This window comes from Humulus lupulus, chromosome 8, assembly GCF_963169125.1.
Source record: "Humulus lupulus chromosome 8, drHumLupu1.1, whole genome shotgun sequence".
Lineage (NCBI taxonomy): Eukaryota > Viridiplantae > Streptophyta > Magnoliopsida > Rosales > Cannabaceae > Humulus > Humulus lupulus.
Window position 1 is genome coordinate 64,995,013 of NC_084800.1, and position 144,179 is coordinate 65,139,191.

Below are 144,179 nucleotides of genomic sequence, written 5' to 3' on the forward strand. Positions count from 1 at the left end.
AAGGGCATTGATATGTGTCACCTGTTGGACATTGTGTTTGATGATGAGGTTCCACAGCAGAGTAACAAGTAAGTGGTTTTTATTTGTTATTGTTATTTTTTGGTTGCATGATTTTGTTTATATGCATTTATGTATTACTGATTTTGAGTTTTTTTTTTGTAGCGATTGTGGGATTTTTATCATAAAGTATGCTGAATTTCTTATGCATGGACTTATTGAAAATATCCATAATCCTCTGAATGTTAGTTTCCAGATAAACAAAATTGCAGTTGAGCTATATGTCCATGCTAAAAGAAAGAAAGATGAAGGCTATCTATCTGATGAGGAGTTCAGAGGAAGAATGAGCAAGAAGATGTTGAATATTAATGCAATGGAAGTATGAGAGGATCAAAGTAGTTAACATTTTGGCTTTTATCTTGTAAAGACGATACATACTTATGGCAAGATAACTTTTGTGTTTTTGTTTTGCAAACTTTTAAGCAAGAATCATGTTTGAATATTTTGAATACTGTGGCATATCAATGAATTTTGCTATTAGCCCTTTTTTATGAGGAATGTTGTACAGAGGTGTCTCAAGTTTGTAACTTGAGTTCACAACTTTATTTTTATATTTCATGTGTTAGGTAACATCTGTTAAAAGTTTGTAACCTAAGTTCATGCAAAATTGCGTAGCATTACTTAATGTCTATTAATAGTCACGATAATTTCAGTTTCAAATATGTATCAAATCATTACAAACTTTTGAAGTTAATCCTTTTAAATGGACTGGAAACTTACAAATTAAAATCAAATATTTATGTTTCAAAACTGTAACATAAGTTAATAAAAGAACTTATTTCCCATTTATTTGATATTGGAAGTGTCTGTGAGAAACTAGTAACATATCTGTAACAAATATGTAACAAAATGTTACATTAATATTCATTTCAGATATATCTGTAACAAATATGTAACAAAAATTTACAGATAACACCCTGAACATTAATTCTGATATATTGATGCAAATTTTTTCCTAAGTTATTATAATATTCCATATATTCAATAAAATTTCATAAATCTTTATCACAAGTAATAGTGATAAGTAATGTTCCAATCACTGTACTGAAACATACAAAGTTTCAAAATTCAAATAAAAAGTATTTTCAATCTATAAGCTTGAAGTGTTTTTTTGTTTTTTTTGTTCTCAATAGAGGCTGGTTTGTGCAGGTTTTTCGGTTGTGCCCAAGCTCTCCACACCTTCCACATTTAAGCTGAAAAGACCCTTCTCTTGCTGAAACAAACCTTTTTTTCCTTGGCCTTCCACTTTTTCTGTTTCCTTTTGGAGGTAGTACTTCTATTTCCTCAACATTAGGTGGAACTCTCCATGTTTTTGGATCTCCCAATGGATGTATTGATGCATTATAGATGTTCAACATGGCTTGTTTTGTGAAATAATATGAGCAATATTTTTTATACTGAAGGTTCATCTTTCTAATGACTGTCATGGCATGTTCACAAGGTAATTCATCCAAATCAAACTTGTTACAAGTGCAAGATTTCTTTGCAATGTCAACAATGTTTGTTGTTAAACCATTGTGTACACTGTAAATGAGTGTGCTAGCTGGTTCTACCTGCAATGAAATAATAATAATGAACAAGGAAGTATATTAATACAGAGGTATTTATAAATAAATGAAATAGTTGTACTTACAGTCATTCTTAATGACTTGACAAAGTTCTTTCTTAAGTATTCCTCTTGTTTCTTTGGCAATTCTGTAAACGTTGCTTCTGCTTCTTTTTTGTTGTTGTAGCTCCATTTTTGAATCAGGTTTCTAAGGCACTCGAGTAATGTTGATACTGGAAGCTCTCTCATTTCTTTTAGTGCTACATTAATGGATTCAGCTATGTTTGAAGTCATAGCTGCATATCTACGACTTTTGGAGTGGATTCTTGCCCACTTTTCATATTTAACCTCATTGGCCAGAAAAGGACGGATTCCTTCATGTAAACTGTCTAAGTCCTTCATGTATTTTTCAAAATCTTCCATGTTATAAGCTTTTGCAGCAGCATGAAATGCAATACTGGTTGCTTCTGCATCTGTTCTAAACTTGGTCTTTATGTTGCAGAAAAGATGGTAGGAGCACACTCCATGAGTTACATTTGGAAAGACATTTTTTATAGCATTCTCTATGCTTTCATGTCTATCTGAAACTATACACAACTCTTCTCTTTCTCCATAACATTCTTTTATTTTTCTGAAGAACCACTCCCATGAATCATTGTTTTCCGAATCTGTTATAGCAAAAGCCAATGGGAAGATGTGTCTATTTGCATCTTGTGTTGAAGCTGTGAGAAGTGTACCTCCAAATGCAGCTTTTAGGAATGTTCCATCAACAACAATTACTGGAATGCAATGTTTCCAACCTAGAATTGATTGTCCCATAGCCATAAAAAGATATTTAAATCTGTTTAGACTATCAATTTCCAAATATGTTACAGTACCTGGATTTTTGTGCTTCAAAATGTGCAGATATCGTGGAATGTCTCGGTAGGAATCTTGACTTGAACCATGTACATAATTAACTGCTTTTCCTTAGATCGCCATGCTTTTTGGTAACTCATGGAAACTCCATATCTGTCCAACATGTCTTTAGCTATATCTTTAGGTCTATAATTTGTTTTTGGATCTGTGAACTTGCTCTTCACAACATTCCCAACCATACTACTTGAAGCTTGTCGGTGATCTCTAAGAATAATGTCCAAGGAACATGTGTGGGCACGATTGAACTTCCTAAGTTGGAACATATCTGTCTTTCCATATCTTGCAGCACGAAATGACCACGTACATTCTGAATCAAGGCACTTCAACTAATATTCTTTTTTGCAAGATTTGTGGACCTTGAACTGAAAATTGTTTTTTTATGGCATAGAGACCAATTGTTGTTGTAAGAACCTCTTTATTTTTGTATACCTGTTTTTCTCTTATTCCATCAGAAATTGCATGAGTTATAACAGTAGTTTCTGTTCCGATATGTTCAGGAATTGACTCATGTCGTTCCTTCTCCAAAATCAAATCTGTAATTTGATCTGCCAATTGAATAAAATTTGGTAGTTCTTGAGGTTCATCTATAGAGAATGTCGATGTGTCTGAAATATCATTCTCTATATTATTACTACTTGAAGCAACAGTAGAACTCATCTTTTGAAGTGCTCCACAGGTAATTGTTTGGTTGTTCTCTGTTACAGAAACTATCAAAGGGTGTTTTGTGAGTGTTCTGTCATTTCTTTTGCACTCCAAGTAGAATTGTATAGAACTATCACTATTGATCTTCAATGGAGGCAATGTTTCTGCAATCTGGTACTCAATTGTTGCATTTTCTGTTGACAGAATGGTAGACAACTCTGTAGACAAGATATTCATTAGTGTTGTAAATGAGCAATCTAATGGTATTAACACTCCCAGCATTTTGAAATCCTCATACACATTATTTTCATTCCAATGACCATCATAATATACCAAAGATGTTATTGGATTCATGTCTGCAGATGAATAAAAAGAAAAAATTAGATTGATATGTAAAATTCTTTATATTTTCATTATAAAACAAAATAGGAGCATCACAGATTTATCAAAGACAAATGCCTTATGGGTTATAAACTACCAAATCCAGCACAAGCTATTCATTAACACATCCCCCAATAAAATGAGAATTTAGCATATAAACTCCTCCGTTTATTGGTTTTTAAATTGAAATTCCGTTTTTAATAATTACCAAATTAATTAAACCAAGTAAATTAATTAAAGTGTGGAATGGTAATTAACTGTGTACACAGATTACAGTTCTGTCGGGACAGATACCAAACTTGTCACGACAGAAACTGAACACAATAAAAAGACAGTGCAAAACAATAAAGAACACAGCGAATTTTTACAAGGTTCAGAAATCCTTTCGGATAACCTAATCCTTGGGGCCACGCCCAGAGAATAAAACCAATTAATAAAGAATCACAAGTACAAAAACATTGACTTAAACAAAACAAGACTCCCTCTTGAGATTTTCCGCAACTTGTTGTACTTCTCTTCACTAATCTGATTTTGATTGAAACGCTCAACCACTTGAACTCCCTTCAATGGTCAGCGAGTGCTTGCATCCTCCCGACGCAAGGCTTGTAAAAGATCTTCTCCCGAAGACTACAAACGCTGTGTTCAAATTCCAATGTGTATTCACTCATGAACATGGTATAAACTCACCACTAAAAACTAAACACACATAATTCTACAAGATCACATGAATACTTATGATCTTGAATACAAAGAGGAACTCTCACAAATATTACAATAAAGCTCACAAATAATGCACCAAAGAGTTCGTCTTTCTCACTACCTTTAGAGCCCTATTTATAGAGTCTTTTTCGTGCTCTCAAAGGCAGAGAAAGAATTCTTCTAATAAAGGCAAGAATCACAGTAGTTAATCTTGATTGATGAAGAGTTGCCTTATTTAGAAGATGCTGATCCGACATATGCGATATCGGTGGGGACAGCTCAGACCTGTGTCAGATCAAAACAAGCTCAAAAAAGAAACAATAATTAATGATATTAAAAACCAGTTTCCTGATTGCAATCCTTGAGCTGCACGAAAATATGTCAGCAAATAATCCACAAAATAACTTTGGGTAAGTACCGAATATTTGCAATAACCTTTGTTTCCTGAAAAGAGACAATATATGCTCAATAAGGAAGCATATTATTGACCAAAAATCATACAAAAGGAAAGAGAGATTCCGAAAAAAGGAATAAAGGAAACCAAATATTTTTCAATCAAATCCGAAAAATATAAGAAAGGAAAAACAAAATATTTCCGAAAATTATAATAAAAGGAAAACAAATATTTCCGAAAATTATAATAAAAGGAAACAATTCAATCAACCATTTTCTCTCTTTTTATAAAAAAGATATTTCTATAAAAATGCCAATTATAGGATTTACAATCTCCCCCTTTGGCAATTTTATAGACAAGGAATATCTATTTTTTAAAAGATCCCTGCAAAACACAAGTAAGTGCTTAAAACCATAAGAGTCACAAAATAAACAAAAATGACTCCCCCTGCGTAAGATAACCAAAGCACAGTTAACGAAAGAAACCAATAATAACCAGCAGGTGAACATAATCAAAGTACCAAAAATAGAGTCACTCTCTCCCCCTCATTGTCTGAAAAAAAATGCCAAAGAAACATAGAAACCAAAAGGAAATGAAACCAAAAGAAAGACACATGAAGAATTCTTTTACAACTAACAATAGTAAAATAGATCAAGGGAACCAAAATTATCATGGGGCAGGCGAGCTGGATGCATGGAGAGTGGCCAATGAAGCAAGAATTTGGCGCTGAGTTTCCTCCATGAGTGAGAACCGGACAGACAGACTTGTGATTCCTATCTGGACAGCACCAAGATCAGTCGGGACAGCAGGAGTGTCAGTCACAACATTGCCAGAAGCAGGACTAGCTAGATTAATGCCTTTGACTTTTCGAGCTGTAGACGGAGCATGATCATCCTTGACAGTATAGGTGGGACCAACCAAAGGAGAAGTCAAGGTCTCATGGGACTTCTTCAAAGGACGTTGAGAGTCCAAAAGTTTGTAAATGACCTGAGGAAACATCAAGTGTTGCCCCTTACGTTTGGCACCACTAAGAGACATGATTTGGTCAAAAATAACAGCTCCAAGATCTATGGCGACTCCAATACCAATTTTGAACAACAGGAAGGCCATATCTTGAGTGATGGTGGAGGAATGTGTGGTAGGCAACCAATTAAACATAGCAAACTTGAAAAGAGCACCATAGAAATGAGTGAGATCGGTGACACGAAGAGAGGTGCTTGGTTCCCACACCATAGCCTGACCAACCAGTTCAGACAAAACTTGATCCTTGGCAAACTCAACAGAATCATCAATCTCCACATGGACGAGATTGAGAACCTTAGCAATTTTGGACGGGCTAAAATTATACCAATGACCCCTAACATAAACTTTATGGAACATGAAAGAAGATTGGTCTAATAGTTCATCATTCAAATTTGCATAAAATTCTTTAACAACCCGAGGCACAAACCCATCAAACCCAGACAAGGATCGCAACCAACCTCTTTCCTCTAAAGTAAGCAAAACCCCAAAAACACGATGAGGAGCAAAAAGAAAATTTCGCTCACTAATAAAATGGCGATGGTCATAGAATTGCATGTTCTTCTCATTATCATTAAAACAGAATGTAATAGAGTGGGCTTTGAAAGAACCTGAGGTACGAGCAGGAGCACCTTTTTGCTTAGCAAGTTTGGACGACAATTCAGGAAATGCCAATGGAGTTGTGCCTTTTGGGTCCGATGCAACTGGAGAGGCTTCAGATGGGTCTTCTTCAGAGTCAGTCTCCTAAGCCAAATTATCAAGAGGAACTTCAGGATTGGGCTCGGTCAAGGAAGGGTCCAACTCAGGCTGAGAGTCTTCCATCTCGGGAGAGACATCCTCCGATGAGGTGCATGGGGGAGGATTGATTTTGGCCTTTAATTTAAAACGAGATAAAGGAGATGAATCAGAGATGGAGCTGGTACCTTTAGATTTAGTCACTTTGGCCTGTTTCCCATTCTTCGACCCAACACCTTTGGACTTACGTTTGCCCTTTGCCTTGGGTGTCAACACATCAGGAGATAGTGAGGATTCAGAGTCATGATCAGATGGAGCAGACACATCTTCAGAAGAAATTGATTTGGACTGACTAGTTGCTAAGGCCGGTTTGACTTTTAATTGATCTTCGGGAGAGGCGAGTGAAACCGCCGAGGCAGGAATTTGCTCGGCATCCAAATTCGGGAACGTAACTCCCTTGCTAGAAGCACCAAGAACAGATGAACTGATAGGACCCAAAAGAGCAAGAACCTTCTTTCTTGCTGTGGTTTTAGAACGACGGCCTGGAGTAGGAGAGACAGCAGGAATTGATGCTGGGACCGAAGGAGTGGCAGTGGGAACAGATTCAGGAAGTGTCTCCTGCTGAGACTTCACGGACTTGGAAGATGAACCACGGCCTCGAGTCTTCATGGCTGCTAAGAGAAAAATAAGTGAAACACACAAAGAAAGAAACCCTAAACACTTTGGTTATATGAGAGAGATTTAACAAGAAAACACTGATCATAAAACAACCAAGGGACTCCGAATATATAAAGTATTCGGAACACAAATGAGGCAAGTTCAAGATTGGGTAACCAAAAATGGGTAACCGGATTTTTAGTGATAAATGCCAAAAAATCTCCCTTTTTAAAACAAATTTTGTCACACCTCAAAATTGGAAACTTTTGAATATTTTTAGAATATATTGAGATGAAACAAATAAATTGCAAAAAATAATTTTTCAACCCCTTTTTTTTTTTTTTTTTTTAAATACACGGTAGATAACAGATTTTCTTTTTCAAAATTTTTATTATTTTTTATTACAAAATTGCCGAAAATAAAGTGTAAAATGCCTTACCATATGTGTCCATGTAAATCCCAAGTCCTGTTCAGAAGAAATAAGATAACCATATTTTTCACAAATTAGAGAAATGAGTTATACTTCAAATACTAAGAGACCATAATTCGAAAAACATACCACACACAAAACATATTTGAGTCAATTCATTATATGTATGAGTCTTACAACCATCTTACACAGTCTAGAACAGGCATATGTGTGTGCAAGTGTAAGCAATTTGGCGTTTCTTTTTGGCCTTTTAAAGCTAGGGTCATTGCCCATATTTGGCGATTTTTAGCCTTTTTCCAATTGTAACCATAATGGAGGCTATAACTCTTATACTGATGGTAGCCCTTTACGCTGGTAGAGTATCCTCCAATATAATTGCTAATTACCTGGTACCAACTTACTCAGTGTCGGCTTTCACACATCAGTATAGGTAGCTCTTTTCCAAAATGGAGCCTGAAAAAGAAAATGGATTAGGAATGCTCATACAAAGATAATGATTTGATCAAATATAAATTGGATGATCTATAATTTTTCAAATATGGTTTTTCATTCCAACAAAGTATAGGACTTATAACGATCATTCTCTAAAATAAAAAAAAATATGCTCATCAAATTTCTTCCAATCAGGACAAGAGATTTACAAAAACACATATGCAAGGCAAGACAATCAATTTATTGGCAATTTCAAATAAAACAAACCCCCAAGGATTTCCTGAGGGAATCAAATCTAACCATGTCTAAGGCTTTAGTAAAGATATCTGCAATTTGTTTGTTAGTCTCAACATATTCTAAAATCAATGTTTTGTTTTCAACAAGTTCCCTAATAAAATGATGACGAATGTCAATATGTTTGGTGCGAGAGTGCTAAACAGGATTTTTGGAGATATTAATAGCACTTGTATTATCACAAAAAATGGTTAAAGTTTTAACATCAAACCCATAGTCTGCCAACATTTGTTTCATCCACAAAAGTTGAGTACAACAGCTTCCAGCAGCAATGTACTCAGCTTCGGCTGTTGACAAGGAGATGGAGTTTTGTTTTTTACTATGCCAGGTGTAGAGTCCAAGAACTTTACTTAGCTAATTGTTAGTAGTATTATAGTATATTTAGTGTTATCCTTGTTACTTTGGATTTTTGGTTCAGATCGGGAGTTATTTGGACACTCATAGTAGTACTTATAGATTTTCTAAGTTTAACCTATAGTTTAAGAATATTAAGTATAACCTAAGGTTTGATTAATGTGACTGATATTAAGGATTATATTATTATATAATAAGGTTTAGACATCAACCAATAGGATTTTAAGCACATGTTTTGAATGGTAATTAAGGATTAAGTATTTTTGAGGATTAAATTAAATAAGGGTAAAGTTTGAATGTTATAGGGTCAGTCAGCAGCTTTGAGTACGTTGAGGGCTTAGTCAAGGCTGTTTACTCCATTCAAACTTAGCTAAAAATGTGTAAATTCGTGTTTAAATATTCAGCGTATGCCGATATATCACAGCTATAGGGGGCGATATATCGCAGCACGTAGATACGGAAAACACGAATCGATGAGCGGTCGCCTCGGGAACAAAGGTCCAGGCGATATATCGCCTATAGGGGGCGATATATCGCCTCCACCAGCATGTTTTCAAATACTTTTGAATTCTTTTCCTTTCAGCCATTCAAACTCCTTCAACAGTCCAGCATCTTTTGAACGAGTCTTCAGCCTCTGCTGAACGATTATTCAAATGATTTTCACCTAAAAAGCCATTATTTTTATTCAAGTAAAATCAAGATATTTTCATTCCCAAACTCTATAAATAGGACTTAGTACCCAGCCATTATTCACCATTTGCTCTAAGTTCAGAAGCTGCTAGTGTTAAGTGAGTGTGAGAGTGTAAACACTTGGTTTGGGGAAAAACTATAAGCTTAAACATCATAAGCTTATCAAACACTTTGGGAAGTGAGTTCTATAGTATTTCGGTGGAGGTTAGATTGATCTTGCAATCTTTGAGGTAAACCCAAAACTCTAGTTCCTTTCTGTATTTTATGTTATTTCCTTTCTCAAAACCTTCTACTCAGTCCCCTAACCTTATTCTTATTTTGGTTAGGGAATCCAAGCTCTTAAGCATATAAGTCGGTAGGTATATTTTTTTTATGGTTTAGTCTTTCCATCTCTTTCATTTCATCTCCTTTCTTAGACTCACTCTTTCTTATGGTTTTAAGAGTGTTCCAAAAGTCCCAACTCAGTCCAAAATCCCGGTAACTTTGGTAAGGAAAATAGGCTAGAATCAACATGTTATGTGCTTATGTTATCTATATGTGTTATGTTATTAAAAGTGTTATGATATGTATATGTGTATGTTTGTAGGCTTGGGCATATGACCCATATGACTAACAAGACCCCAAATGGGTTATGGGCATATGACCTACTTAGCTAGTAGGACCCCACTAATCCCATGGGCATATGCTTGTTTAGTCTATGGGACCCCAAGTAATAATGGCCATTATAATAAGTGTATGTTATATGTATTATGTTAAGTCTTTATGTTTTCTTATGAAATTATGTATATGATTTTGTGTTAGATTTTCCTTGCTGGGCATTAGGCTCATTCCTTTCTGTTTTATGTGCAGGAAAATAAGCTTTAGAGGCGGTAAGATTCGTGACGCTTGGAGGATGTGTATCGATGATGAATGGAGTCAAGGGGCCGAGCGTTAATCGATTCGAGGATGTAGTTTCGGTTTTATGTCTTTTTATATGTATTTTCCGCACTAATTATGTAATGTTTTATTATTTTAAATTATGTTTTTGTTTTAAAGACAATGGGATCCCATATCTGTTTTGGTATTTACTTTGTAAATAACTCTTATTTTGCAAGTTATTCAATAAATTATGGTATTTTCGTAAAAATGTAAGTTTTATGTATAGTTTCGTTAATGGTCCAAATAGTCTAGATTAGTGGGTCATTACACCAGGAGACCAAATTGTTTCCTAAGTAAAAACAACCACCACTTGTGCTTTTTCGATCATCAGTGTTTCCTGCCCAATCTGCATCACTATAACACACAAGGTTAGAATTTGTTTCTTTGGAGTACCAAATGCCTAAGTCAAGAGTATTATTGATGTAACGAATAATTCTTTTCACAGCAGTCACATGAGACTCCATGGGGTTCCCTTGGAAACGAGCACACACTCCAACACTGTAACTTATGTCTGGGCACACTCCAACACTGTAACTTATGTCTGGGCGACTTGCAGTTAAGTAAAGGAGACTCCCAATCATACTCCTGTAAAGGGTTGGATCAACTTTCTTCCCATTTTCATCTTTAGACAATTTGACCATGGTACCCATAGGTGTTTTAGCAGGTTTAGATGCATCAAGTCCAAATCTTTTCACAAGACTTCTTGCATACTTGCTTTGTGAAATAAAAATTCCTTCATCAGACTGCTTTACTTGAAGACCTAGGAAGAAATTGAGTTCTCCTACCATGCTCATCTCAAACTCTTCCTGCATTTGTTTCACAAATTCCTGCACTAGAGAATCATTAGTAGAACCGAACACTATATCATCAACATAAATTTGTGCTATCATAATATTTTCACCAACATTTTTTATGAACAATGTTTTGTCTACTCCCCCTCTCTTGTATCCCTTTGAGACCAAAAATTGAGTTAGTCTCTCATACCAAGCCCGTGGGGCTTGTTTTAGCCCATACAAAGCTTTTTGCAATTTAAAAACATGATTAGGATTGTAAGGATCCTCAAACCCTTTGGGCTGTTCCACATAAGCTTCCTCATTCAAAAAACCATTTAGAAATGCGGATTTTACATCCATTTGGAACAATTTAAAACCAAGAACACAAGAAATAGCTAGTAATAATCTTATGGATTCAAGTCTTGCAACAGGGGCAAATGTCTCATCAAAATCAATTCCTTCAACTTGAGTATACGCCTGTGCAACTAATCTAGCTTTATTTCTTATTATGGTCCCAAATTCATCAGTTTTGTTTTTAAATATCCACTTTGTACCTATAACATTGGTATGACTCGGTCTAGGGACAAGAATCCATACCTCATTCCTTGTGAATTGATCTAACTCTTCTTGCATAGCATTGATCCATGATTCATCATTTAAGGCCTCCTTCACATTTTTAGGTTCCAAAGTGGAAGTAAAACAAACAAATTGAACCAAATTTACATACCTCTTTCGAGTGACCATACTCTCCTCAAGATTTCCCAGAATAAGGTCAGAAGGGTGATTCTTTTTTACTCTGGTTGATGGTTCTTTTTGAACGGAGTCAGAGGAAGTAACTGGATTTTCCTTCTCTGTTTGCCCAGTTGTTGTTTCGACAGACTTGTCATTTGATACGTCAGCAGTGGCTGTTGTCCCCTCTGAAAGCTGTGTTGTCGAATCCGCCACACCTATGAGCCTGTCAATTTCCTCCTCATGGGAGTACTCAGAAAAATCTTTAAAATCATCTACAACCACATTAGCTGATTCCATAATAGTTTGGGTTCTCATATTATAGACACGATAAGCCCTACTATTAGTGGAATAACCAAGAAAAACTCCCATATCACTCTTAGCATCAAATTTGCCTAGATTCTCACGATCTCTAAGAATATAGCAAAGACACCCAAAAACATGAAAGTAGTTAACATTGAGTTTTCTACCTTTCCAGATTTCATAAGGACTTTTGTTTGTACCTGGGCGCAGAAAAACACAATTAATTGTGTAACAAGCTGTATTAATAGCTTCTGCCCACAATTTCTTTGTGAGTTTTTTGCTGTTAAGCATAACTCTGGCCATTTCCTGCAAGGTATGATTTTTCCGTTCCACTACCCCATTTTGTTCAGGGGTTTTGGGAGCAGAAAATTCATGCAAAATTCCAAATGTTTTACAATAATCATCATAAACAGAATTTTCGAACTCCTTACCATGATCACTCCTTATTCGAACAATCTTTCCAATGTTACAATTTTTTTCAACTCTCAATCTTGTACATAGAGTTTGAAAAGCTTCAAAAGTATCTGATTTCTCTCTTAAAAAATCTACCCAAGTAAATCTAGAAAAATCATCCACACAAACAAAAATGTATCTCTTGCCATTAATACTTTCAACTTGAATAGGACCCATGAGATCCATATGCAATAATTCTAACACATTTGAAGTATTAACATCAGACAATGCTTTATGGGAAATTTTCAACTGTTTCCCAATTGGCATGATTCACACTTACCAAGCGATTCTTTACCCAACTTGGGTATACCACGGATGAGACCTGCATTAGCAATCTTTTTCAGGTTTTTTAAATTTATATGACCAAGTTTTTCATGCCACAAGTCAGTAGTATTAACGCTTGATGAAGATGCATGACATGTGAATTTTTGTGTGAGAGTGTAGCAATTATCCAAAGAACGAAAGCCTTTGAGAATAATATCACCATTTTGATTTAAAACATTACACTCATCATGTGAAAAATTAACATAAAAACCTTGGTCACAAATTTGACTTATGCTAATTAAGTTGGCTTTCAGCCCATCAACAAGAAGCACATTTTTCAGTTTCGGTAACCCTTCAATGTTTAAAGTACCTTTACCAAGAATATTTCCTGTCATTCCATCCCCAAAAGTTACTACTCCACACTTCAAGGATTTGAAGTTGGTAAGTATGTTGGCATTACCTGTCATATGTCTCGAACAACCGCTATCAAAGTACCATGAACTAGATGCATGCATTTTGTGACAGGTAAGTAGCCAAGCAAACAGAGTTAACTTTCTTGACCCAAACTGTTTTTGTTTTTGAATTTCTTTTGGTCAAGAATTGATTCATACCACCAAAGTGTTTATCATAATTCTTTTTGAACAAGTTTAACAGGGAAAAACACTTAGGTCTTATGTGACCTTTCATCCCACAAAAATGACAAACTGGAACAAAATGTTCAATGTTTCTTTTTGGAGAAATTTTCTTCAGTTGAAGATCTGTTGCAACAGATGGCAACTCTGTCCTCTCAGCATTGTGACTTGTTCCTGCAACACGGTTAGTTGGCCCAACAGACGGATAATTCATAGATTTTACAAAAACCGTTTTTCTTGAGGACTCAGATCCATTAGATCCTAATCCACTGTAGTCACCAACCTTTTTTCCTATAGAAAGAATATCATCCAAAATTCCAGATCTAGGATTAAGCATTTTGACACCTTTTTGCAAAAACTCAATTTCTTTATTCAAAGAAACAATTTCATCATTTTTGGAGGCAATAATCATCTCAAGATTTTCAATTTTTTTAACAAAATTTTTATTATTGCCAGCCATTAGACGATTCTCATAACATACTTTCAGCCATTGATCATACATTATTTTATAAGACTCTTGTAATGACTCCTCATCTAAATCAGAATCATTGGAATCACTATCTGAATTCTCATTGTTCTGAACAGAATTATTAAGGCATAATGTATCCTTGTAATTGAAAATAATACCTTTGTGAACAGAGGTTAAGGCAACACTATTTTCCTCCTCATCACTCTGTTCAGAGTCTTGATCACTCCATGTGGCTGTCATGACTTTCTTTTTCTTTAAGGTATTTGCACACTCAGATTGAATATGTCCAAATCCTTCACATTCCCTGCACTGAATACCCTTTTTATTAGTCTCAAAGGGTTTAGAAAAATTACTTTTTGGGTTTTTGGATATGGCCTTTTTGTTTCCCAATTTCTTTATGTATTTTTGGAAATTTTTTGTCAACAGAGCCATCTCATCATCCTCATCATCCGAACTTTCCTTCTTTTCTTTAGAGGATTTCAAGGCAATAGATTTTTCCTTGATTTCCTCTGTCTTACCTTTTTGTCTAATTTTTTGGTTTAGCTCAAAAGTTCGAAGTGAACCCATCAGTTCCTCTACTTTCATTTTGTCCAGATCTTTTGCTTCTTCAATTGCAGTTAGCTTTGTCTGAAACCTGTCAGGGAGAACTCTAACAATTTTTCGAACCAAAACATTTTCTTCAAGTTTTTCACCAAGAGCAAAAAATTCGTTAGCAATATCTGACAATTTCTCATAAAATTCAGTGAGGGTTTCATTTTCATTCATTTTCAAATTTTCAAATTTTGTTGTGAGCATTACAAGCCTAGAACGCTTGACATCAGCAGTTCCTTCAAATTGAGTTTGAAGAATTTGTCAAGCATCTTTGGCCGAAACACATGAAGAAATCAATTTAATGTAACCTTCACCAACACCATTAAAAATGGCATGTAATGCTTTATTGTTGTAACTGGACAGTTTATCTTCAGCATCAGTCCATTCAAGTTCAGATTTTACCTTAGTTATATCATCGCTTTCTGCTAGAGGAGTCCAACCACTTAAAACAGCTCTCCATGCCTTTTCATCTTGAGATTTGATAAAGGCTCTCATTCGAACTTTCCAATATGGATAGTTTGAATCGTTGAGTAAAGGGGGGCGAGTTATGGAACCTCCTTCTGTGAAAAAAGACATTGCAAGAACAAGAACAACAAACGGAATAAACCAAGATCACACTCAGAAATGAGTGACCCGCTCTGATACCAATTGAAATTCCGTTTTTAATAATTACCAAATTAATTAAACCAAGTAAATTAATTAAAGTGCGGAATGGTAATTAACTGTGTACACAGATTACAGTTCTGTCGGGACAGATACCAAACTTGTCACGACAGAAACTGAACACAATAAAAAGACAGTGCAAAACAATAAAGAACACATCGAATTTTTACAAGGTTCAGAAATCCTTTCGGATAACCTAATCCTTGGGGCCACGCCCAGAGAATAAAACCAATTAATAAAGAATCACAAGTACAAAAACATTGACTTAAACAAAACAAGACTCCCTCTTGAGATTTGCCGCAACTTGTTGTACTTCTCTTCACTAATCTGATTTTGATTGAAACGCTCAACCACTTGAACTCCCTTCAATGGTCAGCGAGTGCTTGCATCCTCCCGACGCAAGGCTTGTAAAAGATCTTCTCCCGAAGACTACAAACGCTGTGTTCAAATTACAATGTGTATTCACTCATGAACATGGTATAAACTCACCACTAAAAACTAAACACACATAATTCTACAAGATCACATGAATACTTATGATCTTGAATACAAAGAGGAACTCTCACAAATATTACAATAAAGCTCACAAATAATGCACCAAAGAGTTCGTCTTTCTCACTGCCTTTAGAGCCCTATTTATAGAGTCTTTTTCGTGCTCTCAAAGGCAGAGAAAGAATTCTTCTAATAAAGGCAAGAATCACAGTAGTTAATCTTGATTGATGAAGAGTTGCCTTATTTAGAAGATGCTGATCCGACATATGCGATATCGGTGGGGACAGCTCAGACCTGTGTCGGATCAAAACAAGCTCAAAAAAGAAACAATAATTAATGATATTAAAAATCAGTTTCCTGATTGCAATCCTTGAGCTGCACGAAAATATGTCAGCAAATAATCCACAAAATAACTTTGGGTAAGTACCGAATATTTGCAATAACCTTTGTTTCCTGAAAAGAGACAATATATGCTCAATAAGGAAGCATATTATTGACCAAAAATCATACAAAAGGAAAGAGAGATTCCGAAAAAAGGAATAAAGGAAACCAAATATTTTTCAATCAAATCCGAAAAATATAAGAAAGGAAAAACAAAATATTTCCGAAAATTATAATAAAAGGAAAACAAATATTTCCGAAAATTATAATAAAAGGAAACAATTCAATCAACCATTTTCTCTCTTTTTATAAAAAAGATATTTCTATAAAAATGTCAATTATAGGATTTACATAAATGACCAAATTCTGCACAAGCAAGAGCAAATAACTTAAAGATGATACAATCTAAGAAACATCTTTATAATATTGTAACAGTTTTTTTTTATAAAAGGTTTTCAGGGTTTTCAAATGTTTCTATGGTAAAATTTGTATATGATTCTATGGAGATATGTGTTAAATTATATGTTTTTGCTAGATTTGTCTTAGTGATTTCCGAAAGCTATAAATTATGTTCCAAGAACAAAATAGAAGAACAAGGAAACTTACCACAAAACAGATGTCGTGTAGTTGTTTTTGTAGACCCATCGATTCAGAAATTTTGCAGTAGATTGCAGAAGAAAATTTCTTATTTCTCCCAGTCTTCTCGGTTTTGTAAGCTGAAATCCTTGGAGATCTCCGAAAATATATTGAGTTCAGCATGTTACATAAACATTGGCTGAGTTGTAAAGGTTGGGTTGGGTCTTCCGTGACTTGTGGGCTTAACTTTCACCGTAATATTGGAAGAAATATAAATTACCATATTTTTGGAATTTTTTTGGTGAAGTTTCGTATATATAAAAATTTCCCTTAATTTTTCTTGCACCTGTATATTATTTTTGCCGAAAAAAAACTACTAATGACTTTCATCACAAATTTTCTTAAATAATATTAAAAATACTAATGATATTTGTAAGACTTTTTTACATCTTTCAAATGAACGAATTCAAGTAATTGTAAAAATTGACTTCATTATATTTCTTTTTACTCTTTAACACTCTAATAACTATACTTATATTTTTTTTTTGCATAATAAATATTTGGGAAATTGAACCCCACTCACTTCCCCAAAAAAAATTTACATTGAAATTATAATATTTTAACAAAAAAATTCATAATAAAATTTGACAAAAGAATTAGGATTAGGATAATAAAGTCACTTGATGAATATTTGTGTTTTTTTCTTTCTTGACAAAATATTTGTGTTTTTTTATCCGAAACCAAAGAAGAAGAGAATTTGACCGACTCCATAGGGGTAGGCGTGCGACCAGGCACCCACACCAGTCACCACCACACTCCGTATTTAGTGAAGTACCTCAAAATCAGATTTATTTCCTTTGAACAAGATATAACTGACCAAGACAACCTCAAACGAAGCTCCTCACCCTCTTCCCCCCTATTCCATTTCTCATTCTGAAACCGTTAATCCATCATAGAGAGCATAACAAAAGATGGGTAGAAACGCAAACGAAAAAGCGAAGCAGCGAAGAGAACAGAGGCGCCAAGAGATATCCCTTCTTAGAACCATTCCCTATTCTGATCACCAGAGGTTTTCCTCTCTTTCTTCAAGGGTCTCTTTTGATTTTAAAGTGTGCCTTTTTTATGTTCAATGTTCTTATTTATGTTCAAAACCCATTCTAGAATATGCAAAATACATTTCTGTTTGCATGTCCATTTGTGTGATTCTTAATACCAACTTGGGTTTTTGTGAAAATAATCAAAAGGGTATTTTTTTTTTTAAAAATTGTTTTTGGAATTATTGATGATGTTTTTGTATCATTCATTATAGGTGGTGGTCTGCAGAAACCATAGCTGTGGTAACTGGGGGTAATAGGGGAATTGGGTTTGAACTTTCGAGACAGCTTGCTGCACATGGATTGACAGTGATACTGACATCTAGAGATAGTAACGTTGGCGCTGAAGCAGCTAAGGTCTTACAAGAAGGTGGTCTGAATGTGGCTTTCCATCAACTTGATGTTTTAGACCCTTTATCTATCAAAAAATTTGCTGACTGGCTCCACCAAAACTATGGTGGTCTGGATATTCTGGTAGGCTGCACTCTATATATCATTCATTTCACCCCACATACACCAATTTAATGATTTCCTTTTAATACGTTCTTTACTTGTTAAAGAACACAAATGATATGCGTGTTTGTGTGAGATAGTCAGGAGTTGATGCCCCATTGAGAACATGAACATATCATGTATATGCTACAAATTCTTAAGAGATTGTGTAAATCATGCATTATAACTTGACAATGATAAAAAGAATTTGGTGCATATCACCAGCACACTAAGAGAAATGTGACACCCTAATCAATGCGAGTAACATGGTATAAATTTTGCAGTAAGTTACAGTTCTATCAGTGTACTATGCTAAGCACGTAAGTGTTCTTGTCTTGTTTCTTAGGCGGCCATGTCTCGCTTCCTTCACTTGGTATCTCAGTTCATATTGTGCCACCTCCACACACAACACCGTGAAGGTATACCTGGGATGGGTGGGCAGTGTAATGTCTTGGGAAAGAATTAGTTGAAGGTACTTTTGAGACGTGTGAGCAGTGTAATATCTGGATAGAGAATAGTATTCTAATTCTAGTTCTAGAAATGGATTAGCATTTTGGTTCTTTTTTCTTCTGCATAAATAGAAGTTATCTTTTGTCTAATCTCGTTTATATGTTGGGTAGTAATAAACAATCATATGTTCTAATCTGCTGCATACAGGATGCCTAATACCCAAACAACATCAGTTGCCATATGTAATTTCTTATCTTTCTGGCCTAATGGCTACTGTCTTTGTTTTTTCTTCTGAGGGAAATCAACATTCCATTTACCTTCTCTTGTTGCTGATGTATGAAGTTGCTTGTCCCTGAAAAGTTTTAAGTTGCTAACATTTAGATGAGAGAATACTAGTGATAGAAGGCTCACTTGATGCCATGTAGATTGCTTTCATTTTATTATATTCGTTTTTCACATCTAAATAATCCAGTATTATCTTCTATTACTACTAAAAATGGCTTGCTCTCGCCTTGCCTTTTCAATTAATTAAGAAAAGGACTATTGATACTGTTTGACTTCGGTCAAAGTCAATAAAAGATAGACATGGATTCGAAGAATTATGTAATTGCGTCCATCGCAACTCATGTGGTGGCTGGTGATCTTACAAGTAATATGCTGTATTATTTCTTTTTTCAGGTAAATAATGCTGGTATTAATTTCAATATTGGGGCTGACAATTCTCTTGAACACGCACGCGAGGTTGTAGCAACCAATTATTTTGGCACCAAAAGTATGATTGAAGCTATGATTCCCCTGATGAAAGCATCTACTGTGGGTGCACGTATTGTCAATGTGAGCTCAAGATTAGGTAGACTAAATGGCAGACGAAATGTAAGTAGAAACTCTATGTTTCTTCCTTATGCAGGCCACTTTTTGTAGATATATTTATATGCAAGGTCTTTTGTATGTATTGTTCTTATCTATTTCCTTCTCCTCCCCTACCAATATTTTTTATTTTCTTGTGTGGCTATGGTGTTTTAGGTTATGGTTAGCGGGGGATTTCCTTGTGTAGGAGACGTTTCTTTATAGGCAATACAGTCATTGTCATTCTTCTTTCCTAATTTACATGTGTTATTTTATCACCTAACTAGTTACCTTGTGGGTTTGTTGTTGTATTGCTATTCTCTACCTTTTCTGTTTTGAGGGAAATCACCCTAATATATATGCTAATGCATGTATATATATATATGTGTGTATCTTTCCTTCTTGCTGATGTAAGGGGCCTTCTTTTCTCTGAATACACAGTATTAAACTTTTAGATGAGAAAATGTAAGTAAACGACTCAAATGCATATTGTGTTTTGCATGCTATGCCTCGTAAAGAAACAACACAAAAAAAGTACGTTGTGCTTCACCGAAGGATTGCAAATTAGAAGTTCAAGTGCTGTACTACTTTCCTTCCCTTTTTTTTATTGCTGGGAAAAACTATTTTGTTGATTTCTTGCTCTTGTTCCTTTTTAAAAAAAAAATATCATATTGTTAATTAAAAAAATTCATGGGATTTAAATGGGGAGCATTCTTGGAGTTAGACTTGTTATATCTCTATTTCATATTTTTATTCTTACCCTGCTATGCCAAAAATTCTTGAGAAGTTGTTTTCCTAAGGTTAATGTTGTGAACACTTTGGTGCTAGTCATTTTAAACTAATCAAGGGTTTAATTGACAGAGAATTGGAGATTTGACTTTGAGACAACAACTAAAAGATGTGAATTCACTGTCAGATGAATTGATTGACAATGCTGTATCTACTTTTGTACAACAAGTAGAAGAAGGCACCTGGGAATCTGGCGGATGGCCACAAATGTTTACTGACTACTCGGTATCAAAACTTGCAGTTAATGCATACACCAGGCTAATGGTGAAGATACTATCTGATAGGCCAGACGGCCAGAAAATTTACATCAACTGCTACTGCCCGGGTTGGGTAAAAACTGCTATGACTGGTTATGCTGGGAACATTCCAACTGAGGAAGGCGCTGATACTGGAGTATGGCTTGCCTTACTTCCAGACCAAGCAATAACAGGAAAGTTTTTTGCAGAAAGACGCGAAATAAGCTTTTAACTTGTAGTCAAGCTGAAGACTAACCAGTTCTATTGATTCTGATAATTAGAAGGGTTCGAAGAACAACCTCGAAAAACCTGAAACTTACACTGTTGAAGGCACGTTTCGGGCTGCAGTCAGCTTTGCTTGAATCGCATAGTGGATTTAGCTGATGATTGAGAGTTGGCAACTAGTACTGTTTAAATGGAGAAGGAAATGATTGATAAGGCGGTTTTTTCTGATCTCTAGAACAGAGCCAGGAACTATAATGTCGCGCGGATCAATTTCTTTGCTCCTACATGTCAATGCAAATTATCTATATATTGTTTTGGTGTCTTGAAGAGTTTAGTAATAAAATGTTGGATAACTTCACTTTGAAGTTGCTGAGGAAAACAATGGTGGCTCACATATTATTGGCTTAAATATTAGTGGGCGTTTATTTATGATTCATATATTAAAGAATTACAAAATTCAGTTGTAATGTACCAAAGTTACTGTAATTTGGACAAGGGAATTAAACCTCACCCCTCAGTTATGATATTTTTGGCACATTACCTTATAATATTTCTCCCTTTGCTTCTTTAGAATCTGCAAATTGTTCATTAATTGGTGTATAGCTACTAGTTTCACTTATCAAACACTGGAAAAGATAATTGATCACTTCTGTATTCCCATTTAATTTTTTAGATGATAAAGTCCAATACAAAACAGGGTGAAATTGTCATGGAAAAATCTGTTTTGAACAAAATTTTAACATATTTGAAATACTGTATTCTCATTGAAACATAATTGCCTGTAAATTTTGTCCTAGCATTTTAAAAAAATAGGAGGGGTGGGTTAAGAAATAAACTTTATTATTTACATTATATTAGAATATTTATATCAATATTCATAAATATACATTTATAAATAATTAATTACAAGTTTGCCCCTGAATTTATCATGAATGGACAAAGCAATCCTTAAAATTTTAATTTTTACACCTATTAGCAAATTCTCAACAAATTGAAGTAAACCAACAATATTTTTAATATTAAAAAAAATACTTTGCCCAACACGATTTTTTTTGACAAATAAATATATATGTTTTTCATTTCTCAAAAAATATTAATATTTCTAAATATACAAAATTATCCATCAGAATTTAACAAAGGACAAGATTTTTAATACTAATTTCTCAGACCTTTCCTAGAAAGAAAGAAAACTTACCAGTCACTTGAGACTAATTTAAGTAGTTAGCTGTATTGGTGTGTTATGAAAAAGCACGGCTCTCCTTTGTATAAAAAAAAAAAAAAAAACTCATGCCTATAAAAATACGAGGCTACTGGAAATCCACTTTGACAAATATCGTTAAATAATAAATGAATTTATATTTTCATCTTTAACCCCAACTTCCTTAATACCCCAAAATAAGCGTTACTTATCATTGCAAAGCTCAAGATATACCGCAATATATTTGGCCAAAGCATAGCCAGAGAGCCATGTTATATATATAGAGAAATACTTTAAGACGGAAACTTGTATATTGTTGGAACTGATAATTAAAAACAACCATATACAAGAGACTAAACTTGGGTTGGGGGTATCAAAAACATGACTGGCAAACTCTCACATTTACCTAACTTGTGTTTCTTTCTATCAACAGTTGTGTAATCACTCTAGAATTACCTCAGTGTCCTTCAGTTCAGGCATCACTTACTTTGCTGATGACAACGGAGGCATATTTGGCAATTTCCTTTTCTGGGGACTGCCTGAGCCTCCCAATCACTGGGAACAACTCTGATGAACGAAGGAACTGTCTGCACGGTGGGTGTGCACACATTTTTGCCAATGAAAACATGGCAATCTTTAGAGGTGACTCGTTTAGAGCATCTTTCTTACTTGGGGCTAATGCTACCGCTGAACAGTCAGCTACCAACTTCAGTAAAGCCTGGCCATGTATAACCAAAAAATAAGTCAATTTCAATGGTGAAAAGAAAAACCACATAGAATGATTTTGATGTGTTAAAGTGTTCAAATGTTACAGAAATACAGAAAAATCACAGGAGCCTCTCAAGAATTCTCCTTATTAAAAGCAAACTACTCAAGTCTTGAAGCTAATTTTTCGAATATTGCTAAAGGAGGGCATGGTGCCCAACACCAACAGTAATTTAATATTGAGTCTTATGTATTTCAATTTAAAATAGGACTCTATATTAAATTACAGCAATCACGGTAATGTTGGAATGCTCTAATTTTTCTCACCAAATAACCATAAAAACACCCAATAGCATATAACTCTTCTTCCCTGCACTCAAATTTTGTTTCAATGTATATTTATAGGATGGGAGAACAGTAGATCCGATGAAGTTATCTAGCTGATATAACCAAAAAAAAAAAACTAACTCTGACCTGGATTATAAAATACACACGAAGTAACTTACTAATCCACAACTTAAACATGGCATATGGTTGCATGATGTGTTATTATGTGAGAAAGCAAAAAAAAAGCATGCCCACAAACCTGCAAGGCTCCATTAGACACAATGTCTTCACAAAGCTCGTTGGAGTTGCGAACGAGATTACTTAATGCACCCGCAGCATTCGATTTAGTCTTATCGTCTTCTTCTGAAAGCAACAGATTGCCAAGCTGAGGTATGGATCTCCTCAGCTCTTGATACAACGTGTCATTGTGGTAAGCAGCATTTCCAATCTGCATAGAGAAACAAATTAAAAATCAGCCACATATTAGAAGGGATGCCTTTGCTTTCCCATGCATTTCTTCAGAATACTTCAATCAACTGTGAGAGCTTCTTACTCACAATGTATGGAAATAGCTAGAAATGTTTTTATCTGGCATAGCAACAAACTTACAGCAAAACAAGCAAATTTTCGTGTGCGTTTGTCAGGATCAGAGCATCGATCAATTAGAAGGCCGATGATTTGATGCATTGCCTGGAACACCAATTTCATGTGAAAACACACAATTTGAAGTTAGCCTAGCATCTCAGGTATCATGTTAAAAGTGAAGAGACTAATGCATGCATGTGTGTGCCGTAAAAGTGTGGTTTTATCTTTCATTACTTACAAGGGAACTGTAAAAGTAGGAGCTATGCCGGCACATGTTGCCTAGAGCACTACATGTTTTTGCACGGATGTTGGGATCTTCGTGAATAAGAAATCCCTTCAGATGCTCCAAAATAGAAGCCCTGTTGATGTATTCATAAAGTTCCTGAAAACGGAAAGAGTCATTAACTTATTTAACAATTTTATGGCAGTTCCAGAGTCCAGACTACCATAAATTTGTTTATCAAAGTATATATAAATGGATACTCGTTGCACAAATACTAATGCAACAAAAAAAAACCTTATCCATGCGAGCTAAATCTGAAACAATCATAAGAGCATCCAGTATGACTTCTTTAGGGCTTGAAGAATCAAACAACCTTCTCCACCTATTAGGTTCCAACAAGCCTTTATTTACAAGTTGAGTTGCCAGAGGTCGATAGTTCATCATTTTAGCAAGAAAAGCAACAGGCCTTCCTAAATCTTTTAAATCCATTAGTTCCAAACATCGTAGAATGACAACAGGAACTCCCACCTGGAAACTTCAGAAGAAGTGAAATGAGTAACGTATATGGGTCTCTTTTTTTTTTAATGCCATCATGCTTCATGGCCAAAAAACAAAATGTAGACATCTAGTGAACTGTAAGGCATAGTTTGCAACATTTTTCTAGTTTTCCTCCGTAACGTTTAACCGTAAAAAATGTAATGAAAACAACGAAACAGCAAAGAACTATTGAATGGTGACAAGGTTGTACATGAGTATTAAACATCCAGTTCTAGAGAATAAAGAGGGCGAAAGATCTAACCTCCAAAAGAATTTTAATATACTTTCCAAAATCTTCCTCAATTACTTTCACCATGTCCTTGTCTTCCATACACACCCTCCCACCTGGTGAACCCATATTGAGAATAAAACCACTATTTACAGAAGCAGTAGCAGAAGGCAGTCCTGGAGCATTCTGTAAAGCAACAAGAGGAAATGCTACTAGATCAATTACTGAATTTATTATATCTCTTACGCCATCCCTGCCTCCACCAGGCCCAACCCAGCATCTTACAAGCTTGAGATGTACATCACCTATCAAATCAGATATCAGTTTCATATGATCACTCCTCATAATCTGTCGAAAAGTGGTGCTTCCCCCAGAAAGGCAGTGACCCATTGATGAAACTGTCCACACTACTCCTGTAGGCGATAGTCCAGCTTTATCTTTGGTACTGTCAATTCCTTCAGGTGAAGCTTTCGAAGGTTTTTTAGCTAACAACTCGAGTAGAAGCAGAGGGATGCCACTTGCACACAGCTGTTGAACAGCGAGTGGTCCTCCCCACCTCAGCCTGGATTCTAACAAACCAACACATCCATCCTTAAGGCCATGCCAATACGAAAGAGCACCATTTGCAGCCTCGGTACTAATTTCATTTTCATTGCCTAATGAAATTTTAAGGCATTCGTAAAGTGTGGCAGTTCGAGGAATCAAAGGCACTGCTATCTCAGAGACAGAGGATTCAACAGAAGATCCAACTTCAAGGGATAGAATGGAAGCAAAAGCCAACATAGCTGAGGCAATATGGGGTTGAAAGGAAGTTTTTGTTCTGTCATCAGAAGAGAAATAATGGGCAAGAATCATAAGTCGAGAAACCTGCTTCTTTTGGGAAGTTGTAAGCATAAATAACGCAGAGTTTCTTCCAGTTGCCTTTAAACATTGCGCAATTGTTGCAACAATGAGACAAGAATGCTGAACCAATGCACTGGGATTGGCTAATTTGCACTTCAAATTACTTGCTTCACCTGTTTCTGTATCTTTATTGGAAGAGGAAGCACAAAAAGAAAGTACAGAGAAAACCTCTGAAATAATGGTGCCATCCCCTCCACCACTGACAACAGTAGTTACTGGTAGGGAACTTGGAAGACCACACAAAACACCCGGCACCATTCCACTGTGTAGACAGCACCTCAACAAAAGCTGAAACATAAATAACAATTACATTATCCCTTGTATTTAATTACTAAAACTAAAAGAAGAGAATAACTATTAGAAACAGCAAGTAAATTCAAAAGCTTTTCATCTTTCCTGAGAATCAATGTCCGCTAAAGAAATTGTAAAATGTTGATAATTAGAATGGGAGAAAAATACCTGAATGCCAGCACATAATGAAGCCTCATTACGTTGATGAAGACAATAGTATATAGCAACCTGGACAGCCTTTGATCTTAAGAATGCCTTTGTCACTGCATCAGCAAATTTTGCTGATTCTGAATTAAGCAATGAACGTCTTTCCTGATCACTGATGTCAAGTCGGGCCAAAGAATGACTTTGCATTGCACTTAGGGGAAATTGATTTGCACTTCCTTTCACGTGTAGAATTTCGGATGCATCTATCAGTGACCAAATAGCTCGACAGGCTTCACAAGCAGCACGCAGCATTTCAGAAGAACCCGAGATAAGACTTGAGCCCGTGGTAGCTAAACAGAGACACAAATGATCCACTAAACCAGACGTTTTAGCATGTTCCAAGATCTGTTTAAGTGTTTCGATAGGAACAGTCATGTCATCACGATCGGAACTCAAAAAATATGCCTTTAAACTTTGGGAAACTGAAGATAATATGACAGTAATGCAGGCAGTGGACTCATACAAAACTTTCCCAAGCACATCTTCACTGCAGCCAGCGACCTACATATTTAACAAAATGAGATACTTAGAAGCAACTTGCATTAAATCAGCTACCAATGTCTTGATTAAAACCTGTGAAAATATGTCAGCTAAAGCAACCCAGTGCCTGAAGTATGAGCCAGTAATGCCACTTCCTCCCCCACTGTCCACCAAAATTTTCACGATACACAAACTCTACAAAGAAATCAGGTTTGCATCAGTCAGTCATCAATGAGAAAAATCAATTAGAGCTTTTTTTTTTAGCTCTTCAATTTCAGAAACTATTTGAGAGATTCCAATTAAATTTCACAAGACATATACAAAACATCTTGTAAGAAATTTCAAATTAATAGTAAGAAATGCATAGGAACAAATGTATGGATTAAACTTGACAAATACATATGAATTGGAAGGGGAAAAAAAAGACACATATGAAATGGAAGGAAAGAGCATATGAAAATATAGCAGTAGGATGTCAATAACCCTGAAACTCAAGGTACGGCTAAAGACAGAAGATTGTGATTCTTATTAACAACCAATCATCTCCATTTTCCACTTTCTCCAAACAATCCAACAACATGCATCACAGTCATTAACAGACAGATAAAATTGGGCATTGAATTATCACTCTACAACGTTATAAATGAAGCAAAGCACCTTCGCTTTCAAGTCATTAACGTCAGATGACTTCAAGCCAACAATAATGGCAGTGAAAACAAGAAGATCGCGTATTATTTCATCAAGTAGTCCACTGGCATGAATTGTACCAGCAGCAACTAAGTTTGAAAGAATTCTTAGTGACTGATTTGAACTAAGAATATCATGATCTCTGCAAAAATTTGGCACAACACCAAAGTGTTAAATAAATAGAAAATAAAAAATGTAGACCCATCAATATGTGCATGGTGTGATATTGTAACATAATTAATGATATAAGGAATGCAACTAGATTTACTTGCAAGGAGTTGAAGATCCTTTGGGCCATCTTTTTAGTGGTAACAAGACATGTCGTAGAGCCTCAGTATCTTGACAAATGATTTGTGCTCCTTTGACTGTACGTGAAGCACTTTCCAATCTATCAAATGTTTGGTTACCTAAAACAAAATTACGTATTTAGTTCACTTCATTCTATTATTGTCATGAGAAAATGAAGCTAGTAATGGTGAATTTAATTCCCAGGCAATGAAGTTCATTGAGACATGATCAACATATTCACAACACATGCATTCAAAATTTGGTCAGGACTCATACAATAAATACAACAAATTTATTCTGGAATACCATAATAAGGCAAAGCATAGAAGAAGCCATGTAGCCACATCTACCTGGCTCTTTAGCATCATTTGGATCTGCAAATCCTGGGAAGTCCTGTGGTGAAGAATTGCCTGCAGTAGTGCCAGGAACATTTAACTGTGTATCATTCTGACAGGCCGGCCCATTACTGCTCTCTAAACGAGAGGGGGAATTCATTTTACCTGCGACTAGATAATCAGTAACTATTAAAAATAATGAAAAGTAGAAATATTAAATAATATTACAACGAGAACTGGAACTAGCTAACCTGATGGCAGATAAGTTCTGCCTCCTTCTCCTTTCCATGCTGCATCATACTCTCTAGCATTTACAGAACGTAAATTCTGGAAAGGGAGAGAAAAAGTTTAAACACTAATGTGGATTGGAATTATAGAACAAAAATACCACACAAGGTCCAGGTGCCAGTATCTAAATAAGAACTAGATATAATAAAACATTATTTACCCTGGACTCCAGTTCATCGGAAGTTTCCTTAACAAAAGGGTGTTCAAGAAGAGATGGCCATGTCAATCTATTTTGAGGTACCTGTACCCTCATACATAAGAAAAATATAAGAATTGGAAGTCACTCATATAAAAATTAAAAACTTAGAAAAAGGCAGATCCTGCAAATAATATGACAACCTTATTGAGCAATCCCTTCAAAAAACTTCTGAAATTTGGACTCATGTTATCAGGATATTTGACTGGATCCTGGCACATTTATAAAATTAGATTGTGCGCTTATAGTTCAAACTATAGCAAAATTCATATTCTGCTTAACTGAACTTACCTTAACAATGTGGCGTATGAGTGCATATACAGAATTTGTGTAAAATGGAGGCTGACCAACAAATAATTCATACCTGTTATATTCATGCAACTTAGTTTCAGGTATCAACAAAGATAAAAGTGTAAAACACGATAGAAAAAATATCATAGGGAAGGGAACTTTGCAAAAAAAAATGTAACAAGTTCAGTGTTTCTATTCTTTTTCCAGAAAAATACATGATAGTATGATACTTATTTTCCTGACAAATATGTTAGTTTGGTGCAAACAATTAAAGAAAAAATTGTAAATAAAAGCAATAATAAGGGCTAGCTCAGGTGCCACGAAGGGCCAAAGGCAATAATTAAAACGAATGTGAAACAATACACAATTTCTAACAAAAGTTCCTTTTAAAAAACATTTGGTTTGGGATCATGATGACCAATATAACACCACATCAACACCATTATTCAGCTTGTGATTCTAAAAAACATTAACAAAAGTATATGGCACATAATCCCCTGCATCTGTTTTCTTAAGTCGTTGAAGAAAAGATTGGTTTTCACTCCTTTTGCACTTTGGGTATTAGAAGCAAACTTACATTCAAATATCTAGTTGCACTGTTTTGTGATTTTCATGTGCTTTAAAGAAGAAGAAATAAGCACCACACGAAATACAAAATGTAGTACTCATATTAAAACTAAACTCAACAACACACTTTAGAATAAGTGTTGAGAATTAGAAGATATTAGCTCCACTCCACGCACGGGTTCACTGTACCATTGGCACAGCAGAGTATTATCACAGCAGGGGATGTTGCACAAACAATAGAATCTTTTCTGTTATTACTTTTTGTTAGTCATGTTGTACGAATTCGTTATGGTTGTACAACACCATTATCAGTGCATTGTATTTTGCATCATTCTCTTTTTTCTGTTATACAAATTAGTGTGCCCCAATGTATAATTAAGCCATCTGTATTCATCAGATTGGTTACCAATTGTACAAGCAGAGTATATAATGAAATCAATCCCTCTAGCTCCAATTGAGCTGAGAATTTTCATCAACAATCAAACAGTCCATTTCTTCTCTTGGTATCAGAGCCAGGTTACGGCCAACGCCAAACATGTCAACCCATTCTTCTCAAGCTCCACCAGCCACCGCAGCCCATGCAAATGATGCCCCTGACCAGTCTCAACAAACTCCTAACAATGGAGGAACCACCACGAATAACATCAGTGCTACAGCACCGACAGCCTTCTCTTCCAACTTCACCCAGCCATTTAATACCCTCAACCAGCCTTTTCCACTCAAACTTGACCGCAACAATTACACCCTATGGAAGACAATGGTATCTACCATTATTCGTGGGCATCGTCTGGATGGTTTCATCAATGGAACCCGTGCATGTCCCTCCGAATTCATACCCGCAGGAGCTGCTACAGGTGATGGCCAAATCGGTTTTGGTCTAAGAATAAACCCCCAATATGAACACTGGATAGTCAATGACCAGTTGTTAATGGGATGGCTATACAGTTCAATGACAAAGACAATAGCCACGGAAGTGATGGGCTTTGGAACATCAGCCTCTTTGTGGAAAGCCCTAGAGCAACTCTATGGAGCACACTCAAAATCCAAAATGGATGAGACCCGCACCTTGATCCAGACAACCAGGAAGGGATCTACTCCAATGACCGAGTACCTGCGGCAAAAGAAAGCTTGGGCCGACTCTTTAGCTCTTGCAAGAGACCCTTACCCAGAATCCCAACTAATAGCCAATGTTCTTTCGGGTCTTGATGCTGATTACCTACCAATCATTTTGCAAATCGAAGCTAGAACGACTACAACATGGCAAGAGCTTCAAGACTTGATGCTCAGTTTTGACAGCAAGCTTGAAAGGCTTCATAATCTAAGCCTTAATACCAAATCGAGTCCATCACTCACAGCCAACTTTGCGAACAAGCCAGTGAATACAGGAAGGGGCCGAGGAAATACCTTCACTCAAAACAACTCCAGCAGTCGATTCAACAACCCAGGAAACAGTCGAGGAGGAATCACTAGAGGAAGAGGTCGGTCTAGGCCCAACAACTCCAAACCAACTTGCCAAGTTTGTGGCAAATATGGGCACTCTGCAGCCGTGTGCTACAACAGATATGATGATTCCTTCATGGGTTCAGATCCAAATGCGTCTCAGTTTCAACAAAAATCAAATCCATCTGCCTTTGTAGCTGCTCCTAAAGTTATTGACAGTGAGGTCTGGTTCGCAGACAGCGGGGCTAGCAATCATGTTACATCTGACAGCAACAATATGCTTCAAAAAACTGACTATGTTGGTAAGGATAAACTTGTTATTGGTGATGGTAAATAGCTCTCCATTTCACACATTGGTAAAGGTAATCTACCAGTAACTAATGCCATGAGGAAGCTGTCACTTAATGATATACTATTAGTGCCTAATATCACTAAAAATCTGATCAGTGTTTCCAAGCTAACAGCTGATAATAATGTCTACTTGGAATTTCATCCAAATTGTTGTTTTGTGAAGGACAAAGACACAAAGAGGGTGCTGGTTCGAGGGATGCTTAGAGAAGGACTCTATCAACTTGGAGCAACAAAGGCCAACCCGATTACCCAAAATCAAAAGTCAAGTTTCTTTACTGGTTTTTCAGCTTTGACAAACAATGTGAATCGGCCTAAATCTGATTCCTCTTTTCTTTCCAAAAGTGATGTATGGCATAGGAGACTAGGTCACCCATCAACCAAAGTTCTTAAGCTTGTTTCAAAAGATGTACACCTTTCAATTAATGAAAAAGAACATTTCTGTGATGCCTGTCAGTTTGGTAAATCTCATGCCCTGCCTTTTAATTTATCAACCAGTAGAGCTACCAAAGTGCTTGATTTAATCCACACTAACCTATGGGGACCTGCTCCAATACTATCCAATACCAATTATAAGTTTTACATTCACTTCATGGATGATTTTAGTCGATTTACATGGCTTTATCCCCTTAAAAACAAATCGGATGCACTTGATGCATTCATTGAATTCAAAGCATTTGTAGAAAATCAGTTTGAAACCAAGATTAAGTCTCTAAGGACAGATTGGGGGGGGTGAATACTTAGCCTTTTCTAACTTAGTTAAGCAAAGTGGCATTCATTTTCAGCACTCATGTCCACACACCTCAGCCCAAAATGGAAGAGCTGAAAGAAAACACAGGCACATAGTAGAAATGGGACTCACTCTCTTGGCACAAGCAAGCATGCCTCTTAGATACTGGGTTGATGCATTCCAAACCTCTATCTATCTCATAAATAGGCTGCCCACACCTATTTTAAAAAACAAATCACCTTTAGAGCTGTTGTACAACAAAAAACCAGATTACAAACTACTTAAGGTCTTTGGTTCAGCATGTTTTCCTTGCTTAAGGCCATATCAAACACATAAATTCCAATACCATTCACTCAAATGTGTAAATCTTAGTTATAGTGAGTCATTCAAGGGGTATAAGTGCTTAAGCTCTACTGGTCGGGTATACATTTCTAGACATGTAGTGTTCAATGAAACTGATTTTCCATTTAAAAATGGTTTCCTAAATACTTATGCTCCAGAAAAATCAGTAGTCATTCAAACATCAGCCTGGTCTCAACTTCCAAACATTCATTTTTCTGAACACAGAACTGAACCCGAACCAATGCCAGCACCAAATACTCAAGTCGACTCAGCATCCCCCGAACCATCATCTTCAACTGTTGATCCAAGTTCATCTGGTGCAAATCCGGTAAGCGACTACACTCCACTTTCTACTGGTGCTGAATTCGCTGACCATGAAGATGTAATTCAGATTTACAACTTAATGATGGACCTCAAGATCAGCCGAGTGTACAAGAAAATCAGGCTGGTATGAGTGCAAACAGAACCAGTCAAATAACATCTCATCCTATGATAACAAGAGCCAAGGATGGCATCTTTAAACCAAAAGTCTATTTGAGCAAATGTCAATGGAACTCGAAAACTGAAGAACCAAGATGTGTGGCTGATGCTCTCTGTCATCAAGGGTGGAAAAATGCAATGGAAGAGGAGATTTCTGCTTTGAATAAGAACAACACGTGGTCATTAGTGCCAAGAACAGCCAACATGAACTTAGTAGGCAGCAAGTGGGTATTTCGAATAAAAAAGAATGCAGATGGATCATTTCAAAGGTACAAGGCACGATTTGTTGCAAAAGGGTTTCATCAAAGACCTGGCCTAGACTATGGAGAAACGTTCAGCCCAGTAATTAAAGCATCCACAATAAGGATTATTCTCACTATTGCAGTCTCAAGAAACTGGGAAATTAGACAGTTAGATATAAATAATGCATTCCTAAATGGAATTCTAGAGGAAGATGTGTTTATGAATCAACATGAAGGTTTTGAGAACCAGGCAAAGCCCAATCATGTTTGCAAGCTTCACAAATCATTATATGGACTGAGACAGGCCCCACGGGTGTGGTTTGACAGGCTGAAAAACACCTTGCTGCAGTGGAATTTTGCAAATTCTAAAGCTGATACATCATTGTTTTTCTACAAGAAGTGCAATGTTATTCTTCTGGTGCTTATTTATGTAGATGATATAATTGTAACAGGCAATGACAAGCATCACCTTGATCAGTTTGTTAAGCAACTGAACAGATTATTCACTCTCAAAGACTTAGGAAATCTTCATTTCTTTCTCGGAATTGAAGCTGCTCGAGATGACACAGGTATATACCTCACTCAAACTAAGTACATAGAGGATATATTAAAGAGATTTGAGATGACCAACACTAAGCCTTGTCCTACACCGATTGCAACTGGAAAGAACATGTCAATTTCAGATGGAATTGAACTTGAAAATCCCACTGTGTATAGAAGTCTTATAGGGGCCTTGCAATATCTTTGTCATACTAGACCCGATATTTGTTTTGCAGTAAACAAATTAAGCCAGTTTCTAAAGGCTCCTACAACTACGCATTGGAGTGCCGCCAAAAGGATTCTTAGGTATTTAAAGGGGACTCTGACTCATGGCTTACATATTAGCCCGTGTGACAGGCTTACCCTCACTGGTTTTTCAGACGCGGACTGGGCGTGCAACACAGATGACAAAAAATCAGTGGGTGGCTACTGTGTCTATTTTGGAGATTCTTTGGTTTCTTGGTCATCAAAGAAACAAGCAATGGTATCTAGATCGAGCACGGAGTCAAAATACAGGGCTTTGGCGCAAGTGGCTGCTGAAATAACGTGGATTGAATCACTGCTCAAAGAAATCAGTTTTCCTCTGCTGGAAAGATCAATTACATGGTGCGACAACATTAGTGCCAATGCTTTAGCATCGAATCCTGTCTATCATGCTCGTACGAAGCATATTGAAATAGACATACACTTTGTAAGAGACAAGGTCCTCAAGTAGGAATTGGAAATACGATACGTCCCATCATTAAACCAAATCGCTGACTGTCTCACTAAGGCACTCTCACATTCTCGGTTTCAAGAATTGGTATCCAAACTTGGTGTGATAGAATCACCCTTTCGTTTGAGGGGTGGTGTTGAGAATTAGAAGATATTAGCTCCACTCCACGCACGGGTTCACTGTACCATTGGCACAGCAGAGTATTATCACAGCAGGGGATGTTGCACAAGCAATAGAATCTTTTCTGTTATTACTTTTTGTTAGTCATGTTGTACCAATTCGTTATGGTTGTACAACACCATTATCAGTGCATTGTATTTTGCATCATTCTCTTTTTTCTGTTATACAAATTAGTGTGCCCCAATGTAATTAAGCCATCTGTATTCATCAGATTGGTTACCAATTGTACAAGCAGAGTATATAATGAAATCAATCCCTCTAGCACCAATTGAGCTGAGAATTTTCATCAACAATCAAACAGTCCATTTCTTCTCTATAAGCAATCAAAAATATCTCCACAACAATCCACTTATGCAAAAATTGCAAAGGAGACAGTGTGTTTGTTTTGTATTGGAAATTAAAATCATTAAACTAACCAGCAACAATATTGTAACAAACTACAATTTCAGTTAACTACAAGGAATTAGATATCCGCCTAAACTAGTTTGCAAGTCTAATAAAAAGAATCTTGGAAAAATTCAACTGGTATGACTCCGAGAAAAAAATACGAAGCAAAATTGCAGAACAATTTACAGAAAGAAAAAAAAAGTTACTTACAGTATGACTCCGAGAGACCATAAATCTGCAGTATGGTTATAAGGTTGTTCCCGTACCAATTCTGGAGCCATGTACAGTGGCGTGCCTACAAAAAGTTGTAAAAATAGTATCAAACGAGCAATGACAGCAGTATGTCTTATTAGGATTTTATACGGTCGTTCACTGACAATAAACTAGAAAAGTAAATTAATCAGTTCAAGCTCAAATATGCTACCTTTTATAGATCGCAGAACAACAGTATTTGTAGACATTGCACGTGCAAATCCAAAATCACAAAGCTGTTACCAATAAGAAAATTGTTAAAACCACGTGATTGTAGAAATGCTATACAACATCTGTATATAGAAGATATTGACATTAATAACTAATTTGGCAACGTTAAGAAAATGCTTATTCTCTAAACCGTCAACCTTAATAACAGATCCAGCACCAATTAGAATGTTCTGAGGTTTCATATCACGATGGATAATGCGGTTGGAATGCAAGTAATGCAATGCTCGCACCTGTAAAGATTAACAGGAAATAATCAGGAACGGAGTATAAATTAGAAATTGGCCTGGTATGTATGTATGTAGTGAACATAAGGTAAAGAGATATCTCGAGAGATGAAAACATCAACTGTAACCAATACTGAAATGGGATGGAAAGAATACTCCTAAAGAAGAGAAAGTACCAACTGCTTTGCAATTGCCTGAACTTGTTCTTCAGGAAGACATTTGTCATCCTCGAGAATCTCAAATAGTTCACCCTGGGTATCAGGAAGAAACATGTATCAGATTCCAATCAAGAATATGTTAGTCACATACTATTACATGTCTAGCATAGTTTCAATGGCTGATTTTTATACATGTTTAGCTTATGGTGAATGTAAAACTTATAAAGATTAAAGGATCATTACCTGCGCAAATTCGGTCACAACACAGAACTCCTGAGGGCTTTCAAAGGAATCAAGCATCTCAATGATATTTTCATGCTTTAGCTTTCTAAGAATCTGTGACATAACTGCCAAGTTAAAAAACATGAAGGAACTACATATTAAGACCATCAGCAAATTAAATAAAGAAAAACACCTCAATCTCCTGTCTTAGATTGTGAATATCCTTGTCACTTTTCCCATGCTTCATTATAAACTTCATTGCAACAGTCTATGAACCAAAAATAAAATCAAAAACTTGTCAATGCAAAAGGACAGGAATTGATAGAATAATGTCATTGTGAATAGAATTTGAAAAGGAAGCCATTGGTACCTGGCCGGTATACTTGCGCCTTCCCTTGTATACCTTCCCAAATGATCCTTCGCCTACAAGCTCAATAACATGGTAATTTTCCACACCCATCTTTCGACTACAGCTATACTCTACCAATTTCTTACCCTGTATCTTAAACAGTTTGACAAACTATAAATTAAACTGACCCATTATAACAAAATGAAAGTAAATGGCAGCAAATGTGCAAAAACAGCATAGCATTTACTATAGATACTCGAAATTCCCATAATCTCAACAAAAATAAAATCTGCCAAAGTGGTAATCAAGCAAAAAATTAAATATGCCTAAATTTAGAAAAAAGTAATCACGAAATTATAATTCTATCGGATAAGAATACCAAATAAATGGAACTAAGTATTAAGCTGAGAGAATAGTAATGAGAGAAGGGCAATCAAACACGAGCATCAAAACAGTAAGACAAAGATTCGTATAATCAACTAAATTTGGCAACTGAGAAAATGGAAGAATAAGATGAAGTTAAGTACTAGAAATTATATATATATATACCGTTGTAAACAGCAAAATGGGAACCAGAATCTCCAAAATCGCTGGGTGTTTCAGAAATGAGAAGATCGTAAGGCAATGGTGATCATTGGAAGATTATCGCAGAGATTTGCTGAAGAAAATTTCAAAAGTGTTGTGACAAACAGAGGGAGAATAACGTACTGCACAGTAATAAAATAGAAAATAATAAGAATTTGAAATGTTGATATAGACAGACAGACAGACTAGAGGAGAGAGATGCCTAAATTGTTGAGTTAATTCCCGCTCGGTTTTTGTTTTTGAAAAAAAAATAATAATAATAATAGTTGTTTTTCTCGATGACAAAAATATATTGCAATTCAAAACATACATCACTTCAAAAAATAATATTAGTTTTTTTCTAAAAAAAATAAAACTCAAAAATTTTAATATAAAATAAAAAAATTAGCATTTTTGCCCCAAAAATTTATTACACTACCACATCACATCATGCCCCTAAAATATAATAGCTGCAAAAATTATCCCGAACTATATCATTTACAAAAACATAGTCTTTATGTTAATTTTTGTTTTGTATTGTGGCTTAAATGTTGATGTGGCATAAAATAATTAGTATTTATGTCCCTCAAACTTTGGTCACTACCCAATTATACTTTTTTTATTAAAAAATAATAATTGAAATTTTAAAAATCTATGTTTTTATTAGTTCTTAAATAAAATAATTTTTTTAAATTAAAGAAAAATTATTAAAAATTCAATAAACATTTCAAATTATTTAAAAAAAATTAAACTAAAAAATTCAAGTTTACCTAAACAAACTCAATTTCAAGCTTGATGATATTCATAAATTATGATTTACAAACTCAAATTCAATAATTCATCTAAATTAAATATATGGTCGATATAATCTATTAATTTATCAATTAATATAATCAAGTTCATTTAACAAATAAAGATGCAAATTTCTCATCTAAAATCAGTAATATAATCTATTAATTCATCAATTCACAAACTATTAATGTAGCCGTCAACATGGACTTCAAGCATATATGAAACTCACGAGACCCACGACCTTGGTTTTCTCTTCAATGGCATGGCTTAGAGTGGCAACTATCATCACCAGTGGTGGTGAAGACAAGAGAACGCGTAAGAGTGTGAAAGAGAGTATTGAGGGATGCGAGAGAAAATGATTTTTAACATTTGAATTATTTAAAATTAATTCTTAAGATTTATTTTAATATAGAAATTAATTTTTAAATAAAATATAAATGATTTGTTAACTAATTTTAAAATTAGGATTTTTTTCTTTATCCTTCATGATTTTTTTTTATTTTTTAAGATTTGGATTAATCTTTTAAGAATTAATAAATAAAATAGATTTTTTTAATTTTTTAAGAGAGAGTACAATTTGGTAATAGTCAAAGTTCGAAAAAATGCTAATTGTAACACCCCAATTTTTTTTGAGACATTAACTAACCCACACAACAAATAATTTTGAAGTAAAACATCTTTTATTATAAAGAAATCAACGTGAATAACAACTTGAACGTTATAAAGAAAAGAAACTCCAAACTTTCATAAATATTGTTTAAACAAATAAAATCAATTACTTGACTCCATAACAAAACTCAAAACATTATTCACAATTTAAAATAAAACATATCTTAAAATTGAACATAAAATATTGAAACTTCCAAGTAGGCCCGACCCCTAAGAGTTGAGATATTTATAACATGTACGCCCTTCGTGAAAGCTCTCCAACTCATTGTCCTATAACCATATCTTTGCCTTTACCTGCAGCACAGAATACCCGTGAGCCAAGGCCCAGCAAAAAGAGCTGTGTACAACACAACCCCCTTAAAACTTACCCAAAAACATAATTCAAATCAATATAGAAACATGTAATTAAATCATAAATCAATTATAACCAAAACAAAATAATCATAGTGCATTCAAGCACAAAAGAACATAAGCATGCATTTCAACATATCATAAGCATGCCAACTTGAACATAGACATGTGTTTCAGAACATAAGCATGTCAAGCAACATACCACACATAGAAGCATCAACATAAGTAACATGCAACGTAAACTACTTAAAACATGTAACATTCACTAGCATAACCATATATCTAGCATAGGTAATTAAACGTAAAAATTCTACCATTTAAAATTACGTCAAGCGTACACCCTATGTGCAGATGTCCACTCTTCTTACCTCAATAGTAGCAGCGATCCATACACACTAATGTGCCCCTTCAAGTATCCTTAGTGAGCATAAACATGTTACATAACATCAAAGTCTTAAAACTCAAACCAAACCAAAACCATATTAAAATACACCCATGTCCTTCTTAAAGTTAATTCATACTCATAATATCCCTAAGAAAGTCTTAAACTCTACGGCTTAAAACCTCAAGCCAAAAAGGTACTAGTATATATCAAAAAGGTGCATTAAAATCACACAACTAGCATTTCTAGGCAACTGGCGCGATTGCGCCCACAGAGCGTTCGGGCTAACCAACTGAGTAGTGCGGTCGCGCCAGGGCTGGGCGTGATCATGCTAGCCCTCTTTTTGGAAATCGCATATGAGATTTTTAAACCTAGGAATCAACCCAAATCACAAAATTTCGACCCCATGATCTCTTTAAAATTAACACGCAAGTATACGTGGTCAAATCAAGTAATATATGATAAGTAAAGTGTCGATCCCACGAAAACTGATATTAATTACCAATAATTAACTTCTAATTCTAATTGATTTAAATAATAATTTCATAATTATGAGTAATATAATTATTACTAAAATTAAGGAATCTATTAAGCACTAGAGAAATTCAAAGAAAAAAATATGATTTAATTCAATGGATGTAAAAGTTAGGTTTTAGTTTCATCAACCATCCACTTATGATATCTAACCAATTTTCAATATTTCTTAATTCTATTGTGATAGCAGATTACAACTATATATTATAGTCTTGCTAGGATCTATAAATCTGTACAACATATTATTTCCTACATCTCTGTGGTAAATCAACATATTGCAGGCTTTAAACACGTAATCCATGAACTACACAATTCATAGAAGTACTCTCGCCTAATATAAAATTGTGTTTATCTACCTATAGCATAATCAGCCTTATCTTCTCAAAGCATAGGTTAAAATCATATAAACATGTGAATGGTGATCAATCATTCACAAGCATTAAGCATAAGATAAATAATTCACAATAGGAGAAAGAAATTCAGAAAAATTGCATTAAGAAATCAAAAGCTTCAAGGAGAATCCACTAACACCCTAATAACAAGATTAGTTCAAAACAAACATAATGGAATCAATCAAATTAAATATAAACATAAACTCAAGAATAGAGAGAATAAAGAAGAGATCAAGAAATCAAACTCTCAGATCTTCAATGTTCTCCCAAGTCTCTAGTAATTTCTGAACATCAAAATTAATGAATCCCCCTAATTAACTCTTAAAAACGTATTTAAATAGAAACCCTAAAACTGTTTTTCAAAATAAATGACGATTTCGCCCTTCTAATAGCCACGAAAGAATACACACGCCGCGGCCCTGGTATTTAAGCACCGCGACCCGCCTCTCTGAATTTGTGAAAACACAGTCTCTGACTCCAGCAAGCGTCGCGGCCCTTCACCCATGCGCTGCGACCCTTGAAAATTCCAGAAAATGGCTCTCTCTGTTTTTCCCTTGCGCTGCAGCTCTTCATTTAAGCGTCGCACCCCTTCACATTGACCCCAAAACTTATTTCCAAAGCTCCAAAATGAACAAGTCTCTCTGCATATGAATTCTCAACTATCTTCTTGTCAACTTTTAGCATAAATCTCCCAATTGCTTTGATTTTTTGTTCACTTCCTCAACTCCATGTTTCCTTATTCTATTTCCTGCAAACATACCAAAACAAGCGTAATACCGCATAACATTCCACCAAATTAACTCAAACTTACCCTAAACACATGTTAAAAACTATGCTAAAAACTGACTCATCACCCTAAATCGCCCAATCAGCCATCTTAACATGTTTCTAACCCTTGAAACCCAGATATAATCAATCCTAAACCTTTAATACGCATTCATTAACCCAAATACATTTAAATTCTTCTAGCATTATCAAAAATCTAGGTATATCATAACTTGAATAATTACAGTTCAAAGAGTTGTCTTTCAAGTTATCAGATTAAATCTTCAAAGTCTTGCTCCTCTTGTACGATCCTTACTCCACCAACATAAAATCCATGCTCTCCTTTGAATCTCCAAGCCTCAAAATTCATATCAAGAAGGATCTTCTTAGCCTGATACTCTATCGTGTAATGTAAGAGAAGAGTGTCTGATTATTGTATAAAATTCTAAACCTATTTCCCATTATTAATTTTATTCCTGGTAATTAATCGTATAAAACCATTTTACCATGCTATCCTCAATCTATAATCTTTCATCAATAATTACCTAAGCCCATTGTTGTAATTTTCATCAAAACTAATAGTTTCAACTTCTCTTAATTACACTTTCTATCATAAAACTCTTATTTCTACTTTGACCCCATAACTCAACTACTATCACATTTTGGCCCCTAATACTTGAAGAAACAATGTGTGGATAGACTGACAAGTTCATAACAATAAAACATACATTCAAATCATGCATATCGTATCTTAAATCATGTATCACATAAAACATACAAATTACCATATTACCCTGGCCCACGCCAGATCACCAAAATATCCCTTACTAACGGAAGCGGATGTTACAACTATCCCCTCCTAAAAAGAAATTTCGTCCTCAAAATTTACCTGAACAATTCCGGGTATTGCTTCAACATAGCCAATTCCAACTCCCATGTTGCTTTTTCTACAGAACCATTCCTCCAAAGAACTTTGACTAACTTGATCGTCTTATTCCTTAACGCTTTTTCCTTCTTATCAAGAATCTTTACTGGCTTTTCCTTGTAAGAAAGGTCTTCTTGCACATTCAACCCGAGACATACTTTTCTAACATGGACACATGAAAGACATTATGCACTCTAGCTAATGCTAAAGGCATGGCTAACCTATAAGCCATTTTTCCAATCCTCTCCAAAATCTCGAATGGTCCAACAAATCGAGGACTTAACTTTCCTTTCTTTTCGAATCTTTTAATACCTTTCATGGGCGAAACACAAAGGAATACATGATTTCCTACTTGGAACTTCACATGCCTACGTTTAGGATCTGAATAGCTCATTTTTCGATCCTGTGAGGCAATCATGTGAGCTATTTTCTTAGCAATAGCTTCATTCGCTTCTCGTACCACTTCCAAACCTAAATACTTACTTTCGGCCATCTCATCCCAATGAATTAGCGATCTACATTTTCTTCCGTAAAGCATCTCGTATGGTGCTACCCCAATATTTGAGTAATAATTATTGTTAAACGCGAACTCTATCAATGGAAGGTACTTGCTCCATGATCTACTGAAAATCCAACACACACGTTCTAAGCATGTCTTCCAAAATTTGTATTGTTCTTTCTATCTGTCCATCTGTTTGAGAATGGAATGTCGTATTGAACTTCAATTTAGTACCCATCATTTTTTGTAATCCTTCCCAGAACTTGCATGTGAATTTTGGGTCCCTATACGAAACTATAGACTTCGATACTCCATGAAGTCTCACAATTTCCTACACGTAAAGCTATGCATACTGCTTTGTTGTAAACAATGTTTTGACAGGTATAAAGTGTGTCGATTTCCTGAATCTATCAACGGTCACCCAGACCGAATCATTTTGCTTTGTGATCTTAGGTAATGTAATGACCCACTAATCTAGACTCTTGGACCATTATCGAACTATACATACAAATTTCTTACTAAAACATACATTTGCGAAAATACCATAATTTATTATAAACTTGTAGAAACAAAGGTTACTTTCATAAAAATAAGTAGGATATGGGTACCCATTGTCTTTAAAACAAAAATAACTTAAAGTGAAAAGAGTTACATAGAAAATGCGGAAAATACATTTAAAACCATAAAAACATAAACAAGACTACATCCTCGAATCGAATAACGCTCGGCCCCTTGACTCCATTCACCATCGATACACATCCTCTAAGCGTCACGAATCTTACCGCCTCTAAAGCTTATTTTCCTGCACATAAAACAGAAAGGAATGAGCCTAATGCCCAGCAAGGAAAATCTAACACATAGTCATAAACATAAACTTCATAATAAACGTAAAGACATATCATAACACATAATACATACACTTATTATAATGGCCATTATTACTTGGGGTCCCATAGACTAAACAAGCTTATGCCCATGAGATTAGTGGGCATATGCCCATAACCTTTTTGGGGTCTTGTTAGTCAAATAGGGCATAAGCCCAAGCCTACAAACATACACATTCATAACATAATTCATAGCATGTTTCATAACATAACACATAAAATAACATAAACATAAACATATAGATTCTAGCCTATTTTCCTTACCAAAGTTACCGGGATATGTGGACTGAGTTGGGACTTTTTGGAACACTCCTAAAACCATAAGAAAGAGTGAGTCTAAAGAAGAAAGGAGATGAAATGAAAGGGATGGAAAGACTAAACCATTTGAGAAACATGCTTACCGAAACTTATGTGCTCAAGAACTTAGATTCCCTATCCAAAATGAAGATTAAGGTTAGAGATTGAGTAGAAGACTATGAGAAAGAAAATAACATAATACAAAAATGTACTAGAGTTTTGGTTACCTCAAAGACTTGAAAGACCAATCTACTCCTCAACCGAAATACTATAGAACCTCACTTCCCAAAGTGTTTGATAAGCTTATGATGTTTAAGCTTATGATTTTCCCAAACCAGGTGTTTACACTCTCACACTCACTTAACACTAGCAGCTTCTGAACTTAGAGCAAAAGGTGAATAATGGCTGGGTACTAGGTCCTATTTATAGAGTTTGGGAAAGAAAGTATCTTGATTTTACTTGAATAAAAATAATGACTTTTTAGGTGAAAATCATTTGAATAATCGTTCAGCAGAGGCTGAAGACTCGTTCAAAAGATGCTGGACTTTTGAAGAAGTTTGAATGGCTGAAAGGAAAAGAATTCAAAAGAGTTTGAATTTATGCTGAAGGAGGCGATATATCGCCCCCTGTAGGCGATATATCGCCCGGGCCAGTATGCCCGAGGCGACCGTGCATCGTCTCGTGTTTTTCGTATCTACGTGCTGCGATATATCGCCCCCTATAGCTGCGATATATCGGCATACGCTGAATATTTAAACACGAAATTACACATTTTTAGCTAAGTTTGAATGGAGTAAACAGCCTTGACTAAGCCTTCAACGTATTCAAAGCTGCTGACTGACCCTATAACATTCAAACTTTACCCTTATTTAATTTAATCCTCAAAAATACTTAATCCTTAATTACCCATTCATAACATGTGCTTAAAATCCTATTGGTTGTTATCTAAACCTTATAGTATAATAAATATAATCCTTAATTATTAGTCATATAATCAAACCTTAGGTTATACTTAATATTCTTAAACTATAGATTAAACTTAGAAAATCTATAAGTACTACTATGAGTGTCCAAATAATTCCCGGTCTGAACCAAAAATCCACAGTAACAAAGATAATACTAAATATACTATAATACTACTAAATATTTAGCTAAGTAAAGTTCTTGGACTCTACAGGTAACCCCACCACAAAGTCCATAGCAATACCAGATGGTCTTTGGCGCTCCGCTTTGACTTGTTGGCACGTGAGACACCTTATGACATACAAATTACCATATTACCCTGGCCCACGTCAGATTACCAAAATACCTCTTACTAACGGAAACGGATAATACATTAATTATGTTATGCCGCATCATCATTTAAATGGAAAAATATAAAGGAAGCTAACAAAAGGACTGTGTTTATATAAATGTAATAGTTCAGGGGAAAATTTTAACAAACTATGTATCTTAGGGTGCGCGATTTGGCAGTGTCATAAGTTCGGTGTTAAAAATGCAATTTGTTTAAAGGGAATCAATACTCATTAATTGTTTAAAAAAGGAACAAATTCTTACAAGTCAAGCTAAACTCAAAAGATCACCAACAAATTTCACGAGCGAGATGACCCAGATACAAGTTAACCAAAATGAGTACAAAAACCTGAAAACTTCGAAGCGGGTTCGGTACCCCATTTCCCCACTTGAAACTTGCAAAACCCAAAGTCAATGCACCCGAAACCCCCCAAAACTCAAATCTGATGCACCCGAAACCCGAAAATTCAACCTGTGTGCACCCCAACAAAGAATAGGGTAAAAACAGATCTAGCATCCTCAACCAATGTAATGCTTAGAGGATTGCTTTTGAAAAATAGAACTATGAGTGATGGTTTTCCATAACAGAATCGGTAGTACCGTTATAAGACACAATAAGTCCATGAGCAATCTAGAAAAAAAAAACATTACCAACACTTCAAAATCCAAGGACACTCTATTATTCTAAAACAAATTAAAAATATGCAAACAAACGTAGACCTAGGAGAAAACTGTTGGTATTAAATGATCAAATCAAAGGAGCGCAACGAAATATATGGACCCATTTTAATAAATATTAATACCAGTCAGGATCATATATGTAACGCCCTGGATAGCCAAGACCGTTACACTATGTGTTTATAAAGTGCCAAACTTGCTTCTCAAGTCATTTAAATAAAATCGTGTTATTGAAACTATAAAGGAACTAGGGTTAAAAGCGTTTTGGTCTCAGAAGCCACATTTTCATTAATAAGCATCATCTGTTACATGGGATCCCAAAAATATTGAGTTCAAAGACCGTTTACAAAAGACACAAGGTTTATGTACAACAACCAGCCATACTAAGGCAAAACAAGTAGTTAGGTGATCCTTGTCCTGGTCCACTCCTCGACCGTGGCGGTCGAACCGCTGGCTATGTACATTCCACCTTGGAGCTCTCCACCTCAGGCTTGGTCCAGCTTGCCCTTGCCTTTACCTGCACCACGTAGCACCCGTGAGCCAAGGCCCAGCAAGAAAACACAACAACAGCAGAGCATGAACAGTTAGCAGACAAGTCAATATCTCACATTGCATCACATAAACTCAGACATATCATCAGTCAGTATGTTCAAGTATTCCACATACTAGGCATATCAGTTCATAATATACACAGTTCACAAATGATAACTAGGGCTAGCGCCCTCAGGCTGCTCCCTCCGTTATCCCGTTGTCCTTGGCTACCAGTGGCCAATCAGCGCTCTGTGCGCTACAATCATGTACGGCACTCTTAGACCGCTTTTACATGTCCCATGGCGTAATACGATCATTGACACGATACAACTCCCGGGAGCACTTAGTCCCATCACAATCATACAACCGGGTGCAGTTTTCTTACCTTTCAATTTACTAGTTTCCGATGCCACGAAGCCGCGAGCACGGTCCTCTATCCCAAGCCTCTCCAAAGACCTAGTCACAATGCAAATGAAACATCTTTTGTCACTAATCAATCCAAAACTACTTCCCGGAACCAATCCCACACTCTCGGAATCCCCCAAATCCCTAAAACAATGCACCGAAGACATCCCCCGAACCCCTGGAGCAAAGGCTCAAAATTGCAAAATCCCATGTCCTGAAATTGGCCTAGCGCCGCGGCGCAGCCCTATAGGGCCGCGGCGCCCAGCAAGTTTGAGCTGCGGCACCCAACAAGTCAGAGAACTTGCTCTGCCCAGAAACAGCCTCGCGCCGCGACGCGCAAGAACAGAGCCGCGGTGCTCCTTCGCGAGCCCAGAAATCTGGGTTTTCCCCTGCGTTTTTCCCAAAACCAAATCACTCCAAATCACCCCAAACTTACACCTAAGCCCCAAAACCAATTTAAAACCCCAAATAGACCAATCAACAACCTATAAACATTATAATCTAGCTCAATTACACAACCACCCACATAATTCACACTTAAATTCCAGATTCAAACCCTTGAGCCAAAGCTTGAGAAAAGTGTAAACCTGCCCCTTTAGATTCTTAAACCATAACAGCTACGAAAATTAAACATGATACACTCTTACCTCAGTCAAGAACCCAGCTTGAATTCTCCTCAACTCTAGCTTCAAATCACCTTCTCTTTTGATTATTCCAACTCTGAATTCATGCAAAACCAGTCACCAACTTGCTTCAATTCATGCTTATCCTCTAAAAACCAGACTTGAAACTTAAACAAATCTTAGATAAATCCTTACCTCTGAGTATTCTTGGCCTAGGCTTGATTTGATAACTCTAAACCCCTTGATTCTCCTTCCAAGAGCCAAATTCAGCTTCCTTCTTCTCTTTCTCTTCTGCTCTATATCTAGGTCTCCAAAATTCAGCATAAACCAATTTCCCAAAGTGTTATACGTGATTGCATTTTCCTTAGCTGAAACTTATCTAAACCATTGCCAAAAGACCACTTTATCCCTCCACAAATATCCCTTTCTAACTAAACCTCAAGGGCACACTTGTCCTTTTACTAACTTTACAATTTTACCATTTTTCCAACAAAACCTGTTACTCTCTATGGTTACTAACAGTTACACAAGTTACCAAATCTCCAGTTACCATTATCTAGCTTTCTAGGACCGTCTCGGCACGTGCATCACATTGATATCACCACACCCACGTGGTACAAATCACATAGCATAATTATCACATAACATAATACACATAGTCATATAACATGCTTTAAATCATAATCATGCATCTTAATCATTAAAATCACACATAATCTCCATTATGCCCTCCAGGCACACTAATCAAGACCCTTAAGCCTAATTAGTGAATTTGGGTCGTTACAATATACATATATAAACATTAAATCACATACAAAACAGATCAGGGATTACCTCTTGTAGCCTGTCAAGTGTCTTTGAATCTTTTTTTATAAAATTAATGATCTTCCTATCCAGTAATTTGAAAGCTCACACCTTGATCTTCCAGATCAATCCCCAAACGCACAATGACGTGTGTAGACACGTAGGATTCAAAATGTTGATTTATGTGACTCTCTAGATGTACTCAACACATGAGATCTAGAGAGGTTTGACTAAGAGAAGAGGTTTAGGATAGTTTTTCAGGTTTAGAGAAAACTATCGCTTTAAAGAGAGTCTATATTTTTAATCTAAAAAAAATAATGAAAGGTTGTTCTGAAAGTCATGTACTATCTGAATTATATAAAAATTATTTAATCTAATTAAATCATCTTTAATTTATTAAAAATAAAATTCAAATTAAAACTGATATGATATTTATATTTAATTATTTATTTAAATCATATTTGAAAATAATAATTAAATAACTGATTAAACAAATTTATTTGAAATTCAAAATTCAAATCAAATGGACAAAAATCCTTGAGTTAGGCGCCACACACTGTGTTGTAGAGTGTGTGTTACCCAACCCTCTAAGGGTTTCCCTCATTTTCTCATTTATTTGTTTAATCAACTTTTAAGACAATATATTTATCCCACCATAAATATCAATTAATTCAAAATTAATTTTATCTTAAAATATCAGCTTTAAATTAAATAAATAAATATCATATTCTAAATAAGATATTTATTATTCTCTCTCTTTATATTAATCCAAACAAGATTAATATTAAATTTAACCTATAGTTCTTCAAAATAAAAACTATATAGTTAAATAATTAATTAATTCACAATTAATCAATTACCCATAATTATCACATAATTATTTCCTTGCCCTGAAAAATTAGTTCTTTTGCAATTTAGTCATTTTCTCTGCAAATCTTTCTTTTGACATCCTTACTCTTGACAATGTAGGACAGAGGTGATCTAGGGACCATGGACCTATAATACGAAGCTCCAATAAACCAGATTATTAATCAAACTCTTTAATCTAATAATCTTATTTATTAATTCCATGATTACTCCACTATAAATATGGAAATTGCACTCTAAGTATATATATAATTATATTTAGAGAGTTTTCTCTTGTAGTCCATTGATATAATCAATATATGTAGTTATGTCCTCCATCATTGGTTCATTAATTAGAGCTGGTCAAAATTATCGTTTTACCATTATAATTACCTCTTGATCCTTAAGTATCATTAATTCACTAGCGAATAATTAGTCTATAATCTAATTATAGATTTGAGCTCAGTAATTATTCAATTCCAGAATTAACCCTTAAGGCAACCAATATTCGATTCGTTATGAAAGCATGGATTCCAATATTGTAATTCATGTTCCCAGCCATCCATGATATTGAATCTCCAAAACAAAAGTCATTAGCCTTATTATTCTAAGAGACCTTAACGAGTGAATCAAAAGATCTGATAAACACAAATAGGAGTTCATGAATACTCAGGATTTAGACTGATCTACAAATGATCATCTATTATGATAAGAATTAAATATTTATGTCAAACGACAAGTTTATAAAGATAATTAATTCTCATTGGTTGTAACGCCCTGGTTACTCCAAGGCTGTTACTGTAAACTTTGAACCGTGCTTAACTCGCTAATCGAGTTCTTTGGTTATAAACGTGCATCTAGGTGTTATTAATAGGTTGAGGTGAAAAACCAATCAAAAAGGAAAGGATATATTATATTTAAAACATAAAACTATTCATGGGCCCATAAAAACATTTACAAGTTATTTACAATACAAAATGGTCATTACAGTGTAAAATTTACAACTCGCCAACCTAAGCGGCAAAAGTAGGGTTAACCCCTAGTCCCTCTGAGAAACTCCTTGGTCGTGGTGGTCAAGCGGCCACATATGTACACATCGCCACCTAAGCTCTCCAATCAAGGCTAGGTGAGCTTTTCTTTTCTTTTACATGCACCACATAACACCCATGAGTCAAAGCCCAGAAGGAAAACTCATTACTGCATGTATATAATATCAAATGATGATCATGATAATTCTTCGCCAATAGGTAATTATACGAATAAATCGGATGGATTAGTGCAAATTGGTAAACCGTAATATGAAAATAATTATATTCTGGATTTGAGAAACTAATAGCATGGGAAGATGGCCACTCCTTTCTTTTTAGGTGGTTCGAGGGTTAAACCAGTCGATATTATTGATATCTCTTGGCTATTTCTTCCATAGTGTTTCTTTACAAAAATATGCCAACCCCTTGCACTACCCAAGGTCTCGGTATTTATAGGAAGATATCTAGGTTGGAAATGGGGTCATCCCGTAATCTCTTTACCCTTCACGTCATCTCTGTGACACTGATGATTAATTCCTAAACTTTGCAGTGAAGTGTGGTCTAATCAATAGGTAAGGAGGGATAATGGGCCGCATGGCCCAAATCAGGCATGGGATGTCTGAACACGCATGTTTATACTGCATGTCTGAGAATTCTGGAATAGAATAGACACGTGATGTCTAATATATGCACATTTATATTGCGTGGTTGACTTTACAAGGATTCAGGTGTCAGATCTCTACCGCATCATGAGCTTAATGTGGCGCCAGCTCGTGACATTCATACTGCTGACACGATGCCTCCGAGTAGCAGTTAACTCTCTAATCAGCTCGGGTTGGACAGATGGAGGCCCGTAACAAAACAGCTCCGGGTGGACGATTTACACGTGGTAGATCAAATTAGGCCCTTTTCTAGCTCGTCAATAGTGCGCGGATATTTAGGGCGTACAATAATTGTAACGACCCAAATTCACTAATAAGGCTTAAGGGCCTTGATTAGTATGCCTGGAGGGCATAACGGAGATTATGTGTGGTTTTAATAATTTAGATGCATGATTATGATTTAAAGCATGTCATATGATTACTTGAGTATTTGAGATGCATGACTATGTGTGTTAGTATGCATATAGGCCCAGATTAGGTTAGAAGGGCATAATCGTAATTCTGGCCATTATGGGCATAACTGCTTTGATATATGTGATAATTGTTGAGACCACATTATTATGTGGATATATCCGCGATCAGTGACTCGAGACGATCCTAGTGAGCAAAGTAGCAGAAAAGTCATAGCGGGGATTTATACCCGGCTCGGGGTGAGCTCAGGGGTATAAATGGGAATTTAGTGGATAAGCTGGAGATTATTATGACATTGAGGAATGCTATTGGTGATTAATTAGGTATCGGGAATTAAGCGGGAAATAATAGAGACACTCGAGGAAGTAGCGGGAATTGGGTAAAATGACTAAAATGACCTTAAGTGGACTAAAGGATTAGAGTTAATAGGGAGGGCATAAAGGTCATTTGACTCTTAAGGATGGGTATTACTGAGGTTTTAAGTTAGTGGAATTTGTAGAATATCAAAGAAGTCTGAAAAAGAAGGGAAAGCAGAGAGAGTTTCTCTAAGTCGGTTTACACTTTCCTTCACCTGTTTCTTGAGAATTTCTAGAGTAAAACTTAGAGGAGAGCTGGGATAACTAAACATCAAGGATCTTGACCTAAGACTAAGGAATTGGTAGAGGTTTAGCAGGGTTTCACTAACACTTGAGGTAAGATTCAAGAGTTCATCCATTTCTGTTTCTGGTTTTTAAGTTGTGGTACTTGAGCTGAATTGAATGGAACTTTGGGGAATTCAGGCTTAAGGCTGAGGAGTAGCAAGCCAAGGGAGCCTAGGGATAGCTTGTGGGCGAAATTCTATCAAAGGTATGAATTCTAAGCTCTAATTCTGATGTTCAGATGGTTTATGTTGGGTTTTAGAGTTTGGAGGTGGCTATGGTGAATTTTGGGTTTGTGATTGCATGTGCTTGGGTTTTAGATGTTTAGGGTGCTTGGGATGAGTGGAGTGTGGTCATGAGGTTGTTTTTGAGTTTGGGTAAGAGTTGGAAGAGGTTTGGTTGAGGTTGGCTCGAGAAAATCGCACAAGGGAAATTTTGGTGTTGGGCTGTCTGTGACTAGCGCTACAGCGCTAGGCCATTTTGCTGGAAGGGTTTTGGCTTCTGTCTGTAGCGCTATAGCGCCCACCCAAGAGCGCTGTAGCGCTACCCTGCCTTCTGAAGGGGATTTTAGGGTAATTTGCAAGGGTTTTTGACCTAAGGTTTGGGGTTTGGTTCCACCACCTTGTTTGGTGGAACTAGGACATCCCGGGGGGCTCGGGGTTGGCCCCGAGGCTAGGTTTTGAACTTGAGGGTTGATGATGACTTTGGCCATGATTGTATTTAGGTGAGCGCTAGGGCTCGAGTGGGATCGTGCTCAAGGTGTCGAGGGATCAAAGCTATTGAATTGAAAGGTAAGAAAACTGCACTTGGTTATATGATTGTGATGGGACTAAGTGCTCCCGAGAATTGTATCATGTCAATGTTGGTATCACGCCATGGGACATGTAAAAGCGGCCTAAGAGTGCCGTACATACTAATAGCGCACAGAGCGTGACTCGGCCACTGGGAGCCATGAACACTGGGATAACAGAGGGAGCAGCCTGTGAGCGCTAGCCCTGGTTATCGTTTATAAACTGTGCATGTTATGTGTTGATATACCTAGTATGTGGAATACTTGACTATATTGAATGGTTATCTGACTGAGGCTGTGTGACGCAACGTGAGATATTGACTTGTCTGATAATTGCTTATGCTTTATTGTTATTGTGTTTTCTTGCTGGGCCTTGGCTCACGGGTGCTACGTGGTGCAGGTAAAGGCAAGGGCAAGTTGGACTAAGCCTGAGGTGGAGAGCTCCGAGGTGAAATGTACATAGCCAGCTGTTCGATCACCACGGTCGAGGAGTGGACCAGGACAGAGATTACCTAACCGCTTGTTTTGCCTTAGTATGGCTGGATATTGTACATGAGTCTTGCAACTTTTGTAAACGATCTTTGAGCTTGTATTTTCGGGATCCCGTATAAACAAATAGTGTTTCTTAATGAAAAAAGTGACTTTTGAGACCAAAATGCTTTTAACCCTAGTTCCTTTGAAACTTCTGCGACACAATTTTAATTAAAAGACTTGATTAGCAAGTCTGGCACTTTATAAACACACAGTGTAACGGTCTTGGCTAACCAGGGCGTTACAATAATCATCCAGGAATTATAGCCCTGAACAGAGGAGTGACAGTTGTAAAGTCACTGATGTGGGTTTCGTACCCTTTACAAATGAGTGATCAAGTCACTAGCTTAAGCAGGATAAGTGACTGATGAGCAAGTCACCAATGTAAACCAATTGAGTGACCATGGAGTCACTAATGTGGGTTCTGTAACCTTAGCCATGTGACGATACGGTCATCTGGGCCTTCTGGCCCTGGCTATGAGTAACTAGTCATGGAACTAGGCAAGCGCTTTTAGTTTTCATCGAACTTGGGGTCAGTCGGCACAAATGCTCAAGATGAGTCATTCAATGCTGATGTCGATTAGATCTAATCTTTATCGGCTCTGCGTTCATGACACTTATGCCGCTCCTGACTCATAGGTCAGTAACATACGACCAGTGCTCAGTACCGATGTCGAACTTGACTAGAAAGTCACAGCTTCACAGACGGATCTGACACCATTGCCGATTCTGACTAGTAAGTCAGTGCCATTCACAAGTAAGCAAGATTTGCTAAGTATTTGATATGTAATCACTGTCCACATTTAAACACTCAACATGCCTCAATTATAACCATGCATGTCACATATAGGGTGCAGTTTTCTTACCTCTGGTTCGAGCGAGAATTAGTAAAAGAACGGCTCTTGAGAACGATCAACCTTTTAGTTCCTTGACGGTCACCTGGTCATAACCAATTATGGCATTCCATCAATAAAATGAATCACAAAAGGTTCCCGGGCCAAAACCTAGCCTCCGAGACATCGAATCCTACTAAACCAGGTAGTATGAACGATCCCGAAGCCTAAGGTTTACTTCCCCAACCCAAAAACTCAATTTTGGCCAAAATGCCACTAAGGGTCGCAGCCCTACACCACCATGTCGCGGCCCGCCTCCTTAAACAGAAGCGGCCACCCTTCCAAACCCCAACACGGGCTGCGACCCTCCTTCACCATGCCGTGGCCCAACGGCCCTGCAGTTCCTCCCTTCTTCTTCAGCAAGCTTGGGTCGCGGCGCTCTAGAACAGAGCCGCGGCCCCACTTGAAACCCAGCCAAAAACCCTTGTTTTTCTCCTTCAAACTCATTTCAAAACCTTATTAAAACACTCCCAATATCACAAAGCAAAGCCACCAACCAATACCATAACTTATCTACCATCTAACCGTCAAAATCTAAAATTTACACCAATCTAAACTTCATCAAATTCCCATTTTCATGATCAAAACTCAAATCTCAAAATTAACATAAAAACAGAGCAAGAAGCCATATAATAGAACTAAAACCTTACCTTAAGCTTAGGTTGAATCATCTTCAATGGCTGAACACTAGCCTAAGACCTCAAGCTTCAATCTCCAAGTTTGAATCCCCAAACTTGCTTAAAAAATTCCAAGGAAGGAGAAGAGAAATGATGATCACGAGGAAGGTAGAAAGGAGTCTCTGTTTTGGTTCTATTTTCTGCAGCCTTCAGCTTATATATAGCCTAGGTCAAATGACCAAAATACCCTCCACGCTCAATTAACAGCCCCCAAGGGCAAAATTGTCATTTTCCACCTATCTCATTAATCATAATTAATGCCCTCCAATTCCCATTATTTTCAAATACTAATAAAATCATATCCCATTACCCTTTAATTCCCGGTAATGCTCTAATCATCAAATCACCCCGAGACTCACCTCGTGTAATGACCCAACTACTCTAGACTTTGGACCATTAACGAAAACTATACATAGACCCTAATCTTTAATAGAACTTACAAGTGAAAAAGATCATACTTTATTAAATACTTGTAAAAACCAATGTTTAAACTTACATAAACTCAAAGCAGGATATGGGATCCCATTGTTTTAAAAAGAAAACATATCTTAATTGAAATGAAAATAGATTACATAAATAGGTGCGGAAAAATACACATAAACCATAAATAAAAGACTACATCCTCGAAATCGAACTCTCGACTCCTTGAATCCATTCATCACCGATACACATTCCCTAAGCATCCACGAATCTTACCCACCACTATAGCTATTTCCCTGCACATATAAACAAAAAGGAATGAGCCTAATGCCCAGCAAGGAAAATCTACCACATAGTTCATATACATAAATTTCATAAAAAACATAAAAACATAACATAACACTTATATCATACACATACTATAATGGCCATTATTACTTGGGGTCCCATAGACTAAACAAGTCATATGCCCATTAGATTAGTGGGGTCCTACTAGCTAAGCAGGTCATATGCCCATAATCCATTTGGGGCTTGTTAGTCATATGGGTCATATGCCCAAGCCTACATACATACATAACATAACACATTTCATAACATAAAAACATAAGATAACATATAAAACATATAACATATAGATTCTATCCTATTTTCCTTACCAAAATTACCGGGATAAGAGGACAGAGTTGGGACTTTGGAACACTCCTAAGAACCATTTGAAAAAGAGTGAGTATAGTGAAGAAGAGAAATGAAAGGAATGGAAGGACTAAATCATTGAGAAAAATACTTACCAAAAACTTATGTGCAAGTTCTTAGATTTCCTAACCAAAATAAGAAACGGTTAGAAGGCTGAGTAGAAGACTATGAGAACTTTTAAAGAAAAAGTACAGAAACGAACTAGAGTTTGGGTTACCTTGAAGACTTGTAAGACCAATCTAAACCTCGAACCGAAATACTATAAATCCTTACTTTCCCAAGTGTTTGATAAGCTTATGATGATCAAGCTTATGATTTCCCCACCCAAGTGTTTAGACTCTCACACTCACCTAGCAACTTGCAGCCTCTGAACTTAGAGCAACAGATGAATAATGGCTGGGTACTAGGTCCTATTTATAGAGTTTAGGAATGAAAGGATCTTAATTTTACTTGAATAAAAATAATGGCTTTTTAGGTGAAAATAATTTGAATTGTTGTTCAGCAGAGGCTGAAGACTCGTTCAAAAAGATGCTGGACTTATCAAGAGGTTGAAGAGTTGAATGGAAAATGATTTCAAAAACATTCAAAATATGCTGAAGGAGGCGATATATCGCCCCCTATAGGCGATATATCGCCTGGACCATTATGCCCGAGGCAAACGTGCATCGTTTCGTGTTTTCCGTATCTACGTGCTGCGATATATCGCCCCCTATAGCTGCGATATATCGGCATACGCTGATTATTTAAACACGAAATTACACATTTTTAGCTTAATTTGAATTGAGTAAACAGCCTTGACTAAGCCCTTAAACGTTTTCAAAGCTGCTGACTGACCTTAGAGCATTCAAATTTTACCGTTATTAAATTAAATCCTCAAAATACTTAATCATTAATAACCCATACATAACATGTGCTAAAATCCCATTGGTTCTTATCTAAACCTTATAATATAATAAATATTATCCTCAATATCAGTCATATTAATCAAACCTTAGGTTAAAATTAATATTCTTAAACTATAGGTTAAACTTAGAAAATCTACAAGTACTACTATGAGTGTCCAAATAAATCCCGGTCTGAACCAAAAATCCACAGTCATAAAGATAATACTATAATACTACTATCTAACTTAGCTAAGTAAAGTTCTTGGACTCTACACCTCGAGCCCCGAATTCAACCCAGTTATGACCAAACCGATAATTTGTATTCAAAGATCGTCTCATGCCGAATAGCTCGAACAAATCCACATTATAATGTAGCCTGAACAATAGTTCACCGACATGCATACAAATATACAATTACGCCCTCAACGGGCCAAATTACCAAAATGCCCTTACGATGAAATGTGGACCCACATGCATGCATTTATCATCATATAATAATATAATTCACATAAACATGCACATAATAGTTTAATGACATAATAAATCAATTATGGCCCTCCCGACCTACTAATTCAACCATTATATTGCCTTAGGGATTTTGGGGCGTTACATTGGTCCTGCATATATAATCTCTATTATATACAACACATTTACTAAGATGTCTATCCACATCAGTAATCCGAATCTAGATTACTCGCATCTCGTATGCTTAGAAAACCGTACAAATAACCGTTCATTAAAGATTTCATACTTTAATATGTTACTGACTATTTTATTCATTGTATATGATCTTAATTCTCTCGTACTAATACAATATCATATTCTTATGAATGAATAGGGAATTTTCTTGATATTATTATATAATTAATTCAAACAATAATTATAACATTCAAATATAATAAAATTGTACTTTTATTTAAAACCAATAAAATATCTTTACATGCTTTTAGGGCATTAATCCTAATAATCACCACTTGCCCTCAAAGTAAGTGAGATATCTCCCTTAATCCCATATTGCGCACGTGACCCATGAACGACTTTGCAGGAAGTGACTTGGTAAACGGATCAGCCAGGTTCTGTTCCAATGCTATCTTCATAACTGTCACATCACCTCGGTGTACAATCTCTCTTACCATATGGTATTTCCTTTCTATATGTTTTCCTCTCTTGTGGCTTCTCGGTTCTTTGGAATTAGCTACTGCTCCACTATTGTCACAGTACAGGATTAGTGGTTTATCCATATCTAAGACTACTTCCACATCAGTGTAGAATTTCCTCAACCAAACCGCCTCCTTAGTTGCTTCACAAGACGCTATGTATTCGGCTTCCATGGTTGAAGCAGTTATGCTGGATTTTTTAATGCTTCTCCAAACAACAGCTTCTCCACCAAGAGTGAACACTGACCCAGATGTTGAATTTCGACTGTCTTTGTCTGATTGGAAATCAGAATCAGTGTATCCAGTGGGGTTCAGCTCACCCCCCGAATATACAAGCATATAATCTCTCGTTCTCCTAAGATACTTGAGAATGTGCTTTACTACAATCCAGTGTTCCAAACTAGGATTTGATTGATAATGACTTACAATCCCAACTGCATAACATATGCCGAGCCTAGTACACAACATAGCATACACCAGACTCCCAACCGCTAAAGAATAGGGATACTTTCTCATATCCTCTTCCTCCTCACGTGTCTTAGGACATTGTTCCTTGGAGAGAGCAATTCCATGTCTGGTCGATAACTGACATGTAGACGTGGTCAAGGTTGTTAGGATTTGTTAAGATATTTTCCTACTTTGTAGGATTATTTGTTATTATTATTTTATCATGTAAATAGTATTTATATACGATATGAGAGATGTAAAAGTATAATATTTAGAAAATATATCAGAGATTATTTTATCTCAATCATACTGTGCTTCTATCTTTCTTCTTCCTGATTTATACTTTTATGACCTTTATTGGAATTCTCCATAGAGAATTTTTCAAGCACCTTATCTATATAATTAGCCTGAGAAAGTGTCAAGAGCTTGTTCTTCCTATCCCTTAGGATTTGGATTCCCAAAACATAGCTCACCTCGCCCAAATCTTTCATTTGGAACTTTTGGGCTAACCACTTTTTCACGTTTGACAATGTCTCTACATTGTTCCCAATGAGCAAAATGTCATCAATGTAAAAAACTAATAAAACCACCATTTTTCCTTTGATGTATTTATACACACATGCTTCGTCGACATTTTGTTCGAAGTCATATGTTTTAATTACTTCATCAAAAGTGATATTCCAATATATAGGTGCTTCATTTAATCCATAAATGGATTTCAGCAACTTTCACACCTTTTGATCTTCCCCATTCTTTATGAACCCTTCTGGTTGTACCATATAGATACTTTTATCAAGATAGCCATTCAGAAAAGCTTTCTTGACGTCCATTTTCCATATCTCATAATCATTGGCAGTCGCTATGGATAAGAGGATGCGAATGTATTTGAGCATGGCCACAGGAGAAAATGTTTCTTCATAATCAACACCTTCTCTATGAGTGTAACTTTTGGCTGCTAGCCTCACTTTGAAAGTCTCTACTTTTCCATCTACACCTCTTTTCTTCTTGTATATCCACTTACACCCCTATGGCCCTGACATCTTCAGGTGGATCTACAAGTTCCCAGGCAGAATTGGAATACATCGATTCCATTTCTTGGTTCATGGATTCTTGCCATTTCTCCTTTTCAGGATCATCCGTTGCTTCTTTAAAGGTTAATGGATCATCCTTGTCTGTATCAGAAACAAGGACATGTGCCTCATGTTTGTAGCGAACATGTTGTCTCACAATCCTCCCACTACGACGTTGCACTAGGGTTTCTCTTTCAGGAATCGTGGTTTCCTTAGTTTGTCGTTTATCATTTAATGATGAAGATGATTGTGATGAGATCTTATCAGCTGTGAGTTCCTCCAATACTACCTTGCTCTGAGGTTTATAGTTATTCATATAGTCATGTTCAAAGAAGGTTGCATTTGTGGAGACAAATACCTTTTGATCCTTGGGATTATAGAAATAACAGCCTTTTGTTTATGGAGCGTAGCCAACAAAAATCCACACTTCAGACCTTGCATCAAGTTTTCCTGATTTAGGTCTAAGAACGTGAGCAAGACAGCCCCAAATGCAAAAATTGTGCAAACTAGGTTTGTTTCTATTCCACAATCCAGTAGCGTTTTGCTAATGGTCTTAGTGTTATATTATTTTATAATATAATGTAATATTATATTATATTATAATATAACGTTTTAGATTAAATAAATGTGACAAAGAGTGTCACATATTGTAACATATAATAGAGAGTTACAATATTTAGATATATGAGATATATCCAAAAAATGTAACATATTTGTTGTTACAAATTTGTAACTTCCAAATATTACCCTTTATTGTGTAAATTTGTTGTTACACAATATTGAGATGAATTTCATAAAGCCATATGTGAAATGGCTGTTAGAGATATGATTTTAACCCCAATAATGTATTTTGGGGGTTACAAAATCATTTGGGAGGGTTTGGAACCGTTTGGTAAAACAACACAATTTTAAGTGCTGAAAATGGTTAGTGGCCACGGCCACTGAATGTTGGTGGCCGCAGCCTGTGGGACAGAGACTAGTGGCCGCGGCCATAGGCCAAATACTGACCATTTTTTCAGTTTTTTCAATCTTTGTTGAACGGCTCAAAAAACCCAAATAACTCCCAAATCTCATTTTTAATTCCATATTAATCCAATTAAACATTGGTAACATCCATGGGGGTTGGTGGAATTTGAAATTCAAAGGGTGTCTCTAAACTCTATAAATAAGAGCCTATAGCTCACTTGTAAGACACAAAATTTTTCTATCCATTAGAGCACTTGGCTAGAAACACCTTGAGGCTTGATAATTCCATAAAGATTTTCCAATATTTGAGAGAGATCCCTTAGTGCTTGAGTTAGGGGGAAATGAGCTTTTGGACAAAGGTTTTAAACCTTGTTCAAGTTGGTGATCCCCAACCCTCTTCACTTAGGTTGTGTAAGTGAGAGTTTTCTTGTATTTCTGTTCTCCATTTTATTGTATTGTTTTTCTTCTTATTCTCTTGTTCTTTTTACTTGTATATTTTGTTTAAGAGTTGTAATCCTTTCTTTTGTTTCAACCACCTTTATTTTACTTGTAATCTTTTGCTTAGAGTTGTATTCTCACCATTCTCTTCTTCTTCATCATCTTCTTCATTTCCTTTGTTTATTTGTAATTTTCAGTTATAGAGTTGTAACTCTTTTTAATCAATCATTATTTATTTGTAATATATTGCATAGAGTTGTAATTTCTTACTATTTCCATTGAGGCAAATACATATTTTCCTAACACTTAGATGGGACCACATTCAAAATGTAAGTCGTCGTTTGAAGTGCATATCCCCAGAATGAGAGAGGAAGTGATGAGTAGCTTAACATAAATCTGACCATGTCCAACAAGGTCTTGTTTCTTCTTTCAGAAACACCATTTTGTTGTGGTGTTCCTGGTGCTGTGAGTTGGGATAGAATACCTTGCTCTAGCAAAAAATCGTTGACTTCTAAATCCAAATATTCTACACCTCGATCAGATCGAAGTGTCTTAGGACTGTTACCTAATTGCTTCTCAACCTCAGCTTTGAATTCTTGAAACTTACCGAAGGTTTCAGATTTCCTAAGCATTAAGTAAGTATGATCATATCCTGAGTAATCGTCAATAAAAGTGACGAAGTACTTATACCCACCTCTTGCTTGTACATTTATTAGACCACAGACATCGCTGTGTACAAGCTCAAAAGGTTCTTTGGCTCTATTGTCTTTCGCTAAGAAATGACGTTTGATCATTTTCCCTTCTAGACAAGATTCACAAACTTGAAGAGTTCCAACTCTTAGTTCTCTCAAAGGTCCATCTTTTGTTAACCGGTTTATCCTATCTAGCCTATATGACTAAGTCTAAGATATCAAAGATATGTGTCATCCTCGTTTAAAACTTTTTGTCTTTTGTCACCTTGTTGTTTTGCTACTTTAAATAATTATGAATTATTAAGCGTTCATTCATTTCAATAAAAGTGTTAAAGTCCAAAATATTCAATTGCATGTCTAAAGAAAAATTAAGAATAATCAAATTAGAAATAAAATATTCTAAAGTCATTACATGCAATAAAATTAAAAAATAACTAAAAACTTTCCTTCCTCCGAAGGAAGACTCAGCACAGGTGCAGAAATAAGCCGTCGCTTCAACTCTTGGAAACTGTTCTCACACTTCTCTGACCAAACAAACTTCTGATTCTTCCTCGTCAACTCTGTCATTGGTGAAGAAATCTTTGAAAACCCCTCTACGAACTGTCTGTAATAACCTACCAATCCAAGGAAACTCCGCACCTCCGAGGCGTTCCTTGGCCTCGGCCAATCTCTTACTGCTTCTACTTTGGACGGATCCACCTTAATCCCTTTTGCTCCAACTATATGCCCAAGAAAGGCCACCTCTGGCAACCAAAACTCACACTTCTTAAACTTGGCATATAACTGATGCTCCCTTAACCTCTGTAAAACCTGTCGAAGATGCTGCTCATGCTCTGCCTCTGAACTGGAGTATACCAAGATGTCGTCGATGAAGACAATGACGAACTGATCCAAGAAGTCCTTGAACACCCTGTTCATCAGATCCATAAAATTTGTCGGGGCATTGGTCAGACCAAAAGACATGACCAAACTCTCATAGTGCCCATACCGCGTTCGGAAGGCCGTCTTCGGTATATCCTCATCTTTGATCCTCAGCTGGTGATAACTAGATCGAAGATCAATCTTTGAGAACACCGTCTTTCCCTGAAGCTGATCGAACAAATCATCAATCCTTGGTAGAGGGTACTTATTCTTGATAGTCAACTTGTTCAATTCTCTGTAGTCTATACACATCCTCAAAGTCCCGTCCTTCTTCTTAACAAACAATACTGGAGTGCTCCATGGAGAATAACTACGCCTGATGAATCCCAAATCCAGAAGTTCTTGCAACTGTATCTTCAATTCCTTCAACTCTGTTGGTGCCATCCTATATGGTACCCGTGATACTGTAACTATCCCCGGTGCTAACTCAATCTCAAACTGAATCTCCCTGCGCGGCGGCAACCCTGGTAGATCCTCAGGAAATACATCTAAGAACTCACACACCAATCTGGTCTCTCCCGGTCCTGCTGGCATAATCCTGGTAGTATCCACTACACTAGCCAGAAAACCTATACATCCACCCTGTAACAAGTCTCTGGCTCTCAATGCTGAAATCATGGGTACACGGGGTTCAGACACCGCACCCACAAAGACAAAAGGATCCTCTCCCTCAGGCTCAAAAGTCGCCATCTTCTTCCTGCAGTCAATAGTAGCCCCATACCTGACCAACCAATCCATCCCTAAGATCATATCAAAATCCTCCATATCTAACTCAATCAGATCCACCGAAAGTTCTCTACTATCAACCATCACTGGCAGTGCCCTAATCCATCTCCTAGAAACTACCAGTTCCCCTATAGGCAATAAAGTCCCAAACCCTGCGTTCCGATATTCACTAGGTCTACACAATCTATCAATCACTTGACTAGAAACAAAGGAATGTGTAGCACCAGAATCAATCAATACAGTAAAAGGAGTGCCAGCGCTAGAAAGCTGACCTGTCACTACCGAGGGACTAGCCTCGGCCTCTGCCTGAGTCAAGGTGAATACTCGAGCTGGAGCCAAGCTATCCACCTTTCCTGCTTCACCTTTCTTCACTGTTGGGCAATCTTTCCTGAGATGCCCCACTGCTCTGCACACAAAGCAAGTCTTGGCCCGACACTCACCCAAATGGCATTTTCTACACCTCGGGCACTCTAAATAGGTCCGCCATGCCTCGCCGCCACCCTGATGGCCACCCTGTCCACCCTGTCCACCCCGACCCCTCCTATCAAGACCAGCAGCAGTCGAAGTGCAGGAGTCTTTCTCTTGAAGTCACTGGGGCCTCCGCCCCTACCTGTCCCTGAATAAGGAGGCACCACTCTGCGGCCCTCGCGTCTCACCGCACTTTCTTTCCAAATCTTGTTCTCCGCTTCCTCAGCAGTAAGAGCCTTCTCAACGGCCTGGGCATAAGTTGTTCCTTCAGGTACCGTTATAATTCTAACATCCCGGGCTATCATAGTATTAAGCCCCCTGATAAATCTATCTTGCCTAGCAACATCAGTAGGCACAAAATCTGGTGAAAATTTTGCAAGCCTATCAAATTTAAGGGCATATTCAGTAGCAGTCATATTGCCCTGCACCAAACCCACGAACTTAACTTTTGCTGCCCTGATGCAACATTGTAGTATTTCTGACTGAACAAGTCTCTGAAACCTTCCCAACTGAAAGCAGTAACATCCCTGGTCTGCGATGTCACTTCCCACCAGATGCGGGCATCCTCCCTCAACATATAAGTGGCACAGGCCACTCTATCATGCCCCTCTACTCTCATGAAATCCAGAATTGCAGTGATCATGGTCAGCCATTGCTCGACTTTCAATGGGTCTGGTCCACCCTCAAAGATTGGGGGTTGCTGCTTCCTGAACCGCTCATATAACGGTTCCCACCTGTTTTCAACCTCTCCTGGCTGTACAACCGGTACCACTGCAGGTGGTACAATAGGGGCAGCACTCCCTGATGGAGCTTGCTGTCGCAGAATACGAATCTGCTCATCTTGACTCTGCAATCGAGCCTGTATATCTGCCATGAGTTGCTGCCAGTTCTCAGGGACTGGCGGAGGAATCTGGCCCTGGTCATCACCCCTGGTCCCAGACCTAGTGCCGGCTACTCCCGTAGATTTTCTTGGACGCATAACTATCCAAGTCAATTTGCAATCAACGACTCGGCAATCAGACCATGATGACAGGGTAAAAGCTTCTCCAAGATCCACCAATGGAACATAACCACACACAAACAATCAACATATAGGCATTTATCCACATGCACCAGCTGCTAATAAGCATGCCCCAATCTCATCACACAATAGCTATGAAACAAGCATTCATCCATACACAATATGCAATTAATCATCCAAATATTCATTTACATGCACGGCGATGCTAATAAACATGCCTCAATATTCTCACACAACAGTCAAGGGCCAGGCCCTATCAGTATCTCACGCTCCTTATTAATCCAACAACTAACAACAATCACAGTTCATTACAGGCATATAAGCATATAAACACATATACACATTACCAAACCCTGAATCGAGCTTGTCTCTAGCAGCGAATGTACATGTCCAGCCGGTCTTCAGGAACCCTTAAACCTAGGACGCTCTGATACCAAGTTGTAACACCCTGGATAGCCAGGACTGCTACACTGTGTACTTATAAAGGTGCAAGACTTGCTAATCAAGTCATTTAGTCAAAACATGTCACTAATCCATAAATGTGCTAGGGTTAAAATGATTTTGGTCTCAAAAGACACATTTCATATATTCAAACAGATTTTCATATGGGATCCCAAAAAAGAACAATGTTTAAAAGTTGTTTTACAAAATTTCCACAATACAGACTACCGTCAGCCACTCTAAGGCAAAACAGACATTTATAGCTCTTCTGTTCCTGCTATCCTCTCAACCGTGGCAGTTGAGCAGCTGGTCATGTACATTATACTCATAGAGCTCTCCAAGTCAGGGCTGATCAAGTTTTCCCTTGCCTTTACCTGCACCACGTAGCACCCGTGAGCCAAGGCCCAACAAGAAAACATAATACACATCTCAACAATCACAACAAGAGTATAATCCTTTAAGCATGATCAAACACTTAACATTCCACATTAATCACATAGCATGTAATCGGAATCAAAGATGCTACCAATCATTAATAACAGTCAAATCACATAATAACTAGGGCCGACAACTTAGGCCGCACCCTCTGTTTACCCTACTGACTCCAGCCCGCTTAAATCGAGCTCAGTGCATAATAAGCTGTCCTCGGCTACCAGTGGCCGAACCGCGCCCTGTGCGCAAGTGTAACCTTTGGCACTCTTAGGCCGTTGGTTTACTATTTACATGGCATAATACCATCCTTTTCAAAGCATACATATTAGGGAACCCTTAGTCCCATTACAAATGTAACGCCCTGGTTACCCCAGAACAGTTACGGTGAACGGTGGACCGGAAATTTGACTCGCTACCCGAGTCCTTTGGTCAAAAATGTGCTCTACGTGTAATTAACAGGTTAAGGTATAAAACCAGTAAAAAGGAAATGGAGATTTTCATTACAAACTGCTCTGCAGAGCTAAATAAAACATTTACAAGTTGTTCTCAGTACAAAATGGTCTCTACTGTTTAAAATTTACAATCCCGCCGACCTAAGCGGCAAAAATAGGGTAAACCCCCTAGTTCCTCTGAGAACTCCTTGGCCGTGGTGGTCAAGCGGCCGCATATGTACACATTACCACATCAGCTATCCACTCAAGGCTAGGTGAGCTTCTCTTTCCCTTTACCTGCACCACATAGCACCCATGAGCCATAGCCCAGCAAGAAAACATAACACTTTGCATAAACATTATCAAATGATTATCATTATAATCACACTGAGCATAAAGCTTTCAAACAAATGAGTGAACATCACATGAGGTTCCGATAAACCATACTGAGTGATTGTCTAGCATGTCACTAATTCAAGTGGGAGAGTGGCTGCTAGGTAAGCCACTAGCCTCCAAGCGCTTATTTCATTCATCGACCCTCGGGGTCGGTCTGGCATTAATGCTCTTTGAGCCATTCAATGCTAATAGTTGATTAGATCCAATCTTTGTTGGCTTGCGTTACACGCTAAGGCCGTTCTGACTAATGAGTCAGCGCAGTGTGACCAGTGCCCAATACCACTGCTGAACCTGACTAATAAGTCACAGCTTCACAGTTGATACTAGCACCTTTGCCAAATCTGACTAATGAGTCAGTACCATGCGTAAGTGAGCAACATATGCTAAACATTCTTTATTCAATCCAAGTCCATATTAACACAACCAACATGCCTCATGAATCTCCATGCATGTCACACTCGGGGTGCATTTTTCTTACCTCTGGTTCAAGCTAGAATGAGTAAAAGAACGACCCTTGAGAACGATCAACCTTTAGATTCCTTAGCGGTTACCTAATCATAACCAATTATAATCCATTAATAAAATAAATTAATAAATGGTTCACAATCTAAAATCACACTCCCGGGATCAATCCCCCACTCTTGGGATGCTTAAAATACTCAAACGGGGCAAAGGAACCAAACCCCGAACCTTAAGGATCATTCCGAGCCCTTAAATGTGCTTGCTGAAAAATGGACTAGCGATGCAGCCCCATCAGAAGGGGCTGCAGCCCTGTGAGTGGCGCTGCAGCCCTAATAAATGGCGCTGCAGCCCTATTTCCAAGTCAGAGAGCCCATCTCTGAGCCCTGAATAGCGCTGCTGCGCCCAGAACAGACTAGAAACTTTCTGGTTCATCTTCTTTGCGATTTTTCTTGAAACCAAACCCTCCAAACCAATCCAAAACCTCACCAAACACCCAATTCAACCCCTAAACCTCATATACATCACACCCTCATCAAAACCCAATCAATCTTACACAAAAACTCCCATTGATTCCAACTATCCACACCAAAACTATAAGCTGAAAACTATAAAGTAAAACAGAGTATGGCTTGTTTTTCATGGATGAATCCTTACCTCAAATGGAATTAAAGTCCTTTTCAATGGGTGAACCGAGTCTACAACTCCCAAGCTTTGATTTCCTAGCTTGTATCTTCAAGTTGGGACCAAAAACTTCAAAGGAAGAAAGAGAGAAATGGATGTACGGGAAGGGTAATGAAGTTGCTCTGTTTTTCTGTTCTGTTTCTACAGCCATCCAAAGCCATATAAATCCAAACCCAAATGACTAAAACACCCCTAGGTCTTTAAAAGCTTCTAAAGCCTTCCCAAGGGCAAAGTTGGTACTTCCGAACCTATATCGTTAATCATAATTAACGCTTCCCAATTCCCGCTATTCTCAAAATTCCCAAACACCAATAATTCATGTCCCGTTACCCTTTTACTCCCGGCAACGTTCTAATCATTAAAACATCCCGAGACTCACCCCGAGCCTCGAACTTATTCCCGTTATGACTAAACCGCTACTTTAACACTTAGAGATCGTCTCATGCCAAATAGCTCGAACAAATCCACATTATAATGTGGTCTCAAATTATATCACCAACATGCGAACAATAATCAATTTACCCTCAACGGGCCAAATTACCATCACACCCCTGTAATTGAAAACATGGACTCTCATGCATGCATTTCACATCATATCATAATATAATCAACATATACATGCATTTTATCAATTAATAACATAATTAAGCAAGTACGGCCCTCCCGGCCTACTGTTCACGCCGTTAAATACATCGGAGAATTTGGGGCATTACAACAAATACACAACCGGGTGCAGTTTTCTTACCTTTGGCTTCCAAGTGTACTAGCTACGAACGATGCTCTTTGAGCGCGATCCGATCCCCGAGCCCTAACTTAGCACCTAGTCACAACCAAGATAAAGGATACCATCAACAATCTTAAAAGAGCTTCTAGACAAAGTTCTAGTCTCCGAAACATTGAACTTCACCAAACATGGTAAAAGATTCAACCCGAGCACTCTAGGTTAAATTCCCAAGCCTAGAATCTCAAAATCCAAAAATCCCTTAAGGGTCGCGGCATTAGCCACCCATGCCGCAGCATGGTGCCAACCAAAGGCTCCCCAATGCACAAAAACAGACATGGGTCGCGGCCCTACCTAGACCATGCCGCGACCTGCCCTCCTTCCTCAACACACACCAGCTTCGAAGGGCCGCGGCTCTCCAAGAACTATGCCGTGGCCTGACCCCTTCGAACCCAGAAAAACCTCCATTTTTGACTCCCAAACCTCACTTAAACTCCTCCAAAACTACTCCAATTTTGCAACTCAATTACCTAAAGACTTCCCACAAGATTCCAGCAACACAACCCAGCTGAAACCTAAACTAGAAACCCATCAAAAACCCATTTCAATCACTGAAACTTTCTAACTCAAGAACACAAAACCCAGCCATGGAAACACTATAACTCAGCCATTAAACCTTAAATTAGAGCTTACCTCAGCTGCAGAACCAATCCTCCAAGATCTTTCTGGGCTAACTTCCAAGGTTCTAGCCTCAATTTAATCTTCAAATTCCAAAACTCAAAAACCACTGAGAACACACTCAAAATCACAGAATTTCAACCACAGAAAGTGGGATTCAATGCTTACCTCAGTCTTGGTTGAGTTCCTTTGATAATCCTTGAGCTAATCCTCTAGATCCCAACTTTAATCCTCTGAATTCCAGCCAAGACCTCTAAATTCCTGTGTTTTTCCTTTGAGAGAGAGAGAAAAGAGAGGGTCGGACTATTTTTATGTTCTACTATTTTCTAAAGCTTCCTAAGTCTATCCTTAGGCAATTAAGCTGATTCCCAAAATTCGGGGTACCGGAAACGTCCCCGAGGGCAAAATAGTAAAATTCCCCAATATTCCCACATAGACTACCTAACCTCAAATATATCTCCAATTATTTATTTTCATAACCTGGTAATCTAAATAACCACCCGATACCTGAAATACCCCTTGACTTATCCAAAGTCAAACATTAGGCCCCGTTGTGACTTTCCCGCTATCTAGCTCCCTAGGATCGCCTCAAGTCGCCCGCTGCAGATTTACCCACATAATAATGTGGTTCTCACAAACATAACATTTAACCACATCTATAATCATATAATCATACAAGCATGCTTATCATGTAATCATGCATTAAATCAATAAATTCACACATAAACCAATTATGCCCTCCTGGCACACTAATCAAGGCCCTTAAGCCATATTAGTGAATTTGGGTCGTTACATTTACTTAGCTAGCTAGATAGTAGTAGTACTAGTAATAGCTAGTAGTGTAGAGGTGATTTCCTACAATTGATTAGATGGCCCCAGCAACCTGTCAAGAACAAAGAGAGAGAGACGAGAGTTCAATTGGGAGCACCGGTGGGGTGTCAGCCAATGGGACTCCGATGCTCAAGTTAGTCGGGTTGTAATGAGAGCTAATTGAAAATAATAAAATTATAATGAAAATAACGATATATTGATGGATGGATGAGTAGTAGGATGGTCAAAGTGACGACAGAGACGACGGCGGAATTCAACGATCGGGTCAAGTCCGATTGGGTCAGACCAGGCTAACTGATTCAACTTGCTCGATTGGATCGCCTAGAGAGAGTAGTACTTCGTTTCAGTAAGAAAGTAAAGTAGAGTAAAATGGTTATCAGATGTCCCCTCCTCAACCCCTGAGGGTCTTATTTATTATTCTTTTTCTCTACCATTGTTCCTCCGTCTTCCCAATTCATCTGACTCGCTCCAAGTGGTTTCTTTCCGAAATTCTCGGCAAATGTGGTGCAAGCCTTGACTGTTTCAAGGTCCCTGGCTGACTGAGCGAATCCAGATTCGGGTCCGAGTTTAGGTATGGTTTTGGGCATTTTGGACGGTTCATTGTATATGCGAACATATTCACATGGGTTTGGGCTTTATTGGCTAGTCAGGCTGGCTTATTGGGCCAAGATGTTAATCTGACTGCTTGTTAGACTTTTTTTTTTAAACAAGTAGACAGATTTTGTCAACTACAGTTTGTCTCTCACTCTTTGGTATATAATTCATTCTTTATCAAAGAGTAGAAAAAAGAAATTAATTTTATCGCAATTTATCCAACTCAATCGGTCCCAAAAGTTAGAGAGACAATTGTCAAAATATGCCTTGACTTTTTTTACCCCTTTCAGCAATTATTCACTTTGGGGGTTCGGGGGCGCAACGCGGCCCCCGAAAGGTATACGTGGTTTAAATTGCTCCCCGGGCCCATGTCCGACTGTCTGAGCATGTGGCCTTATGCGGTCACGTGATGTGCATGTGGCCGAGTGTCTGAGTATGTGGCCTTATGCGGCCGCGTGATGTGCATGTGGTCGAGTGTCCGAGTGGCCTGCGGATGTGTGTGGGCCTAGCTAGCCGAGTGACACGCACTCACGCACATCTAGATGTCCGAGTGGCCAAGGGGTTTGTTGACGTGCGCGGCTGATTGACCGGTTGTCTAAGTGGCCGAGGGGCCTACTGATGCGCGCGGGTCTAATTGGCCGAGTGACATGCATCTGTGAGTTAGGTTGTCCGACTGTCCGGTCAAGATGTTTACTAGCCAGGTATATACACGGCCAGATGGTGGACTGTCCGAATGCCTTGCAGACTAGAGTGCATATCGTCTGGTAGGAACTGTGCGCATGAGAGGAGCCAGGTCCAATTGGAGCTCACAAATTTTATCAAGCTTTGTATGATTTTGCCTGGGTTCATATTTTACTAAGTATGTCCAAACCCAAACATGCTTTTTGGTAAATTTGTTTGTAGGTATACTATTTTTCCCCATTGGATGGTTGACACTTGTCATCCATTCAAGGTCCCTTTGAGCCTATAAAAGTGAGCATTGTTTACAAGCTCTTCACATTTGGTGGGGCTTGTCTTGAAGGCTTTGAGGAAAGCTCTCTAGAGGTTGGTTTCCTTTTCCTTTCTTTCTTTGAATGTTCTTGTGTCGTTCTTCGTTGTAATGCCCCAAATTTCCTAATAAGGTTTAGGACCTTGATTAGGAGGCCGGGAGGGACATAATTGATTTATTATAGTATTTAATGATTATATGCATGTTCACGTGAATTATATTATTATATGATGGTAAATGCATGCATATGGGAGTATTTATTATTATAAGGGTATTTTGGTAATTTGGACACTGTGGGCGTAATTGTATATTTTGGGTGCATGGTTGTGATTAATTAATATAGCCATATTATAAGGTGGATTGGTTCGAGCTATTCGGCATGAGACGATCATGAGATGTAAGTGTTCGGTCTAGTCATAACGGGTTTAAGTCCGGGGCTCGGGGTGAGTCTCGGGGTGAATTTAATGATTAGAGCATTACCGGGAATTAAAGAGTAATGGGATATGATTTATTGGTATTTGGGAATATTGAGAATAGCGGGAATTGGAGAGCGTTAATTATAATTAACGAGATAAGTAGGAAATGACGGTTTTACCCTCGGAAGCCTTTAGAGGGATTTATTTGGCCTAGGGGCAATATGGTCTTTTGACCTTAAGGATTTATATCAGCCTTAAGGAGTTTTAGAAGGTTGTAGAAACAGAACTAAAACAGAGCCTATCCCCATCACTTCTCTTTCTCTCCCGTACAAGTCTTCCTTCATCCTTTCTTTGAATTTTGAGAGCCACCTTGAGGAGTTAAGCTTGGAGATCAAAGGGGGAAGCTAGGGAACTTGTCACAGCCATTAAAGGGGATTCAAAACCGTGTTTGAGGTGAGTTCCAGTTATGAATTTAATGGTGTGCTCTGTTTTTAAGCTTTAGTTTTCAGCTTTTGGTTTCTTGATGGAAGTATGGATTTGAGGAGGTTTTAATTGAAGTTTAGGTTGGGTTTTGATGAGGAGAAGTTATGGGTGATGTTTAGGGGTTTAATTGTGTGTTTGGAGGAGGTTTTGAGTTGGTTTGAAGGGCTGGTTTGAGAGGAAAAATACAGGGGAAAACTGAGTTCGCGTGTGGTCTTTTTGCTGGTCTGGGCTGAGCGCCGCGCCGCGGTTGTGGAGCGCCGTGGCCCTTGGCGTCTGGCGGGGAGGCCCTCTCTGTTTGAGGGCGCGCCGCGGCCCTTAAGGTCATTTTAGCCCAAAATGGTGTTTTTAGCTTGGGGATTCAAGCCTTAGGCCTCGGGGTTGTACCTAGTACCCGGTTAAGTGGGGATTGATGTCCCGGAGGCTAGATATTGGTTTGGGAACTTATGTTGACCATTTTTATTGATGGTATCTTATATTTGGTTATGACTAGGTGACCGCTAAAGGACTAAAAGTTGATCGTTCTCAAGGGTCGTTCTTTAAATCATTCTAGCTCGAATCTGAGGTAAGAAAACTACACCCTGTGTATTATGAATGACATGCATGGCTATTCATGATGCATGTCGGTTGATTATTATGTTTGACATGCATGGCTGTTATTGATGCATGTCGGTTGATTATTAAGTATGACATGCATGGCTATTCTTGATGCATGTTGGTTGATTATTAAACGTGACATGCATGGCTGCTATTGGTGCATGTTGGATTGTTGGATATATTGCATATGATGCATGAGAAACATGTGATTAGGACATGCTTTGTATGTTGGGTATGATGTTGTTCAGAGCTTGAGCCTCTGTGGTTGTGCATGGTCCTAATTGTACTAGTATCTGTTTAGTAAGCATGCTGAACACCTTGTTTATGAGTATTGGACATGTGATATATATAATTGGTGGCATGACTTACTTGAGTATGGCACTGACTAGTCAGGGATCGACTCTAAAGTCGAGAATCATGCATTGAATAGCTCTATGGCATTAATGCTGGACCGACCCTAAAGTCAAAGAACTTATAAGCGCTTGCCTGGTCTAAGACCAGATGATCATTGTAATGCCCCAAATTTCCTAATAAGGTTTAGGACCTTGATTAGGAGGCCGGGAGGGCCATAATTTATTTATTATAGTATTTAATGATTATATGCATGTTTACGTGAATTATATTATTATATGATGGTGAATGCATGCATATGGGCTCATATGTTAATTATGAGGGTAATTTGGTAATTTGGCCACTGTGGGCGTAATTGTATATTTTGGGTGCATGATTGTGATTAATTAATATAGCCACACTATAAGGTGGATTGGTTCGAGCTATCGGCATGAGACGATCATGAGATGTAAGTGTTCGGTCTAGTCATAACAGGTTTAGGTTCGGGGCTCGGGGTGAGTCTCGGGGTGAATTTCATGATTAGAGCATTACCGGGAATTAAAGGGTAATGGGATATGATTTATTGGTATTTGGGAATGTTGAGATTAGCGGGAATTAGAGAGCGTTAATTATGATTAACGGTATAGGTTGAAAAGGACGATTTTACCCTTGGGAGTGCTTGGAAGCCTTTAAATGACCTAGGGGCATTTAGGTCATTTGGCTTGGATATACATGAGGTTTAGTAGGCTGTAGAAACAGAGCAAAACAGAGCCCAACCTCATCCTTACTTCCTTTCTCTCCCGTACAAACTTTCCTTCATCCTTTTCTTTGAATTTTGAGAGCCACCTTGAGGAGTTAAGCTTGGAGATCAAAGGGGGAAGCTAGGGAACTTGTCATGGCCATTAAAGGGGATTCAAAACCGTGTTTGAGGTGAGTTCTAGTTATGAATTTAAGGTGTGCTCTGTTTTTTTGAGTTAAGTTTTGAGTTTCTTAAGTTTTTAAGCTTAGGATTGGACTTTGTGAATTGTTGAGTTTTTGGTTGGTTTGAGCTTCAGGTTTTGGTGGTTTAGGACCATTGGGAAGTTTGGTAACTTTGGTTTGGTGATTTGGAGATGTTTAGATGGGTTTTTGGAAGGTTTTAGAAGTGGAAAAACGAAGAAAAATGGCTGGTGCGAAGTTGGGTCGCGGCCCTGTTCTTGGGCGCCGCGGCCCTAGCTTGAAGAAGGTGGTGGAGGCTCTGTCAGGGGGGCGCACCGCGGCATGGTCCATGTAGGGCCGCGGCCCTTAAGGGAAAAAAAAATACTAAATGGTGGTTTTGTGATGGGAACTTAACTCTAAGGGCCTAGGATCGATCCTACTACCTAGTTGAGTGGGATTTGATATTCCGGAGGCTTGGGTTGGGTTTGGAAGTATTTAATTACTCATTTTGATGAGGTTTTATATTTGGTTATGACTAGGTGGCCGCTAATGGACTAGAAGTTGATCGTTCTCAAGGGTCGTTCTTTTAATCGTTCTAGCTCGACTTTGAGGTAAGAAAACTGCACCCTGTGTATATGTGACATGCATGGCTGTTATTGGTGCGTGTTGGTTGATTATTGAGTATGACATGCATGGCTATTATGATGCATGTTGGTTGATTATTGAGTATGACATGCATGGCTATTCTTGATGCATGTTGGTTGGTTATTAAGCGTGGCATGCATGGCTGGTATTGATGCACGTTGATTGCAGGATATATTGCATATGATGCATGAGAAACATGTGATTAGGACATGCTTTGTATACTGGGTATGATATTGTTCAGAGCTTGAACCTCTGTGTTTATGCATGGTCCTAATTGTACTAATACCTGTTAAGTAAGCATGCTGAATACCTTGTTTATGGATAATAGACATGTGATATATGTTTGGCGGCATGGCTTACCTGTGTATGGCGCTGACTTATTAGTCAGAATCGACAATGGTGTCAGATCCGTCTGTGAAGCTGTGACTTACTAGTTAAGTTCACCACGGGCTGAGCACTGGTCGTGTTTCACCGACCCAAGGGTCAGAAGTGGCAGTGCGTTGTGAACGCCGGGCCAAATAAAGATTGGATCCAATCAAGGTCGGCATTGAATGACTCATATGGGGTATTAATGTTGGACCGACCGGAAGGTCAATGAGAACTATAAGCGCTTGCCTGGTCTATGATCAGATGACTATAGCCAAGGTATATGACCCTGGTGACCGTTTGTCACATGGCTAAGGGACGTTGTCCATAGTTTCGACTTTAGAGTCGTGAGGAAGGTTATGTTGGTGACTAATCACCTTGCACCTATCCTAATAAAACTTAAGAAAGAATCACTTATCAGTTAAGCCCTGGTGACCCTATCGTCACATGGCTAGAAGGAGCGATGCTCATTACTGTGACTTTTGGCTATTGTCACCTATTTTCTTGGACTGATAGTCCTGAATGGTTATTATGGTTGTTGTTGATATTATATCATGCTTTATTGTGTTTTCTTGCTGGGCTTTGGCTCACGGGTGCTACGTGGTGCAGGTAAAGGCAAGAGGAAGCTGGACCATCCTTGAGTTGACGAGCTTAGGTGATGATGTGTACATATGCAGCTGCTCGTCCGCCACGGCCGAGGTTTAAAGTGGAACTAGGGTTGAACCCTGTTTTGCCGCTTAGAACGGCCTGTTGTAAATATTTTCTGTAATAATCTCTGAAACTTTATTTTCAGGATCCCAATGTATAAATTAAACGTTCTAGTGAAACGTTACATCTTAACCAAAGTTTTTAATCCCTAAACCGCTAATCATACTTAGTTCACGATTTTGGCCAAATGACTCGATTAGCGAGTTTAGCACTGTTTACAAGGCACACCGTAACGGTCCCTGGGGTTTGGGGCGTTACAATCATGGCCCTGGTGACCCTATCGTCACATGGCCGGGGGACGCTGTCCTTAGTTACGACTCTAGAGTCGGGAGGATGGTTATGTTGGTGACCTATCACCATGCACCTATCCTGATCAAACTTATGAAGAACTACCTATCAATTAAGCCCTGGTGACCCTATCGTCACGTGGCTAGAGGGAGCTGTACCCACTTCTGTGACTTTTGGCTATTGTCACCTACCTGTTTTGGACTGTTGGTCCTGAATGGCTGTTACAATTACTGTTGATATTATATCATGTTACCTGATGATATTACATCATGTTATCTATTGATATTATATCATGTTACCTGATGATATTACATCATGTTAACTATTGATATTATATCGTGTTATATTGTGTTTTCTTGCTGGGCTTCGGCTCACGGGTGCTACGTGGTGCAGGTAAAGACAAGAGGAAGCTAGACCATCCTTGAGTTGAAGAGCTTAGGTGATGATGTGTACATATGCAGCTGCTCGTCCGCCACGGCCGAGGTTTAAAGTGGAACTAGGGTTAAACCCTGTTTTGCCGCTTAGAACGGCCTGTTGTAAATATTTTCTGTAATAGACTCTGAAATTATATTTTCGGGATCCCGATGTATATATTAAACGTTCTAGTGAAACGTTACATCTTAACCAAAGTTTTTAATCCCTAAACCGCTAATCATACTTAGTTCACGATTTTGGCCAAATGACTCGGTTAGCGAGTTTAGCACTGTTTACAAGGCACACCGTAACGGTCCCTGGAGTTTGGGGCGTTACATTCGTGTTCTTGTTTGATCTTGAAGTCGTTTTGTATACGTTGTAGTTGTAACTTTGGTTTGATTCACTTTTTATTGTCGTTTGCATTTGATCTTTGTTGATAGTAGGAACATGTATTTTTACTGTTTTCCATGTATTATGATAATTTTGCCTTAGTGAATACGTAGTGTCTGACTGAGTATGTAGCTTTAGTTCATTCCTTTTAGGATGTTTTACCTTATGTCCGACCGTCTGGATGGTTAGATGAGAACTAGTTGTCTGTTTGTCTGTAACTTTTTGATCTATATTGTCTTGCTGTCTGGTAGGCCAATAATGTTTATAGTTATTTGTACGTCCACTCGAACTTAGATAGTGCATTTGTTCTAGGTGGTCTTTTGAGCATGTTTTCCAGTAATCGAGGCAGTCTTGCTGGGTCTTCTGGTAGGATGACCTGTTCATCTAGTGATGGTGGTAGCTGCACCAATCCCAATATTCCTATTGGCGTGGATAGTGATGAGCCTATAGTTGGAGGTCTGTCTGGTCGCATGCTTCTAGGTTGTAACCCGAAGTCAAAGATTACTTTAGAGGATTTGCCTCGGCTTCGTCAGGCTTATGATATACCTAGTTACGCTAGTCTGCATGCCTCGTCTGGTGGGGAGCGGGCTAATTGGAATTTACCTGGCTGGGTATGCATGTATGAGCTTCCTTTCAAGGAAGGGTTCAGATTTCCTCTTCCTAGGTTAGTGAAAGAAGTGTGTGAGTATCACCTTGTATCACCCAGCCAGCTGATGCCGAATGTCTGGCGTGCTCTGATGGCCATGGAAGTTTTTAGTGAGAAACATGGCATTGAGTTTACTGTTGAAGAGGCGTTACTTGCATACTCTTTGAAGGAGCATCATACGGACAAGGGTATATACCAACTCTTGTCTAAGTCAAAGAGTTCCTTTATTGTATATCTGAAAGATTGTGACAAACGTTGGAAGGATCGATACTTTTTTGTTTCTCATAATGTGTTGGGGTTGCCGGCTGATTGTAAGATTCCTCATGCATGGTCTTCAGCCAGTGAGTGCTTGCGTGCGATGAAATTATTAATTTCTTTCTATAGTTTTTGCTGACATTCTTCTGACTGGTTGTTTTGTTTAATTTGCAGGCAGAGTGAACTTACCGTTTGCCTGGGTGTGTCGAGGAGCTCAAGGAAGGGTTGATCGGTTTGCTGAGTTTCGGGAAGAAGATTGTAGGTGGCAAGCGATCTTTTCTGATTCGAATCTTCGTGGTAGCTCTTTGTGGAGTCAGGTTCCTCGTCATCCTGGAGGTATTACCCTTCCTACGAGTCGTATTCAATCTCGCATTATACTTATCACACGAAGTCTTGAGATTTTGGGGTATGAATCGTCTTTGCTGACTGAATTGATGCCAGGCGAACGAAATTTTGCAGATCTTCTTATGGCTGGAGAAACGTTTCATCTAAATCTGACAGGCTCTGGGGCTATGGAACGCCTACGAGCACGTAGGAAGCAGTCAATTGCAACTTCAAGTGCCAAGAAGGATAATTTATTTAAATAAAATAAAATACATAATAATGCGGTTGATAAAAATACACAGCAATTACAACTTCAGGATATTATTCTTAATATAAGTACACAAGTTTTCATGATCTTTCTTTTGTTCAAGAGTCATATGCGACGTGTCCATGATAAGATAATCCATGTATTTTATCATCCTATTATCTTCTGCCTCTTTCTCCTTTATCGCCACCAATTTCTCCAATGCAGATGCTTTCCGTTCACTAATCTCTATAAATCTAGTATGTGTGTCTTTTTTTCGTTCCCTTTTTTCTTTGCTGCCTTTTGGCCAGTAGGGCATACTTCACGTACTTCATCATCACTGATGTCTGCATTGGAAGAAGAAGTAAATGCCCCTGATTCTGACACCTTTGTTCTCTTACCACCTTTTGGTTGGTACATTGTATTCCATTTCGGCTCATCCTTTAGCCCAACAGTCCACAAGCAGAAAATTTGAGTTGTTATTTTCAGATTTGTACAATTGATGTGCATTCTCAAGAATTTGCTCATCAGACCAACCACTGTGATGTGCTTGTTGTACTTGTTTATAACACCCATTGAAACGTGCCACCTTTTGAGGCATCTTGTTCCAATGATCTTTGCATTGCCTTCCAGTTCTTGCTTGCTCGCCTTTTTGGTTGGTGTTGTAGTATTCTGCGATCCGAGCCCAGAAATGTGTAGAAGTTTGGTCATTCCCCACAATGGCATCCTTAGATGTATTAAGTCATCCACTTATCAGAAGTATAGTGGCTTCCTTGCTCCATTTGACTTTACATTTATGCCTTGATTCATCTTCATTGTGTAGGACTACATTTTCCAACCCTTCAACACCATATTCAGGTTGGGTTTCAGAGACAAATGCCGATGATGTTTCACGATTCAAATCAATACTAGACTTTTCCATACTTGGCCTATAATTTCTTAAAACCATTTCGGGTTGGTGTAGGGAAGGCATATGAAAGGCATATGGTAGTGAATTTGTTGGTGTGAAGAATGGAGCTTGTTGGGGCGTCTCAAAAGAACCAAAATTTTGGTAAGGGTAAGAAGACATGAGATAATTTTGAAAATTTGGAAAACTTTGGTTAAATTGAGAATATTGAAAATTTGGATTTTGAGGATTAGTAGAGAGAGTATTTTGAAATTTTTGATTGAAATGAGAATATTGAAAATTTGAATTTTGGGGATTGGTATGTGAAGAAAATGATGAATTCTGAAAAACTTGAGAATATTGAAAATTTAGATTTTGGGAATCCATTGGTAAGAAAAGAAATTTTGCGATATTGATAATTTGGAAAAAGATATATGTAATGTTGTGAAAATTGAATAAAATAAATGAGTATTTATAAAAAGAATAATAATAAATAAATTATGTCACCAACGATTAAAAACAACAATAATAAAAAAAACAGTAACAAAATGTTATATATGTAAAATGTTACATTTATATAAATATATGTACAATTAAAAAAAAAAAAATACCGTTGCCTCTGTCACGCAATGGTGCCTTAATTTTCTTCAAGCAACCAATGACTGAAAGGTATTGTCTCTTAGAATCTTAGTCAACTACCACTCATCTAAGCAACTACCACTCATCTAAGCAACAACGTTGTAGTTACCCTTAGGAACTAAATTTATATATATAGATTATTATTTATTTTTCAAACTGTTTTTAATATGTCTCTCATTTTTTTTTATCTTGCTCATTATTTTATATTTGAAATGAATAAAAAAAATTAAAAAAGTAAATGTAATACCCAATTTTTAGTCTTGATCATTAAACACTGGACTAATTACTAGCCTCAAGCAAGCACGAAAATGGAAGATACACTAATCTAGCTCTGAGTTTGGAAGTAGCTCGATGGACTATTTTTAATCAATTTACAAAATACAAAGTTGAAAAAATATTTTTCATAATAAAAAGTCCAAATGAGTATTTGACAAAAATAGAAAGTTCAAATGATACTATTTCTTTATAATATTATTGAATTCTAAGTTTCAATAGGCGCGGATAGTAAAGTAAGTATTAAATTTGGGTTCTTTTGCTAATAATGAAAACTCGGGGAGTTGATCGCAACGTTTTTGTTTTCTCTCATTTAAATTTGAGGAAAAAATAAAGTAAAATTTAATTTTATTTATTTATATATTTTTCCAAATTATCAGGCTCTCTCTGTCTCTGTCTCTGCCTCTAGCTTTGGTGCTTCTGTGTTTGATACAGAACGGAACCAATAAGAAGGAGAGGAGGAAGGAACTGACAACACTTCTGAAATTGGAAAATGGGAATGGGAATGGCGGTGACCAAACCCTAAAAAGGGTTAGGCTTAGCAGCAACAAACAATTGTGAAATTCCAGTGTAATGGGTATTGAGTCGGACTCGGGCGGAGGATGGGGGGTGGCGAGAGGATTGGTAGTGAAGACACTCGTACTCATAGGAGGCGCCCTCTTGCTCAAACGACTCACTAAGTCCACCACCCGCTGGGACCATGCACGTCTCGTCGCTCGCTCTCTCTCGGGGGAGAAGTTCTCCAAAGACCAAGCCTCCAGAGATCCCGATCATTACTTCAATTTCAGGTTTTTTTAATTTTTCCTTTTCTGGGTTACTTTAATTGCGTTCTGATTTTGATGTTTGGTTATCTATTTTTCGAGTCTGATTGTTGGTTCTCGTTCTAAACTCTGATAACTGAAAAAGAATGGTCTATTGTTGTTTTGAAGCTTTGTTACATTTTTGTTTACGTGTAATATTGTAATATATTATTAAGACGAGCCTTAGCTCGTATGCTTTATGTATTAAATTTAGTGTAATAATCAACAACGTTATGGTATAACTTCATCGTTTAACATCTGCAGAATGCTTACTTGTCCTGCAGCTGAGATGGTAGATGGCTCTAATGTTTTGTATTTCGAACAAGTGAGTGCAATTGGATTCTATTTTTCGATAAAACTTTCCAGTTCAAGTTTTTTATGTTGCTCAAAATTTAACTTTACAAAGAGTTTATCTTTTGTAGGCATTCTGGAGGACTCCTCAAAAGCCATTTCGGCAGGTATAAGATTTATTCTAATTTTTTCAAATTGCAGCCTTTCTTTGTTTTGTTTTAGTGCATTTCAACATTAATATTAGCTGTTTTTCATTTGCAGAGATTTTACATGGTGAAGCCATGCCCAAAAGAGTTGAAATGTGATGTTGAGGTGACTATTAAGTTAATTTTGATTATGTTCATTTTATTTAATGAGAAGCTAGTGCTGCACTTGTTAGCAGCAGGTAGTTTGAGAGCTGATGGTGGGGTGTAACTGTTATTATAAAATTTAAATTGTTTGGGATGTTTGTTTTACTTTCATCTTTTAACCATGTCTTGTGAAGAATATATTCAGTCAAATATGGGTGACCTATACTGTTTCTGGACTCAAATTCAAACAATAATATCACTTATTTTTACTGTACAGCTAAGCTCGTATGCCATTAGAGATGCAGAGGAGTACAAGAACTTCTGTGATCGCCCAAACGACCAACGTCCATTGCCTGAAGAAGTTGTTGGGGTAAGCATCTATCCTTTTCTAGGTCACGGTCCCAGCTTATGAAATGCATATCCTAGCCTCTCTAAGCTCTGTGCTGGATTCCATGTGAGTGATACTATGATTCAATTCTTTATAAGAAGAGAGTGAAGCCTAAGCACACAATAGGTACATGAGTACAAGCTGTGGTGGAGCTATGCTTGAGCTTGAACAGGTTTATAAATTTGATAGGAAATGAAATATGATTAAATAGGCAACAATTTAACCCGGTTGCGATAGCTTCACTCTTTGTGAGTACTGAGTAGAGATGGCTGATCCTATAGAAAATTGACTCTGGCAGTGGGAGTTGGATAGATTTGTCAGTTGTCACTTGCTAAATACTATTTTAGTTTTATGGGCTTCTTTCTTGTCATATAATATACTGTTTTGTCTTCTAACTCAAATCATACATGGTAAAACGAGACATTTTACTTTTTTTTCCATGCTCTGATTCTAAGCCAGTTCATTCACTCTGAATGACCTAACCCCAACTTGTTGAGTTTTTTTTTTGGAAACAAAACTACTTGTATTATTAATCAAATGCATAGTAATACAAGAAAAGGTAGAATTCAACCTACTATTTTTGAATTCAAGTCCATAAGACACTTGATTGCTTTTTTCAGGAAAATGCTTAGTTTGGATTTGGATAGGATGTTGGTATTACATGATTACCATGTCAGCATTCTGGTTTCCTATATTGTGCCTTGAAAGTCTTTTCATAATGTGTTTGTGTTTGTTGAAATGTAATTGGAACCAATTAGATTCAACAATGTTATAAATTGAATTGGTAGTTTACGTGTAAAAGAAAGGAAAATAAATATATACTCCTTAATTAAATGCAGGACATTGCAGAACACTTGACAACAATACATCTTAAGCGTTGTGATCGTGGGAAACGCTGCTTATATGAAGGATCAACTCCACCTGAAGGGTTTCCTAATTCATGGGTAACTGCTACTGAGCTCACTTGCTGATTTCTTAATTATTTTTCCTTTCCTCTTAATATGGGCTTGTGCTGGTGCAGCAGTTGAGAATATGGAATTGCATTTGGTCAGTTTCTTACATTCATATATATATTTAATTGCAGAATGGGGCAGCCTACTGTTCATCAGAACTTTCAATTCTGAAAAATAATGAGATACATGTCTGGGATAGGGGCTATGACAATGATGGGAACCAAGTAAGTTAGTTTATCTCCTGTAATTCTAGTAGCAACAAGTCCGTGGCTTTCTGTTGATGCTAGATATTGAGGAATTCTGGTGTGTTATAATTTTTTTTTCATTCCTGTTAGTTACATAGAGGACATTTTGTCATCTAGTTTTGTTCTTATGCGTGTCACTAGATTGATTTTCTTAATGAAATGTAGTTTCATGCTAAATGATTGCATAATACTTAGATTAGTAGTGGTACATATGCATGGTAGGTAATTACCTCTTGTCTATTTTTACAGGTTTGGGGACCAAAGGAAGGCCCTTATGAATTCAAGCCAGCGCCTGCCTCTAGTACTGGGGACATGTTCTCTCCTTTAAATTTCCCTCTTCAGCAGTCCATAGAGAAAAGAATAGAGGGTTCATTTGTTTTGCGAGAATGATGATTAGTTACATGTAATCATGATATGTAAATTTTTCTCCTCAACCTTATCAATTTTAGTTCGTTGATAATATCTAATTTTAACATGATAACTAATAAGCATTATTTTATTAATGGGAAGCAATGGCATAAGGTTTTCAGCATTTGGGAATTGCAGCATGTTTAATTAACTGACCTATGTATAATAAGGGTTTGTTTGTGGTGAAATTTAAATATATATCTTGACTCTTACACAAAAGGTCAACCTTATGACTAACTATAGATGAAAATTTAAATCAACAAATATGGTGAAGGATTTGATGAAATCAATTTCCTCTTACATTGTATGTTTGAAAGATTTTTGTAACTTTTCCATACATGAATATAATGCAGCTGCCTTTTAGTTCAGCTCCCTTTGTAGTTTTTTAGCAGCTTTAACCAAATGAGATGAATTGTAATTGTAGTTGCAGGGATTAGACAAGGGAGTGACGACAGTTTGAAGAACTATGAATTACTCAAAATGGTTTTGGAGCTTCAAACCATGGTACAACAACATATGCTTACAACCATCCCAAGCCTAAAAGGTGTTGTTTAAGTAAAAGTACAATGCAGCAAGTGCAGCAACTCCAACTGCAACAGCAATAGGCAGTGCCTTCCTGTGTCATTCAGAATTAGACGCAGTCAGGGTAATTGTTTCTGTACAAACATTCTTATTGCTAAACATCAACGGCACTTGTGATTATTACTAGTACTTTTCAACAAAAGTTGGAAAATGAGCTTAGCAAAGTAATTTTCTTATAAAGTGAAATATGTAAAATCATATTCAGATAAAACTAAGTCATTTTGCTAACACATGTTATGTGTCTGACATTTTCTATAATAGTGGCAACTGAGACTAAAGGTTCTCAAAATGAAAAGAGTGACATGTAAGTATTATTACCCGATTGCTTCATCTTTCTTAAGCTGTTCTTTCCGGGCTTTCCTAACATCTTTGTCATTAGCATTTTTGGTGACTGGAGGCTGGTATGCTCTAAATCTCCGCTTGGGAGCACCGCAAACTGCATACCACAGAAAAACAAAACCAAATCTATCATCTCAGCAATTGCAGACACAAACTTTATATGCATCAATGTAGGGTTAGCCCATTTTCTGACTCATTCCACACACCAATTTCTTTCATCAGTTTTTCCCAACCGACTGATATAGAACTTTCTCTGTAACATGTTATTCGAAAGTTGGTGGGTAAAAATTGGTGGAACATTTGGTGCCACCACTAATGTTTTATATATTGGATTTGGTTGGCTGAGGCTCTCATATATAAATGAATGGAAAAACAGTAAAAACCACCCCAAAGGCCAAAAGCCTAGCTAAAAGGAAGCAGCATTAGCTTTAAGACTCTCATAGTTTCATATGATGCTGATGATGATGAACCCTAATTTGCAAAATATTTAGTTAACTATGAGATGAAAGATGAAAGAGAACTAATAACAAGTACTGAACTAATTAGTATGGTAAAAGCTAAAACACCATGGAAGAAGGAAATGAGGCCTTAAGTTCAGTTTAGTATTTTACCAGGGCAGAAGTAACTGTCAGCTAATTTCTCAAAGGGAGTTCTGTCATTGTATATGTACCTGTATTGTACATATGCCACATGTAAACATTTTTCCATTGATCAAATTCATCCATTTTAACATCGAATTTAGACAAAACAAACTAATCAAAGAAAAGGGTACCCGCAATCTCGGCAGATATAGGCCTGTTTGGAGGCCACACGCATGGAGAACCTTGGGGCTGAAGAAACCAGAGACTGACATTGATTCTGAGGAGAAACTAGGAGAAGCTGCCTAAGCGACGAGGAGGAGAAGAAGGACGATTTGAGAGCAAAACGGTCGGAGGGTAGCCGGAGACCGGCATTTCCAGTGGGAGCTATGAGGGAAGATTTAGCTGGCATGGCTGCCTGAACCTGCAAGGCCATGATGATCCTTAATTACTATAGTAAAATGTAGAAGATACGAGAAGATAAGAAGAAAAGGTGAACGAAAATGGAAGAGAAAACTCTAGTCTTATTAAGTACAAGGGTAGTTAAACTCGAAGCATACGTGGAAGCGTGGCTTTCACACTCCACACCCCACAATTGAACTAATACTAGTCCCACATAAAAGGCAGAAAGCTCCTCCTCTCCTTGGTTTTTTCTTATCTTCTCCGACAAATTATTATTTGAAGAGTTTTTTTTTTTCTTCTAACTTTATTAAATTATGATGCTGTTGGTAACCCTTAAAAAAATAATTTAATAAGTAAACATAAAATATATTTAATAACTTTATTTTTATTTATTATTTATTTAAATTTTATTAAATTTTAAAAATAAATTTTTTTTACTTTTTAAATTTTTTTAAACCGTTTTTTTTTATTTCTTCTATTCCTCAAATCAATGTCTGTATTGTTAAACAAAAAATAAAAATAAAAATTATTAAATACATTTATTATTTTTTTGTTTTTAAAAATAAAAAAGAAAATTAGTTACCAAACATATTTTTATTTTTTAAAAACAAAGAAACAAAAATAAAATTATAGTTCTATTTTTGTGTTTAAAAAATTCAAAAACAAGATTTTTACCAAACACAATTTATATTTTTGGTTATTTTAATTATTAAAATATTTAATTTTAACTAAATACTCAATTTGATCATGTTTTTTTAATAAAGCTATTTGATCATATTTATTATAGGCATAATTTTGGGTTTTTTTTTGTTGTTGAAAAAAGCTATTTCAATATTGTTTTATTTGCATCAATAAAATTTAATTAATATATAATTTTTTTAAACTGACTAAAATAATAATATAAAAAATATTGAATAAAGCTTAATGGGATTTTTAAAAAACATATTTAAATTTTGTCTAAAAAATAAAAAAAACGCAATAAATTAATTATAATTATATTAATTGTAATAAAACAAAAGTCAAAATGTCTTATTAAAAAATTAACCAAAAAACAAACGATCAAGTCTTGTATTTAACTAAAAAAAATAAATTAAAATAGTAATTTTTTTCTCTTTTTATTTAAAATTATATATATATATATATATTGTAGAGAAACTTAGACAGCAGATACGTAATTAGATTGCTTTACATGCACTACATGATAGCTTAATATCTAATTCATATGTTTACATAAACTGTACTTGCCTCCTTTATCTTGTAAGAGAGGCATGTTTTTTGGGCTCATGAATGGTTTTTTTAAGGCTTGCAGTCAAACGCATTGATTAAAAACCGATTTCAAAGACTGCATAATGCTACAAAGTATATTACAAACACCTAATTTCTTGTGTACATTATCGAGAGGAGAGCCGTATATTTGCATCAAACAAATTATGTCAAGTTATATCTAATGCTTCGGTGGCATGGTTAGGACAGATCAGATACCGTGTTTCAAAGTCTGGAGTCATGGTATAGATTCTTTGTTTACAACCAATCTCTCCAATTCATAAAATATCAATGGCATAATCTTCTTTTAACAAATCATATAATAAAGAACAGAATGGAAAGGTCAACAACAAAGTTTGTTGGCACATTATATATTCACTTTTATGTGTAACCTTTTGAAATCAGAATTTTCATTGATATGATTGACCAACAAACAATGGAACAATCATACTATGCTTTTAGGTAAAACTATCAACAACCAGAGTCCACAAAGAAAAAGAAAAAAAAAACTGAAATAAAAATATATCATATAAGAATAAAAAAGACACACCTCAGGGCCAGGCTGCAAAGGGAGAATATATAATCTGTTAATCTGAAGAAATTCAAAATTTACACTTCAATGACCACGACCAGTTATTATACAACTCTTCTAAACTTTTGGGGGCTGGGACAAAGGGACAGAATGAGTTCCTATGATCCCAAAGAATAATACTAGGAAAAAAAAGGGATAACAAGACTGTGCTACCATGGTTTCAGGTCACCAACAGGTCCTGCTGTCCAATTCAGAACTTTCTCACCTGGCTTCAGGAAAATGCTTCGGTCATGTGGCAACTTCCTTGCCAGTCCATTCAGAACTTGATGGAAGGCATCACCTGATTGAACAGGTTGTGGGAATAACATAGCTTGTTTCATTGAAGGGTTGGCAAGCAATCTTTGCTTCCTTAATATAATATCCAGTGGGATTGAAGTGAGTATGGTGTCCAAGTTGGGCACGTCTTTCTCATCTACAAACACCCCAATTTCTTCCCAGGGGATTGCATCAGCAAACGGCAGAACAATATCATCAGCTATGATGACAGGAATGCAACCAAAAATCACAGCTTCGACCAATCTTGGACTCCAAGGAGCCCAGCCAAGTGGGCACAAACAAAAGACTGCTCGTTGCATATCCTCGTAGTATGTGGTTGGATGCTCTGTAGAGATGTCAAAAAGTGGATTATCCTTGAAGTTCTCCCATACTGCTGCTCGTGCACCTCTACAAAGTTATAAAATATAGAACTTAGTATATCATTGAAAAATTTGCTCAATCTTAAGAATAATTATTTGGCAAACAATGAAAGACATAAATCATTTGCGCTGTAAGTAGCATAATGAATACATATAAGCCTGACAAGGGAAATTTCTCAACCAAATTTCATCTGATCATCTAATTTATAGCATAAACATAAGTTTCATGTAAAATTCTCAACCCAAATTACCCTCTACTCTTCTCTAACTTGTGGTTTTAAATTTGGTAGCAAGAATTACCTGGCATAGTACCCGCCTTCCGGATCATTTCCAACATCATAGAACAAGCCTCTGAAGTAAACAAAAATGGACCTAGGAGTTTTCTCAGGGATGAGGTGGGCTTGCATCTTCTGTGGTGGTGCATAAGGAGGAATAGTAATCGAGCCCTCTTTCAAGCAAACATGATTCCGTTGCCCAAAAGTCTGAACCAAGGTAGCCCGTTGAAGCAAGGGAAGAATTCCTCTTTCAATTGCCTTCTCCTCCTGCAATAGTATCAATGAATAAGCGACATCAATACAACAATTCTTCACACATACACCAAAGTAAACTACAAACCAGACTACCACACCTCAGCACTGCATTGCCCACTTACACATTACATCATACAGCTCTCCAGAGATGTGCGCAGCCAACAGACAGACACGTAATAACCAAAAGAATGATGATACTTACTTGATAATGGAAGCATGGTCCAAAATCATGAGGCACTACAAAAAAGTGATCAGCTCCTTCGGTCCTATTCCAGTAAGGCCAGTTTGAAGAAATAAGTTGTATAGCACTTCTCATCATTCGTGGTGACTTAAAAGGCAATGGGAGGCCATTTGGTGTCAGGTCACAAGTCGTGTACACAGGGGTATAAAACCAATCTGCTTCTTCGGGATTTAGGGTTCGAACAGGACTGGATAAGAGAAACCGATGCATAAAAATTTCAGCAGCGAACATGTGCGTAAGGCATCTTGGATCTTTCTGCAGAATCTTCTTGTTGTATTTGCTAGGAAGCTCATACACAAAAACTTTCAACCTCCCAACTGGATTGTCTTCCAAGACATCACCGGCACTACCTACATTAAGTGTAACCTCACAGAGTTAACTAGTTTCTAAAAAAAAAAAAATTCAACAATGTAATAGTGAGCAAAGGGAAACACCAGCAGGCCGAAGATGTAAAAGAACAACAATATTTAATATCTTCCTTTAGAAACATATTACCAAACCCTAATCGAACATGACGGGAAAGAGATAATAAAATTATTTCCATTTTAATGAGCTGAGGAGATAAATTTATGTGTGTTTTAAAGAAAATTTAAAAATGAAACACAACATAACTTTATTTCTCGTCAAATTGAAATACTGTAACTTAAAATTTACTTGAACATAATTTATAAAATTGTTCTGGAAAATAAATGTTTATTATATAGTAATTGTTTGGTCTGACAAACAAGTGATTTTTTTTTTGACAAAACAAACAAGTGATTTACATATAAGAACACTTAAGTAATTGAAATAGTTTTGATTACTAATCAAATTAAGGTACGTATATGACCACTTAAGTAATTGAAATAGTTTATTAAGACAAAAAAAGTAATTGAAATAGTTCTTCAGCAAAAAAAAAAGGAATTGAAATAGTTTTGATTACTAATCAAGTTAAAGTACGTAAACGCTAGGACATAAATTAGGTCAAGGATTAGATGAAATCAATATTTCAATTCCAACTTTTAATAGATAAGAAAACACAAGCAATTAATCATATTACATTTGCATCTCTCATTGCTTCCCAAAAGCTTTCCGATTATAATTCTTTCTATAATGGATTAATAAGCCTCTAATCCTGGTTGCTAGACTCTACAACGAGTTGGACAAATCTATTTATAGAAATTCCACATAAGTATAACAAAACAAATGACTTATTCAATAGTTATAATATCAGGAAAAAGCAAGGCATCGGATTTCCAGGAGAAAATTCAGGAACAAGCAATATCACCCAAATGGAACATTTTCTACTACTCAACATAATTCAACCGCCGTTAATTTGTTAATCTAGGATAGCTAGTGTGACTTTAAGTGCATAAAAACAAAGTAAAAAGACCATATTCAGAGATAACCGATTGAATGTCTTCATATCTCACACCAAAATTCACTTTTCGATCTTGAAAGCTACAGATCCATATAAATAAAGCCCATGCATTTCAACTAAACAAATCCCCAATTCAAATTATGGAACCAAAAACAATAAGAGAGATGGAAAAGGCAAGTAAGAAAGATAATTGAAACGAAAAACTGAAAGACCAAAAAACGAAGAAAATCAGCTAAATCAAGAAAGAAGAAAGTTAAAAGTGAAGCAAACCGAAATCGTACCTGAAATTCGCTCAGTGGGTTGAGTTCGTCCTCGCCTGACAGCACCAATCTCCAAGACAAATGAAGAACAAAGAATCCCAACAAAAACCCACTTGAAAAAATCCATTTTCTTGAACTCTAAACTCACCAGTAAGGTACAAGACACATAAAAGAAACAAAAAAGTAAATGGGTACTTAAGGATTTGACTTATGAATCCCAAAACCCAGAAATGAGAAAAGCTCCACAACTCAAAAGGGGGGAAATGGGTACTTCAGGATCTTTGTGTTTGAGCATGATGAAGATGAAGTAGGTGTCGGTCCGAGAATGCAAACAGTTTGTTTTAAAGGACTCTATTATGTTGTTTTAACGATGGGCAGATCGAAGTCGAAAGCATTATAAGGTAAAGCTTCGTTTTCGCTATTAGGTTTTGAGCCTTCCAGGCAAGGCAACTCAGCTCCCAAGTCCCAACCCAACAAAGGGCGGTGGTTGTGTTGCGTTGAGTTGAGAGAGACTTGAAAAAAACAAGTCTTGAGGCAAAACTGGTCAACCTTATTGGTGGACCTACTCACCTGCTCAACAATTCTATATATTTTTTAAAATTATATAATTGAGTAAATATTTTGAGAATCTTTTTTTTTTCTTATATATTATATATATACTAATATACTGCCAACTCAAAAAAAAAAAAATACTGCCAACTCTTCAAATAAACTGGTTAACCATGGAAAACAAGCATGATTTTTCCATTTTCAGTTCTATCAATTAACAAGTATATCTTGGGTTTAGTTACACATTTAACTCAATAATTCAAGGCATCTCCTCCAAATTAACTAATTAAGTATGTATCATTAGAGCAAAATATTTATTTATTTGGTAATTTGAGTTTCTAACTCTACAGACTGTTTTTGTCTGTTTTATTTACCAATCGTTGTCCTTAAATTAACAACACTTTATTTATAAAAAATAAAAAAATAATTAAGACATGGAAAATTTACGCATTCATAGATGATTATAAATGATAATAAATAAAATTACTCAATTTAAAAACTCCGGCACCTAAGGCAGGCACGCCCAAATTTACTAAATGAACCATTAATGTACTCAATCAATTTGATAAAAAAAACCCAAAATCAGACTCATCAATCAAATTTATAAGTTTTCACTAATTTGAATATGTGTGTGTTATAAGTTTATGTTGGCATGTTTTTCATGAAAAAGTGTATCATCCAAGTCACTTGCATTCGAAGAAATACAAAAATTAAAGTGAATATGGTTCAAGAGAGATCAAGCATTTCAAAATTCCATGGGAGTAAAATATTGGGTTACCTATTATTAGTCTTGTTTGTAAGCTCCTAAAGCCTCCTATCCTATCAACTTTAAATCTTTAATGAAATGAAAGAAAAATTTGTTTGAATTATTTTTGTTAATCTCACACGTACTCGTTATGAATAGTGTGTGAACAATTAAATATGTTCGTTTCATTTATGTTGTTTGTTTTGCTTGTTAAAATTGTGAATGTGTAATCAATATTTATAAATACTAATGTTTTATGGTTTTGGTTGGCTAGGCTTTTAAAAGTTACTTTTGAATTTTTAAAATTTAAACATTCTTTAAATTTTGATACGTAGCTTTTTGAGGAAAAACTTATAGCCCAAAGTAAAAAATTTGGCCAACCAAGCCCTATATGTCTTTCTTGTTGATTTTTATCCAATTGAATTCTTCTAATTTTTTTTTACTCCATGTTTTACCATCCAAATTAGTCACATCATTAAAAATCAAAATTTATATATTTATTAGAAATTAGTTAATTTTATATTATTTTAAATGAGATGGTAGGGCCCTCAACTAATGGAATCCTAAAACTTTTAAATGAATAAATAAAAATTTTGCCCCTCGAACTATCATATAGAGTTTTGCCCCTTGATTTTTTTTTAACAAAATTTCCCATAAATTATAACAATTATTGCAAATGTGCCCCTTCAGTTGCAATCTGTTTATTTTTTAAATGGTTTGTGTAATGTCCCAAATTATCTAATAAGGCTTAGAGCCTTGATTAGGGGATCAAGATAACAAATTATGAAATTATGTGATATATATATGTGTATCAATATGTGATTATGTGAGTTATATTATAATATGACTTCATATGCATGTGGGCCCATTTCTTATTAAAAGGATAATTTTCGTAATTTGGCCCGTTATGGGTATATTTGACATATATGTGATATATGTGTGAGACCACATTATTATGTGAATGTATATGGGTTACTCTGCACGAGACGATTTTAGGGAGCAAGCTGGTGGGAAAGTCACAACGGGACCCATACTTGACTCGGTGTGAGTCAAGGGGTATTTTGGGCATTTAGTACATTACCGAGATATTGGGTAATAAGAATGATTATTTGATTATTTATAAAGAGTTAGTGAGATCAGGAGAAAATTCTGAGAATTTTGACTATTTTATCCTCCGGGGCGTTTTTGGGACCCCGAGCATTGGGATTTATTTGAGGTTACTTAAGCTCGAAGTAACCTATCACAAATAAAAAAGTACATTTACTACTCTCTCTCTCTCTCTCCCGTTTGTTCATTTGACATCCGTTAGCGTTTTTGAAGGAAACTCGAGTTTTAGGACTCAGATTCAAGCAAGGTTAGAGTCATAATGATTCTAGGAAAGATTAGAAGCATATTAGCCGAAGGATTTAGCGAGAAACGATATAATCAGAGGTAATTTAAGCTTTGAATTTCCGAGTTTCTGTTTCCTAAAGTTTCTTAAGTTGTGAATTTGGATTTTACGTTTTGAGGAGTTTTTGAATGATTTGAAGCTTTGGTTTTGAGGATTTTGTGCCATTGAGATGATTGTGAACTTTGTTTTTGAGATTTGGGTGTGTTTGGATAGGTTTTTGGAATGATTTAAAATGGGAAAATAGAGTTTTCTTGGCTGTGTTCGTGGTTGGGCCGCGACCCTTTTCTTGTGTGCCGCGGCCCAGGCTTGAAGAAGTAGATGGATTTGGCTGTTGGGGCACCTTGGGCCGCAACACCTTTTAGGTAGGCACGGCGCAGCCAGAGAAGGGGTTAGCCCCTGTTCTTGAGCAGGTCGCGACCCAAAAGGGGAAAACTGGCCAAAATGGGTTTTTAGTGATGGGAACTTAAACCTAAGGGCTTGAGATCAATCCTACTACCCAGTTTAGTAGAGTTCGATGTCCCGGAGGCTAGGACTCGGTCCGGAAGCCTTTATTTGCTCATTATTGATGAGATTCTATATTATGGTTGTGACTAAGTTATCGCTAGGGGCTCAGAATCAGGATGGTGCTCGAGGGTCGTTTATTGGTAACTTGTGCTTGGACTAAATGTAAGAAAACTGCACCTAGTATGTGATACATGTGATTATGACATGGCCTAAATGTTGAATATAGAATTGATCAGAGCTTGCGTCTCTGTAAATGTGCATGATTATTATTATGCTTGTGATTCTTGAATTTTTGAACAGGAACATGAATAGGGTATGAGCGCCTCAGTATGCGCATAATTATGATTATGCTTGTGATTATTGATTAAACATGTTGAATGCTTTATATCTGGATATTTAACATATGATATATCCCTGCTTGCATTATCTTATTGAGAAAGGCTTGACTTATCAGTCAAGGACGACAATAGCGCTGAGCGCTGATCGTAAAGCATTGACTTATTAATCAAGGACGACAATAGCGTTGAGCGTTAGTCGTAAAGCATGACTTATTAGTCAAGGTCGGCAATAGCGCTGAGCGCTGGTCGAAAAGCATTGACTTATTAGTCAAGGACGACAATAGCGCGCTGAGCGCTGGTCGTTTTGGTTAGGCTAACCAGAAGCGCTTATTACACTTAAACAAAGGATAAGACTAAGGGACCCGAGGTGACTTATTAGTCCCATATCCTAGCATTGACTTATTAGTTAAGAACGACCTTAGCACGTTGAGTGCTGGTCAGCGCCAAGTACGCTTATACAGAGGATAGAGCTAAGGGCCCTGATGTGACTTATTAGTCCCATATCCTAGCATTGACTTATTAGTTAATGACGACATTAGCACGGTGAGGTCAGAGATAACTAAAGCGCTAGGTACACTGGGCCAGTTCCAAGACTGGTTATACGGAGGACAGGGCAAAAGGCCCCAGGGTGACTCATTAGTCCCATGTCCTAGGGCGTTGAGCATAATCATGTATTTTGGCATTGGGCTCCGATATGATTCATTAATCATTTATCTAGGGTAATTGGTCTCATATGACAATGTAGTCATTTATATGAATGTTATGCATGCATGAGTATGGTTATTATTGCTAGGCATGCTTATTATGATATGGTAATATGTTATAACTGCTTATGAGCATGTTTAAGTTTTTTTGCTGAGCCTTGGCTCATGGGTGCTATGTGGTGCAGGTAAAGGGAAAAGAAAGCCGGACCATCCTTGAGTTGGAGAGCTTAGGTGACAATGTGTACATATGCGGCTGCTTGACCACCATGTCCGAAGGTTTAAAAAGGAACTAGGGTCAAACCCTATTTTGCCGCTTAGGTCGGCAGGTTATAACTCTTTTATTGTAATTAACCTTTTAATGTAATTTGGGATCCCATGTATAACAATAAACGTTTTAGTAAAATGTTTGTATCTTTGACAAAAAAATTTAACCTTAAACCGTTAATCACGTTTAGCTACACAATTATGGTCAAATGACTAGTTTAACGAGTTTAGCACTATTTAAAATACACAGTGTAACAATCCCTGGGCAGTAGGGCGTTACAATTTTCTAGTCTGACCATTAGCTACAAATATAGTTGCAGTATGAAAGTCTATTTAACTAACTTAAGCTAGCCGAAACTAAATTTATTGACATTGAACATACAAACATTAACTCTAAGAATGCCGAAATATATTCCCAAAATTTATCATTAGACTCTATCTATGCATATATTTCATGTCTGGACTGTTGAATTGTATTAAATTAGCATTATATCAGTGCTACATCAGTAATCTATTTTAAAAAAATGAATGAAATACAACTGAAGAGAAACATTTGCAACGATTGTTATAGTTTATAGGGCAAAACTCTACAAGAGTCATAGTTTGGGGTAAAATATCATGTTTATTTTTTTTTAAATATACAATTTTTTCCTACAGGAAAGACTCTAAAATTTAAAAAATTATCATTATACATAATAATTAGACAAATATTATATTTTGTATTGAGTATCAACCATTTCAAGATTGAATTTAATCTTTTGTATTCTTTAGATTTTTATCTTGAGCATCTCGTTTAGAATATTGTTTGTACTACACGTGTTAAAAAAATAGTTTTCTTTGTAATTCTTGACATTCAATTTATTATTACTCGATTCTCATTAATTAGACAAGGTCATATAAAAGTAGAATAAAAAAATATCATCTAAATAGTATAATAGTAGTTATGCATTTTTCTTGATTTACTTTATGTTGATGAGAATTGTCTTTAATTAAAATTCAACATTAATATTGAAACTTGACAAATCACAAAAATAGTAAACCATCATTTATCATAATTGTTTGTAATAGGCTGCGTCTTTAGCTGTACTTTTCACTTTCATAAGCAAAACCAACATTTTAGTAATTGCCACTTTTCTTATGGAAGTTTTGTTCGGCAAAATTTGGTCCTAGTTTGAGCGAATCTTCCTTAAATAAACACATTTCACTTTAAGGTGACTACCATTGGGGTTTGGTGACTAGTTATTTTCAAAAATATATATTTTTTAATTTTTATTTTAAGAATACTAAATGTATTAAACATACATTAATCATATTCTAAATATATACTTATATATAATTATAAAAAATACATTTTTTTCACAAAACCATAAAAAGATATATAAAAAAAATACAAATTCCTCAATATAATATGAGAATTTTCGCTAAATATAATTTTTCAATAATTTTATTATAAATCATAGGGTTTTCAATTATTTATAAAAATATTATAGAAAATATATGTTCGTGGTGCAGGACAATGGCGCTGACCAACTCTGACGATTGTGAAAGTGTTTTGAAGCCCATGTCGTAAAAAGTCTCAAGGTGGTGATAATATGATTCGTTATTGTTTGGAAGAGCCATATTGAGTCGAAGAAGTTTCAAATTCAAAATCTTCCAACAACCACGTTTTGTCCTCTTCGACAATGTTTGACAGTTGTAGAAGTGAAGCATTAGGATTTGAAGTCTATGCTATGGTGGATTTGAAGTCTATGCATTAGGATCATCAAACAACGAAGACAATGTTCGATGTACCATCTTTGTATATCAGTCCACCACATACTTATACTAATACCATGACGAGATGATTAACCTCCATTTAAACTCTTGGAATCCCACTTCAAATCTATCAGTTTAGACAAACCTCAGATCCTTTCGTTACTTCAATCAAGGGTATTGCAGTCCTCGAAGATTCTTCAAGTAAATACTGCCAGTATTCTGCCAGCCCCTCAATACTTTTAACTTTTAAAGCATTCCTTTTGCCAATTCTTTATCGCTTCTATCTTAACTATATCAAGCACGATCTCACCATTACTCATAATGTGACTCCAAACATGACTCAAAGAAATCTGAACACATCCTTTCTGGAACCTTACCTGTAATCCATGCTTCCTTAACTTCAGTAATATAAAATGAAGATGTTGCTCGTATTCTGTCTATAACCGGAAATAGGCCGATACCTTACCGATAAGCTCAAATACTGATTGTCTAGATAATCCTCGAACCATTTATTCATCAAATCTGCGCAGGCCGCTCAAGCATTGGTCAGTTCAAAAACCTTCACTGAAAATCCATGATGTGCATACTTAGCGTGGACGATTCTATACGGTGCCTTGAATACCGATTCTATCCCTGGTGTTAGTTCAGTAACAGAATCATTCTCCCAATGCAACGACAATCCCGATAAGTTCCAAATTTTGTAATTTTTCAGCGACCACATTTTGCCCTTTGCTAGCATTGTGTCGAAGTTGATCTAATAAATGGTAAGAACTCATCAATGTTCTTAATCTTGGTAAAATACGTCATTGCCGCTGACAAGTGGATGAAAAAGGTTGGCCAAAAGACAGAAGCACCACATGTGACCATGACAGAGTTTCAACTTTATGTGATTAAAAGGGTTAGACTCACATGGACAAGAGTACCATGATGGTTGAGCATGTGTTGCCAGCGGTGGTTGTTCAGTGATTCTGCCATTGTTGGCCATGAGGGAGATAGAAAGAAGAATAGCCGCGAAGAAGAACGGTGATAAAATACCAAATATTTGTAAATAATTTGTTGTCTATGTTTTCTCCAGTCGACACGTGGCATAAATGAATTGTTGGTTAAGACTCCTTGGAGCTTAACCCCGATTAGTCATTATCAATATCACCACTGGAGGAACATTTCCTTCAAAGACACATTCCTCGAGGACCTGGTTGGGAGGTAATTCTCCAACAATCCTCCAAACCACGATCATCTCCTCTGAGCGTATGAGAACCCTCTTCCGGAGGAGAAGAATAATTGCCCGATGTCAAGTAGAGAGGTGCCCTGGACCACCGACAGCTTTCTGACATCCAACTGCCTCAGAGATTGTGTTGTCGATCCTGTACACACGACAAAGAGGATGTCTCACGCCGTCGCCTAACATGGGAAAATGTACAGCCACCACCCTGACATTGTCAGAGATGTTTACCCCTATAAGGTAGTGGGCTTAGTTTCCTCAAACTGGGCCCACTGAGATACGCAGGGGCCCACCAACTGATTAATTAAAGAATGCATTTACTTTGTAATAACAACCCCCATTAAGTAGGGAATAACTATAATCAAATCCCATTAATGAGCTTAATTTGCCCAGTTGCCTAGGACTATGACACACATGGTAAAGGATCCTTGAATTTATTTTCTACTTTTAGAGCTAGCCAAAACGCTGCCTGAAAATCTAGAGAACTTGAGTTTTGCAAGTTCTTCATCCTAGTATTAGTGACTCATTGACAAATGTTAACTAATAACTTGAACTACGTAAAAATCTGATCATCTGCTTCTTTAATCTTTTCTTTTTATTTAGTTGTTGGTGAAAAAGCTGGTCAACATAATTCAATTTTTTGTATTTTGTATTTCTTTATATCGATTAAAATGGTGAAAATTACACTACTTATGGATTTTTTTGCCACTTAACTATTTATATAGAAATTTCCATTTGTTAACATTTATTTAGCTTTTTATTAAGTTTTTATATATCTATGGCTATTAGATTCCCATATAAATATATAAGTTAAGAAATAAGCCATAGTTTTATACATAATTAAATTGCATTTTAAAAAAATTAATAAATTTGAAAGACCATATTAATTATGACTTTTAATAGTTAACTTTAAAACTTAGACATGTGAAATCATATTTTTATATATTCACTATTAAAATCCCATATTTTAAAAACCTCCCATTTTCTTGAAAAAAGCCCATATAATATCACTAAATTGCTCCACCACCATCAAAGCTCATTACGCTTAGTGCCGTAGCCCATTGGATCTGCCTACCAAGTTTTTATGGTTTTTTTGGCTTTTATTACAAAAATTTCGACTCAAAATTGATAGTTTTTGTGTTATATTGATTACTCAAATTAGCTATCTATTGTAATTTTATTTATAGGAAGAAGGAGGACAGAGTTGCAGAGACCACTGAGACAGTGCCTTCTGCTACTGGGCCTGCTGGTGCAGGATCTGGGAATGAGGTTTCGGAGGCACCTTCTAGGAGTCAATTGGAAGTGGACAAGACTATGGATAACTCAAAATCTGTCCCTGATCTGCCTGTTGTAAACCAGACTCGGACACCAGTTGAGGGAGGCAGTTCGGACTGGGTTACCCCGAAACGATTTGGTGGGAATAAGAGGGCCATCAATAAGACCAAGAACACTTTGAAGAATTCCTATAGTGCTTTGCAATATAAGGTAGTGGAGGTAGCAAATTTGGGATTAAAATCAACAAGTTTGTTACATGGAGAACCACAACATTCTTAGTTGGAATGTTAAAGGTATCAATATGTAACGACCTCCTTTCTTAACATACATATATATAGTGTAAAAATAAAGTTTAACCTAAATATAACAATACTGAAATTCTGAAATCACAAAAACTTTATTAAATAATACATAAACTAATGTTCATAACTTCAAACCGTACAATACTTACAACTAAATAAAAACTTTATCTTACATACAAATCTTAATACTTTTATAAATAATTTTTGTGGCGTTACTACACCTTAACGTAGAAATGAAGATGTATCCAACCGATAAATTGAAAGCTTTATGTAAATTACAACGTTCATGAAATACTTTTAAAGCTTTAAGTAAATTATAAAGTTCACAAAATACTTTTAATGAAATATAGTTATAAAGTCAAGTTTCTCGTTTATTTATAAAATAGCATAGCAGAACTCCACTCCCTTCAGGTCAGCCCCATATGTACAGTCATGTTGGCTCCACGTATACTCATCAACAATTTATATTTGGGGCCTCTTACCTACAATACAAAACATTATCTGATGAGCTAAGGCTCAGTAAGTAGAATAACTGCCTCATATGCATTAAAATAAACATGCAACATGCTATGTATTTTCTTTCTTTCTTTCACTTTCCTTTCGTTTGGGCCCTAGAGGATGCTGCTGCCGGCATTACATAGGGAATCACATTCCCACCTGAACATAAACATGATAATAGGGAATTTCTCCCTCATAAACATTCATTATATAGGGACGTACATCTCCCTCCTTACTTATTTGGGACTTAGGTCTCCCAAGCAGCACCTCTACTTTAACGCTTTCAGTAACTTGTCTGTGAACATTAAGCGTGCTTATGCATAATAAATATAACATTCTTGAAAATAACTTATGCATAAGAACATGGCAGGATAACATATAAAGCATATAAATGCACATAAGACACATAAAAGACATGTATTGTAGATGAGGATTCTACTTACCTTGCGTCTTGATAAAACAACCGAAATTATTAGCTTCCTGATAAAAACACAAACTATTAACTTACATAAAATCTACATGATGTAATTTTAGTTTATAATTGTTGTTATTCTATTTTTCTTTTCTTCTTATTGTTTATTTTATGTCCAGGCGTAAGGTCATACTATATTTGTCCATGGGATAGTCCTGGTCTAAAAGTCGTGGTCATGGTCATATGGAAATGTCCAGGTCATAGTATCAGTCCATAATAATAGAGAATAATGTCATATAATAAAAGTCCAAATAGTCCAAAGTGTGACCATAGCCTATATAAGTTTAGTATTATAACGATACATAAAAAAATAGTTTATATTTCAATTTTTGGCATTGTAAATTACGGCGACCTGGTAAAATAATATAAATATATATAAATTTTAGCATTTTAATGGCATAGTAAAGTAATCTATATAACTTTTGGTATTATAATGGCATGGTGACATAATCCATATATAAATTTTGGCATTATAACGGCATAGTAAAATAATCTATATATAACTTTTGACATTATAACGACATATTAAATTAATCTATATATAAATTTTGGCATTATAACGGCATAGTAAAATAATCTATATATAACTTTTGGCATTATAACGACATAGTAAAATAATCTGTGTATATATAATAACTAAATAACTTAAATGAAAGGCTCGGAAAGAGCTTACCTAAAAGGTTTTCGTAGGCTAGCGTTACGGACAGAACTTCGCCTAGATCTTCAAGGTTTAGAACTTTAGAAGGGTGTTAAGAATATTTTTGGGTAGAGTAAGAGAAAGGAAATGAGGTTTTTTGTGATTTCAAGATGAGTTTTGGAAGGGCTATTTATAGGAAAAACTTGGGATACTATTCTAATAAAATATTAAAAATAATAAGCATAGTGGAATAATAACATATTCAAAATATCAAGCATAGTAATTTGCTTAAGTCATCACTGTCTCACTGCTGCATCAACATGTGGGACCCATGGGGTGGACCCCGCTGTGGGACCCTTGCGGACCCCACTGTGGGACCCACTATGAATAGTACCCTGTGAATAGTAAAAAAATGAAAATTTCCCAATCTTCTTATATTACTTAGTCCAGCATTTTTGACTCACAAAATTTTCTGAAAAAGTTTCTCTAACACCCATAAATGAATTATTCCCACCTGTTGGTTACTTCAACTACTTAGAATTGTTAAAATCTCATAATAGAAAACAACTATACCCCCAACGGTCATGAACACTATTCACCAATGGTCATAAACGGCTAATTTTTGTCCTATAAATACTTGTTCCTTCAACCAATTACTTGCACAACTTCTTCATCTCTTAACCTTCCAGATAAAATTCATCATCAAAACATGAATTTCTCTTTATTTTTCATAACTTTAGTGATTGTTTGCTTGTATTTAGCATCATTCTATGGGTATTATACTAATGAAATGCCCATGAATGTTATAGTTGCATATTCATTAGTTATTCTTCCACTTTACTTAATAGCTCTAGCATTCGGTTAGCATTGTAATGCACTCAAAAGTATGAATAAAAAATATCTTATCTTATTTTTCATAATTGTTTATAATGTAAATGGGAGTTACACAATAAGGGGGAGAAGCAGAAATTTCTGAGCTCCTTTTGTTTTGTTAATAAAGTTGGTTTAGGTGCCTTATTGGAGACCAAACTTCGGGGGTGATAAGATTAAGAAGATGATGCAGTCTTTTTTTAGTGGTTGGGAATTTTCTTCTGGTTCAGCTTCTGAAGGCAGATTACTGCTTATTTGGCAGCCTAATTTGGTGTCTGTTGATGTTCTGAAAGAAACAGACCAATTACTTCATGTTTTTGTCAGGAGCTTGAAAACTAATAAATCGTTTTGTGTGACATTTGTTTATGGAAGGAATTCTATTAAGGAAAGAGTGGCCCTTTGGAAAGATTTGTCTAATCTTAGTTTTCCAGTTGCTGCATGGCTCATAGCTAGAGACTTTAATGCTGCTTTTGAGAGCGAGGACAGAGTGGGTGTTCGTGCGATATCTTCCCTTGAGTTGGCTGATGCTCAAAATTGGAGGGCTTTGGGGTTAGTTGATGAGTTGCGTGCTAGAGGGTCTCATTTTACTTGGACGAATAAACAGATGAATGAAGGCAGAATTTTCTCAAGATTGGATAGAGTTTTCAAGAATGAAGATTGGTTGGACATTTTCCCTCATTCTGAGGCTGTCTTCAACTGGGAGCTTCACTCTGACCACTGCTACTGTATTATTAAACCAGATATTGCTGTTAATTGTGGTGTTAAGCTCTTTAGGTTCTTCAATATGTGAACTAAACATGATCAATTTAAATCCACTGTTATGCAGAGTTGGTGTAGGCCTATGCGAGGGACTGGTCTAGTTCGCCTTTGTAATAAGATGCGTAGACTTCAGCTGGTGCTTCGGCGGTTCAACAGGCATATAATGGGTGATGTTGCCCAGAATTTTTCTGAGGCTAAAGAGAAGTATCAAGCTGCCCAGGTCTCTCTGCAGGGTGATCCGCATTCGCTAAGTCTTCAAAAAATCGAAGCTGATGCTGGTGAATCTCTAGCTTATCATGCTAAAATTTATGAGAGTTTCTTGAGACAGAAAAGTAAAGTGGACTGGTTGCGGTTTGGGGACGACAACTCGGCGTATTTTCACGCTTGTTTAAAGCAAAGGAGAGCATCTAATTGTATCACTTCTGTAGTTAATGAATCCGGACAGAGTATAGAGAATTTTGATGCTGTAGTTGATCATTTTGTGAATCATTTCAAGAGAATTATGGGAAGCAAGAGCATGGCCTCTAGCACTATTCAGAAGTCCTGTTTTGAGCTTGGTCACCAGCTGACCTTGGATCAGCAAGTTAGCTTAGTTAAGCCTTTTTCTACTAAGGAAGCTAAAGAAGCTTTTTTCGGCATTAACTCGATTAAAAGTCAGGGGCCGGATGGGTTTGGCTCGGGCTTTTTTAAAGCCCTTTGGAGCGAGTTAGAGGCTGAACTCTTAGCAGCTGTTCTGGACTTCTTTGAGTATGGTGTGTTGCGAGAGGAAATCAACAAAGCTACTATCTCCTTAGTCCCTAAAATTGAGACTCCCTCCCGCGCAGCGGATTATCGTCCTATTGCTTGCTGTAATTCTATTTACAAGTGCATTTCTAAGATGCTTTGTAGTAGATTGGCTTTGGTGCTTCCTAGTCTAGTTAACCAAAACCAAGGAGCCTTTGTTCAAAACAGATTATTGGCTCATAATATCCTTATTCTTCAGGATATTATAAAAGGCTATAAGAGGAAAAACATTTCCCCTAGGTGTGTTTTGAAGATTGATTTGAGCAAAGCCTATGATATGTTAGATTGGAACTTCTTAGAGGATATTCTCAATGAGTTTCGGTTTCCGGCTAAATTCATCAAATGGGTCATGGCTTGCTTGAAAGATCCAACCTATCTTCTCCTTATGAATGGAAAGGTTCAAGGGGAATTTAGAGGTCGGAAGGGGCTTAGACAAGGGGACCCTATCTCTCCGTTATTATTTGTCTTAGCCATGGAGTACTGTACCCGCTTATTTCAGCAAGCATCAATGAACAAGGGGTACCGGTTTCATCCTAAGTGCAAGCACCTCAAGATCGTCAATCTTTGCTTCGCAGATGACTTGGTTATTTTTTGCAAGGGAGTTCACAATTCTGTTCAGATTATTAAGGAAAGTTTCAGTGATTTCTGTTGTGCTTCTGGTTTGACTGCTAACAAGGATAAATCCCAGGTTTACTTTGGTGGTGTGGCTGAAGATGAGGCTCAAAAATTGCTTAAGGGGCTCCATTTCACTGAAGGTCATTTTCCCCTAAAATACTTGGGAGTGCCTCTTCGAACAACAAGGTGGAAGGCTGGTGACTGTTCTCTTATTATCAAAAAGATTCAGTCCAAATTACATACTTGGGCGAGTCGGCACCTTTCTTTTGCGGGGAGGGCGCAACTGATCAATTCAGTGCTTCTGAGTATAAGAACTTTTTGGATGAGCATTTTTATCCTTCCTAAGAGTGTAACTAAGGAGGTTGATCGGTTATGTAGGAACTTCCTTTGGGGAGTTAAGGATAGTAATTTTCAGCAGAGTAAATTGCACTTTACTGCCTGGGATCAGGTTTGTTTGCCTAAGTGTATGGGTGGTCTTGGCTTCAAGGATAGTAATACTTGGAACTTAGTGCTTCTAGCCAAATACGTTTGGGCAGTTTCTTCTAAGCATGATATTTTGTGGGTCAAGTGGGTGGATTCTATCTACTTAAAGGGGCAGAATTTCTGGCATTATAGAGTCCCTCAAGATGTGAGCTGGTATTGGAAGAGATTATTAAAGCTTAGAGATATTTTTCCTGGTTGCAGACTTGATGAGGCAGTACATCTCGGCAAGCTTAACCTGAAATTTCTGTACCACAGGCTCATCAACAAAGACAGAGTTGCCTATGCGAATGTAGTGTGGAACTCCTTGACGGTGCCTAAGCACAGGTTCATTTTATGGCAGGCTACACTGGGCCATCTGTTGACTCGAGACAATCTCAGTCGTTGTCACTTGGAGCTTTCTTCTATGCTTTGCCCGGTCTGTGAAGTGGAGCAAGAGTCTCACGCTCATCTGTTTTTTGAATGTCATTTTTCCTGGCAGGTCCGAGCTCTTGTGGAGAAGTGGTTGAAATGGGGTTTGTGGCCACTTCAGCTGGATGGGTGGCATGCTTGGATGGCTGGTAAACCGAAGGGCCTGGAGCATTCTGTTTTGGCTACTGCTTTGGTAGCTTCAGTGTACTTTATTTGGAAAAACAGAAATAATTGCATCTTTAAACTTAGCTCCTTTTCTGTGGTCTATGTCGTTAAGTTGATCAAATACTGGGTTAGGGGTAGACTTCTTTATCATTCTAAGAGGCTTATTAGGACAAAGGATCTAGCCTTCTTTAATAGAGTGATTCAGATGTAAGGCTTGTTGTTTGTAATTTGTTTGGATTGTTTGTAATCGGTTTGGTTTGTTTTCAATATATTTCCTTTTCATCAAAAAAAAAAAGAATTGGAAACCTGAGTAAGTATTTTACTGAGTATTCTAGAATAGGGGTGACCAAGTTTGCAATGTCATAGATTAATGTCATCATTTAAGATAGAAACACAAGCTTTGGGATCAAATTCAATAAAATAATCTAACTCTTTATTTTTATTGATTGAAAAATCATTACAAGAGAAATCTGCAATAGCAGAAGTACAAGCTGTAGTACAAGAATTAGTAAAAAATGAATTTTGAAAGACAAGACTCAAATGTGATGAAGACAAGGTGGCAAGATGGCATTGCAGAGATGTTGGTAGAGAGCTGGGGCTATCCTCTCCTAGCAAGTAGAGACCATTTTTAACCTCCCCTTTGAGCAAAACATTCCTCGATTGTTTGTTCTTAACAAAACAACAAGACTTGTGAATTCATGATAAACATCATTATCTTTAGTGAGTTTAGAAACACAAACCAAATTCTTAGTAATGGTAGACACTTTTAACACAGAGTTTAGATGCAAGTGATTAGATGAAGAGGAAGGTAAATTGGTTGTACCAATATGAAAGATGTGTAATTTCTTACCATTTCCTACAGCAAGAGTTTAAGTTCCAGTGTATGGAAGAGCAGAATGTAACGGTTCCATTCCAAAGGCGACATGGTTGGTTGCCTCAGTATTAGCATACCACCTTTGATCATCAACAGAATCAGAACTGTTTGAGGCAATATAGGCTTGAGGGTCAGCTTCAATCTTATGCTCTGTCAGATAAGCCTTAGGGTTAATTTTGTGGTGCTTTAGGAGTGACAAAAGCTTTGTCAAACTTGTAATAACAAATCGTAGCAGTATGGCCATACTTCAAGCATACTTGACATAAAGGCCAAGAATTAGAAATTGGACTTCTAGAGTAAGTATGACTAGGATTTCTTGAAGAGGGCTCATGAGATTGACCACGGGCAGAGTAATAAGGAGGCATATACGAAGCAGGAGAACTAGTTCTTGATGAGCCAAATGTGAGGTTAGCATGCATCTTGGAGGAAATATTTGACAATTGATGATGTTGTTCAAGTCTACTCTTGTGGGCCATCAATAACACTTGAATTTCTTCAAGAGATTTCGTCTCACTGGTTGAGGTAATCCTAGACACCATGGGTTCATACACAGGTCCAAGACTATTGAGGAGTTGAAGCTCAATATCATTGTCATTAACCACATCCAGCTATGGCCAAACTGTCACAAAAATTTTTAATCTTGTCAACATAATCAGAAATGGAAAGAACTTAGCAATGAATTAGAGTGTGTAAGCTTTATTTATAGAACTTAAGAGTCAAAGATTCCAACTAAAAAGAGTAATAACTTTAACTAATTACATCATTAACCAATCTAACAACTTCCACGTAATCAAACTTGCAACAAAAAAATAACTAAGCAAACAATTTAACTAAGTCTTATGGTTATCATAATAAAATATTGCTCACTAACTTGTTTGAGATTGAGACTAGAAAAAAATCTTCTCCCTCATCCAAATTCGGATAGGTTAGTATTGAAAAATTCCTCTTCAAGTGCCTATTGGGAAATATCAAGAAACAGATTCCAAGGGAAATATCAGTTATTAAAACAAGCATGGAATTCAAAGGTCCATACCAAATTGAGTATGATGTTGAAGAACAATGTCAGAGATACTCCTCACCCAGGATAAACTTAAATTTTTGCAAGATAATACTTGTGTGTTCTGTTTGGATATTTATAAACTCCATATACAATTCTATATCAAAATTCGTAATACTGTATGAAGAAGAACAATGTGTGAAATCCCATCATCTTTGTCCATTTTGAGCTATTCCAATTCTTTCAATAGTACGTATCAGTCTTCTCCAATCCTTTCAATAGTACATATCAGTCTTCTCCTACAGATATGGTATTTTTGCTTTCAAAGAACACTCCAAAAACTCATAATAAGTTTTTCAGTCTTAAAAAGATTATAGAGAAACACTCACCACTACTCATATTCTGTGATAAAAAGGTAATAAAGAAGACAAATTTCACAGTCATTCGAGAAAGAGTCAAATACTGAAGTTAAAATTCTGAATATTAGAAAATAGAAACGTGTCCACGTAACAAAATCCGATTAGCACACATCATAGAAAGGTACAATCTTTTCTTTTCTAATGTTCATTTCAGGATGTGACAACAAATGAAACAAGTCAGCTTATAATTAAAGAGAGATTCCAAAAGCAAATTTTATTCTCTAATTACTCGACAGCATGAAATAGATTATTAAAAAATCATTCCACAATTTATGTTTAAAAGGAAACTAATTAATCACGTGCCTATTCATTAAAAAATGAATAAAATCTATCTTGCTTTTACTTTTATTAGAAAAAAATATTTGATACTTGAATATACCTACTAGTCTTTTTCTTTGAAGTGGAAGGAAATATTCATCAATAATAAGTGGATCGGACACATTTTATTACAAGAAGATAATGTTCATAGACCAAAATCAATCAATATAGTCTTACCATGTTGTTTACAATAATCATTAGAAAGAAACCCTTAAAAGAATCTTCAACCATGGGTCTAATGAGACACAAGCAATTAATCAAGCTTTCAACGAGTGCAAAATAAACTAGGTTTCTTCTCTATATAGGCAAATGATAGACACCAACTCCACCAATGGTTATCAGCCAATGAACTTTGAAAAGAAAGCGATAAATAACAACTCCATTATTCAAACAAGAAATAAATGACATAAAACAACGACCAATCATGCATAAGAGCCTCGATGCTAGAGCTTGGGATGCCACATAACACGAGATCAATAAAAAAATGAACAAACCCCCGAGCCAGATCTGAAGAAGATCTAGTCGAATGTTGTCTAACTTAGACTTGATGTTTAGATCTATTAAACAAGTGCAACAAAGTATCGTCAAACAAGCCACATACCCTAATAGTGAGTCTGTGAAATGGTAAGTGCAAAGCACCATTATTATGAAAATTAAAGACACTGAAACATGAACAATAAAACAATATAAAACTAGAAAATCATAACACAAACAAAGTAAAATCCTGTCAAATTCGAACAACAACCCATCCCTAAGATCTCCTTCTCTTCCGGTCACAACCACAAACCCTAGACTCTCTTCTCCCGTGACCCTCGAGCCCCCACCCCCACCCATGCAGGCCCGAACCAAGCGATCGCCATCTCAGACGAGAAAAATGCAACACAGCCACTAGTTGTGAGAGTGAACACACAGATATGAACCAGTCGGATACGAACCCCACGCGAAGAAGCTCGGATGCACAGAACGGAGAGAATATTAATAACATGCAGGCCACCATGATCCAAAATAACGGGAGATGCAAACCATCAGAAGAGGGAAGGAGAGCATGGCAGAGAGGAAATATGCTAGCCATGAAACTACTTATTGTGCAAATATCAACGCCTCCCCGACTAGAGTCACACCCATACCCTAAAAAGGGTCGGCGATCCCTGGCAGGAAGAAGCTCATAAAGGCTGGCGGCGGAGGCCTATGAAGATGAGAGGGGTTTTCTAAAAAATATTTTCATAAATTATTATTGGATTATATCTATTACTTTCTTTAGATACCAATAATATGATAATTTCAAATTACATCCTTATCACCACAACAAGAAAATTCAGTAAAAGTTGATTAGTAGTGGGTTTAAGTAATGAACTCAATTATAATGGCAAGTACAAACGACAAGAAAAAGAATGTGGATATGTACATATTGAGACTCAAGAGCAATGATACCCATTATGTTTGGCATGAGAGATTTTTGGAAGGATCGAGAAGGTAAAAGAGAGAAGGATGGAGAATAAAAATCATTTATTTAGTAGGAGCGAAAACTGTAACGCCCTGGTTACTCCAAGATAGTTACTGTGATCTTTGAACCATGCTTAACTCGCTAATCGAGTTCTTTGGTTAAAAAATGTGCATCTAGGTGTCATTAATAGGTTAAGGTGAAAAATCAATTAAAAGAAAATGATATATTTTATTTAAAACATAAAACTGGTCTTAGGCCTATAAAAACATTTACAAGTTATTTACAATCCAAAACGATCATTACAGTGTAAAATTTACAACCCGCCGACCTAAGTGACAAAAATAGGGTTAACACCTAGTCCCTCTGAGAAACTCCTTGGCCGTGGTGGTCAAGCGGCTGCATATGTACACATCACTACCTAAGCTCTCCACTCAAGGCTGGATGAGCTTTTCTTTCCCTTTACCTGCACCACATAGCACCCATGAGCCAAAGCCCAACAAGAAAACTCAATACTGCAAGAATATAGCATCAACCGATGACCATAATTGTAACGCCCTGGTTACCCCAGAATAGTTACGGTGAATGGTGGACCGGAAATTTGACTCGCTACCCGAGTCCTTTGGTCAAAAATGTGCTCTACGTGTAATTAACAGGTTAAGGTATAAAACCAGTAAAAAGGAAATGGAGATTTTCATTACAAACTGCTCTGCAGAGCTAAATAAAACATTTACAAGTTGTTCTCAGTACAAAATGGTCACTACTGTTTAAAATTTACAATCCTGCCGACCTAAGCGGCAAAAATAGGGTAAACCCCCTAGTTCCTCTGAGAACTCCTTGGCCGTGGTGGTCAAGCGGCCGCATATGTACACATCACCACATCAGCTCTCCACTCAAGGCTAGGTGAGCTTCTCTTTCCCTTTACCTGCACCACATAGCACCCATGAGCCATAGCCCAGCAAGAAAACATAACACTTTGCATAAACATTATCAAATGGTTATCATTATAATCACACTGAGCATAAAGCTTTCAAACAAATGAGTGAACATCACATGAGGTTCCGATAAACCATACTGAGTGATTGTCTAGCATGTCACTAATTCAAGTGGAAGAGTGGCTGTTGGGTAAGCCTCTAGCCTTCAACAGGTTCTGGTAAACCATACTGAGTGATTGTCAAGCATGTCACTATTTCAAATGGGAGAGTGGCTGCTAGGTAAGCCACTAGCCTCCAAGCGCTTATTTCATTCATCGACCCTCGGGGTCGGTCTGGCATTAATGCTCTTTGAGCCATTCAATGCTAATAGTTGATTAGATCCAATCTTTGTTGGCTTGCGTTACACGCTAAGGCCGTCCTGACTAATGAGTCAGCGCAGTGTGACCAATGCCCAATACCACTGCTGAACCTGACTAATAAGTCACAGCTTCACAGTTGATACTAGCACCTTTGCCAAATCTGACTAATGAGTCAGTACCATGCGTAAGTGAGCAACATATGCTAAACATTCTTTATTCAATCCAAGTCCATATTAACACAACCAACATGCCTCATGAATCTCCATGCATGTCACACTTGGGGTGCATTTTTCTTACCTCTGGTTCAAGCTAGAATGAGTAAAAGAATGACCCTTGAGAACGATCAACCTTTAGATTCCTTAGCGGTTACCTAATCATAACCAATTATAATCCATTAATAAAATAAATTAATAAATGGTTCACAATCTAAAATCACACTCCAGGGATCAATCCCCCACTCTTGGGATGCTTAAAATACTCAAACGGGGCAAATGAATCAAACCCCGAACCTTAAGGATCATTCCGAGCCCTTAAATGTGCTTGCTGAAAAATGGACTAGCGATGCAGCCCCATCAGAAGGGGCTGCAGCCCTGTGAGTGGCGCTGCAGCCCTAATAAATGGCGCTGCAGCCCTGAATAGCGCTGCTGCGCCCCAAGTGGCGCTGCTGCGCCCAGAACAGACCAGAAACTTTCTGGTTCATCTTCTTTGCGATTTTTCTTGAAACCAAACCCTCCAAACCAATCCAAAACCTCACCAAACACCCAATTCAACCCCTAAACCTCATCTACATCACACCCTCATCAAAACCCAATCAATCTTACATAAAAACTCCCATTGATTCCAACTATCCACACCAAAACTATAAGCTGAAAACTATAAAGTAAAACAGAGTATGGCTTGTTTTTCATGGATGAATCCTTACCTCAAATGGAATTAAAGTCCTTTTCAATGGGTGAACCGAGTCTACAACTCCCAAGCTTTGATTTCCTGGCTTGTATCTTCAAATTGAGACCAAAAACTTCAAAGGAAGAAAGAGAGAAATGGATGTACGGGAAGGGTAATGAAGTTGCTCTGTTTTTCCTCTGTTTCTATAGCCATCCAAAGCCATATAAATCCAAACCCAAATGACTAAAATACCCCTAGGTCTTTAAAAGTTTCTAAAGCCTTCCCAAGGGCAAAGTTGGTACTTTCGAACCTATACCGTTAATCATAATTAACGCTTCCCGATTCCCGCTACTCTCAAAATTCCCAAACACCAATAATTCATGTCCCGTTACCCTTTTTACTCCCGGCAACGTTCTAATCATTAAAACATCCCGAGACTCACCCCGAGCCTCGAACTTATTCCCGTTATGACTAAACCGCTACTTAAACATTTAAAGATCGTCTCATGCCGAATAGCTCGAACAAATCCACATTATAATGTGGCCTTAAAACATATCACCAACATGCGAACAAATAATCAATTTACCCTCAACGGGCCAAATTACCATCACACCCCTGTAATTAAAAACATGGACTCTCATGCATGCATTTCACATCATATCATAATATAATCAACATATACATGCATTTCATCAATTAATAACATAATTAAGCAAGTACGGCCCTCCCGGCCTACTGTTCACGCCGTTAAATACATCGGAGAATTTGGGGCATTACAATAATAATCATCCAGGGCTTTTAGCCCTAAATAAAAGAGTGACAGGTGTAAAAGTCACTAAGGTGAGTTCCGTTCCCTTTACAAATAAGTGATCACGTCAGCAGCTTAAATAGAATAAGTGATTGATAAGCAAGTCACCAATGCAAACCAATCGAGTGACCATAGAGTCACTACTGTGGGTTTCGTATCCTCTAGCCATGTGACAATACGGTCACCTGGGCCTTCTGGCCCCGACTCTAAGTAATTAGTCATAGAACTAGGCAAGCGCTTTTAGCTTTCATAAAACTTAGGGTCGGTCCGGCATTAATGCTCATATCGAGTCATTCAATGCAGATGTCGATTAGATCTAATCTTTCATTGGCTCTGCGTTCTTGACGCTTATGCCATTCCTGACTCTTAAGTCAGTAACATACAAGTAGTGTTCAAAACTAATGTTGAACTTGACTAGTAAGTCACAGCTTCACAGCTGGTTCCGACACCGTTGCCGATTCTGACTAGTAAGTCAGTGCCACGCACAAGTAAGCAAGATTTTCTAAGCATTTAGTATGCAATCAATGTCCACATTTAAACACTCAACATGCCTCAATAATAACCACGCATGTCATATATATAAGGTGCAGTTTTCTTACCTCTAGTTCGAGCGAGAATTAGTAAAAGAACAACCCTTGAGAATGATCAGCCTTTTAGTTCCTTGGTGGTCACCTGGTCATAACCAATTATGGGATTCCATTAATAAAATGACTAACAAAGGTTCCCGAACCAAAACCTAGCCTCCGAGACATCGAATCCTACTAAATCGGATAGTAGGATCGATCCCGAGGCCTAAGGTTTGAATCTCCAAGCCAAAAACCTACTTTTGGCCAAAATGCCACTAAGGGCCACGACCCTCCCTCACCATGCCACGACCCGCCTCCTCAACCAGAAGCGGCCGTACAACTCTTCCCGAGAAAGGGCCGCGGCCCAACGACCCAGCTGCTTCTCCCTTCCTCTTCCTCATGCTTGGGTTGCGACGCTCTAGAACAGAGCCGCGACCCCACCTAAAACTCAGCCAAAAACCCATGTTTTTCCCATTCGAACTCATTTCAAAACCTCACAAAATCTCTCCCAATACCACCAAGCAACACCACCAACTATTACCACAACTTGTCCACCATACAAGCATCAAAACCTAAGCCTTACACCAATCAAAACTTCACCAAATTCCCCATTCAATGATCAAAACTCCAAACCTTAAAACCAGCACAAAAACAAGGCAAGGCACTATAAAATGGAACTAGAATCTTACCTTAAGCTTGATTCAAATCATCTTCAATGGCTGAACACTAGTTTAAGACCTCAAGCTTCAAACTCCAAGCTTGAATCCCCAAACTTACTTCAAGATTCAAAGGAGAAAGGAGGAGAAGAGATGAACGGGAGGAAAGAAACCAAATGCTTTTTTTAAGGTTATTTTTCTACATCCTTTATCTTATATAACCTAGGTTAAAAGACCATAATAACCTCCAAGTTTAATTCCTCTCTTAACAATCCCCAAGGGCAAAACCGTCATTTTCCACCTATCTCGTTAATTATAACTAATACTCTCCTATTCCCGCTATTCTCAAATACCAATAAAATTATATCCCATTACATTTTTATTCTTGGTAATGCTCTAATCATCAAACCACTCCGAGACTCACCCAGAGCCCCGAGCTTAAACCTTTTATGACCAAACCGATAGTTTGAATTCAAAGATTGTCTCATGCCGAATAACTCGAACAAATCCACATTTAAATGTGGTCTCAACAACAGTTTGCCAACATGCATACAAATATACAATTATGCCCTCAACGGGCCAAATTACCAAAATACCCCTGAAATGAAATGTGGGCCCACATGCATGCATTTAACATCATATTATAATATAATTCACATAAACATGCATGTAATAGTTTAATGGCATAATAGAGCAACTATGGCTCTCCCGAGCTACTAATCCAACCCTTAAACCTCATTAGGGATTTTGGTGCATTACAAAAACAGGGATAAAACAAAAAAAAATTAAATAATAAAATAAATGATATTTTAAATATTAAAATAAAATAATTTTTTATTTAAGTTTTATGGAGACCACTTCGGTGCAGTCAGTTTTGTTTTTTTTGTTAGTTTTGGTACTTAAATAATTATAATTGTATTTTTTTATTTGACAGTGTACATTGTAGTCATTTAAGATATCCTACGAATTTTCAAGTAATTCTGAATAATTTAGAGTGCCGAAAATAAGGTTCTAACAGTTTGTTGCACGCGTGCTTATTTTTTTGTATACGCATAGAAAATAATTTGTTTGAACATTGTTTTCAGCACTGCAAATTATTCCAAATTTCTTAAATTTTTTTCATGATGTCTTAAATGACTACAATATACACTGTCATATAAAAACAATTGAAATTATAATTGTCTAGGTGTAGAAAATTGCACTGCAGCTAAAAAAGTGGTTGTACCAAAGTGGCTCCATAAGTTTTATATCCATTATTTTATCTCTCATTTTAGTACCAAATAATATATTGGAGAGTTACTATCCTTTCCATCCATCATAATTTTTTTTTTGGCTATATTTGGTAGGAATGATGAAGAGTTTAAGAAGAATTGAGAAATTAATGGATGAATATGATGATATCTTTATTTTAAGTTGTTTGGTATTGAGATAAGAGTAGAAATGATGGATACAAAAATTATTTGAAGAGTATTTATATAATTTTCTTTATATTTTTGGGGAGGGACTCATTTTTGAGAATTTGGAGGGAGAGCTCATCCTTCTATCTTTCTCACTTGCCAAACAATTAATTTTTGGAGAGACTCATTTTTTGAGAATTAGGAAGGAGAGCTCATTTCCTCTTGCCAAACAATTAATTTTTGTTCTTCTTCCACTCCTTTGCTTCCTACCCTTTTTATCCATCTAGAAATCTCTCATACCACTCTCCATCTTTCTAATTCTCTTTCTGTCCAACCAAATATAGCCTTAGTGATATTTTAGTAGATTTTTCCCAAATATAATATAGCTATTTTGAAATGGATAAATTATACAATTAAAATAGAATTAGATAATGCACTTTTTTTTTTAGGGTAGTGAGGCACATTTCATTTTAGTTTTCCTGTCTACCATACAAAACTCAACAAAAGGATATTCTTGGTCCGGTCGTGTCGAACACTTACCAAACCAAAAGAAGAATCCTTTATCAAAACAAGAAAACTAAACAGCACAATTAGTTGAAGCACTAATCACCGAGGCAGTAAGAGAATAAATGGGTAACAGTCTCCCCAAAATTGCCTGACAAACATCATTAATATACATATATATTATTTATTTATTTTATTTTTAAGCAAAATTTGTTGCAATAATTCAAATAAGGACAAAAGATAGAAAGAAAAAATAAAAATAAAAATAAAAAATAGAATGAGAGAGAGAGAGAAAGAGGAAGACAAAGTAAAAGGAATACTACTGTTTAAAACGACTTAATGCAAAGGGGGCAGTACCCCCGGTTGGTTCAGTCTGTCTATAAATCTGGCCCTGCCCACTGAGGACTGAGCTCATCTACTGAGGACTCAGAACTACTCAGTTTCAAAAGGAAAAGAAAGAAAGAGGTGGAATTGCATTGATAAAGAGGCATGACGTGTCACTTTGTCATTTGTCTAAATCCCACGTAGTACATCTAGTTGACTAAAGATTTTACTGTTCTGAAAAGAAGATCAAACTCTAATTAAAGAAGATTTCCTTTCCTCCACTTTTTCTCTCCACCCTATGAATCACCTCACACATATTGCTTCCTCTCATATCTAACGACTCCAAAACGCGTTTCAGTGCACATGAATATATATATGGGAAGGGAGTTCACTTTAAGTGTTAAGTCTTATATGAGAGGCTTTTATCAGTATTCTCGATTCGTAAATAAATTTTAATGCGATTTTTTTTATAATAATGTATGTTGTAGTTATTTAGAGTATTTTGCAAATTTTCAGAAAATTCTGAATAATTTACAATATTGAAAATTAAGTTCAAACATGTTGCACGTGTGATTAATTTTTTTTTATGCGCTTGAAAAACAACATGTTTGAACCTAGTTTTCGATATTGTAAACTATTCGAAATTTGCAGAATATTCTAAATAATTATAATATATGTAGTTATAAAAAAAATCGCACCAAAAATTATTTATAGGTCGAAAAATACTGAAAACTCCACCAATAAAACTTAAAAGTGAAGTCCTATACAAAAAATTATCATTTATATATGTACAAATTTTACCAGAGTAAAGATATGTGTAGTGTAGTTAGACAAAATATGCGCTGAAACTTTTTTGCTGAAACTTTTTTTTTAATGTTTAAACAAAAACTATATATAGTATAATATTTTGGTGTATAAATTTCATTCCTCGGCATTTATCATTCCTTGATTAAATTAACAAGAACTGGCAAATCCAAATATTTTATTCTAATTGATATCCAATAATATGGAAAAAAATGTTACAAGTATATACATTGGTATTAGTATCACTCTAGTGAAATCATTTGTATTAGACTTTTTAGTACTGCTGTTGGCATGGATTGAGCTTATTTTTAGACTATGCTACACATATATAATTTAAAGAATAATGTTTGTCTCTCTATTACAATTTATGCAAAAATAAAAAAATTATATCAATATAAACTTTAGCCTATGTTTTGGTGAAGAAAATAAGAGAGGAAATAATAAAAAAATTTAGAGAAAAAGGGCGGAAAGAAAAAATGAGTAAAAAAATAATTAAATATTTTAATGAGTGGGATTTCTTTTTAATTTTAAAATAACAATTTTTGAGTATGAAAATAATTATAAAATAATATAATATTTTTTCTTTACTCCCTACCCAAACAACTAAAATAAAAATAATTTTTTCCATCCTAAACATAATATTAAACTCTAACAAAACATAAACTATTTAACACCATTCCTAACAATTTTAATCAAACATAAAAAAGAAAAAACACAATCAACCAAACTTTCAACCACTAAACTATTCAAACTTTCCACAGCAAAACTAAAGTTTATAACTCGATATAAAAATTATTCCATACATATAATTTTTGGAGAAATCTAGGATAAGGCACCACTTTTGCTTTTATTGGTAAGGGCGATTCTGGACATATAGAAATTATAATTCAATTTGTTTATATGACGGTGTACATTGTAATTATAGCAAACATCCTACTAGTTTTTGAGAAATTTTCTAAAAACATAATTCAAACAGTCAGTAACACGCATTATTATTTTTTTTATCCGCGTGCAACTTACTATTTTGAACTTTATTTTTTAAGATGGTAAATTATTCAGAATTTTTAAAATATTATTAAGATAACTACTATAATTATAAAGTATATTTTGAAATCCCAAAAATAGTTCTGATAGGAACAAAAGTGGCTCCCATACTATAAAATTTCCTCATAAGTTTCGATCAAACAAATTTCTTTTAATATGGTTAAGTCAGGTTCAGGCTTAGTGCGACACTGCAAAAAAAATTAAAATTGGGTGTCAGTGTGAACGGTTTTGCTTCAAAAGAAAATTGAGGTAGTTTGGGTGGGGGAGCTTTTAGGGTTGTAAATGAGAGGTGCGGTTGCAAAAGGAAGGACATCGAATTTATCAGTGCCACGTATTGGTGTAAGAAGGGAAGCATGGAGGGAGAAGCTGGGGATTACGACGCCGAAATATCAGATTCATTTGGATTTGGATTTTCTAATTTTATTTATTAGAATGGTATTATTATTAGGAGTTTGTTGCAAAATGATTTGGTGCGATAAGTAAATGTTTATATTTTTAATTTTGTAGTAAAATAATTTAATTATATTTTTAATATTATATATTATCAAATATATTTTTTAATAAATTACTATTTTATTATGAATATTTTAATATTATGATATATGTATATTAATTTTTATTTTAAAGCTATTTTGATTTTTTAAAATTTTTTTTTTATAGATTGTTAAATAATATATCATTTTACAAAATATGTATACTGAGTTAAAAACTAATATACTAACAAAACTTACAAAATTATTACTAAAATATATATATCATGCTACCAAAATTATATACTATCATTATGTATAATAAGATAAAAACTAAATTTCATAAAAAAAAAGAATAATATTCCATACCACAAAAAATATATACACTAATTAAAAAATAATATACCTACCAACAACTTATAAAAACTTAAAAATCAATATAACTTTAAAATAAAAATTAATTTAACAAAACTAATATACATATACCACTATATTAAAATTATATGCTCCTAAATAAATAATTTTTTTTTATAAAAGATGATAATTTTAATAATAAAAAAAGTAAAATAATTATTTCTCTGTAATTTTAAATATAAGAACATTAACTGTTATTGTTTTTGGTATATTTATTATTTTAGTTCATTTACTATAATTTATTATTATTATTATTATTATTATTACAATTTTGGATTGAGTTGGTTTGGGTAGTGATGTTTCTCTTCTCAAAGTACAAATTTAATCAGCCTTTCAGGTAACCATCTGCCTCCACTACTCTACTACTACGTACTCTTCTTCTTCTCTGTACTCAAAACTCCTTATTTTAATATATTTTTTTTTAATATTTAACTATTCTCGCTCTTTTACCAAATTATCCTTTTCCACTTTCTTTGAAACAGATTAAAAAACAACAAAGAAGATTGTCAACATATAACTCGAATCTCACATTGTTCATCTCCAAATATAATCTTGAATTATTAATAGAATTTTATAAACAAATATATAAATAAAAATCTATTAACAAACAATTTGAAGAAATTATCTCTCTTCAGTAAGCGCATGATTGGTATGTATCATTCTTTCAAACCCTCTTATTCCTTGAATATTCATAGTTGACCCTTCTGATTAATCAAGACTAGTAAATATGTCAAATACATTTGGATGCTGTCGAATGTGAAATTAAAGAAAAAGTCACTTACACCATAGCTGAATATGTTCGAATATAATTGAACTGTCGTTTTCTAGTTTCTACTTCAAGTTTTGTTTACATATTTGATTAGGTTATTTTAGTATCATATATATAGAAACCCAAAATTGAAAAAAAGGAAATTCCCTAATATTATTAGTGCAATCTAAAATATCTATATAATTTGAATTTATAATAAATATAGAGTATGGCTAATTAATTATGAAAAGTCACTTTATATAATATAAGCATACCAAATAATAATGTCGTAACTTTTATTATTAAATAGCATGCCTAACACTTACCTGGGTCTATTTTCTTCTAAATTTTGACAAATTTGGAAATAATAGAAACATTTGGTAGTATCAATTCACCATGAAAAGATTTGAAGTGAAAGTCACTTGTTGCTATTTAATATGTATAGCTTGCTGTGCTATCTATTGTGTAGACTAGTCTATACGTCAACTAAGTTTAACGTCGGATTGGGAAGCACCGAGTTGACATTCCCAAATTCCAATATAATTATTATAATTTTTCAACTGTCAACGTCTATATATTTCTCTCTTCTATTTTTTTCATTTTTTTTTTGTTGGGTCAAATTACCTCATTTTGAGTCTTACCATTTTTCTAAGTGACTTCCTTCACGATATTAGCATTACTCCATTTCCTAAAACCATTAATCAAAGTTACTTTAATTATATTATTCTCTCTTTCACCAAATAGATACATGTTAGTAACGAATATATAGTAAGGTCAAACCCAATTACAATGGAATATAATTGATGACGACGTGGCTTAAAAGTTCGTGGGTAATGACCCGACCCGACCCGACCCGACTGACAATGATGGTCAGTTATTATTTTTAGTTGGAGCCTTGGAGGTTTCCACCACTGTCAAGCAACATCAGCAGCTGCTAAAAGCTCAATCCTTTCTCCAGAACTTTATAATAATAATAATAATAATATTTTTTTTTTGTTTTTAGTGCTAAGACTGAAAATATTAAAAATGAGACCATCCCAAAAGTAAGGGTATTTTCGGAACCAAAAAATATCGTTAGGTACTTGATTTTATATAAGAACGTTCCCAATAGTGAAAAAAGAAGAGAGAACCAGCTCAAAATAGCAGTAGTAAGGAAGAGTACTGAGAATGGATCCCGATACCTTCACGGCGAGCTTGTTCAAGTGGGACCCGCGGGGGCTAGTGTCTCCGTCATCGGTGGGAGTCCCGCAGTTGGTACCGTCGGCGGCGTACGCAGCGGCGGCAGTGAGGCCTGCGAGGGAGCTGGGTGGCTTAGAGGAGCTTTTCCATGCGTACGGGATCAGGTACTACACGGTGGCTAAGATAGCGGAGCTAGGGTTCACAGTAAGGACTCTAGCCAACATGAGGGACGAGGAGCTCGACGACATGATGAATAGCCTCTCACATATCTTTCGGTGGGAACTACTTGTTGGAGAACGGTACGGCATCAAAGCCGCTGTACGAGCAGAACGACGCCGTTTGGAAGAAGACTACGACTTATCTCGCCGCCGCTCCGCTGACACCCCAACCAACGTCATCGACTCTCTCTCCCAAGAAGGTATAATAATACGAATACGAATCAAATTCTTTTCATTTTTGCTGTATTTTTCCCTATGTTCCATATTACAACCCTAATCTTAAAGTTACTCGAGTTCCCATAAGATATTTACAGCTTATCTATGTATACATAGTGCAGTAGCTAGCATATCTGTATAGGTCTTCTCTCCACCCCCGCGCGCGTATCATTATTTTCTAAGGGCATCTCCAATAAATCCACTTTTTGCTTCAAACCTCACAAAATCTCTCACTAATGTTTGCTTCAAGCATTTCTTCAAAATGAAGATGTGAATAATTGGGTTCAAATATGAACGTGTACTGTTCATTTGTTTCAAATGGTGATTTGGTATAATAGGTATACCAAAATGAAGTTAATGTAGCTTTATAATGGAAAAAATAGGCTAAGTTAGAATGCATTATATTTGTTTTTACTATAATGAACAGAAAGCCTTGGGCTTGGCCTCCTAGGCGCTCAATTTTAGAACGAAAAAACACTGTTTTATTTAGTAACTTTTTATTCTTCGAAGTGCATATATATAAACATATATTCATTTTATAACTTATTTACCCGTGTGTACATATCTTATGTGTGGTGATATAATCCCAGGGCTGTCGGAGGAGCCAGTGCAGCAAGAGAAGGAGATGGTGGGGAGTGGCGGAGGTGGGGGAAGGTGGGACCAGGCAGTGATGACTGTTGAGAGGAGGAGCAAGAAGCAAAGACGGCGGAGCTCAAAGGGGGCCCAACGAAGAGTGATGGCGGTGGATAGCAACATTCACGAATTCGTCAACGACATGAACGACGCTGCGGAGGACGAGGATGATGATGACGACGACGACGACGATGAGGACAATGTCGTTTTTGGGAAGGTAAGCGGTCGAGGTAGTAGTAGCACGGATCACAGGATTAGCTGCGAGAGACAGCGGGAGCACCCCTTCATTGTGACGGAGCCTGGGGAGGTTGCGCGTGGCAAGAAGAACGGTCTGGATTACCTCTTCCATCTCTACGAGCAGTGCCGTGATTTCTTGATCCAAGTCCAGAGCATCGCCAAGGAGCGCGGTGACAAATGCCCTACCAAGGTAATTGCATGTTTTTTTTTAATATATAAATGAATGATATGTATACATAAAAGGGATGCTGCTGGTTTCCCATGAGATTTTCACCTGGATGGAGTTCAATAGGGGAAGGGAAATTGGGGTCTTGTGTCATTTTGGTGACTGATGGGTTTGGTTTAGGCTTCATCTCTGAGTGGTACTTTACGAGATGTTGAGCAGGTGTTCCAAACAGAACATGACAACTCAAAAAGGCTAGTTGGTCCAAGTCTAACCAGATAAATCAGAAGGAGTGAAAAACAAATAATAAATTGAATTAATTAACGAGTGTAAATGGTATGTGTTTGTACGTTGTGGCTGAATTAATACTGCTTCTGCCCATGCTGGGGCTGAATTGCAGTGTTGGGCAGTGGTCTACTTTCGTGAAGACTACTTCAGTGTCCTTGTCTTTCCTTTTTATCAACAGTATTCGACATCACGTGGAAGCACCCGCTTTTGACAGCTGGCTTAAACACCTAATCATACGACGAATCGCTATGATTGACTTGTCGGTTTTTGACATATTGTATTAGTTTGGTCACAACTCACAATTCTCAATGTGTGGTCATTATTTTTTAACAATATCACTTATAACACGCTATAGTACATTCGAAATATGTGCCGGGTTTTATTTCGTCAAATATAATCCTTCTTAATCCTGTTATAGCTCAGTAATGGTTACTAGGAAAAATACTATTGCTTTTGTTATTTATTTATTTATTGAATCTTGTACAAGGGCAGGTGACAAACGAGGTGTTTAGGTTTGCGAAGAAGGCTGGGGCGAGCCACATTAACAAGCCGAAGATGAGGCACTACGTGCACTGTTACGCGCTGCATTGCCTAGATGAGGAGGGGTCCAATGCGCTGCGGCGGGCGTACAAGGAGAGGGGCGAGAACGTTGGGGCGTGGCGGCAGGCATGCTACAAGCCCCTCGTCGCCATCGCCGCTCGCCAGGCTGCCTGGGACATCGACTCCATCTTCAGCACCCATCCGCGCCTCTCCATTTGGTACGTCCCCACTAAGCTCCGTCAGCTCTGCCACGCGGAGCGCAATGCAGCGGCCGCCACTGCCTCAACGCCTTCCGCGCCGTCTACGGCCACTGCGTGCTCCGCCTCAGCTGCTGCTCATCTCCTTCCCTTCTAATCAATTGATATATATATATATATATTCTGCTGTAAACTGTAATTTAAGTTTATTTTTCTAGTGTGTTTACGTGATATTTCATGGATGGTGTGTGACATTTGACTTAATTTTGATCCATACATATTTGACTTAATTTTGATCCATACATATTTGTCCTAACTCCTATATGTATATAGGTATGATACGTATGCAGTGTGCTATATGGCTATAGGATTTATGTATATACGACATACGCTCTCACATAGTCACATTCGAATGCATGCCTAGATCTCGAGTTCACAAGTTCATGCATAACCCGATTCTTCTTGTCGTTGCACCGTGTTAATCCTTAATTTTCTTCTTCAAATCGTTTTCATCTTTATTTTTAGTATAATTTTTTTTGATGAGATGTGTAAAGATAAAAAAAAAAGAAGACAGAATTTGGTATATACCAGAACTTTGCAATGCGGATATTTTGGCACCCTCTCATTGCTAGTGGGCTCTGGCCTATTTGCCTTCTTTTGTGGGGAATGAGAGCTTTTATGGCTGGCCTTTTTATTATATAATCAGTAAGGAATGTACCTATTATTATTATTATTATTAGCGTTAAAAATACTTGTTATTCAAAATATTACACTTAAGTTACATTAATTTATTTTTTTTATAACAAAAGTACCAACGTTTTACTTTTGCTTGCATTATTAGTATCCATTGGTACTATCTAGCAGCAAACTTAGCAGCGTGTACTAAGAATGTAAGTAAAAATGAATTTGAGTATTTTTGCTGTAAAAAATATAAAAAAATTGAATATTTAAGTGTGAATCCAAATAACTTAATATTTTCACTGCAAATATCTTTTTTTTTTCCATTAACTTTTATTATAAACATATAAATTTATAATCTAAAATAGAATAATAAACCATTAAAATCAAAAGAAAGATATCTAATTTTTTATTTTATTTTAAAATATATGATAAAAATGTATTTTTTATTTTGATTGTATTAAATTAAAATTTTTGTGTAAAAATCAATATGTCAAAATTATAAATTTGTTTAAAAAAATTGGTGAAAATGAATCAATTTTTTGGGATAAATAAAATTAAAATTTAACTTTGTTTTAAATAAAAAATAGATATTTTCTTTTGATTTTAATGATTTGTTATTTTATTTGAGATTATGAATTTATTAGTTTATTATAAAAGTTAATGAAAAAAATTGATATTTGTGGTGAAAGTTCCAAAGTTGTCTAGATTTACACTTAAGTATGCAAGTTTTTTTTTTTTTTTTTTTGCAGCAAAAGTACCAAAGTTCTTTTTTTACTTACACAGTTAGTACCCACCGTTAACTTGCTGTTAGATGGTAACATCAGATACTAACTGTTATCCCCATTTCTTGCATGGGCTCAGGACCTTCGTCTTGGCCCATTTTCGGGGGCCGGTTCTGCACGCGGGCCTGGCCCAAGGTACCTTGATATGGAGAAGCCCTAAGGGGAAGGGCGCGAGCCAGGAACTCTTGACCGGGCCCATGGGTGGTGTCCAGGGTGTCCCTCCGGGTCCATACTCGGCAAGGATCGTCCGGGAGGCGAGCAGATGCTCAACATTACAGTTAAAATGTAATCATAAAATGTAACTACAATATTCATAATTATATAATAATAAAATGTATCCATTACAGTTAAAGTACAATAACATACTACTCATCCTCTCCTAAATCAATAGCATCGTTCGTACCGTTACCCCGTGGTGAATGTGGCGGCTGGGGTGGCTGTGGCAGCTGTGGCCATGGATACTATTTAGTAGTAATAATTAATATAAATTACTGACCTTAACATTTTTTTGACTAAATCTTTAAATTCCTTAGGCACTCCTTCCCATGTATCAAAATATCCAAGAATTTTCTGTGAGACTTGGGTGCCGACGAGGCGGACAAAAGCTACATGGTCGGTCCCCACAACCTTGTACGAGCGTGGATCAAATGTTAGCTCCAATGAATGACCAACTTTTCTACATTTGGCCTCGAGATCTTTTCCAGTGTTCGTGCCACAACCCTTTTTCTTTGGTGGGGCTACTGTATTTGTTTGACTAACGAAAAATAAATTAAAAATATTATGATTTTAACAAATAAACAACATTAGCATATTAGACAAACAAAAAAATTACCTGACTCGCATGAAGTGGGGATCCTACTAGGATCTGGGGGAGGATCACTGCCCGCATGTCCCCCGTGCACTTGCACCAAATCTAATGATATTTTATACTAAGTACAACAAATTTTTTGGTTAGTTTAAACATGTAGACTTATATTTAAATTATTGGAATCAATATACTAAAAAACATGTATAATATTTCTTAATATAAAGTTTTACAAACAAAGATACAAATATCTAAGTAAAATAATCACTATCATTGTTGATTAAATTTACATTTAATGGGGACAAATGCTCAACATTATCATCACTAAGGTCCATAAATAATTCATCCTCCTCATCTGCTACTTCTAAGTCTTCCTTCATATCATCTTCGTCGTCATTAATAAAAGAGAAATTGGTGGAAATAGACCCATTTTATAGTGCATTTTGCACAATAACCTACTTTCAAAATATTTTAGCTAAATGGCCTCTTTTATTAATGAATTTTTTGTATTACCCATCTTACCCTTAAAATAAAATAATAATAAATTAAAATTAAAAACTCTAATAACTATCATCTTCCTCCTCTCACCCATCCACCCACACCCATCCACAACCACCCGCTATCATCCCCCACCACCACCACCACCGGCGACCACTGCCCCCTACCGCCGGCGAACACTGCTCATCACCGGCTGCCACCATTTCTCCACAAATCCGACCACCACTCATTCAAAAGGTTGGTTTATAAAGCTTTTTTTTATTTTTATAAAATATGAGATTTTTTATATTGTTTTTGTAGATTTAAAATGAAAAATGATTGTTTTAGTATGTTGAAAGTATAAATAAGAATTTAGGTTTATTTCTGGAGTTTTATGGAGGTTAAAGCTTGAAAATCTGAAAAAATTAATGGTGGTTTCGATTATTTTCAAGATAGAAAAATCAAGAATTTTTTGACAGCTTGTCTAATTTTTCGACAAGAGGTCTAAATTTTAGACCAGTAGTCGTATTTTTTCGACCACCTGTCTAAAATTTAGACAGATAGTCTAATTTTTAGACGGGTTGTCGAATTATCAGACATGATATTTAATTTTCAGACAGATTGTCTAATTTTCAGACAGGTTGTCGAATTTCTAGATTTTTCAACTTTATTTTCATTATTTTATATAACTTTTTAATCAAAGTAATACCAATAATTTATATTTGTTTATTGTATTATTTTTTTCAGATGTCTTTAAAAATTATTGTAGTATTATGTGATGGAATGTGGAAAAAGAATGAGGACTCGTGGAAATGGATTTCAAATGGTTCACGATCAAGATCAAGTTTGGTACAAACTAACCTAACTTATGATGAGTTAGTTGAACATATTTATGAAGTTACAGAAATCGATCGCAACTTCTTCGATATAGAATTAACTTACAAGATAACGACAATGGTGGAGATTGAACCAATTGCAATAAAAAAAATAGTAGAGACATTGTTAGTTTCTTTACATGGCAAGAACGTGATTTGGTTCCATTATGTGTGGGTTTGATCAAGAAGATGGAAAATGTGCTCATTAAGGATAAACTTGTTACTAATATTGATTCTACTACAAATGTTAATTAAGATCCAATAACCTACTTTCAAAATTGTTCTACCCAACATCCATCTTCTCCTTGTAGTATGACAATGTTCATGTATCAAACTCTTATAGTATGACTTGTATTGGATATTTATTAGTAAAGGCAATGGAATGGTATTTTATTTATGTATCAAACTCTTATAGTATGACTTGTATTGGATATTTATTAGCAAATGTAATGGAATGGTATTTTGTTTATGTATAAAACTGTCCTGGTATACCACAAACTGTTACAGACTACATGTGTTGGATGTTTCTATTTCAAACCTCTTTGTGTTATATTTCGACAGCCTGTCTAAAACTTTCGACAGCTAGTCTCAAATTTTGACGGCCTGTATAAAACTTTCGACAACTAGTCTAAAATTTCGACTGCCTGTCTAAAACTTTCGACAGCTAGTTTGAAATTTCGACTGCTTGTCTAAATATTTCGACAGCTAGTCTCAAATTTTGACGGCCTGTCTAAAACTTTTGATAGCTAGTCTAAATTTCGATAGCTAGTCTGAAATTTCGACTGCTTGTCTAAAAATTTTAACAGCTAGTCTAAAATTTTGACTGACTGTCTAAAACTTTCGATAGCTAGTCTCAAATTTCGACAGGTTGTCTAAAATGTTTGAAATATCTAAAAATGCTCTAATAACACAATAACAGAACATATATCTCAATTAACATTTTATAAAGTTAAATAAAACTTAATCTTTATGAGATTATGATGATTACAGATTGAGTGGTACATATTTCAATCAAACTAATATGATGATCAAAGATTGAGTGGTAGATAATCTATTGAGGTACTATTATGATGATTATGTTTATAGTATAAGAACAACACTTTATCATGTAGAATTGGATCGTAATTAATTATACCTTTTTGACAACTAGTCGTGAGTTTCGACAACTTGTCTAAAAATTTATAAAGTTAAACAAAACTTAATCTTTATGAGATTATGATGATTACAGATTGAGTGATACATATTTCAATCAAACTACTATGATGATCAAGGATTGAGTGGTAGATAATCTATTGAGGTACTATTATGATGATTATGTTTATAGTATAAGAACAGCACTTTCTCATGTAGGTTATTGGATCTTCATTAACATTTGTAGTAGAATCAATATTAGTAACAAGTTTATCCTTAATGAGCATATTTTCCATCTTCTTGATCAAACCCACACATAATGGAACCAAATCACACTCTTGCTATGTAAAGAAACTAACAATGTCTCTACTATTTTTTATTGCAATTGGTTCAATCTCCACCATTGTCGTTATCTTGTAAGTTAATTCTATATCGAAGAGGTTGCGATCGATTTCTGTAACTTCATAAATATGTTCAACTAACTCATAAGTTAGGTTAGTTTGTACCAAACTTGATCTTGATCGTGAGCCATTTGAAATCCATTTCCACGAGTCCTCATTCTTTTTCCACATTCCATCACATAATATTACAATATTTTTTAAAGACATCTGAAAAAAAAATAATACAATAAACAAATATAAATTATTGGTATTACTTTGATTAAAAAGTTATATAAAATAATGAAAATCAAGTTGAAAAATCTAGAAATTTGACAACCTGTCTAAAAATTAAATATCATGTCTGATAATTCGATAACCCGTCTAAAAATTAGACTACCTGTCCAAATTTTAGACAGGTGGTCGAAAAAATACTACTACTGGTCTAAAATTTAGACTCCTTGTCGAAAAATTAGACAAGTTGTCAAAAAATTCTGGATTTTTCTATCTCGAAAATAACCGAAACCACCATTAATTTTTTTTTCAGGTTTTCAAGCTTTAACCTCCATAAAACTCCAGAAATAAACCTAAATTCTTACTTATTCTTTCAACATACTAAAACAATCATTTTGCATTTTAAATCTACAAAAACAATATAAAATATCTCATATTTTATAAAAATAAAAAAAGCTTTATAAATCAACCTTTTGAATGAGTGGTGGCCAGATTTGTGGAGAAATGGTGGCAGCCGGTGATGAGCAGTGCTCGCCGGCAGTAGGGGGCGGTGGTCGCCGGTGGTGGTGGCGGCGGGGGATGATAGTGGGTAGTTGTGGATGGGTGTGGGTGGACGGGTGAGAGGAAGAAGATGATAGTTATTATTAGGGTTTTTGTTTTAATTTATTATTATTTTATTTTAAGGGTAAAATGGGTAATATAAAAAATTCATTAATAAAATAGGCCATTTAGCTAAAAACTATTGAAACTAGGCCATAGTGCAAATTGCACTATAAAAAGAGACCATTTTGCCAAGGACCCCTTAATAAAATCGTCATCAGCCTGGATATTTGAGGAAGGCCACCGAGGGGTTTCAACATGTGTTGCTGGTTGATTAGATTGTTGAACAACCAATTCACCAAGATCGATCCTCAATACAAAATTAGATGAATTAGTATTGTATGCAGACTATCCTAAACTATCCATGCAGACACATATCGTCCTGAATAATTCGGAGAAGCGTATTTAAGACTTCTTGGAACGGGTTTAAGACTTTTCGTGATTAAAGATAATAAAGAAAACATTATCACTAGGTGATAATTTATAACCCTTCTATCCTATCTTTGGTAATAAAATTTTATGACCAAAGAGAAAAATAACAAAAATAAAATATTTTGTCAAAATATTTTATGATGTCTTATGAAGTCTTATGATTAGCTCAATCATGTGATGTCACACATTTTAAAAAGTTTAAAATTAAATGTTAATATACAATTACCTATGTATTTATGAAGTACAACACAATCGAGTTTAGTTTTATTCAATTCATATTGTAATAATTATTATTTAATTGTCTTTAAATTATTTAATTATCAAATTAATAATTATATTATCTACTTATCTTATTAATTATTAAATCAATACTTTATTATTTAATTATCTTATTCCAAACTCCAACACCCGATCCCGGTCGCCGACCCTGACCTCAACCCCGCCCCCACCCTCTCCCCGACCCCTCACACCTGACCTCGACCTTGACCCCGAAACTGACCTCGACCTCCGCCCTGACCCCGACCCCGGCCCTACCCCGACCCCAAACCCCGAATTGCAAACCCTACCCCGACTCCCGACCCAGAAACTACGACGCCTCAATGTTTTTGTATCATTTTTTTAAAATAATTATTTTGAATCAATTAGTATTATAATTATTTATCCTAACTCTACCGAAATTTTAGCAGTATAACTACTATATTTTAACCTATCCCAAAATTTTAAACCCTGCAATTAACACTCAGAAATTCCCAGAACAGTTCACAATATACATATTAATAACAATAAATTTTTCATATACACCACACGCACACATATATACACCTTACAGCCATTTATACATACACACACATCATATATATATTTATATACTTGTACATATACACACATACATATATATACACATATTCATATATATATATACATGACAAATAAAAAAATAAAAATTAAAACAAATACAAAAACAATAAAAACTGAAAATAAAAAAAATAAAATCTGAAATAAATTAAAAAAACAGAAAAAATACAAAAAAGTTTTTCAAATAATATATATATATATACATACACATACAAATACATATTAATATATATATATACACATATACAATATATATAAACATAACCAAATATATATATTTATACATATATATATATACACGTACATGCACACTGATTTATATATATAAACAAAAAATTAAATAAATAAAGTAGAAAAATATACGTATATTAAATAAACATATATTTAAATTTAAAAAACATATACATATATATACATTTAAATTAAAAACCCATACTGGCGTGGGGTAGGGTGGCGGCTCCGGAGCATCGTCGGGTAGATCTCGATAGAGAGGGAGAGAGGGGATTTAAGGGTGGAGGGACGACGTGAGAGGGAGAGGTGGGGGCATGGCTTCAGGGGCTTGGGGTGGCGGCTAGAGAGTTGGAGAAGTCGAAATGAAGAAGAAGGGTTCTGAGGGGAAGTTATCGTGGTGACACTGTCGCCGCTAATAATTTTGTAAATTCAAAAAAAAAAAATTGTGAAATCAGCCGCAAATATGCTTTGTCGCCACTAATATTGGCAGTCGCCGCTAATACTATTGCCACTAAATGACGTTTTTCTTATAGTGTACTATTAATCTAGTATCTTAAAATGACAGAATCAGTATAAAATGTTACTCGACTCAATTTTGATTATCAAAATTTTTAATATGACTAAATTATCCTCTAATAAAATAATTTACAACAAAAAAAATATATTTGAACAAACTCTTATATCAAAGTGCCAAAATTGACAAATTTTTTTACGTTTTTACTGTTTGAGTTTAACTTTTATACAATATTATAATTTTATATATTACACATATAATATCTTCCCAATCACATCATTCTTTCTCTTTCTTCTTCTTCCCTCATCAATTTTTCTCTCTTCTTCTTCTTCTTCCTTCATCACCTCCCTGCCCAAGTTTGTCCTCCGCAATTCCGATCACCACGTCACCAGTGTGACAACAACGATGCTATCATATTTTCGTTTTGTTGGTTTTTTGTTAATTTGATTTTTTTTATTCCTTTAGTTGTTAGTGTATTTTGTCGTCTTGCTGCTTTTTATGTTTATGTTACCTTTTTTTGTTTGTTTGTTTATTCTATTTTTGTATATATTAGTGCTATTTTTATTTTGCATGCAATATGTATGTAATGCTTGAATGACTGAGATATGTTGTTTAGCATTAGTTTTTATAATTATTTTGGTATGTTTATTTTTTAATTTTATTAACTGTTATTTTAGGGTTTATGTTGGGCTCTTTCAGTGTTTAGGTTGTGCTGGAGTGTTGTTTTAGGGTTTGTCTAAGCAAGAAGATAAGCAAGTATCTATTAAATTTTTTTTATGTTTCAAGTTTTATTCTGTTTTGTTGATTTTTCATTTTTTATTAGTTATATATGTTGTTCTGTAGTGATTGTGGTGTTTTTCTATCGTTCTTTGCCAAGTACTTTTGTCGAAGAAACAAGTAGTAAATGTTGACAGTGATTGTGGTGTTTTTATTAATTAGTTGTTTTGATGTTGCAGTCAGGTTGCAATGGGTATTGATGTTCTTTATAGATAGATGTTGTCGAATTAGTACCTAAGATTAAAGATACTCATGATATTCGAAAGAGGAGAGCCAAGCCTGGAATAGCTTTGAAGTCTCCTTTCAGGAATGACTGTAGATCTACAAATGCTGGAGTTATTTTTGTAGTTTCTCTATTGTTGTAGTGTAGTTGTTGTTATTATATTTCTTGAGTTTTGTTTTGTTGAGTGTGTGTGTGTGTGTTTTTTTTTTAATTTTGTTTATCTTTGATGTGCATCATATGAATGCATTTTTTGTTTTTGTTTTTTAAATTCTGGATCATATAAGAATAATTTTTTAATCTTTTAGTTAGGTAATGCATATGTGATTGTAGGCTTGTTTTAGTATCAGTGTTAAGTTGTTTTTCAAAATTTTTTATTTATGTTTTTCTTAAAAAAATAAAAACAATGCCAAAGCACCTTGACAACTGAATAAAACGAACTGTAAGTGATGTTTATAAGTCACCGAAACAGTGCAACAACATGGCATAAGCTGTATGACAAATTACTTAAAAATTTAAAAACTATCTGTTAGTCTCAATGAGCACTTGCAAAAAACTGTAAAGGATTGTATAATAATAATAATAATAATATAAAATTGATGAAATTGACGTGCATGATGCAAGGAGAAAGATAGAGAAAAAGGTCTTTTTAAAAAATAAAGAAAAAGGGAGATAGGTGGAACATGTAAAAAGTATTATTTATATTTTTTATTTTAATAAAAATAAAAGCTGCATAAAGCTTTGTCAGCATTTATGAGTATTTGACAACCTGTGATCTTTTTTTTTTACTTCATTATTTCATATCTTTCCTTTTTCTTTTTCGATGCTTAATACTCATTATCTTTCTTTTTTTCTTTTCTTGTGCCCATCATCTCTCTCTCCATATCCTTCTTTCATTCTTTTCAGGAATGGTTGATGTTGTTGATTGTATTCACACATAATGGATATTTTGTGAAGTATGTTTCCTTGATTTTTAGTTGCATTTAAAAAATGAGACTGCCATCATCCATTTTTTTTTCAGGGGTGGGTAGCCTTCTTTAACTTGATACTATAGTTGAATGTGTGTTGTTTCAGGGTTGCAATGTAGTTTATGCAACAATTTTTGTACCATGTCTGTATACTTGCAATCTATCATTATTAATTCCCCACTGGCTTCAAATCAATATAATTCTTATTTTCATTCCATTGACAATTGCTTTGTATCAAGATTGATATTGACTTCACTGAAAGACAGACAAAATAGTTTTTGGTAATGGTTATATCCCAGTTTTGAAACATCACAACAGTGTGACATCAACATTATCGCAACGCCAGAGTAATAGTAAGTATATTACAGATTGTAAACACAATTGTTATTGTTATAACACTATCTAGAATGTCAATTTAGTGTGTAATATTTCCATCTTTGCAATAATAATCAGAAAGTAAGCTACGTTTATATGCAAATATCATTAAAATTTGAAAATCAACGACACAACAACATTAATTTGATGAATAAATTATAAAATATATATAAAAAACCATAGACCTGACAATTTTGTTTCATTTGGATTAGAAATGGTGGGGCAATTCCTGATCGACAACATTCTTGCTTATTTCGAGTTGTTCTACAACATAAAAATATCGATTGTAATTTGTTTAGAAGGTTTATTGATTCAATTTTGTGAAATTTTAATTTTGAGTTTCAGTTGCTTACCCATTTTTGTACGACTATTTTTTTAGAGATTAAATGTTATTTTTCAGTTTTTTGCATTCAGATCTTGTTGTTGTTGCTGTTAGATCGAGATCGCCGACAGCTATGGTGTTTTGCCGTTGGTGTGTGATCGACGTCGTGGGTTGCAGGAGAAAGAGAAGAGCATTCCGCCTACGAGAGAATGGTGAGGAACTTCAATGAACAAGTTGTATTTTTGTTATTAAAACTTTTGTACCGTATAAAAGTTATTTTCTCCGTGTGATAGTAAATTTGTTATTTTTAATAGTTTTTCGTTATACCAGAAAAAATCCCATTTAATATTCCATAAATTAAATGAAATACATGAAGAACAATACTTATTAATTAATATCGAGTGATAATATTTTCAATCTAAATAACAAGAGAACAACTCTTTAATTAAACGAGGAAAATAAAATTTTGACAATAATATAAGGGGGTGTTTGGTATGGGGGCTTGTGTTTCACAGTAAGTGGTATTTTTTAGCTTGATTTGAGGGTAATCTTAACCTCTTTAAATACTTGAGATTCACATTCCCTTAATCTAAACTCCTAACTCTACTCTCACAATCTCAAAACTCATACCAAGCATCCCCTAAGTATTAGAGCATGAATGGAAAGAGAAAGAGGCAGAATGAATTTGAATCATAAATGGGTTAGTAGTGGATTGTTTTGTTGGGGTTTTATGCCCTAATTAAAACTCAAATTCTTTGTAATCTCATTTTATTATCAATAAAAGAATAGAAATTATTTTTTGACTTGGTCAATCACTTTGCTCACATGTTTTATTTTCATGATTATTTGTTTAATATAAACTTCTATTAAATCCCGAGCATATAGCTAATCTTATTTATAGTGACGTAATCACAATGGAATATAAATATGATTATATGTTCAAAATAAGTTAGTCCTAAGATTAGTCAGTGCACTGGATTTACACTGACTTGCCAATCTACGATATGATCTACTTACACATTACAGTGTTATGTTCTTTCCAGAACATTAGCAAAGTAGATAAGATCGGATGTATTTGTTACATCGGACAGGACCGATATTGACAGTTGATAAGATAAGTAAACATACCGTTGTTATCTATTCTAGTCATATCATATAGTTGACCATAGGTCAATTCAATCTCAATTCTGAGTGGTTAGTATTCTAACTGATTGTATTATTTGAGTTCTTTGACTTGTTCGTTACCAGCTTACCCTACGGACTAGCCCATACTTACATCTTGGGAACTCGGTAGTATAATTGAGTGGGAGTGTTAATCATAGATTTGAACATCTATAGCTTTTGATGAAGAAGTGAAACGATGGTTTCCTTTTAGTTTGGTTCAAGGTGTTAAATGATAGAGATCTTATTTCAGTAATTAAATTAGTTTACTGAAATATCATTTACAAGGAACTAAGTGTTTTAAGGATAAAATACAATGAGGGGTAAAACGGTATTTTAGTCCTATCTCATTGTAGACCGTCTATAGAGGATTGAGTGACAATTATGGTTGTAACAATGGATAATTAATAGCGTATCTATATTTGTTATAAAGCGTTCTATGAATTCAAGAGTGCAATTCCAAGTCTAGTGGAGTCACGAGGAATTAATAAGTTAGTAAATTTATTTGTTAAATTTATGATAACTTATTGGAGCTTGATTTCATAGGCCCATGGTCCCCATTGTACCTTAGATAAAATCATCTAGATAGTCTCAATTAATTGATTTAATCATCAATTAGAATTATCAAAGTTGACGAGGTCAATTTTGGATAGTTTCACATAGTTGTGTAATTTTGAGAAGAAAAGAGAAATTATGGCAGCTTTATTAATTAAGATAAATTGGTATCTAAATTAATAAATAAGTTTAAATCAAGGTTCAAATTATAAATAATTAATTTGATAAATGATTTAAATAATTATTTAATTAATTAAATCAATAGAAAATAATACATGCCTTGATTTTAAGTCCAATGGACTTATAATCAAATGGGAAATTTCACGGGCCTATAGCCTATGATAATTTCGACCTAGGGCTTCAAAATGGCTGTTATTTTATTGATTTTTTAATTAAATTAAATGACCTAATTGAGTCTATAAAAGGAGTGCTTAGAGAGAAGTCAAAACATAAGTTTGATAAGTCACAAGTCAGATTTTCTGATAGTTTTAGATTCTCTCTAAACACAAGTCCTTTTCTAAACCTCTTTGTTATTTTCTCTTCTTCTCTCTATATCTATCTCATGTGTTGAGAATTGCCCACACTAGTCTAGGTGGTTCTAAGGATACATTGGAAGATTGTGAAGAAAATAGAAGATCGGTTCAGTTTCTTGATAATACTTTGCGACAGAAATGATACAAGGGTTAGAGAAACTGAAGGAATGATTCTTTAATTCCGCTGCGTATACTGTAAGTATTATATTATTTGTTTCTCTTTGAGTTCAATTTAGAAACATGTTTTAGGCTATCTCGTATTAATTTGTTTAATATTAGATATACATGAAAATAAATAAAGATCTTGTATAAGCTTTTTCCAACAACTGGCCTCAGAGCCTTTGATAATCTTTATTTTCATGCATGAACATGTTTAAAATTGGATAATATGATATGTTTGAATAATTGTATGGTTTTTCATGTTTTTATGAACATATTGATTTTATGTGAATTTTAGCAATTTTTAGGTTATTTTGTTGTGTTTTCTATGCTATTAATTTTTATATATGCTTTATTTTGTGTAAAACATGTTAAAAATTAATTAGAAAATGGTTTTGGTTTGAAAAATTGCTAAAAAAAAAATTTTGAAAAAAAAATTGCACTGGCTCCCATGCGCGCGCACGCACCGCACACCAGCGCGCACCCCACCCCCGCGCGCGCGCCACCAGCAGCCAGAGCACACTCGGTGAATAGTACCGTCGGGTACTGTTCATCCATAATTTTTTTTTTGAAAAATAAATAAAATTAATTTTGTGGAAATAAATTATTTATAAACAAAACCAAAAATATCTTTTTTTTTGTTTTATCATTTAATTTTTTTTTAAAATAAGATATTTTAGTTAGTTGAGATTTAAATAATTAGATATTTTCTACAAATATTCAAATTCAAATTTAAAATTAAACTAACAACTTAATTTTAAATATTTTAATATATTAAAATATTAGAATTATGATATGAGATATTTAAGATATTTTCATTTAAATTCTTGAAATTTTTATTAAATCTTTATTTGAAAATATAAATATCTTTTTATTCTATAGTTTTTAATATTTAAATTATTTGAAATTTGAATTTTGTTAGTTAGATATTTTTATGGATATTTGAATTTGTTTAACTATTTGAGATATTTTAGGGTTGTTATAACTACTTGTATTTTATTATTTTTAAATGGTTAAAATATTAGATAATAGTTGTAACAACACAAGATATTTTGGAAAATAGTTAAGATATTGATTTTAAAATTTAAAATTGGTTAAATTTTGAAAAATATCATTTTTTTCAGCCAATTAATAAAATATTTTTTTTAATAAATGAGATTTAAATTAACTCTGGTTAATTGTTGATAAATTCTATTTAAATTAAATTAATATTTTTTTTCAAATTAACCTAAAACCAAGTTGATTGTTGATAAATTTCATTTAAATTGACTTATTTTTTGTAAAAATTTAATTAATTTGAATTTTTTTGATAAATTCTAGATAATTAATTGTGGTATTTTTGCAAATGAAATAAATTGTGGTATTTTTGCATAAATTCATAGAATTGCTCATATAGTAACATGATTAGGCCCATCCAATTATAACATGTCTGTTTGCACTATATGTGAGATTTTTGCAATTGGGCTTAGATGCATATAGTGGCCCATATGTTTGTTAGATATTTAGTATTTTGCCAAATAAAATATTCATAAAATGATAGGTTTTATTTGGACCCATTAGAAAATGTAAAATTTAAATTCCTCTCTTGTGGGTGATTCCACTTGTGAAGACCCATTTGCTTTGCATGACTATAGTGGACCTAATCAATTAATAACAATTAATAAAACGAAGGTTTAAATTCCTGTCTTTTGGACCTTGTATGGAAGATAGGGGGCCTTTATAGTGGGAACGACATACTGGACCCAGCCCTCCTCCATACAAGCCCAATTGTTAAGGCCCATTTACCTGAGTTGGACTTAATTGTATAGGTTCATTATATTAGTTAAACCTAAATATTGATTAGCAACAAATTAATTCTAAATTAATTGAATTTGTTTCAATGTGACACTTTAGAATTAATAAGAAATTATAGGACTTTGGTTTTAAAAATTTTAATCTGTTTAATTTTTTTTGGAAAACCATAGTCATTAATTTTCTAAAAATAAATAATAAAAATACTAATTTTAATTTTATAATGAGCTTATTTTAAGAATTTTATTCGATCTCCACCGTTGGTTTAACATAGTCAATAGCTTAATGGGGCCTCGAGGCGCTTTGATTCGTCCCCCTACGGAAGGTGTTCATTAGTTATTTTGACAAGGTTAGATTTCGAAAGATAGATAATTATAGGTCAAATTCTACTAGACTCACCCCTACGGTGACTACTAGAACTAAATCTATGATTATTGAAACCGTGGGTCTAGCTCATAAAATAAGAGATTTTGTTTTCTTATTTTGATCGAATAGTAGGTTGTTAATAATGGTGTCCATTATTAAATGAGTTTACAACTCTATTTAACTAGTGGTATTTTTGACTCTCGCCAACTGGGACAAGGATATTATAGATTAGTTAAAAACCTAAAGAAATAGAGATATGATTGTTTTGGTATTTTTTTCTCATATCTTACATATTTTGGTATATGTTGTGCTATTTCTTGAAATTTGTGTGAATAGAAGTTTTATTGAGCAAATGTGATTGATTTCTATTTTATTGATAATTTGTAGTTTTAAGCTAAGTAGTGTTTGTGTCTACTCCCATCCCTTCTCAACAATGGAGAAACTCACTAGAAAAAATTTCCTTAATTGGAAGCAGAATATCAACATAAAGTTGATTGGTGACAACTCTGAATTCATCATGATTGAGGAATCCCCAGAACGAGCACCGTGTCCGCACGTTAGTGATGGCACCGTCAATGCTCGTGATGGTACCGTAAATGCTTGGATAGCACCGTCTCTGCACGTTCGTGATGGAACTGTAAATTCTCAGATGGCACTGTGTCTGCAAGTTCGTGCTCAACTCAACTATGGTCTGACGCAGCTCATGAACGAGCTTCAGATTATTGAACCTGTCATGGGTGGACCTAGTAAAGGAGGTGAAAATAAGACTACTGATGTTGCTGCTGATCAAGCTAAGGTTGAAGCTCAACCAGCTTCGTCTTCGAAAGCTAAAAACAAGAGGAAAGGTGGACGAAGCAACAACCCCAAGCCTGCAAAGGCTGCAAAGACGAGTGCACAACCACGTGCACAGACGCCTAAGGGGAAGAACATGAAAAACAAAGCTTCTTGAATCGTGGGAGGAAGTGAACGAAGGCAGATTAAAGCTTAGAGTTGGGAATGGAGCGTTCGTTGCGGTCCAAGCTAGAGGAAGAGCTCGTCTGAAGTTCGGAAATAAATTTTTAATTTTAGAAGATGTATTTTTTATTCCGGATTTTAGTAGAAATTTAATTTCAGTTTCCATGTTGCAATTAGAACGATTTGTTATGACTTTCACAAGTTTTAATATATCTATTTCTTTCAATGGATCACAATTGTGTATTGCATGTTTGGAAAACGGGCTTTATATTCTGCGACCTAATGAACCCCTCGCTCTTAACAATGATTTATTCAAAGTAGCTAAACCTAGGACCAATAAACGTCAAAAGACCGATAACAAGAATATGACGTATTTATGGCACTTGAGACTAGGTCACATTGGCTATGATAGGATTCAAAGACTTACAAAGGACGGACCTTTGAGGGAACTCACCTTAGGTGAATTACCTGTCTGTGAATCTTGTCTAGAAGGCAAGCTGACCAAGCGTCCATTCTCTGCAAAGGGTGATAGGGCCAAAGAACCACTTGGTCTTGTGCATTCAGATGTTTGTGGACCTTTGAATATACAAGCCAGGGGTGGTTTTGAGTATTTCGTCACTTTCATTGACGATTACTCTAGATACTCATGTCTTTACCTAATGCATAGGAAATCAGAAACATTTTCAAAGTTTCAGGAATTCCTAGCAATGGCTCAGAACCAATTAGGTAAAAGGTTAAAGATCTTGCGATCTGATAGGGGTGGAGAATATTTGGATATGCAGTTCCAAGATCATTTAATTGAACTTGGGATTTTATCACAACTTACTGCCCCAGGTACCCCGCAACAAAATGGTGTAGCGGAACGCCGAAACAGAACTTTATTGGAAATGGTTAGATGCATGCTTAGTTACTCAACTCTACCAACTTCGTTCTGGGGACATGCAATTGAAACCGCAAATGACATTCTCAATGTCGTGCCGTCAAAATCAATCCCCAAAACACCTTTAGAACGCTGGAATGGTCGTGAACCTAGTATACGCCATTATAGAATCTGGGGGTGTCCCGCTCACGTCCTGAGGAAAAAGGAGGGAAAGCTAGAACCACGAACTGAAGTTTGCATGTTTGTTGGCTATCCTAAAGGTACTCGGGGTGGAATTTTCTATAGTCATTCAGAAAAGAAATTGTTTACTTCTACAAATGCTACTTTTCTGGAAAATGACTATGTCCAGAACTTTAAACCTCGCAGCAAAGTAGTTTTAGAGGAGATGGTTAAAGAATTGAGTCCAACCAATGTTCCATTGTCATCAACGCGAGTTGATGATGAAATTCCCACTCTTCATGTACAACCGACGCAAGTCGATTTAAATGAAGAAAGTACCACTGTTCCTGAGCAAACAGTCACGAAGCCTCGTCGTAGTGGGAGGGTTTCGAAGAACCCAGTTCGCTATGGTTTGGATGGTGAAACCAATATGGTTGTTGGTGACACTAGTGATGATGATCCGTTGTCTTTCAAACAGGAAATGGCAAGCCCTGAAAAGGAACTATGGCTCGAAGCCATGAAACAGGAAATGGAGTCCATGTACTCAAATTCCGTCTAGGATCTTGTGGAAGCACCTAGTGACTTTAGGGCCATTGGGTGCAAGTGGATCTACAAGAAGAAACGAGGTATTGATGGAAATATCGAGACTTATAAAGCTTGATTAGTGGCAAAGGGTTATACCCAAAGAAAAGGCGTGGACTATGAGGAAACTTTTAGTCCGGTAGCCATACTTAAATCCATTCGCATCCTCCTATCCATAGCAGCCGCTCTCGACTATGAGATTTGGCAAATGGACGTCGAGACAACTTTTCTTAATGGAAAGCTTGATGAGTTCATTTATATGGATAAGCCAGAAGGATTTAAAGTATCTGGAAAAGAAGGAAAAGTTTGTAAGTTAAATAGGTCCATCTATGGACTTAAGCAAGCTTCTCGTTCTTGGAATCTTAGGTTTGATGAAATAATCAAAACCTATGGCTTTGAACAAAATATTGATGAGCCCTGTGTTTACCAACTGAAGGCAAATCAAATAGTGGTATTCCTGGTTCTTTATGTAGATGATATCTTACTCATTGGAAACAATGTTAAGAAATTATCAGATGCGAAGAATTGGCTAAGCACTCAATTCCAGATGAAGGATTTGGGTGAAGCAAGTTATGTTCTAGGTATCCAGATCATCAGGGATAGAAAGAACAAACTTTTAGCTCCATCTCAAGCAGCTTACATTGATAAAGTGCTTGAACGTTTCTCAATGAAAAATTCCAAGAAAGGGTGTCTACCATCCCGCCATGGAATTCATCTTTCAAAGAAGCAGTCTCCCCAGACTCCTGAAGAGGAAGATGCAATGAGAAAAGTTCCTTACGCATCTGCAGTTGGGACTCTGATGTATGCCATGTTGTGTACTAGACTAGATATTTGCTATGCAGTGGGAGTAGTGAGCAGGTATCAATCAAACCCAGGATCGGAACATTGGACAGCAGTTAAGCATATCCTGAAGTATTTGATACGGACTAGGGATTATATGTTAGTCTACAAGGGTGGTGTTCTGAACCCTGTAGGCTACACCGATTCAGATTTTCAGACTGATGTCGATGACAGAAAGTCTACCTCTGGAATGGTGTTTACTCTTGGGGGTGGAGCTGTGATTTGGAGAAGTGTAAAGTAGTCTGCAATCTCAGATTCCACCATGGAGGCTGAGTACATAGCCACGCCAGAAGCAGCTAAGGAAATAGTCTAGTTAAAGAAGTTCTATTAAGATCTTGGTGTTATTCCAGAAATGGATAAACTGCTTGTGTTGTTTTGTGACAATACATGAGCGATAGCCAACTCGAAAGAACCTCGAAGTCACAAGAGGAGTAAGCATATAGAAAGGAAGTATCACATTATTCGAGAATATGTGGCCAGGGGAGATGTGAAGGTTATGAAGATTGCAACTGAAGACAATCTTGCGGATCCGTTTACAAAGACATTACCAGAAGCTACATTTGATAAGCATATAAAGGAAATGGGATTAGTAGAATTAAGGAATTAGTTTCAATTAGTGCAAGTGAGAGTTTGTTGGGGTTTTATGCCCTAATTAAAACTCAAATTCTTGGTAATCTCATTTTATTATCAATAAAAGAATAGAAATTATTTTTTGACTTGGTCAATCACTTTGCTCACATGTTTTATTTTCATGATTATTTATTTAATATAAACTTCTATTAAATCCCGAGCATATAGCTAATCTTATTTATAGTGACGTAATCACAATGGAATATAAATATGATTATATGTTCAAAATAAGTTAGTCCTAAGATTAGTCAGTGCACCGGATTTACACTGACTTGCCAATCTACGATATGATCTACTTACACATTACAGTGTTATATTCTTTCCAGAACATTAGCAAAGTAGATAAGATCGGATGTATTTGTTACATCGGACAGGACCGATATTGACAGTTGATAAGATAAGTAAACATACCGTTGTTATCTATTCTAGTCATATCATATAGTTGACCATAGGTCAATTCAATCTCAATTCTGAGTGGTTAGTATTCTAACTGATTGTATTATTTGAGTTCTTTGACTTGTTTGTTACCAGCTTACCCTACGGACTAGCCCATACTTACATCTTGGGAACTCGGTAGTATAATTGAGTGGGAGTGTTAATCATAGATATGAACATCTATAGCTTCTGATGAAGAAGTGAAACGATGGTTTCCTTTTAGTTTGGTTCAAGGTGTTAAATGATAGAGATCTCATTTCAGTAATTAAATTAGTTTACTGCTCTGCCTTGCCCTTGCTCTTACCTACAACATGAAACAACTAGGTAAGCGAAAATGCTTAGTAAGTTCAACCTCAAAACAAAGCATGCAGAGAACTAGGGTTCCGGATCCATCCGGACCCTACACAATCAATTTCAAGAACGCAAAAGCGTCCTGGCAAACTTATGGTCATGCTTGATAACCAATGATAAATTAATTCCTAAAAACAGATTAATTCCTGCACTCAGAAAATCCCAGAACAAGCAGATATATTATATCACAACTATATCTTATCAACAAATATATCCCTGCACTCAAAAAATCCCAGAGCAAGCAGATATATTATATCACAACTATATCTTATCAACAAATATATCCCTGCACTTAGAAAATCCCAGAGCAAGCATATATATTATATCACCACTATAATTCGAGACCAACGCTCGACAGTTTCCAACAATTCAGGCGTAATGCGCCCTCCAACATAATTGCTAATCTGTAAGAGAGAACCGAGTCTCAACACTAAGATCTAGCCAATAAATATCTCCATCAAGGGTAACTATCGCGTTGCCTAGGGCATCATTACTTATCCAAGAGTGAAATCGAATTTACACGGTTTTACAGAGACTTCTATGCTAATTAGTGGTACTGGTGAGCAGTTGCCCCTAGGGTGTTCAGCCTCACTCAATCTGGCAGCCCCTAGTATCTCTGGGCACTCTCATTAAATGGCCAATATTCACGGCTCCTATCCAGGAATAACTTATTAGATTACTTGCTCGGGTTCTAATCGTTCACTGATTAAGTAAGCATGAGGGCCCCTAGGTCCCATTTATTTTGGCACCCCTAGGTTTAACCAGCTAATCCTCACCTCTTGGCCACTTGTCGCGGTAATGAACCGGACATAATAAAATCTAGCAGTGTGACGGGGATCAGCCATTTAGGATATGACAGATATCTACCGTTCATATTTTTCTAAATCAGCATTCACTAGACTAACGTCTCTAAGCAAATTTCTACGACAGTGTATATATGTGCATGTATCCCTATACTAACATACAATACAATAATCGTTTCATGTTGCAGCCATACAATATAAGTTGACTTACTTAAAGTCCTTAGCACTCGGCATGATTTCACCCTCCAACGTTCAATCCAGTTACACTTAGCCAATACTGTAGTTATCCATACAGTATACTCAGATTAATTATGGCACTCATAATTTATTATTATTATTTTGGGTAGTTTGATCATTTTAATAAAAATCATTTGTAAGGATTTATGATCCTTATTTGGTTTTTAAACCCATTAAGGAAATTCATACAAAAATATTTGAGACTACACTCTAAGTCTCGGGGAGGCCTATCCTAAGGTCTCGATACCTAGGCTCGGGTATCACAATAGTATTTTCCCACAATCCGCTAAAAATCTTATTCTTTCAAGGTATCGCTATTAACCCGCACTTTCAACAAGTTGGTTAAAATATATAAGATTTTAGTCGGTATTATATCCAAAAAATACTAATAAATTCCTTAATTATTTTTAAAGAAAATAAACTCTTAATTTTCCTTTAATTTTTTCTTAAGGCTTTAATCTCTAAAAACCGTTTTAAGAAAATTGCCTAATTTGTCTTAATTAAGAAAACCGTTAAAAATTTCCCATCTTGACTAGTTAATTGTCCAAAATCAATTAATCAATTTTTACTTACTAGAAAAATAATTCACTTAATTTTTTTTATCAAAATATAGGGTTTTAAACCCTCTTTTAATTTATTAACTATTAATAAATTAAATATCTTATTTTTAAAAAGAATAAAAATTCTTTAATAAAAATAATTCACACTAAACTCAAAGTGGTAATTTTAGTGAAAATATGTTTTCAAGACTTACCTAGTTTATATATTGAAATAAGCAAAATTTTACTTTTTACCTTAAGTTCCAAAATCTCATTTTTACACTAAGTGTTAAAAACATAATTTTCACATTTTTAACTACATACTTTGTTAGTCCATAACTTCAAATTTACTTACCCAATTGTTACCAAAATTTCTCAATTCCATTTTTGGTATGAAATTTAGGTCTTTGTAAAATCTTAGGTCAAAATGAGCAATTTTGATTGGTGAAACCATTTTCCAACAATGAGGTAAAAATGACCTTATTTTCAAGTCCTTATTTTTTTTCTTCCAAACTTTGATACTTAATAACTTTCAAACTCTTCAGTATTTTCTTACCAAATTTTACAATGGAATACTAGGTTATGCCAACAATATGTCCACCAATTTTTAGAAAAAACTGGGTTCATTTTCCCTATACAGTGGCTGTCCAAACTTGGTTCCGAAAATAAGAATACAAAAAAATAGTTTTTTATCTAAACTTTGAAATAACATAACTTACTCATTTTTAAATATTTTTGAGTGTTTCAAAAGCTCAATATTATGTACTCAATCTCAAAAACATCACAGTACAATTAAATTTTACAAAATCAATATACAGTGGATGCTAGACCCCTTGGAAGTCACACCTCAAAACATGTATTTTGTTTTAAGGTTTCCTACAAAACCCTTGGGGGTTTTGGTTCCTATTTTCAAAAATCAATACACAAGCATCATAAAAATTATAAAAAAACTACCATAACCTTATTACATCACCAA

At 35.9% G+C, this 144,179-nt stretch overlaps 7 protein-coding genes across 9 annotated transcripts; 3 read left to right on the plus strand and 4 right to left on the minus strand.

Moving 5' to 3' along the window:
- Positions 1 to 926: 926 nt before the first annotated feature.
- LOC133795515 (uncharacterized) lies at positions 927 to 2,422 on the minus strand. The gene is made up of 3 exons (XM_062232963.1): positions 1,691 to 2,422; positions 1,282 to 1,610; positions 927 to 936 (listed from the first exon to the last, which is right to left on the minus strand). Exons 1-3 carry the CDS (start codon positions 2,420 to 2,422, stop codon positions 927 to 929), a joined length of 1,071 nt encoding a protein of 356 aa, XP_062088947.1.
- Positions 2,423 to 17,237: 14,815 nt separating this feature from the next.
- LOC133797569 ((+)-neomenthol dehydrogenase-like) lies at positions 17,238 to 21,198 on the plus strand. The gene is made up of 4 exons (XM_062235512.1): positions 17,238 to 17,562; positions 17,803 to 18,061; positions 19,208 to 19,402; positions 20,237 to 21,198. Exons 1-4 carry the CDS (start codon positions 17,465 to 17,467, stop codon positions 20,630 to 20,632), a joined length of 948 nt encoding a protein of 315 aa, XP_062091496.1. The 5' UTR covers positions 17,238 to 17,464; the 3' UTR covers positions 20,633 to 21,198.
- An 854-nt stretch (positions 21,199 to 22,052) lies between these two features.
- LOC133797570 (serine/threonine-protein kinase TIO) lies at positions 22,053 to 36,595 on the minus strand. 3 transcript variants are annotated; one of them, XM_062235514.1, is made up of 23 exons: positions 36,352 to 36,595; positions 35,824 to 35,949; positions 35,647 to 35,721; positions 35,475 to 35,567; positions 35,250 to 35,324; positions 34,987 to 35,079; positions 34,791 to 34,854; positions 34,577 to 34,661; positions 28,396 to 28,468; positions 28,248 to 28,316; positions 28,069 to 28,149; positions 27,872 to 27,947; positions 27,636 to 27,791; positions 27,266 to 27,404; positions 26,968 to 27,139; positions 26,404 to 26,505; positions 25,792 to 26,331; positions 24,463 to 25,620; positions 23,958 to 24,191; positions 23,679 to 23,822; positions 23,465 to 23,545; positions 23,115 to 23,303; positions 22,053 to 22,541 (listed from the first exon to the last, which is right to left on the minus strand). In XM_062235514.1, exons 2-23 carry the CDS (start codon positions 35,911 to 35,913, stop codon positions 22,296 to 22,298), a joined length of 4,035 nt encoding a protein of 1,344 aa, XP_062091498.1. In that variant the 5' UTR covers positions 35,914 to 35,949; positions 36,352 to 36,595; the 3' UTR covers positions 22,053 to 22,295. The 3 variants fall into 3 exon arrangements, with proteins under 3 accessions (XP_062091498.1, XP_062091499.1, XP_062091497.1); XM_062235515.1 differs by having other exon boundaries at positions 27,636 to 27,785; positions 35,824 to 35,955; XM_062235513.1 differs by having other exon boundaries at positions 35,824 to 35,955.
- A 42,810-nt stretch (positions 36,596 to 79,405) lies between these two features.
- On the plus strand, positions 79,406 to 82,542 carry LOC133797571 (chromophore lyase CRL, chloroplastic). Its single transcript, XM_062235517.1, has 8 exons — positions 79,406 to 79,831; positions 80,108 to 80,168; positions 80,266 to 80,301; positions 80,396 to 80,446; positions 80,702 to 80,794; positions 81,652 to 81,756; positions 81,897 to 81,989; positions 82,260 to 82,542. Exons 1-8 carry the CDS (start codon positions 79,617 to 79,619, stop codon positions 82,398 to 82,400), a joined length of 795 nt encoding a protein of 264 aa, XP_062091501.1. The 5' UTR covers positions 79,406 to 79,616; the 3' UTR covers positions 82,401 to 82,542.
- Positions 82,543 to 82,634: 92 nt separating this feature from the next.
- LOC133797572 (uncharacterized) lies at positions 82,635 to 84,441 on the minus strand. The gene is made up of 4 exons (XM_062235518.1): positions 84,112 to 84,441; positions 83,951 to 84,009; positions 83,319 to 83,436; positions 82,635 to 83,034 (listed from the first exon to the last, which is right to left on the minus strand). The coding sequence occupies exons 1-4, from the start codon at positions 84,351 to 84,353 to the stop codon at positions 82,956 to 82,958; spliced, it is 498 nt and encodes a 165-aa protein (XP_062091502.1). The 5' UTR covers positions 84,354 to 84,441; the 3' UTR covers positions 82,635 to 82,955.
- Positions 84,442 to 85,917: 1,476 nt separating this feature from the next.
- Positions 85,918 to 89,715, minus strand: LOC133797573 (probable beta-1,4-xylosyltransferase IRX10L). The gene is made up of 4 exons (XM_062235519.1): positions 89,222 to 89,715; positions 87,542 to 87,930; positions 87,110 to 87,351; positions 85,918 to 86,837 (listed from the first exon to the last, which is right to left on the minus strand). Exons 1-4 carry the CDS (start codon positions 89,325 to 89,327, stop codon positions 86,324 to 86,326), a joined length of 1,251 nt encoding a protein of 416 aa, XP_062091503.1. The 5' UTR covers positions 89,328 to 89,715; the 3' UTR covers positions 85,918 to 86,323.
- A 29,324-nt stretch (positions 89,716 to 119,039) lies between these two features.
- On the plus strand, positions 119,040 to 121,862 carry LOC133793842 (floricaula/leafy homolog). Its single transcript, XM_062231096.1, has 3 exons — positions 119,040 to 119,498; positions 120,105 to 120,574; positions 121,328 to 121,862. Exons 1-3 carry the CDS (start codon positions 119,069 to 119,071, stop codon positions 121,727 to 121,729), a joined length of 1,302 nt encoding a protein of 433 aa, XP_062087080.1. The 5' UTR covers positions 119,040 to 119,068; the 3' UTR covers positions 121,730 to 121,862.
- Positions 121,863 to 144,179: the final 22,317 nt, after the last annotated feature.

Coding starts and splice junctions, on each gene's coding strand:
- LOC133795515 (XM_062232963.1), bottom strand. CDS start 2,422: ATGGGACAATCAATTCTAGGTTGGAAACATTGCATTCCAGTAATTGTT. Junction 1,611..1,690: donor TCAAGTCATTAAGAATGACT/GTAAGTACAACT, acceptor ATTTCATTGCAG/GTAGAACCAGCTAGCACACT.
- LOC133797569 (XM_062235512.1), top strand. CDS start 17,465: ATGGGTAGAAACGCAAACGAAAAAGCGAAGCAGCGAAGAGAACAGAGG. Junction 17,563..17,802: donor CCCTATTCTGATCACCAGAG/GTTTTCCTCTCT, acceptor CATTCATTATAG/GTGGTGGTCTGCAGAAACCA. Junction 19,403..20,236: donor GACTAAATGGCAGACGAAAT/GTAAGTAGAAAC, acceptor TTTAATTGACAG/AGAATTGGAGATTTGACTTT.
- LOC133797570 (XM_062235514.1), bottom strand. CDS start 35,913: ATGGGTGTGGAAAATTACCATGTTATTGAGCTTGTAGGCGAAGGATCA. Junction 27,792..27,871: donor CAGAACTTATCTGCCATCAG/GTTAGCTAGTTC, acceptor CTGATTATCTAG/TCGCAGGTAAAATGAATTCC. Junction 27,405..27,635: donor AAATGATGCTAAAGAGCCAG/GTAGATGTGGCT, acceptor ATTTTGTTTTAG/GTAACCAAACATTTGATAGA.
- LOC133797571 (XM_062235517.1), top strand. CDS start 79,617: ATGGGTATTGAGTCGGACTCGGGCGGAGGATGGGGGGTGGCGAGAGGA. Junction 80,447..80,701: donor AGTTGAAATGTGATGTTGAG/GTGACTATTAAG, acceptor TTTACTGTACAG/CTAAGCTCGTATGCCATTAG. Junction 81,757..81,896: donor AAGGGTTTCCTAATTCATGG/GTAACTGCTACT, acceptor ATTTAATTGCAG/AATGGGGCAGCCTACTGTTC.
- LOC133797572 (XM_062235518.1), bottom strand. CDS start 84,353: ATGGCCTTGCAGGTTCAGGCAGCCATGCCAGCTAAATCTTCCCTCATA. Junction 83,437..83,950: donor TGACAGTTACTTCTGCCCTG/GTAAAATACTAA, acceptor TGTGGTATGCAG/TTTGCGGTGCTCCCAAGCGG. Junction 83,035..83,318: donor AAGAAAGATGAAGCAATCGG/GTAATAATACTT, acceptor TGAATGACACAG/GAAGGCACTGCCTATTGCTG.
- LOC133797573 (XM_062235519.1), bottom strand. CDS start 89,327: ATGGATTTTTTCAAGTGGGTTTTTGTTGGGATTCTTTGTTCTTCATTT. Junction 87,931..89,221: donor ACCCACTGAGCGAATTTCAG/GTACGATTTCGG, acceptor CACTTAATGTAG/GTAGTGCCGGTGATGTCTTG. Junction 87,352..87,541: donor GACCATGCTTCCATTATCAA/GTAAGTATCATC, acceptor ATACTATTGCAG/GAGGAGAAGGCAATTGAAAG.
- LOC133793842 (XM_062231096.1), top strand. CDS start 119,069: ATGGATCCCGATACCTTCACGGCGAGCTTGTTCAAGTGGGACCCGCGG. Junction 119,499..120,104: donor CGACTCTCTCTCCCAAGAAG/GTATAATAATAC, acceptor ATATAATCCCAG/GGCTGTCGGAGGAGCCAGTG. Junction 120,575..121,327: donor GTGACAAATGCCCTACCAAG/GTAATTGCATGT, acceptor GTACAAGGGCAG/GTGACAAACGAGGTGTTTAG.